At 42.3% G+C, this 144,179-nt stretch overlaps 1 long non-coding RNA gene across 1 annotated transcript; it reads left to right on the top strand.

Annotated features, from left to right (window-relative positions):
- The first annotated feature begins 49,706 nt into the window (after positions 1-49,706).
- On the top strand, positions 49,707-139,006 carry LOC137570896 (uncharacterized). Its single transcript, XR_011031225.1, has 3 exons — positions 49,707-49,901; positions 50,028-50,149; positions 138,923-139,006. It is a non-coding gene; the product is annotated as an uncharacterized lncRNA (long non-coding RNA).
- The last annotated feature ends 5,173 nt before the right edge of the window (positions 139,007-144,179 follow it).

The raw sequence follows: 144,179 nt of genomic DNA, 5'->3' as shown, positions 1-144,179 counted from the left end.
GATGCTGTGTCTTGTACCTGCTTTTTGCTGCAGCGGTTTTTGCAAATTTTGGCGATAGATTTTCAATTTGGCAATATGCACAATAAGGGCCTTTTTCCACTAGCCTGCGATTTGCGATTTGCTTCTGATCGCAAATCGCAAGGTGCATTAAACTAATGGAAACTGCAGCAGCAATTTCCATTAGTGCGATCCGATTGCGATGCGATTTTGGTCAAAGCGTAATCGTTGTCCTGCCGCGTTTTGTATGCGATTGAGCTGGACTATAATGAGTATAGTAGCTCAATCGCAATCTCAGTCGCATGGTGGAAATTGAAACGCGATTGCGATCGCATTTCATAGTGGAAAAGAGCCCTAATGAGTATAGTAGCTCAATCGCAATCGCATGGTGGAAATTGAAACGCGATTGCGATCGCGATCGGAATCGCGATCGCAATCACAATCGCATTTCATAGTGGAAAAGAGCCCTAACATATTCAAAAATAAGAAGTGGGACATTACATTTACAAACATTTAAATTGCAGTCCACAGGAATCTACAAAGCAATCAATGCTCTGCTGGTGAGACCATAAGGACAAAAATCACTTTTCAGGTCAGCTTAGATCATTAGGATCAATTCAGTTGTGTTAAAATACATATTGAGATTTCAATCAACACCCCTGTGTTCAACCTAGCGTGTAAAGTCTCTATCATAAGCTACTGCTGCTGTAGGCAGAGATGCTCGAAGCCTTTACCCATCCCCAGCAGAGCAGCAGCGTAATGATTCCGTTCTTAACACCATTTCTGTACAGATTCATTTCAGGTTTTCTCAGACTGATGATAGAACAATTCCCATTCCTAATTGTTAATATGTCACCATCATATTATTATCAATTAAGATGTTAATGATGGTGCTAATGAATATTTATTGCAAGACTTGAGGTTCAGCCATCATTCATTTATCTGCAGTCACTCCTGGAGAGATGAGATTGCTCCATAAACCATAATTCATTCCTGTGCCCTGATACGGGTTTGATAGATGAGAGTGAGAAATGAAGAGGCACATATTCTGTTCACTTGTGACCACTGTATGAACTGTACATTTATAATGGGCTTTACTGAGAATCTAGAGCCTTTATAAAAATATGTCCAGTAGAGGGACAAAATAGTCTGCTAAACAAAAGAACAACAACAAAAATCTTCTTAAAGTGGAATAAAACTCTGACATAACATTCAATAAAAAATATGTTTTCCTATTTTTTATTACTCATACAATTATCATATTTGTTTTTGTGCACACATAATATTGTCTGTTTACAAATTACAAGTTCCTGCTCTGAAAGCTGCCATTACATTTTATTAATAGATTTTAATATATAAATACAGCAGCTATCTAGTGATAATTTTTCATATGTCTCTGCTTGTCAGCTCCGAGCAGTTCCATTTCTGGACATGGCTGGTTGTAACTAATTGTAGCAACTGAGGAATGTAAACAAAAGATGTTATCTCCTCTTCGTCTTCGGATGCAGATCATAAGCTGAAAGGGTTTTCCACTGGAAAACAAAGTGATGTGTTTAACTGTTTGAATCCTGTTCTGCTATAATGTTTTTTTCTGGTAGTATGTTTAAGGCTGCAAGTAATCTTTTAGAACAAAGAAGAAATGCTGAGTTTCAGACCACTTTAATATAGGTTAAATACTAATTTTGAAAGGCATGTAAATGCTGCCCTTATTGATATGCTTTTAAAATGCCAGTTTTGTGTATGTAATGCTTATCCTCTGGTTATAAAACAGATTAAAGGGGGCTACAGTGGGATGCGAAAGTTTGGGCAACCTTGTTAGTCGTCATGATTTTCCTGTATAAATTGTTGGTTGTTATGATAAAAAATGTATCTGTATCCTTCCCCTAAACCATGATGGGGAATAATCTTTGTCTTCAGGTCATTTGAGAGTTGTTTTAAGACCCCCATGTTGCTACTCTTCAGAGAAAATTAAAAGAGGAGGGAAACTTACAATTTACCCCCTTAAATACTTTTTCTCATAATTGGATTCACCTGTGTATGTAGGTCAGGGGTCACTGAGCTTACAAAGCCAATTTGAATTCCAATAATTAGTTCTAAAGTTTTTGGAATCAATAAAATGCCAACAGTGCCCAAATGTATGCACCTGCCTTATTTTATTTAAACAATTATTGCACACTTTCTGTAAATCCAATAAACTTCATTTCACTTCTCAAATTTCACTGTGTGTGTCTCCTACAGTATATGATATATTTAAATGATATTTTTTATCATAACAACCAATGATTTATACAGGAAAATCATGATGATTAACAAGGTTGCCCAAACTTTTGCATCCCACTGTATTTATAAATTGGCAACAAATACTGCCTTCACCTCTTAGCTGAAAATCTAATTTAATTTCCTGTTTATAAAAGGGAATAAAATTAGTTTTAACATGCAGTGCAAATTAAAATCTTAGACCACCGGTGTCAAACACAAGGTCCACGGGCAGAATGTGGCCCTCCTTGCCTTTTTATATGGCCTTCGACAGCTTCAATTGCCCATTATTGTAAGCAGCAAAAGAAAGACAGCACACTGTCTTCCATTCCAAAGGAGCACACCTGTAACAGTGTTTTCAGTGTTTCAGACTGAAACATTGTCAGTTTTGCCAATAACCCATGGGACACCACCACCAAAACTGACAGGGTGACTCCTCCTTGAATTCAATTCCCCCCACCAATAACTGGTAAATCATACACACACACCTACACACCTTCCCCCTGACATCATCTCCCCACATAGCAGAGTAGCACAGCGGAGCGGTGTAATGTTTACCTGCTGCAGCGTTGTGTTGTCTCTTCTGCTCTTCCTGGCCTTAGCACACTTTGTGCTTCCCTTTCCCAGTCATGTGACATGCTTCAGGAACAAGAGGTATGAGGCATAGAGCATGTGGCTGTCAGGAAGATCAGAGGAGATCCAAAGCAGCACTGGAGCAGGTAAATATTAAACTGCTCCACTGCGCTACTCTGCAGAAGGGGAGGAGCTTGCCACTCACGGTCACTAAAATGACATCAGTTTGAATTAGTTTAATAAATGCTATGTAGGTAGAAAAAAAAACAAATCTTGTAAAAGTAATACCTTTACATAGCATAATACCTTTTACAATTCATTGTTTTTTCTACCTACACAATTTGTTTGGCTAACACGGTACAGAAAATTTTCTGCTACTTCAATAAATGCTAAATCTTAATAAAGAATTTGGTCTGAAACTTAGACTTTTTTGTAAATGTTGTCCCCTTTCGTCCCTGAGTTTGACACTAGTCAGATGTTCACAAAACAAAAATTAAAAAATGGAAAGAAAAGCAGTTGATATAAAAATGTCAGTTGCTAAAAAGAGGTTCTACAGCCCATCCTGTTGGTTAAGAAATTTTCCTAAAATGAGCCTTTCCTAACCCTATTTCTAACTGTAATTCTTGTGATGCTAACCATAAATCTCCCATCATAATTCATTAGCTGTCATTGTGTAGACCAGCAGTGGTCCTGCATATTAAAGTAGCACTGCTAATGAATGAACAGAAAAAAAGAACAAGACAATAGAGATGGCCCAAACAGTTTGCCGGCGAGCAGTATTCTGCAAACATTGGCTGTTCGCATTCGTGGCGAACAGTGAACATTTGGGGTGTTCGATTCGCCCCCTATACATCATCATTGAGCTAAACTTTGACCCCTCACCTCACAGTCAGCAGACACATGTCAGCCAATCAGCAAGCACTGCTTCCTGGACCCCTGCCCCCCCATCAAAAAGCAGTTGCAGTCGCCATATTGGATTAATTCACTGCTGGCTACTGACTGTTAATGAAAGCAGAGACAGACTTGGTGCAGATAGGTAGGGAAGGCATTAGCTAGGCCTGTGTTCTTGTTCCTCACTAGCTGTGAAAGCAAATAGCCCTTTTGAGGTCTACCATATCGGTCTCCTGTGGTTTTTTTTGTGTGTGAGACAACACAGCCCACTGACACCCAGAACCGTGTGCACACTACTGCTGTTGCTACATTAAGTTGCAGGCAAAGTACCACTCCAGTGCATTATTATTTCACTGTATTCTGATAGTACTATTGCATTTCTCTATGTGAGACTCTCCACAGCCCACTGATACCCAGAGCTGTGCATAATGTGATTTCTGCCCTTTAGGGATTAAAACCCGACTTTGCATACATTTTAAAATTTTTAGTGGGACTTTTGGAATGGGTTCCCCTTTGGCATCCCACAGTCCTGGTGTTAGACCCTTTGAAACAAGTTTTCCATCACTTTTGTGGCCAGAAATAGTCTTTGTAGGTTTTTAAAATTCGCCTGCCCATTGAAGTCTATGGCTTCGCCAGATTCGCCTGTTCGCAAACATTTTTCGGAAGTGCGTGTTTGCCGTTCGCAAACAGAAAATGTTATGTTTGTGACTTCTCTACAAGACAATGGCCTCAATTCACTAAGATCATGCTGGAGATAATAAGGCAAGAGAAAACTTACCTCCACATAAGAGAGAGTTATCTTATCTCTTCATTCCTTAAGTTACCTCCTCTGTAGTTATTGTACCTCCTCTGTAGTTATTGTACCTCCTCTGTAGTTAATTTACCTCCTCTGTAGTTATTTTCACATGCAGTTAATAAACAGCCTGTCTTTAACTCTGGAGTTATTTTAAGGATTGAAGAGTTAACTTAAAGACTGAAGAGTTAACTTTAGGTTTGCCTGAGGTAAAATGTTTCCTGAATACTACATGCCTTATCACCATGGTAACAACTCTAGAAGAGTTATTAAAGACAGGAGATAAGCTTAGTGAATTGAGGCCAATATGTCCTATTTTAGGGATGCCAACCAGCCTGACATTTAGGCAATGGAGGAATCAAAAGACCCAGTGCCCATGAGCATAGATGGTTTCCAAGTGATGAAAGGGGGTAAGTAGTTTTTTCACACTGCCTTGCAACGTACCCAGTCGATGTTGAAAGGCATGTGGGCAGGTGGGACTAATGGTTGGAGGCAGGAGGAAAGGGGACAAGGAAAGAACTAGTAAAAAAAAGCATAAAAACAATATAAAGACATGGTAAAGTAAAGCAGACCATATCTTAAAAAAACTTTGACAAAGGAGATTTGTAAAAGACCACAAAAATGTACAATTTTAACTCTTGGGCCAATTCCAGAATCATGTGCATCAGCAAGAAATAGGCTGAAATAACAGACACAATTAAATTAAAAAAACATTTTCTTAATATTACAATTATGTGTAAAATGTTTGTTATCTTTACCCTCATTTTGAACCACCACTCTCTCTCCTTCTTCCTTTACTGGTGCCTGATCTTGAGGTTCTTCCGTGTCATCTATTAATTGCAATTATCGAAGCAGAAAGCAAAATTCATATTTCAGCCAAACAGTAAACATTACACATCATTTATTTTACTTAGAAGCTCAATAAACCAATTTATAGCATTGCAATGTAGCATTCAAGTGCTATTTTTCTCTGAATTTTCATTAGCACTTATATTGCTTTCCAATAAATCATGTTTCTAAAATCCTTATGTTGGAGATGTTGATGTACCTCCTACTTTGCACCTTTTATCCATTACTGCGTCTAAGAGGAAACTCTATCCAACTCCAAGATTCTGATTTTACAATATTTTTTTCTTGAGAAACAATATTTGGCTCAAACATAAGTAAATTTACCATATCCATTATGTTAATATCAGTTGATTGTATAATAAACTACTTTAATTATAAACAGTACATAACTATTGCTAAATAAAACTAGTGTGGGTAAAGAGATGCCCAGAGAGGCTCTTGCATGAAGTCGACTGAATCACAAGATTAGGTGAAAATTTGTATTGAGTGTAGCCACTCTCGGTCATACACTGCTCATCCATTTGTATCTTGCTGAAGGTTGCTTTGCTTGGCTCTATTTTTATTAATTGTGTCACCGCTTCAGCAACACCTTTGTACGAACCCATCTGACCACAGGTTCAATAGCCACAGAGCAAATGTGCTCTTCCCTGGCTCTAAGCCTAAGCCACCCCTTCCTCCATGCTCCACAGGGTCAGAAAATGAGCTCTGCCTCTCTGCCCCCAGCTGGAAGTTCGGGCACCACCTTCCTTTGACAGGCACTGAGTCTGACCACGCTCCAAAGGAGATGTAATGTATAGTTCTGGGGCCGAGGAGGCGCCCAAAGATAGGTAATTAGCAAAAATCAAGGGAGGTGCTGAAGGGGGTGTGGCCAGAAAATTAGCAAAAATCAGTAACCCTTCGCACACTCTCATGCAAATGTTCAAACAAATGCATTCACAGATTCAATCATTGAGGCACCACTGTTATCCCTACAGCTAAGTTAAAAGCCAGGGTCTTCGTTCACAGAAAAATGCATTATTTTGCTTAGTCACCTACACTGCGCAGAAGTAGGCATGTAAACGTAGGCGTCCTAACCTTCGCCCTGAATTAAAACCCTGGCCACAAGGAGTCAGTAACAAGAAAAAAATACATATATTCAGGCACATCGCCTCTAGTTAGGACATTAAATAAGTTATTAAGGAAAGGGAGGTGCTGAAGGGGGTGTGGCCAGAAAATTTAGCAAAAATCAGTAACCCTTCGTACACTCGCATACAAATGTTCAAACAAATGCATTCGCAGATTCAATCATCCAGGCACCACCGTTATCCCTACAGCTAAGTTAAAAGCTGGGGTCTTTTGCCTAGTCACCTACACTGCGCAGAAGTAACCAGGTATTACGTTAGCTCCCTTGTGCGATTGGTATGATGCGCTATCTGTCCCAGGAGAGGACGTCAGGATGTGTGCTCCTAACCCCTTGATAGGTTTGATGCAAAGAATGTTTGCATGTTTGCACTATGCATGTTACAGAGCCAGAATTAGGACACCTACGTTTACGTGGGTACTTCTGCGCAGTGTAGGTGACTAAGCAAAAGAATGAATTCTTCTGTGAACGAAGACCCCGGCTTTTAATTTAGCTGTAGGGATAACAGTGGTGCCTGGATGATTGAATCTGTGAATGCATTTGTTTGAAAATTTGCATGCAAGTGTGCGAAGGGTTACTGATTTTTGCAAATTTTCTGGCCACACCCCCTTCAGCACCTCCCTTTCCTTAGTAACTTATTTAATGTCCTAACTAGCGGCGAGGTCCCTGGATATATGTGTTTTTTTCAAAGATAGGTAGATAGGTAATGTGATGAAACAAAAAATAATAATAAGGGGGGGGGAAATGTCTTTACCACTCCAGATGGAAGAGTCCAAACCACAGGGTTAGCACACACACACACACACACACACACACACGCACGCACGCACGCACGCACGCACGCACGCACGCACGCACGCACGCACGCACACACACACACACACACACACACACACACACACACACACACACACACACACACACACACACACACACACACACACACTATTATTTTTGACTGCTAACACCCTGTCCCTGACAACATTACTTTATGCTTAGCTTTAGCTTTAACTTTTCCACCCAAATGTCTATTTATAATACCTATCTAGCATTCACCTAACATTGCTGAAAAGGTGATTAGTCCCAGCCTATGTCTTGACTCCTGATCTACAATTGAATCTAACCTACCTTAACAACTTCTCCTATCCTGATCCCTATCCCTATCCAATAACCCTAGCCTAACCCTATGATGGCCTAGGTCATCATAGTAACACTCCAACTCTAACCGTCTTTGATCTTTTTATCCTGATAAATTATGGATACCCAGCTATGAAGATGGAGCATCATAGCACTTCCTTTTGTGCCTCTACACCTACATGAACAAAGGTGGAAAGTAATGCCGCAATGAGCAGATCTTTCTGCAGCTTTATATTAATTTTATTCTTTAATAACAAGACAATGAAATTCCAGCACTTCTTGTCTAGGATAAAGAGAAGTAAATGTTTAAGGAGCAACTAATATTTTATTGGCGGCCAATAAATACATTGATTTTATTGCTATGGAAAAGGCACAGCATATGGGTCTAATCTATTAAAGCAATCTTTCTAATACAGTGCTGAACACATCTGGCTGAGCTGGATGATGGCTTCACATTTAGATGAAATGTCATTAACAATCACAAATAGATATCGCAGTTTAATGAATATTACCTAATTAATGTAATGTTAGTGTCTACGGTATGAGCAGTTCACCGCGCAGTTAGGTCACTTAACATTTTCCAGAGCACATTAAGGATGGAGCCGCAATGCTCTTGATTGATGGGATAACCTTTCGCTCAAAGCTCTGTCTCACTCTCCCAGGACTGACATACACGCGACAAAGGGCAAAGTGAAAATAGAGACCATTAAGGAGGAAAAGATATCTTGCCTGCTATGGCAGATGCCATAATAAATGAACTCAGTGCCAGGTTTCAAGACATCCAAATGTGGGGAAGAAAATGGTCCAAAAATCAGTCGACATTTTATATTGCTGATGAATAACTTTTAAAATAACATAACAAAAAAGAGAAGTGGATTGACAGCTTTTTCTATTATTAAAGTTGCAGAGAAGGAACTCAGGCCTCTTATTCAATTAACTTTTTCTCCAACGTTTTCTCCTAGGAGATTTTTTTTCCTCTTTAAAAATACCTTTTTGGCACTCTGCAATTGAAAAAGTACAAAAAGATAGGCGAGAACTTTCAAAAGTATTCTGAGTATTTTATTGCTTGTTGGTGGCTTAATTCACAATTCCATAAAGAGACATTAAACATAACTTTTAATAGGATTATTTAAAAAGCCTGCACATGCAGATAAACTATTTCTGGGAAGGAAAACTGTCAGTCAGATGTAGACCATGTGCTTTCATTATGCCCTGCCTATATAAAAGGTCTAATTCCTTACTACCAGACTGAGTTGAAGCTTATTATAGCCTGCACAGATAGCCGTGAGGCTATGATGCAGATCATGTATTGGTTTTCTTAATGTTTGCTCAGCTTATGTTTATGCACTGTGTAGCACATGCACTTTATATGTATCCCTGACAATGCACCTTTTGTTTTGGGGTGAAACATGTTGGGTTTAGGTGGAATGATGTATTTAAAATAATAAGTTTCAACTCAGTCTGGTAGTAAGTAGAGATGGCCCGAACCTCCGATTTTCGGTTCACGAACCGGGTTCGCAAACTTCCGCAAAAGTTCGGTTTGCGTGAACTTTTGCGAACCGCAATAGACTTCAATGGGGAGGCGAACTTTGAAAACTAGAAACACTTATGCTGGCCAGAAAAGTGATGGAAAAGATGTTTAAAGGGGTCTAACACCTGGAGGGGGGCATGGTGGAGTGAGATAAACGCCAAAAGTCCCGGGGAAAAATCTGGATTTGATGCAAAGCAGCATTTTAAGGGCAGAAATCACATCAAATGCTAAATTGCAGGCCTAAAGTGCTTTAAAACATCTTGCATGTGTATACATCAATCAGGGAGTGTAATTAGAGTACTGCTTCACACTGACACACCAAACTCACTGTGTAACGCACCGCAAACAGCTGTTTGTGTTGTGACGGCCGTGCTGGACTTGTGCGCACCCTGGCGAGATTGCTCTTCCTCAGTGATATCAGGTAATGTCTGACTGCCTTATCAACTGTCGATGGTTCTTTCTCTACCGTTGTTAAAGCTTACATCTATTTTTTTTAAATACTCGTTCTGCTTGTTGTTCAGTACCTGCAACAAGAATCTTTTATGGAGGGCAAGTCTGCCATTGTGAGTGACCATGGGTAATGGCCGGGGAATCAGGGTTCGATTCTGGTCTGGAGTGGGAGTAGCCTGAGAATTGGCTACCACCACCGCACATCCAAGTAAGGAGCCATTTGCTGCATAAGTAATGTACCTGCCCTGACCGTGCTTTGCAGACCAGGCATCTGTGGTCAGATGGACCCTTGACCCAGCGCAAGACTAACAAAATCTAAAGCATTTGCCAAGAATGTGTTATGGAGGGCAAGTCTGTCAATCATTCAACTGTGTGAAACTTTCTATGGTACTTTCTCAGTAGCATGGTGACAACGGGTAATGGCCTGGGAATCAGGGTTCGATTCCGGTCCGGAGTGGGAGCCTAAGAAATGGCTACCACCTCCACACATCAAAGGAAGGCAGCAGGCACGCTGTGGGCAAAGGAGCAGGAACAGCTACCACACATCCAAGGAAGGCAGCAGGCATGGCATGCACGTCCCGAGGTAGTGACCAAAAATAACAATACAGGAGGACTTTCGAGGCCCTGCTGTATATGACACTAATCGACTTTACTACCTGTAATGAGAATCTGTTATGGAGGGCAAGTCTGCCATCTATTCAAGTGAAAGGTATGCACTGACTGCCAGGTATAATACAATGTGCAGTCACAGATGCAGTGAAAGGTATGCAGTGACTGCAAACAGCTCTTTGTGTAGTGACGGCCATGCTGGACTGGTGTACACCATGACGAGAGTGCAGGTGATGGTGGCTTTTCAGCCCATATGGTCGCCGGGCTGAGGTAGCTCAATGACAGAACAGTGACTGTCCAGCTGATCAAATTTGGTCTGTCCACAATGAAGCAACAACCTTATTATCTTGGGTTTGCGCTCCAGTTAGCCGGCGGTCATTGCTTCATTGTGATATGCAAGACCCTTCACCGTGGCAAGGTAATGATCACTAAGGGGAATTGGCACATGTACATGCCTTTTGTTTTGTTGTTGCAGCTGCATTGCAGCCAGAAAAATTAGGCAGGCATGTACATGCACCAGAAAAATTAGTATAGCTGCCGCTGCTAGCAGCGGCCTCAAAAATTCAGGAATCCACCTAGAGTTCTGGACCCTGTTGGTGGTGGCGGAGAAGGCAGTCAAGCGGCCTGCGGGCAGAGGTGCTGTGTGGGGAGTGACTTAGTCTTGGGCCAGGCAGAGATGCTGTGTGTGCGGACGGACTTAGGATTGGGGCGGGCAATAGGATCCGTGCCTCATTCATTTTGATAAAGGTCAGGTACTGAACACTTTTGTGACTTAGGCGACTTCTCTTCTCAGTGACGATGCCTCCAGCTGCGCTGAAGGTCCTTTCTGACAGGACGCTTGAGGCAGGGCAAGACAGAAGTTGGATGGCAAATTGGGACCAGTGCTGGGCCGAAATTACGCATGAGCGTAATTACGCATCGTAATTCAATGTAAATTTACGCGTAAGCGTTACGCGTAACTTACGGTCTTACGCGTAATTATTTACGCGTAAGACCGTAAGTGGTATCGTAATTACACTGTCTACCGTAATTGCTAGGCATGCGTAATTTTACGAACACTTACGCGTAATTTTACGCGTAATTACTAACGTAAAATCTCCCATTTTCTAAGAGTAGCCAATCAGTCAACATCCTAAGCAACCAATAGTATCTTATTCCGCCCTTCAGTATAAGCGTACGTTTTGACGCATACGAATGATATGTACGCAATAACTGTCACATTGACGGCTATTGCGTACATATCGTCCGCATGCGTCCAAAAATACGCATTAATTGTCATTACGGCACTACGCGTAACATCGTAGTGTAAGCGCCTTCATTATGGTATCCTTACGCGTAATTGCGTAAGTTTACGCGTAATTACAGTGATGTACTGTAGATAATTTCCTACGCCGTAACCGTAATTGCGTAATGCGTAATAGCGTACAATTACGCGTAATGATCCGTAAGCGTAGATTTTTCCATTACGAGCAGCACTGATTGGGACAGCTCTTGCCACAGGTAGTGTTGGGCGAACATCTAGATGTTCGGGTTCGGGCCGAACAGGCCGAACATGGCCGCGATGTTCGGGTGTTCGAGCCGAACTCCGAACATAATGGAAGTCAATGGGGACCCGAACTTTTGTGCTTTGTAAAGCCTCCTTACATGCTACATGGGAGTGGGTACAAGAGGAAAAAAAAAATTAGCAAAAAGAGCTTATAGTTTTTGAGAAAATCGATTTTAAAGTTTCAAAGGGAAAACTGTCTTTTAAATGCGGGAAATGTCTGTTTTCTTTGCACAGGTAACATGCTTTTTGTCGGCATGCAGTCATAAATGTAATACATATAAGAGGTTCCAGGAAAAGGGACCGGTAACGCTAACCCAGCAGCAGCACACGTGATGGAACAGGAGGAGGGTGGCGCAGGAGGAAAAGGCCACGCTTTTAGACACAACAACCCAGGCCTTGCATGAGGACAAGAAGCGTGCGGATAGCAATTTGCATTTTGTCGCCATGCAGTCATAAATGTAATACAGATGAGAGGTTCAATAAACAGGGACCGGAAACGCTAACCCATCACAGATGTTCATTGTTCATGTTACTTGGTTGGGGTCCAGGAGTGTTGCGTAGTCGTTTCCAATCCAGGATTGATTCATTTTAATTTGAGTCAGACGGTCTGCATTTTCTGTGGAGAGGCGGATACGCCGCGGATCTGTGACGATGCCTCCGGCAGCACTGAAACAGCGTTCCGACATAACGCTGGCTGCCGGGCAAGCCAGCACCTCTATTGCGTACATTGCCAGTTTGTGCCAGGTGTCTAGCTTCGATACCCAATAGTTGAAGGGTGCAGATGGATTGTTCAACACAGCTATGCCATCTGACATGTAGTCCTTGACCATCTTCCCTAGGCGATCGGTGTTGGAGGTGGATCTGCACGCTTGCTGTTCTGTGTGCTGCTGCATGGGTGTCAGAAAATGTTCCCACTCCAAGGACACTGCCGATACTATTCGCTTTTGGGCACTAGCTGCGGCTTGTGTTGTTTGCTGCCCTCCTGGTCGTCCTGGGTTTGCGGAAGTCAGTCTGTCGGCGTACAACTGGCTAGAGGAGGGGGAGGATGTCAATCTCCTCTCTAAAGTCTCCACAAGGGCCTGCTGGTATTCTTCCATTTTGACCTGTCTGGCTCTTTCTTCAAGCAGTTTTGGAACATTGTGTTTGTACCGTGGATCCAGAAGGGTATAAACCCAGTAATTGGTGTTGTCCAGAATGCGCACAATGCGTGGGTCGCATTCAATGCAGTCCTAGGCCGAAGAGGTCATAGCCTAGGGTCACAAAAACCTGTTTATTCGGGCAATTTCAATGGTGGCGAGTCTGACGTACATAAATCGCAGCAATGGCCGTTAGCAACGTCTGAATCTCACGAAATGTCTCATGCAGGTAGAAGACATATTGTTAGATTTGGATTCCAAAGATGGGGTCCCTACATCTCTGCAAACCAGAGTTACAGGGGTCCAAAATTGGTAAAATCCCCCATAGGCTTTCATTGGGCCTCCTATTTACAGTTCCAAAATCTCACATCTTTTCAAAGGGCAATTGCTCAGCAGTGGCAAATTTTCTAGCATTGTAGGGACCCTTAGGGGGAACATGACTGGTGAGTTTCGGGCCCCTAGGCCGAAGAGGTCATAGCCTAGGGTCACAAAAACCTGTTTATTTGGGCTATTTCAATGGTAGTGATGGTGACGTACATAAATCTCAGCCATGGCCGTTAGCAACGTCTGAATTTCACGAAATGTCTCATGCAGGTAGAAGACATATTGTTAGACTTGAATTCCAAAGATGGGATCCCTACATCTCTGCAAACCAGAGTTACAGGGGTCCAAAATTGGTAAAATCCCCCATAGGCTTTAATTGCCTCCCTATTTCACTTTCCAAAATCTCACATCTTTTCAAAAGGCAATGGCTCAGCAGTACCAAATTTTCTAGCATTGTAGGGACCCTTAGGGGGATCATGACTGGTGAGTTTTGCCACTGCTGAGCCATTGCCCTTTGAAATGGTGTGAGATTTTGGAACGGTAAATAGGAGGCCCAATTAAAGCCTAGGGGGGATTTTACCAATTTTGGACCCCTGTAACTCTGGTTTGCAGAGATGTAGGGACTCCATCTTTGGAATCCAAGTCTAACAATATGTCTTCTACCTGCATGAGACATTTTGTGAAATTCAGACGTTGCTAACGGCCATGGCTGAGATTTATGTACGTCACCATCACTACCATTGAAATAGCCCAAATAAACAGGTTTTTGTGACCCTAGGCTATGACCTCTTCGGCCTAGGGGCCTGAAACTCACCAGTCATGTTCCCCCTAAGGGTCCCTACAATGCTAGAAAATTTGGTACTGCTGAGCCATTGCCCTTTGAAAAGATGTGAGATTTTGGAAAGTGAAATAGGGAGGCAATGAAAGTCTATGGGGGATTTTACCAATTTTGGACCCCTGTAACTCTGGTTTGCAGAGATGTAGGGACCCCATCTTTGGAATCCAAGTCTAACAATATGTCTTCTACCTGCATGAGACATTTCGTGAAATTCAGACGTTGCTAACGGCCATAGCTGAGATTTATGTACGTCACCATCACTACCATTGAAATAGCCCAAATAAACAGGTTTTTGTGACCCTAGGCTATGACCTCTTTGGCCTAGGGGCCCCGAAACTCACCAGTCATGTTCCCCCTAAGGGTCCCTACAATGCTAGAAAATTTGGTACTGCTGAGCCATTGCCCTTTGAAAAGATGTGAGATTTTGGAAAGTGAAATAGGGAGGCAATGAAAGTCTATGGGGGATTTTACCAATTTTGGACCCCTGTAACTCTGGTTTGCAGAGATGTAAGGACCCCATCTTTGGAATCCAAGTCTAACAATATGTCTTCTACCTGCATGAGACATTTCGTGAAATTCAGACGTTGCTAACGGCCATAGCTGAGATTTATGTACGTCACCATCACTACCATTGAAATAGCCCAAATAAACAGGTTTTTGTGACCCTAGGCTATGACCTCTTTGGCCTAGGGGCCCGAAACTCACCAGTCATGTTCCCCCTAAGGGTCCCTACAATGCTAGAAAATTTGGTACTGCTGAGCCATTGCCCTTTGAAAAGATGTGAGATTTTGGAAAGTGAAATAGGGAGGCAATGAAAGTCTATGGGGGATTTTACCAATTTTGGACCCCTGTAACTCTGGTTTGCAGAGATGTAGGGACCCCATCTTTGGAATCCAAGTCTAACAATATGTCTTCTACCTGCATGAGACATTTCGTGAAATTCAGACGTTGCTAACGGCCATAGCTGAGATTTATGTACGTCACCATCACTACCATTGAAATAGCCCAAATAAACAGGTTTTTGTGACCCTAGGCTATGACCTCTTTGGCCTAGGGGCCCGAAACTCACCAGTCATGTTCCCCCTAAGGGTCCCTACAATGCTAGAAAATTTGGTACTGCTGAGCCATTGCCCTTTGAAAAGATGTGAGATTTTGGAAAGTGAAATAGGGAGGCAATGAAAGTCTATGGGGGATTTTACCAATTTTGGACCCCTGTAACTCTGGTTTGCAGAGATGTAGGGACCCCATCTTTGGAATCCAAGTCTAACAATATGTCTTCTACCTGCATGAGACATTTCGTGAAATCCAGACGTTGCTAACGGCCATGGCTGAGATTTATGTACGTCACCATCACTACCATTGAAATAGCCCAAATAAACAGGTTTTTGTGACCCTAGGCTATGACCTCTTCGGCCTAGGACTGCATTGAACGCGACCCACGCATTGTGCGCATTCTGGACAACACCAATTACTGGGTTTATACCCTTCTGGATCCACGGTACAAACACAATGTTCCAAAACTGCTTGAAGAAAGAGTCCGACAGGTCAAAATGGAAGAATACCAGCAGGCCCTTGTGGAGACTTTAAAGAGGAGATTGACATCCTCCCCCTCCTCTAGCCAGTTGTTCGCCGACAGACTGACTTCCGCAAACCCAGGACGACCAGGAGGGCAGCAAACAACACAAGCCGCAGCTAGTGCCCAAAAGGGAATGGTATCGGCAGTGTCCTTGGAGTGGGAACATTTTCTGACACCCATGCAGCAGCACACAGAACAGCAAGCGTGCAGATCCACCTCCAACACCGATCGCCTGGAGAAGATGGTCAAGGACTACATGTCAGATGGCATAGCTGTGTTGAACAATCCATCTGCACCCTTCAACTATTGGGTATCGAAGCTAGACACCTGGCACAAACTGGCAATGTACGCAATAGAGGTGCTGGCTTGCCCGGCAGCCAGCGTTATGTCGGAATGCTGTTTCAGTGCTGCCGGAGGCATTGTCACAGATCGGCGTATCCGCCTCTCCATAGAAAATGCAGACCGTCTGACTCAAATTAAAATGAATCAATCCTGGATTAGAAACGACTACGCAACACTCCCGGACCCCAACCAAGTAACATGAACAATGAACATCTGTGTTGGGTTAGTGTTTCCGATCCCTGTTTATTGAACCTCTCATCTGTATTAAATTTATGACTGCATGGCGACAAAACGCAAATTGCTATCCGCACGCTTCTTGTCCTCATGCAAGGCCTGGGTTGTTGTGTCTCAAAGCGTGGCCTTCTCCTCCTGCGCCACCCTCCTCCTGTTCCATCACGTGTGCTGCTGCTGGGTTAGTGTTACCGGTCCCTTTTCCTGGAACCTCTTATATGTATTACATTTATGACTGCATGCCGACAAAAAGCATGTTACCTGTGCAAAGAAAACAGACATTTCCCGCATTTAAAAGACAGTTTTCCCTTTGAAACTTTAAAATCGATTTTCTCAAAAACTATAAGCTCTTTTTGCTAAATTTTTTTTCCCTCTTGTACCCACTCCCAAGGTGCATATACCCTGTAAATTTGGGGTATGTAGCATATAAGGAGGCTTTACAAAGCACAAAAGTTCGGGTCCCCATTGACTTCCATTATGTTCGGAGTTCGGCTCGAACACCCGAACATCGCGGCCATGTTCGGCCCGAACCCGAACATCTAGATGTTCGCCCAACACTACACGTGACCCGTTCGGCCAATCACAGCGCTAGCCGAACGTTCGGGTAACGTTCGGCCATGCGCTCTTAGTTCGGCCATATGGCCGAACAGTTTGGCCGAACACCATCAGGTGTTCGGCCGAACTCGAACATCACCCGAACAGGGTGATGTTCTGCAGAACCCGAACAGTGGCGAACACTGTTCGCCCAACACTAGCCACAGGTCAAGCCTGTGCATCCAGTAGTCCAAGGGTTCATCGCTGCTCACAGTGTCTACATCCACATTTAAGACCAGGTAGTCGGCTACCTGCTGGTCCAGACGTTGGTGGAGGGTGGATCCGGAAGCGTTTAGGCAAGGTGTTGGACTAAAGAATGTCCGCATGTCCGGCATTACCATGAGATCGCTGGAGCGTCCTGTCCTTTCCTGCGTGGACATGGGAGAAGGATTACTGGCAGTGGTACCTTTATTCCGCTGTGCTGTGACATCACCCTTAAACGCACTGTAAAGCATAGTTGCCAGCTTGTTCTGCAAGTGCTGCATCCTTTCTACCTTCAGGTGAGTTGGTAACATGTCCGCCACTTTGTGCCTATACCGAGGATCTAGTGGCGTGGCCACCCAGTACAGCTCATCCACCTTGAGTTTTTTTATACGGGGCCCCCTCAACAGGCTGGACAGCATTAAAGATGCCATCTGCACAAAGTTGGATGCAGATGTACTATCCATCTCCTCTTGTTCTTCCTCAGTGACGTCAGGTAAGTCCTCCTCCTCCCCCCAGCCACAAACAATACCACCGGAACATTGAGCAGCACAAGCCCCCTGCAAAGCCTGCTGCGGTTGTTCTTCTGCCGCCGCCTCCTCCTCCTCCAAAGAAACACCTTCCTCATCATCCGAGTCTGACTCCTCTTCCCCACATGATTCTTCCTCCTCCCCCCCCCCCCCTGTGCTGCTGCAGGTGTTGAGGAAACATATGGTTCTGATGCGAATTGATCCCACAACACTTCCTCCCATAACTGTTCCTCTTCACACTCCTCCACAGCTTGATCCACCACTCTACGCACGGCACGCTCCAGGAAGTAAGCATACAGGATCAAGTCGCTGAGGTGCCTACACTGCAACTCACCAGGTTGGTCACCTCCTCAAACGGCCACATGAGCCAGCATGCATTTTGCATGAGTGTCCAGTTGTTGGGCCAGAACATCCCCATCTCCCCAGATTGTGTCCTTCTACTGAAATTGTAGAGGTACTGGGTGACGGCTTTCTCCTGTTCTAGCAGGCGAGAGAACATTAGGAGGGTTGAATTCCAGTGAGTCAGGCTATCGCAAATGAGGCGTCTCACCGGCAACTTGTTTCTCCGCTGAATCTCGGCAAACTGTGCCATGGCCGTGTAAGACCGCCTGGAATGCCCACACAACTTCCTGGCCTGCTTCAGGATGTCCTCTAAGCCTGGGTGCTTTGACAAAAATCTTTGAATGACTAGATTCAGCACATGTGCCATGCAGGGTACATTTGTCAGCTTTCCCAAATTCAAAGCGGAAATGAGATTGCTGCCGTTGTCACACACCACGTTGCCAATCTCCAGCTGGTGCGAGGTCAGCCAGTGTTCCACCTGTTTATTAGGAGCAGGTCCAGTGTGATTGCGAACCCCGGAAGTTCGCCGGTTCGCCGCCCTAGGCTCGCTACATGATTCACATTTTTTTTTTTTTAAAATAGTGCTGCGCTTCCAGCTGGCGGATTCTAATAGACCGCCAGGAGGGTTAAAATGCATTTTTCTGGCAAAGGCCCATATGCAATTCACTTTTTCACCCGAGTTTTCTCCTAGGTGAAATTTTAAAACTTGTCAATAAATTTTCTTTAAAACCCTTAGCAAGCAAACAAATACTCAAAATAATTTTGATAGAACTTTTTCCCATTGCAAAGTGCTAAAAAGTTATTCAAAATCGAAGATGAAAAATTTTCTCCTAGGAGAAAACCCAGGACAAAAAGTGAATTGCATATGGGCCCTAGTCATAAAATGCCTTTTAAAACACCAGCAAGCAAGAAAATACTCAAAATAATTTTGCTAGTACTTTTTCATCAACTTTTGGGTACTTTTTCAATTGTATGATGCTTCAAAGCTATATTAAAGAGAATATAAAAATTATCTCCTGGGAGATAACTCAGGAGACAGAGTTAATTGCATATGGGCCAAGGTGTGAAAATATCACCAAGGAGAAAACTTGCATGTGGGCCCTTGTCATAAAATGCATTTTAAACCACCAGCAAGCAAGAACTTTTTGAAATGTAAAGGTTATTTTAAAGATAAGATGGCAATTTTCTCCTATGAGATAACTCTGGAGAAAATGGTAATTGCATATAGGCCTTGGGCCCATATACAATTACCTTTTTCTCCTGAGTTTTTTCCTAAGTGAAATTTTTAAACTTGCCAGTAAAATGCCTTATAAACCACCAGCAAGTAAGAAAGTACTCAAAATTATTTTGATAGTGCTCTTTCATCTACTTTTTGGTACTTTTTCAATTGCAGAGTGCTAAAAAGTTATTCATAATAGAAGATAAAAAATTATCTCCTACGAGAAAACTAAGGATAGAATGTTAATTTCATATGGCCTTTGGTCTCTAAATAAACGTTTACAATAGTGTAGTCTGATAGAGGTTCTACCAAGCCACACCAATATTGCCCATATTGCAGGTGACCTCATGCATGTGCATTCTCACATTTAACCATATTGCTGTTCTCTCTCAGCAGTATGGTTACAAAAATCAATCAATGTTTTTAATTTGCACTGGGATCAATGTTGTTAATTTATTGTTGAGAATTATTGTTGCCCATCTCCTTTTTTGGGACAATTTTGCCAGTAACAGGTGACACATGGATGGGAAGAGATATGAACTGCAATATTTGAAACAGAAGTTCAGAATAAATTTGCCAATGTGATCACTCCTGCATCCAGGACTTCCTATGAACATCACCTTTGGAACAATGTCCCAGAGCCAGTTTGTCACGCTCTGAGCCTGAAAATTTTCAAACATTCTCTCAAAACACATGCTCGGCCTATGATTTGCTCTAGGTAGCATTTTGAGGTTTGTTGCCTCATCCGCAAACTCCTATGTCTCCTTCCCTAATGCCTCCAGCCCACTACCCTCTAGAATATAAGCGCATAAGGGCAGGGGCCGCCTCCTAGTGTTTCTTATTCTGATGTAATTTATCATATGAACATGCACCAATGTTGGTGATGCCTCAAACCACTCATCATCACTCTGTATTTGTATTTGTATTGCTGGATCTCCTGATTGTACAGAGTTTTGAACCTCTCATGTATCTATGCTCCCAACTATTTGTTTTGTACTATGTACAGCGCTATGGAAGATGTTGGCACTATAAATAATAGTAATAATACTACTAATAATAATGAGCTACATGGTTCATTGACACCTGTCAGAAGTGCCGGTTATCCTCCCTCTGGAGATAATTACTCTAACTTAAAGTGTAACTCCGCCTTCACTAAGGTTACTGTCAGATTATGGCATTGCATTGTTATAACGTACAAATAAACAAAAACAACATTTGTGGTAGCACCTAAAGAAGCATCTTACTAATGTGCACCTTCATTGACTGACACTGTGTACATCAATACTTGCACCTCTAGCAACACACTGCATGTTCTGCATTGTAATAAAGCAATCCACAGTGCATGATGAGGTGTAAACTGTTCATAAACTTTGAATCACACTGCTTTACAGTGCACAAAACTGTGTCCATTACAATGCAATGTGTTCTTGTGAAAGTACCCTAACACAAAAAACAGTCCTCACCCAATCAGCAATATGCATTGCAAGTATTTTACCAAACTGTTTACACTGACATGTCGTATTCTAGATCTAGCCCATGCCATGAACTGGAATAAGTTCCTGGCAGAAAGGGATAACTGGAGGTGATTAACGTCCTTAGCGGTATGCCCTATATTGTGTCGGGCATACCACTTGCTGGCCCCAGGAGTCCCCCATGCTTAATTAATTTGATCCATTGGCTGCAAAACCTTCAGCTAGCACCAGGCTAACTAGTATATGTGGCCCGCACCCCCCCATCGCCCGCAATCCCTCGATCTGCCAAGTTGATCCAGTGATCGGCGCAGCCTCCCCGCATAGCCCCAGTCTCTCTATGGGGAGGATCGGGTCTGCGCATGGCGTCATGACATCGGTGATGTCATGACATCATGTTCGATCCTCCCCATAAAGAAGCCCGGAGCTGTGTGTGTATGTGGGGGGGGGGCTGCGCCGATTGCTGGAGCCAGGCTGGGTAATGTATAAGCAGGGGATCGGGGGCAATCGGGGGGTGCTGGACAAGTTAGCCTAGTGCTAGCTAAAGATTTTGCAGCCAATAGATCAGATTAATTAAGCTGTGGACACAAACTAGCAAATCCTCCTGAGCGGTGTAATGCTCAGGAGATTAAAGGACACCCAAGGTGAAAATTAACGAATGAAATAAACAGTTGTATCTATCTTCATTCTCCTAAAAATGACTTTTTAAGATATTCCACAGTTTTATTTTATGTTTAAATCTACTTTTTAAGTTTCAACTGTTTTATTGTTTTTTCTCAATGACTCATTAATTGAAGTATGCCAGAGCGATCGGAGGGGGTGGGAGGATGACGCTGCTCAGCGGCTATCATGTAGCTAGCGCTAGGCTAGCTACATGATTAAAAAAATAAATTAATTAAAACATAGTGCTGCACTGCCTCCCTGGCGGATTTAATTGACCGCCAGGGAGGTTAAAGTGTAGTGAAAAACAGGGCTTCTTTAGCATTTCCGCAGCCATGCAGTCCTTCCTTTTATATTGAATGGGTTTGAATTTTTTACATGTATTAAAAGGTCCTGCAGATGTAAAAGTAAAGGTAACTTTTTTAATCAAATAAACGTATATAATGATTTATGTACCACTGAGAGTTAAGTTACCCTTTAAGTCCTCTACAGGCACGCCATGGACTTAATCAGTTATTCATAATCATTTCATCTGCCAGCAGCCTGTCACATCAGAATCAGAGTCAATTTATTTGGCCAAGTAAGTTTTCACTTGCAAGGAATTTGACTTGGCAGCTGCTTAACAGACACAAACAAAACAATACAAGGACAAACAGTATATATTACAAGTCAAGGACAGTATGTGAGTTCTAGTGGCAGTGAACAGGGAGAGAAATGTTCATTTACAGTTCTGTGCTGAATGTTATCAAGTCCTAGTAGATCTAGCATGGTTCTGCATTAAGCATGGCTACTGCCTGCGGGAAAAAGCTGTTCCTGTGTCCAGAAGTTTTAGTTGGGATTGACCGGAATCTTACTTCTCAAGGCAAGAGCTGGAAGTGGAGTGAGCAATATAAGAAAGTGTCTGTCATACGTATCCTCCATGGACAGAAACTGTCTTTTACTGACCTGAAAAAGCAGGCAGGTCCTGAGTTTGAATCCAGTGGTCTTTTTTTGTTTTTCTGGAGTGCGACACAACTTTACCTCGGCTGAGCCATTATATCCATGTGGAGATGGTATTCTCCACATGCCTGAAACTGTGGTTGGCTGTAGCAACCCAGGTCTGTGAGTAACAGCTGTATATCTTTGTACAGATCAGTTCATCTTGGCGTGCGGCTCTGAGCGCCGAAGCTGGGTGCCGTCATAGCAGCAATGCTGTGTAGCGGTAATTTGGGGCACTGGCAGCTGCCAGACCCCGAATTACATCTCCCTCCGAGTTGCGACAACTTGGAGGGGGAACAGTATTTAACGCCGCCTGTGAGTTTAGCGGCAGCAGAGAAAGCCGTCATTCAGCTCTCCCCGCGTTGAACTGAGCGTCGCTGTCATAATATGTACTCCTCTTTGTATGTATCTCTTTATCTAGAAATACTACATGGTGCTCATGTTGCTCCTTTTGTTTCCCTTTCTCCTCCGGTGCCAGGACTTCCAAGCCTGAAGCTCTTCTACAGGACGTCTCAGAATACCAATATAACAATACTGAAATACAGTATATAGGGCTAAGTAGCATTCTGATGCTGAAACCAGGAAAATTAATGTAGAAATGGCTATACTGAATACTTTATTTTGTTTATAAGTCATTCCTCTTCAAACCGAATATTACTTTTCTCGCCTTATTTTTTCCATCAAAAAGTTTTATTCAACAGAGAATTTAAGAAATTCACACCGAAGATATACAATATGGATCATATACTGTACATTACATTAATTTCTTCCCAACATAGGACAAAATGTACAAGAAGCATTTCTTCCATCAATATTGGATAATCAAAGCCCTACATTATGCAAACTAATTGTCATTTTTTTTTTTTTGGAAAATAACTAAAATCTTTGTGCTACTTTTTAACAGATGGACATCGATGTAAAGAACCAGACAAAGAAAATAAAGATAAAGCACAGAAAGATATACCTAGACAGTACAGTGAAGAAAACATTCACATCCCACTACGGTGAAAAACTGCCTTATGGTCTACTCAAATATTCACTCCATGGCCCCAAATGTTTTCAAATTGTTTTTGATGGTCAGATAATATGCTTGCTAATTTTTCATGCATCATAAAATTATAAACTTTCATTTTGAAAATCATCAAATTGGACCACTGGTTGTTTGTTGCTGCAATAAAAACATAGTTTATCAATTAAATTGTTGTTTAGTTAAAGTAGTAGGCTTAAAATGTAATAACTCCAACCTCAGATCTTCAGGAATAATTGAAACAGTGAGATTATGTACCATTCCAAATGTTCTAGACCAGAATCTAAATAATTTAGGACATGGCTGGAATAGGAAGCATTATTAGTGAGATTTTGTACCATTCCAAATATTCTAGACCAGAATCTAAATAATTTAGGACATGACTGGAATATGAAGCATTATTAGTGAGATTTTGTACCATTCCAAATATTCTAGACCAGAATCTAAATAATTTAGGACATGACTGGAATATGACGCATTATCCAGTTGCCCGCATACTCTAAAAGAGACCCCAGAATTATCTTGAATACATCTGGCTAATTTTGTGGGGATCCTTCTTGAATTTGTACCCTTTTTTTCACTTGTTACAAGGTTTTGCAGAGATAAAGTGAAAAACAGAAAAGGACAAATAATTCATGAGGTAAGTTTTATGTATCAACTTCAATATGACTTTTGAAGATGTTACTACAGGTTACTTTTAATTAAGAGATTTTTTTTATCCATGTAGATTATGATGAACTCATCTAAAGTGGTTAAAAAAATAATAATAATGGAAATTGATTTACCCGTATAATATTATTTTTATTCAAATTTAATTACTTTCTATGATAGTCCCATGGCTGCCCAATATCTTTTAACATTTTTCTACACATTACTCCAGAGTATCAAATAACTTTTAGACAGATTCCCAATACTGCCGAATTTAAATATGAAGGATATTTTTTCCCTGACAGTTGCTGTTTTTGCATGAAGACAAATACATGGAAATAATGTAAGAGCTTACTCTAGTGACCACCAGCATCTTACAAACACTAACTTCACAGAGTAAATTTAACACTGGGTCTCCCCGGAAATTAATTTTCAATAAACATGCTATGGAAAGCTTCCCTTTTGTCATGTGCTATTCCCATTGAAGAAACATTAATATTCCGTTTCATATGTTTATTGTCATAAGTGCCAGCTTCATTTGTTAATTTATTAATTAGAATTTTTATTATTAATTAACTTCATCTCTTATTGTTCTACATCTCACTGGTACCTGTCAATAGAGCATTTCTGCCTTTTGGTCATGTATAATACATTTGTTGTTTGGGATTCTTAATAAATTGACATTTGCTCTTTACCTTTACCAGCTTCTTTGCTTCAACCAAATCTGTCATCTCTGACAGGTTAGTAAACTTTTAGCTGACATTTAAAGCAGGTTTCCAGAGGTTTCGGCATGTACCTTAACCTCTCTTTTACAGCACCCTGGGCATTTTGGAATCTATGGTACTAGATTATTTTTAATCACCAACTAAAATGTGAAGTCCTAGCAGCATCCCTCAGAAGCAGCACAAGTTTCTCTAACCAATAGAGGGGCACGATCTTCAGGACAGAAGGAAAACTCCATATTTTAAAGGATACATCCAGGCAAATAAAAACACAAAAATCCATTTATCTGGGGCTTCCTCCAGCTCCTGGCAGTCGTCCAGTGCAATTGCCGCAGCTCCGGTGGCTCCCGTTCTCCTCTGCCGCAGATGCTGACCTCGCCAGGTCGGGTTCCGGGTCGGCTTGTTCTGCGCTCCACCGCACGGGTCAGGTGGTCGCACTGACCTCATCAGGACTGTACTGCGCAGGACGTATCCTTTACGTTACATACTCACAGTAGCGATGCAGGAAGAAGGATCCAGTGATGTCCCCCAACGATGAACGCTTCCCGATCCATCTTCCTACTGGCAACATCACACAACGCTACATGAGATTACCTAATGAGCATGAACGGAAAGTTGTATGGAGTCATTGGTGATCTTAAAGATCCGATCAGCCGTGCTGGTCGTTATTATTGCACAAAGCTAAACGACGTTCATGTGATTGCGTGCCTGTACTCATGTCGTGGAAATGATTGCTCAAACGCCGGTCGTTGGAAAAATCATCAGGGCGTGGTGGATACGGGCCTTTAAAGAGATAAATTGGTATTAGCACACTGATTGTGTTAGGATGTCAGCTCTGGGAACGCTCTGCAATGTTTATGTAGACACCTGAAAACAATAAGGTTAAGCTGGGCATACAAGTATGGATTTTTCCAGTAGATCTGATCACTTTGATGAGGATCTTTTTCCCATAACATGCCTAATAGATAACATTTGATTAATTTTGGTAAGCTTCTCCTTTGAAAGTTGGCCTGGCTAATTGTAAATCTCCACTTAAGCAAATGGGATGAAGTCAGGGGGGATTGTGTTGTATTGCACCAAGCAGTACAATTTGATTGATATTCCATAGACATATATGACATATATTTAAGTATCACGTAGGCAATAAGGTAATGATGAATTAATCACTAGCTGATCAATCTCTGATCAGAGAGGGATTGATTACTTGCCCTGCTGGTCCTGGTAATACTGGTTTACGAGTCAGGTCAATTTTGAGTACGTTTGGCCCATGCATCTACAGCGGCGCAGCCTCGGTTACAATAAAATTGCTGTATGGCTAATTTTACATTAAAGGTGCTCTTTCACTGTATTATTAGTATCCTTAATTTTTTTACAGTAACATTCTTATTACTAGAAATGAGGGGATGGGGCTTAGTTTGCTTTGTTGAAAAAGTCCTGACAATACACGAAAGACCAACTTTTACTAATTTTAAATAAAGTGCACAAGGAATGTGAATTTTAGGTGATTTGATTTTGATTCTTACTTTACTCTGTCTCACCCGCTGCTAGTCCTCTGTGCCTGGGCTAATATACTTTCACTGCTCACCAGCAGGTGGCTTTCTGCAAGCTTTTTTGGATGATCCTGTAACTGCAGCACATGGCCTCATGTATGAAAGGCATTGATGGTTGCTACTCAAAGCAGCCATATTTCTTTTTCAGTTAAAAAACAGCACTGTAATGTAAAATAACATTTAGAATCAGGACATGTATTTCAGAGGAACCAACGGTCATTTTCAACTACACTGAGGAAGACAAATGCAGGACACAGTGCCATGGACTTCCTGTTCCCCATGAGATATGAAAACATAAACTGGGAAATTTGCTCACAACAAAAATGACAGATATTAGTCCGTATTAACATGCATAATACCTGTGTATACTTTCAACTTACTGAGCGCATATTAACCACTTTACCCCCGCGTGTACGGATTTCTCCGCCCCTTTTTCCATCCTTTCACCCCCAGGGACGGAGAAATCCGTACTCTGCGCACTCCCGCCGCTGTCCGCGCTCCCGCTCGTAAACACGCCGCCCGCCGCTAGTAAACACGCCGCCGCCCGCTCGCCCAGAGATCAATGAACGGGAAAATCCATTCCCGTTCGTTGATCTCAGCCTCGCAATGATCTGCTGCCGCTCGGCTGAGCAGCGTGATCATTGTGAAAAAATAACAAAGTCCCAGCCTCTTTCTACTTCCTGCAAGCGTCCGGAAGGACGCTTGCAGGTCGCATGAAACAAATTGGTAATGTTGCCATCTTGTGGCCAAATAGTAAAACTACACCCTAACCATTTTTTACACACAAATAAACTTGTTTTACACAAAAAATTAACTCCTTACCTCCCACACTCCCCAAATTTTTTTTTTTGTAATTAAAAAAAAATAAAAAATTTACAGTTTAAAAAAAATACATAAATAGTTACCTTAGGGACTGAACTTTTTAAATATTTATGTCAAGAGGGCATAACACTGTTACTTTATAAACTATGGGCTTGTAATTAGGGATGGATGCAAAACTGAAAAAAATGCACCTTTATTTCCAACTAAAATATTGGCGGCAAACATTGTGATAGGGACATAATTTAAACGGTTTTATAACCGGGATAAATAGGCATATACATTGGGTTTTAATTACAGTAGCATGCATTATTTAAAAACTATAAAGGCCGAAAACTGAAAAATAATACATTTTTTCCCACATTTTTTCCTATTTTCCCATTAAAACACATTTAGAATAAAATTATTCTTGGCATAATGTCCCACCTAAAGAAAGCCTAATTGGTGGCGAAAAAAAAAAGATATAGTTCATTTCATTGCGATAAGTAATGATAAAATTATAGACGAATGAATGGAAGGAGCGCTGAAAGGTGAAAATTGCTCTGGTGGTCAGGGGGTAAAACCCCTCAGTTGGGAAGTGGTTAATACAGATTCTTTAAAAAATAACCATATAACCATACATCCCCAAGAGATGCTCAGGTATACAAACTTGTGATCAGTAGAAGGAGAGCCACCTAGCATGCACCCCAGTTCCTGATCCAAAAAGCCAATTTATCTTTGATTATTAGGATGTACCATGCAGTGAGTGCCACCAGAAAATCCTCTTCCCTGCAAAGTAATGGTGTACAATGGGAACGAGCACTGGGTTTCCAACCACTTTGGGTATGGTGGTAGTATATGCATATTTATACATAAACATCCTTAAAGGGAACCAGAGATGAACATTTCACACAAAATAAACATATCAGTCGATAGCTTGTAAAGAATAAATGCTCTACCTGATAATTTTGCCGCTCTGGTGTGCCTTTTTTTAGTATTTTTTATCCATTATTGCTCCAGGAAAAATCAAATATGGCCACCGGCTCATATCCCTTCAGCTTCCGGGTTATGCGTTGTTCTGGATGTGCTGTCTAGGCCATATGAGACTAGGCGGCTGTCTAGGCTATATGAGAATAGGCTGCTGCAGCCTTTCATCTGTGTGCTTTCATTTTGGTATGATGTGCAGCTGCCTGTAGGAAGTGTCTCTCATAGGAATGAAACTGCAGTCATCATCATTATCTCTGCTGAAAGCACACAGAGCACACAGATCATATTGCAGCCACACTTGTCTGTTTCAGAGATTCTCTCTCAGCAGGAGCAGCCTCTCCCATGTCATCACAGCTCTCAGCATGCAAAGCAGGAAATCTGAGCCTGGAGGTGGCAAGCTTGGGCTTGAAAAGACTCCACAGAAGAGTGACTCAGCTATAATGATTCCAGGTCAAACCTAGACTGAGCCAGTAGGGGATTCTTATCACAGCTGCTAATAGACTAATTAAGCAGATAAGAATGAAACTAAAAGCAGGGTAGGTGTTTACTGTCATGTTCCCACTGATAAATGTAATAAAATACATGAGGGTGCTTCGTCTCTGGTTCTCTTTAAAGGGAACCTAAACTCAGAAGGTTATGGATTTTACATTTTTAAATAATTAGCTGCATGCTTGTTTCAGGTGTGTGATTCAGCCACATCTGCAGTCAATGAAATCAGCAGGACTGACAAGAAACTTGTATTGTTTAAAAGGAAACATCCATATCCCTCTCAGTTAAGGTTCCCTTTAATGGGGGAAAACAGATAGTCACTATCTCCCAAAGGCTCTTTCCCCCTAAACATTCTCCATCAATAACAGGGTTTGAAATTAAAAAAAACTTTATTAGCTTTTTAAAGAAAGTTTATATTCCCTGATGCCTCCTTTTTCTTAATCTTTCTTTTTCTTTTCTTGATTGAAGGGATAGCAGCTTTTCTTTTTCTTTTTTCTTTTTTAATTTGTAATCTTCCTCTGTTAGCTGTATTAAAAAAAAACTTACAATCAGATGTCACAGAAAGCAATTTTGTCTTTGTACATAATTTTAAAGCAAGCTGTTATGAGTGATCTCATCAAAAATAACCACGATGATATCTATTCATTGTGGATTATTATTTCACATTGATTATTTCATTGAAAGGGTAAAATATTTTCCTAATTTAAAAAATTATTCATATGGTCATTTCTTCTGTGTTATAGACATTTATTTTGCACATTTACATGACATTGCAACATTTCTGGAGCTCTTTAAAGGAAGCAAGGCTCCATTCACATAACACATCATCTGTCAAAGGGGTTTGTAATAAAATATGTACCCATCAGCGCCAGTATCGGGAGGAACCAACAAACATGATTATGTTTTGGGGCTGTGTAAAGAAAATTAAACACTCAAAAGGAAATCCAGGCAAATATGAAAAGTAGATTAAAAATGCATCAAAGATAGTATATTTTTTGGGATCTGAAGCCAGAGCACCAGAACTGCAAGGAAGTGTTTTTCCCCTCAATTGGTGGGAACACAACCACATGGCAGTAACATACTTCTGCACTTTCAAGAAGGGAAGGATGCTTGACATGGGCTTCAGCCCATGACACAATAATATTGCCAGTGTTGCTGCACATAAGAACAGTCCGCACTGTTAGATTTAGATTTTTGGGTAAAGAAGATGAAAGGTTAGAATAACTAGCTAGGTTAGGAGTCCTGAGGAGTTTTGGGGTAGGGTGGGTTGGTTGAATGTTAGAGTTAGATACGCATCGGTTGGGGAAGATTAGGGGTGGGGTCTGTTAAGGGGATAATGCTCAGTGAAGATTATAAAGAATGTATTAGGATAGGGCTAACACTAGGGTTAAGGTGAGGGTTAGGGGTTAGAAGTAAAAGTCAATCAAGGAAGAACAACATCAGTTAGGGTTATGTGATTCTCAGTGGAGTAGCACTGAAACAGACAAAAAAACCAAAAACATTCACACGCTATTCCTTATACTCTGTGCTCACTCCAAACCCACTCAAATTCCACTGATCTCTGTTCTAGATGTAACCAAAAAAATGTTGCCGATTGCATTATGTTAAAACTAACAAACAAATCATGGTTATAAGCACACAGCACATTTAATTTTTCATTTGGTAATGCTGTTGTAATGGTTATAATATGCCATAATAAAATAATGTAGTAAGCAATTGGATACAATAAAGAGATTTAAAAAAAAAGTATTTTTTTCCTTTTAACTTTAAACATTTATAATATTTTTTTCCAGGATGAAAGTAGAATAGAATACAACACGATGTCTGCAAGTCTTGATGAATGTTACAACAGTAGTCTTCTGAACCATTATCTTCAAAGCTATCTCGGTAAGATGGGAATTTTGCCCAGAATAAGACAATAAGCATGATAAAAGCCTAAGCATAACTTATATACAATAAGAAGACAAACAAAGCATACAAACTTTAGATGCTTTTTATAATGTATTTCAGCTAAAATAATTCAGATCCATATAGCTATTTTTGAGTTGTCTTTTTCTCACAGTAAAGTATGATATTAAATGCCCCAAACCTTTGCAAACCCCTCTTTATTATCATAGGTTAGTTTGGTCAGATATTCCATGGTCCTGGCTAACTGTACCCTTCTAACTGTATCCTCAATGCTAGGCAAATCCTGTTTTTACAAGGAGATATTGAAAGGTAAGCTGCTGTTAAAGTTTGGGTTCAGGAGCATAAACCTTTTACTGGCCCACCAAGATCATGTACCATTGGGCCTAGAGGGACTTGCTTTTGCATGATAGTAAATAAAAATTTCATTTTAATGCCAGAAACCTTGAATGTACTCTGGGGTCCTAGTCCATGTACCAGTAGAAAATATTTTGTAAATGTTTTCCTTTACATGTGTGAACAAAGATTTTTTTTCTTTTGCGCTTTCCCATATGCCCTGTGAACTCAAGAGCTCTAAAGTTTTTTGAAAGTACTTTTGCCGTTTGATCAAATATTTAGGTTTCCTTTGATTTTTTAAAGGTGGAAAGCATACACTTTAGATATTACTTGTTTCGGTATTTTATTTAATGTGAGTGGGATGAAGATCCAGTTAAGACTAAGGGCCATATGCAATTCACTTTTTCACCTGAGTTTTCTCCTAGGAGATAATTTTTCATTTTCAATTTAAAATAACTTTCCAGCACTTTTCAACTAAAAAAGTACCAAAAAGTAGTTGAGAAAGTACTATTAAAATTATTTTGAGTATTTTCTTGCTTGCTGGTGGCTTAAAAGGCATTTTATTGACAAGTTAAAAAATTATCACCTAGGAGAAAACTCAGGTGAAAAAGTGAATTGCATATGGGCCTAAGTTTTTGAGTCAATACATTACAAAACAGTGTTTTCAGATTAAGGATTGACTTCTATAATATTAGAAACTTTTATTGCAAGACAGTGTTATGCTTACAGTACTTACCAGTAAAACCAAGAAGTGCAACTAAAAACATTAAATATTCATCTGTAGTATTTCACGTTCCTGAAGTATGTATACTTCCTTTTAACACACTTAAAGTATTTATCAAATAAATTGTCTTGTAATAAAGTAATTTTGGAAATAATAAAATGCAGCACAGATATGAAAAACTTTGATTAGTTCGATGACTTATTTTTACTTGCCTTAAAAAAATGTAAATGATTATGTCATTTATCAGTAACAGACAATTCTATAACACAACAAATGTTGTAATTTTAAAACTCCAGTCGCACAAAGTGTGGCTCTGGGTTTTATTACCTCATATTTTGTTAATAACATGGCCTTTTGAAGGCATCCATTAAGATCTGAAGAATTAAATTACCAGGAATGTAATGTAACACAGTTGGAAATTTCCTGTTAAATTAGCTTTACTCACTTTTAATGGATGCTCTAATTGGACATAGTTATTAATGAAAATATGACACTATTTGGAAGAAGTTATAGCTTTCTACAATACTTTACATGGTTCTCCTTTTAATTAATATTTTCAATCTAAAACTTTTAATAAAACTTTATTTTAGTCCCCCCTCCCCCACCTTGTGATGAAAATGTATTCTCATGAACAATTACTAAGCATATCCATAGCATGACTGCTACAGAAAGCAGAATTAAGGAAAATATATTTTTCACACTTAAATGTCTAAAATTGAAGCCATTTATCTGCTTTGAATTATTTATTAAACCCATTTAAAGGATAAGTGCACTTATAGAGCATGTATCTTTATTTAACTGTTCTTTGTGCTAGCAAGAGAAATATGAATAGCCATAGCCACTACATGAACTGCTCGCAGAGCCGGGACAAGGTCCTCCAGCACCCAAGGCTGAGACAGCAAAGTGCGCCCCAGGGCCCCCAACCTCCCCAACACCTTAATCTCTAGTTATCTGGCTTGCAGTCACTGTCATGTATCCCCTGTTCTTATTTCTTTCTGCTTTAAACACAATTGGGAATGACAGCTGAATGAATTGTGCACCCCCTTTTACTCTGCGCCCTGAGGCTGGAGCCTCTCCAGCCTCTGCCTCGGCCCGACCCTGTGCTCCAGTACTTGCCCTAGATAGTCCTACTGCTGTCGGTAAAATTCTGTCTCTGCATACAGTACATAGCACAGAGCATGAATATTATGGACAGGCTTTCTCTTCAATGGAGAAAGAAATTATACTACCTTCTAAAACAAAAACAGGAGAAACCGAGAGCCCCAATGGTGCAGTATGTAATGATCACTTAGCAAATTGTTGTGAATATGAAGATATACTCACAAGGCCACCATTGTGTAGCAGGTGAGGATCATGAACCTGTCCACTCTCAGGTAAAAATTTTGATCTCTGTAGTAGTAAAGAAGATGGGGATACACCCCATCCACCAAGGGTGGATGACTGTGGCAATTGAGATCGATGGTACAGAGGTGCCAGATAGAATAAAATAATTTAAAAATTATAAAAAGGAGGTAGTGGTGGACTTACCCCCAGGCATTTGGACACAAGTTTCCAGAAGTCTCACATTCTTAAGTTAAATTTATGGGCTGCAATTTTGTGTGTAAAGTGTACCTATTTAACATAGTCATTTGGCAAGGTTCCCTAATGTTCCATCGTTTAAATTTAAACTCATTTAAACAGCAGCCATATCAGTGTGGCATAAAATCTTGTTCATTCAGCTCCCATGGGGTAGAAACTATAAGGAGTCTTTGTTAAACTAGAGACAAGTTTTTCTAATTACTTCTCAGGAGAGATTTAGCTGCATTCAACTGCTAGACCAACTTCCTGATTTATAGATAGATTAAGCACCAGTTTATTAACCCTTGCAATGAAAAACAATGGAAAAAACAGAAAGTTCCTTTGTAGCACTGGCACTATATGTACCCATGCTTATCTCATCATGTCATATTTCAGTTCAGTTACACTGGGGCTTTAACACACAGCTTCAATATAGTTATCTAGTTTGAGATAAGTCTGCACTGCTTTTGCCATCAGGCGGCAGAACTCTTTGTGCTCTAAATTCTTGGAATGTTTTGATCTCTCTCTACTAGCAAAACATATAGAAACTGAAAGCCCTGTTACTGCAATCACACAAGCCTTGTTAATTAGTAAGCTAGGGTTAAATCTTATTATGTGCTATGGACTAGTCTTATCTTTATTAAATAGGAAAAACAAAGTATTTTCAAAATGCAAACTTTTATTATTTCATACTTTCCTTATTTGAGTAAACATATGTTTTTATTTTATAGTACTGTACAATGCCTAATAAATACAGAGATAAATAAAATATCAGTTTGCATTCCCTAAATAATTTGCAGAGTTACTTCAAAATTCAGGAGATAGCAAACCTTAGACAACCTGTCTGATAACATCAACTATATGTCTTAATGGATAACTTAGACTTGTAATCTCAACCAAGTATTTACTGCTGCAAAAGACAATGCTAAAGATTCCCAATGCCATATCTCAAGCTTTATAATTTAAAAATGTATTTTTTTCATGAATAAAAAAAAGAAGGAAGATTCAGCTGAATTTATATCCTGAAGTTCAGAAGTGTAATAATTAGTATCGGCCAAAAGAGCAGGCATTAATTTTTAATTATTGGCTTATTTTGACTGCTACTAAAGGAAAAGTTAATTTAAGTAATGGTTTTATACTCCCAAGTATTACTTAAATAACCTGCTCCTTTAGTAGAAGTTAAAAGCAGCTGATACTTAAATATTAATGCCCTCTCCGTAATAGTCCAGCTCTTTAAATTCCACTTTGCCTGCTTAAACAGAACAAATTAGTTTCATGTACATATTTGAACCAAAAGTGTATTTTTAGTTATTAGCAAGTATTTTCATTTTTGTGCCTAACCTGTTTAATGACAAGTAGAAAAAAAGTTATTGGTATTTAAAAATATCTATCTATCTATCTATCTATCTATCTATCTATCTATCTATCTATCTATCTATCTATCTATCTATCTATCTATCTATCTATCTATCTATCTATCTATCTATCTATCTATCTGACTATATATGTATCTATCTATGTATCTATCTATGTATGTATGTATGTATGTATGTATCTATCTATCTATCTATCTATCTATCTATCTATCTATCTATCTATCTATCTATCTATCTGTCTGTCTATCGATCTCTATCTATTTATCTGTCTGTCTGTCTATGTACAGTATCTATCTAGACATTCATTTGCAGTATATATTTAACCACTTCACCCCAAAGCGGACGTACAAGAGCGATTTTCACCTTTCAGTGTTCATCCCTTTAATTTGCCAATAGCTTAATCACTACCAATCACAATTAAATGATCTATATCTTGTTTTTTTCACCACCAATTAGGCTTTTTGGGGTTGATGTTTGTTTTCAGTAATTACTTTATTTTCTATGCATTTTAAAGGGAAAAACAAGGAAAAAATGAAAAAAATACACTATTTCTTCAATTTCATCCTCTATAGTTTTAATATTAACACTGCTATTGTACATAAAACCCACACATTTTATCTGCCTATTTGTCCTGGTTATCACAAGATTTTAATTATGTCCCTCGTACGAAGTATGGTTGTGATTAAGTGTTTAACAGATGTTACATTTTTAGTGGTAAGCCTTCACAAGTGCAAACTGTTATATAACATGCATAAATAAAAAAATGCATCACAGATAATACTGCTTTGTAGTCTTGTAGTACTGCTGAAATATGTGAGGGTGCAGGACAAAAAATGTACTTAATTTTATTTATTTATTTTTTTTCTGGTTAAACTTGATGGATGGATTTTTTTCAAACAAACTAACTATGTAAATTAACCCCATTAGGTTTATGGTTGTGTGATAAAAGGCCATTGTACCTAGAAAAATTACAAAATGTTTTAATACTCTGATATGTGATAGTATGCTTTAAAAATCTTTTGTTTCAACTCAGTTATCCTCTTTACGGGATGGCTATGGTTTTTTTTTTTTTGGTTTTTTTTGCTGCTTGTTTGACCTTATTCAGTTGGTATGCAGGAACTTGTCCATTTGGCAGACATTTCTATTGCTGAAAGGAGGCATGGTTGTGTCTGGCTCTGTGCCACATGGTTGATGTTCTACTCTGCATGGTTTATGATCTGCCCTGTGTTGTTCACCACACTGGCTCTGCGCCACATGGTTGATGTTTTGCGTTGCATGGTTAATGTTTTGCTCCATGAAGTTTGTCTTCTTACCACACTGGTAGGTATATTATTTTGTAATCAGCACAATGCAATGAATTCTGCAGGCCTCCAATAATATGCACTGGGAGGCACTGGAAATAGAGAGGATCCACTATTCCTCAAACATCCAATGACATTTATAAAAGAAGGGCTCAAAAATCTGGAGTTATTCCATAAGAACCTTCAAATATTTCGAACATAAAGTTCTGTTTTATCTTTTGAACAGCCACAGCGTGTTGCCCTGCCGTTCCGCCCACTTTTCTTGTCTCTGCGAGCCCGTCCAGTCTCCTAGTTTTTCAGTTAGTCCTGTCAGCTTGTTGGTCAGTCCATTTCCTCCTATCAGCTCTGTCAATCTGTTCCCTCCAGTCTACCCTGTTAGTCCAATCCCTACAGTCCACCTTGCCAGTCCCTCCCTCCAGTTTGCTCAGCCGATCTGTTCTGGTTAGCCCAGCCAGTTTTTCTCTTTCTGCCAGTCCAACCCTTCCTTTTTGCTCTACCTTTGCACACTGCAGGGTTAACCCTCCTGATCTTCTCATCAGGACGAGTGGGTCAGTCTTTGGGGTTGTGACGTGGTGGCCACTAGGCAGTAAAGTAGTTTATCACCTGCTAAGGGCAATGACCCTTCATCCCTTGCAGGGTGCTTTGGTGAAGACCTGTGGTCACTTACACTCCACTCACAGGGAACGCCCACACCAATCACCGGTTCCAAGATCAACAGAGCCCTGACAGCCTTACAGCACTAGAGTCCTAAGTTAATTTCTCGGACAGCACACAATCTGCAAGGACTTTGTATATCTTCCCCCAGTTTGTCTGGGTTTCCTCCCACATTTCCAAAACACACTGATAAGTCAATTGGTTCCTCCTTCAATTGGTTCCTCCTAAAAAGTATTTGGCTTTAAAGGATACCCGAGATATTTATTTCCTTTTAAATAATACCAGTTGCCTGGGACTCTGAGTCCGCTGCCACAGATTTTACTGGATTAGCCATATGCTTGTTCCAGGGTTTTGACTCAGATACTGCGTATGCCAGAAGATCAACAGGGCTTCCAGGCAACTGATATTGTTTTCAAGGAAATAAATATGGCAGCCTCCATATCCCCTCTCACCTCAGGTTCCCTTTAACTATGGTAGGCAGCATTCGACTGTGAGCTCCAATAAGGTAAATATAGTAACAAAACTATATACTTTGTAAAAGCACTGGAGAAGAGACCTTAACTATATAAATACACAGTAGCAATAAAGTAGACTATGACTATGGTTGGAGTAGACTGTGAGCTCCTTTGAAGTACAGTTAGTGATTGCAACATAACTAAATACGCTGTAAAAGCGCTGCAGAAGATGTCATTGCTATATAAATACAGAATAGCATAGGAGTGTGAATTATGTTATGTTCTTTCTAAAAACCTTTTGAAAATGTGTCAGCGCTACGCAAATGTATAAATAAATATGTGATCAGCGCTCTCATACAATATATAACTCACAAACAGGTCTGCAAAAATGAAAAGCATTACATATATTTTATATATATGTGTGTTATATATATTCTAGTAAGTACGCCACTATTTTTTGCAGGACTGTTTGTAAAAGATCAACACCCTTACAGAACTCTATTTCATGTAGACTGTTAAAAGTTAACAACACATGCCTTTGAGAGAGCGATGATAGATGGAAAATTGGAAATGACAAACGCCATTGCCTTTGTTTTCATGTACAGGCTTATGGAAAAACTAATTACATTTTCTTCTGGGTAAATTCAGAGTCCCCGTACTAGTCCACCAGTGCTACATGACAAGGAACATGGGCAATTAGGTTGAATGTGAAGCCTGGTTATTCCTTAGATCTCATTACATCTTACTTAGAAAAGCTATAATTTGATTGGTGGAAAATTGAGGCATCTTCTCATGGGTCATTTTATCTTTCTGCAACAATAATTCTTGTCTTAATTAAAAATTGATCTGGTGTCTTAAAGCAAATTTATTATTACTGCAATCTATCACCTACAGACAGATAATCTGGTGCCTACCTATACCTGATTAAAAAAGGCTGTCACGCATTGTGTTCCTTCTTCCCATTGATTTGAATTAATAATTGTTCAGGAATTTCGACTGCAGCAGAATGTTTGTAAAGTGTGTTTAGCAAACATACTTTAACAGCTGATTGCAAAATAAGAAAAAAACAAAAACAAAAAACAACAACATTTACCCAGGAAAAATAACTTTAATCTGACTCATGCTCCATGAAGACAAACCGGGCAGTTAGGAGAGCAGACATGATTCGATTGCCCTCAGAGCACAGCAGTCAGTGACTGCCAGTAAATGAACTGTCTGTAGGGGATCGATGGTGAGCAGAAAACCTCAAATACTAGATAACACAATCACAACTGACTGAGAAAATCCAAACCACTCAAAGGCCTCTACCTTGAACAGTGTAAGGGCAGGAGCCCTGAGGATGCATGAACAGACATAAGATAGCTGCTTAACCCATTAGCAGCTTCGATAGAGTTATCTCGTTTGAGATAAGTGCACTGCTTTTGACCTCAGTGGGCAGAGCTCGTTATGCTGTAAATTTTTGGAATGCTTTGACGTCTCTCTGCTAGCAGAAAATATAGAAACTGAAAGCAGAAGTCCTCTGTTATTGTCTCACACTGCCCCTTGTGACATACATACACATTACAGCAGTACTAATTAGAAGTAAGGAAATGTAACAAATAAGAAATAAAAATGGGCTAAAATAAATTGACCTGAAGAACGTGCAAGACTCTAAATACATTGGCTGCTAAAGGGTTAATCCAGATGAAATAAGGGGAGTTAGGTTACTATCTACTTATCAAAAGTCTGCTCTAAATATAGAGGAGAGGAGCAACATGGGAGAGAAATGGTCAGTGCTTTTGCACTATAATGCTGATTCCCGGGTTAAAATGCCAGCCAAGACATAAAAGACCGGTTTTACTAAGCTTCTACAATGTTGGTGTTCAAATTTGGCATAGGGAATTCAGAAAAACAGGATACTCCCGATTACTGCTGTTCAGCAATGAACAAGCGGACAGGGTAAGAGCCAGCTTACACTACATGCGGTGCGATGCGGCTACATAGACACATCGCACCGCTGCTGTACTGAAACCAATACACGGCAATGGAACAGTTTCCATTGCATGCTGGTTATGTGGAGCGATCAGAGAATCTGCACCATGCTGCCGATTCTCACACGCCTGCATCCGCCCGCTGTCTCATCCTATACACTTCAGCATCAGGAAATGCGGATGTGAAGCTAATGGGATCCGAAGTGATGTGATGTGACGGAATAGTTACACCACATCCCTTCCATAGTGGAAAAGGGCCCTTAGGAGGAGTTGACTGACTTGTGAGTCAGGTTGCATTTCACGTGAATTGGATGCTTGCTCCTTCCACACCTGAACAGCGGTAATCGGGCTGCATTTTTTTTTCTGTATTAATACAAAAAAATGTAGCATATCACATAAATAGGCAGTGTCACTTAAACATAACTAGGCAGAGTTACCTGCCTTCTGTGCTGGATTTCTACTGGGTGAGCTGGCCTGCTGCCAGGTTTTCTGGCAGTCCCCCCATAGCATTCCCTGACCTTCTAGTGGATCCCCTAAAATGCTCCCACAGGCCTCCCTTTGGAGCACCACAACTCCCAGCATGCCCCCATAGAAGAACCACAGCTCCCTGCATGCCCCCATAAAGTGGGGACCTCTATAGCTTGCTAACTTAGTCTGGGCATGCCTATACCTTACTAACCTATACCTATATTGATAGCACATATACCTAGCTACCTATACTGCAGCAGCTATACCTGGCTACCTATACTGGGGCTCCTATACCTGGTTACCTATATTGGGGGCTCATATACTTAGTTACCTATATCGGGGGCACATATACTTGGCTACCTATACTTGGGGGAGCTATACCTGGCTACCTATACTGGAGGCACCTTTACCTGGCTAACCTATACTGGGGCACCTATAACTGGGTAAACTCTCCTAAACTAACCTAAACTTGGCTACCTATACTGGGGGCACTTATACTTACCATTGGTGTGCTGATCCCTTGCCGTGTACCTCCGATTGTGACATGTTCTCCTGCGATCAGCGTTGATGATGCCAGGGTCACGCAGTGTCATTAACATCTATCGGCAAACTAATATTTCTATTTTTTTTGTGTTGAATACAATAAACTGCAGGGGATTCAGAAGACAGATTGGCACTATGCAGTGCACACTCGGGGTACATTTATACACTAGCGGGGCAGTGGCAAGGCAGCGAACGTGGCCGATTCCCAAGAGATTTCATGCTGAAATCGATCGGGAATTGGCCTGCGGTGTATGGGCAGCCGATATATCTCTCTCTAACCGGCCTGCGGTGTATGGGCAGCCGACTGATCTCTCTCTAATCGGCCTGCGGTGTATGGGCAGCCGACTGATCTCTCTCTAACCGGCCTGCGGTGTATGGGCAGCCGACTGATCTCTCTCTAACCGGCCTGCGGTGTATGGGCAGCCGACTGATCTCTCTCTAATCGGCCTGTGGTGTATGGGCAGCCGACTGATCTCTCTCTAATCGGCCTGCGGTGTATGGGCAGCCGACTGATCTCTCTCTAACCGGCCTGCAGTGTATGGGCAGCCGACTGATCTCTCTCTAACCGGCCTGCGGTGTATGGGCAGCCGACTGATCTCTCTCTAACCGGCCTGCGGTGTATGGGCAGCCGACTGATCTCTCTCTAACCGGCCTGCGGTGTATAGGCAGCCGACTGATCTCTCTCTAACCGGCCTGCGGTGTATGGGCAGCCGACTGATCTCTCTCTAACCGGCCTGCAGTGTATGGGCAGCCGACTGATCTCTCTATAATCAGATTCGATTACAGCTATCTGATAGATTTATCTCTTGGTCGAATCTACCCATCAGCACTAGATGTATGGCTACCTTTACATTCATATTAGTTCAGGTTGAGCAGCTTCAGCAAGTGTAAATGAGAGTTTGGGGAGTCATTTTGAAATTTAGCCTTGATTTGATTCTGTGTTTCAAGCTTTTGTTATACTCAAAATGTACACTAGGCCCTTGCTTGACACATTTTGTTAAGTTACAGGAAAAAAGATTATGAAAATTAATTGGATCACTTTTTTTTACAGAAATCCAGGAAAAACTGAACACCGAGGAGGTTAATGGATAAGGTAGTTTTATCCAACATTTTGTCAGGCCTACTTAGACCGCTGTTAACTTCATGTAAATGTGGCTCCACCCATGACCACACCCACATCTCAGTGCATGGCCACATCCATTTTTCGCCTGGAGTGCCCTGGATCATTTAGGATCCTAGCAACACCCCTGGTGAATAAGCAACAGCAAAGACACAATCTCTTTTTCTCTGACCTTCCAACTCACAATGGTTTAGTAAAAGTCAGGTGAGAGTAAGGTGAAATGGGACAATTAGACAAGGTACTAGCTTAAGTTCCCATGTTTTCCAGTCTCCATTGCAGTAATACAAATCAGTAATTTCAGAAAAAAGTCCCAGTTGTTTAACTAATACTCTTGATTATCTGGCTAGTTATATATAATTCCAGTGTAAAAAGATTGCTTAGAAGTCTCTTTTATAGGGCCTGAATGTGGCCATATTCCAGTACAAAAGGACCTGCCACCCCTGAAATAGTTAACAGATTTCCCAGATTCCCCTGCTCCTTTCTGACTGCTGATTGGTAGACTATGGCAGTGTAGGTTAGCCTACAAAGTTACAAAGGTGTTTTCCTCACAATCCTTCCAATATTGAAAGAAAAAAAAATCTGAATTTGCAAAATTTCAGTTGAAATAACCTGTGACCTAAATCCTGTACTACCTGCTAGTTGAAGAATAGGGAAAATAGTCCCTATGGCTATAATTGATCACCTATCCAAACATCTAACACCATTTTTAGATAATGATACCATATCAGGTCAACAGACTCCAATCAACTAATTAATCTAAAACACCTGCAAAGGGTTCCTATTTCATATACAGCAAAGTTCCTGGTATCTGGTATCGCCTGATGCCAGATACATGTGCTTGCCGGCTGCTTCAGCAACTGTGCAAAATAGTACAAAATGCAAACCCTCAAATACTTACAGAGGCTCCAGTGATGTCTGGCAGTCTCCCTCTTTCTCCCCGCAGGCTCGGAGCGGCTTTCCCACTTCCCCAGTGCATGGAACCGGAGTGTCAGCTGACCCGCATTGGGTCATGTGACACTCCGGCTTCCCTTCACAGATGCCGAAAGCCATTAGAAGCCTAGGAGACAGAGGGAGACTGCCAGACTTTAATGGAGCCTCGGTAAGTAAGAGGGAAGGATAGAATTATCTCTCAAAATTCCAGTAGTGGTTGACAGTAATAGGTAGGTAGATAAAGTAGTAATATAGCAATAATATTACCGCAATCTCAGATTTGCGCAGGAGCTGCTTTTGTCCTCTCCTAAAATTACCTCCTTGCATTCATGTATACAAGATTTGTTACGTGCCTCACCCCTCCTCTGGAATGCCCTTCCACAGCACATCCGTCACTCTCTAACCTTTGAAATCTTTAAACACTTCCTCAAAACTCACTTTTTACGACAAGCATATGGCCATCTATCTTAGGCCTTTCCCCTTCAACCTCTCAAGTTTTACACCTTACTAGTTAACCTAAACAGGCACTGTGCCTGTATGTATACTGCATATCTCCCGAATCCCGACCTCTTGTCTCCCCCCATTCCTTTAGATTGTAATCTCACAAGGGCAGGGCTCTCTCACCCCTTTGTGTCTTGGATTTTGTTGTTCATTTCATAGCTTGTACTCTATTATACATTTTATTCATAATGTTACATCTGTCATTGTAACCACCAGTTCTGTATTTTTCCCATCTTTCGTTTAAAATAACTTTTCAGCAGAAAAAGTACTGTCAAAATTATTCTGAGCATTTTCTTGCTTGCTGGTGGCTTAAGAGGCATTTTATTGATAAGATGTGAAAATGTCACCAAGGAGAAAACTTGGGAGAAAAAATGAATTGGACTGGGCCAAAAGGAAACTGAGTAAGTGGCTATGGCCCTTATTCAATACACTTTTTCTCCTAGGAAATTATTTTTCATCTTTTATTTCAAATAACTTTCCACTTTTCAACTGAAGACGTTCCAAAAATAGGTGAAAAGCACTATCAAAATCATTTTGAGTATTTTCTTGCTTTCTGATGACTTAAAGACGACCTTTCCGCCATACTTTCTAACCCCCTCCCCCAAATATATAAGGAAATAAATACTTGCTCTACCATCATATTTATTGCACTGTCCACATTTTGATTTTCGTGATTTATCTATAGTAAAAAAAGAGAAAATTCTTCTTAGGATTTTCCATTTTGACTGTGTCTATCTTGAAGCCAATCCTGAAATTATTTCCCCACTTACTCTGTCTGTGTACCATTGCCCGCCTTCCTCTCAGTCTTAAGACACTCCCACCCAGCTCTGCAGTAGAAAGTGCATTGTCTCAGCATAAGAAATATTGGCCCATCAGAGAGGAACAGAGGTATGGGAGGGGAAAACGTGTGTGTGTGTGTGTGTGTGTGTTGGGGGGGGGGGGGGGTGTTAAGGCTTCAGCCAATCAAGCTGCATTAGTTATGCCTGAGAACAAAAAAAGAAAGCATAGCATGTCCTGCAATTTCCTCTGTGCGGCAGCTGTACCAAATTAGAGCCAGAGAAACTGGGGAATGATGTTTTATGGAGAGGAAAAAGTAAGAGTGAATTTTAACGTTTTAATTGCCTGGTTAGTATCCTTATTACTTGTTTACCAGATAATAATAAATAATTGATTTATGATTTTATGCCTGACTGTTACACTTTGAGGCTCCCTGCGCACTGCAAATCCGTTTTGCGATTCCGATTCCAATTCAATTTCCGATTCCTATTTTAAATTCCGATTTTCCCTGAATACATCAGAAAAACGGATCAAAAAATGCAGCATGTAGTAAAGATTAAAAATCGGAATCGGATGTAAAAAAACGATTAAAAAGCGGAATCGGAATTGCATACAGAGTGCAGGGAGCCTGAAAGCCATTAAAATGACAAGGTGTGAACATAACACCTAGTAGAAAACATAGGAGAAAAAGTTGATTGCATATGGGCCAATGTGTATTTCTCATCCTTTATGTCTTTGAGGTGTTTGCTCCTTTTTCTAGTCATATTATGTTCATCAGCTTGTTGTTGTCAGCAGTAGTTCAGGAGCCATAGGCCACAGCCTGTATAACCTGTGAAAAATCTGACTCTACTGACAATAAATCTCTGCAATCAGATTCACTTTAATTGGTACAAAAACATAAACACTACACTAGAAAGAGGCTTCAATTTTTAAAATTTTTATTTTTGCTACAAAAAACACAAATTGTTCCACATCCCTCTCAGAGGTAACATAATGAGACAAGCAGTGCACAATGTCAGAGCTGTATAATGGGCAGTACGGTGGCAGAGGCGTTAGAACTCTCACCTTGCAATGCTGGATCCCTGGTTCATAATTGCACCAAGGTCACTATCTGCAAGGAGTTTGTATGTTCTCCCTTTGTCTGTGGGGGTTTTCACTGGGCACTCTGGTTTCCTTCCCACATCCCAAAAACATACAGATAAGTTACTTGGCTTCCCCCTAAATTGGCCCTATTAGACTATATGATACACCATATGATACACACATAGACATATGACTAGGGTAAGGATTACATTGTGAGCTCCTCTGAGGAATAGTTAAGTTACAAGACAAAATACTCTGTACAGCGCTGCGGAAGATGTTGGTGCTATGTAATTACTAAACACTAATAGAGTGATAAGTGAACAAATACAAGCCAAGCCCTTGATGAGTCATCTATGATGAAATCAGTTGGGCGGAGCCTGAGACGCTGTGATGCTGTATGGAGCGGCAGTAGAAACTGCGGAGAGGACGCCCAACTTTTATTGATATGCGCATATATTTTAAGGACATGTGAGTGCACTACTTTGTATTTTAATCTTTAATAAACGGTATTACGCTATGCAAGCCCCTGTTTTAAGTTTTTAAGGTAAATTTGGCCACCGGAGGAAAAGCTTAAGATTGCTGGAGACTGCCACTGAGCGCTTATAGCTGGTCCACCTGAGGTCAGCCATTTACTCTGGTGAGCCTGTATTATACTTACTCCAGTAGATGTATGGCAGCACTTGGATAGTGGGAATACACTACTTACAGGTGTGGTGGTGGTCATAAATCATTCTAAGCTGGATTAAGCTATGTCTACCATTTTTGTGTCTTGCTGAGGTACATTTAGGAAACAGTGCAGACTGCAAGGAGAGATATCTAAGGATTCCTGCTACATGATTATGCCTGATATGTGGATCTTTAACTAAATCAGCCATCACTGTTGGTGAGCGTACTTGCATATATATATTGTGGTCGTTATAGGACTGTGGAAGTGATCGTCCTTAATAGATTGGACTTTATATATGGACTCATTGATTTGGCATATAACATTGGTTCTATTGTGGTTATAACAGTATTTGTGATCCGTACATTCTAAGGTGTTAGCGCAGTGCACGTTATATACACTGTTCATTAGGGTATTGATACCCCCCATAGTGCATAGCGATCCACCTGGTTGTAGTTCAGGTTCCACACAAAGAGGAGCGGAGTAAACAACCTTCTGCATCAATTTATATGTACAAAATATAAAGTTCTGTTAAAGTGCACTCTGATGACCAGGTCACCCTCGGGTTACTCTAGGATGGAAATACTCACTGCAGAGATGAGCAATTAGTTATATGGGCAGCGCTTTGCAAGATATGGTGAATGTTCACAATTTACAGCACACCCGTGACTCATAAAATCCTGACATGCATTCGAAATCAATACATTCCACAGATCAGTCACCAGAAGGAAACAAACGATGTCTGCAGTTTCGCTGTTCCTGGAGTCACGTGGCCTCAATTAGATATCCCGCTAAATGAAAACAATCAATTGCGTTTAATTAAAACATTGTTTTATGCAAGTCCCCTCCAAACATTTACACTGCTGAAAATCAGATCCGTCCATAAAAATCAATTTTCATTAAAGAAAAACGTTCCACAAAGTTCAAATCGCAGCAGTGTAAATCCCCAGCATGATATAAAACACAGTTCTGATGTTCTGCTTCTAGTAATACATCTCAATATAAACAGAGACGGATTAAGATTAAAGGGGGGCCTAGGCGAGGTAGTTGCTTTTACTCTCCCTTATGGTCCCTTTGGTAATCTGAGTTAGAAAGGGGTCACAGATGGTGGCAAGTGGGCCCTTTTGGACTCACTAGGCCCAATGCACCTATCTTGGTTGTCTTGTGGATGATCCTGCTCTGAATATAAAAGCCCAAGTGAACCTAAACCTGTATAAGGCCAGTGCTGATAGCAGTCAAGATCATAAGTAAACATAAATGGTATATAGAAGTAAAGTGGTGGACAGAATACATACCTTAACATGGGACAAATGTGCTTGCCACTGCATTACAACTTGCTTTGAGCTGGTGGGTGAGACAATCATTTGCAACTGATGAAGGAAGAACAACAGAAGCTTGACTACATTTTTCAGCATTTCTCTACTACAATTGAAACCATGGCCAATGTGCAAATCCGGGTGATAAGAAAATAAGGCAGTAGTTAGGTGGGGAGTGTAGGCTGGGTGAAGATGTGGGGGTGTTAACTCTTTAAAGGAAACATCACGGAAAGTTAAAAACATCAGATTTACTTATCTGTGGCTTGCTCCTCCTGGGGTCCCCACCGTAGCAGCTGCTGACCCGGCCAGGTCAGCGGCCTCTGTCAGAAGTGTTCTGCACAGGCGTCCACAGGAGCGCATGTGCAGAGGCTATCAACCTAGCTGGCTTGTCCACAAGAGCGCGATTGCGACCTGGCCGGGTCGGCGGCAGTTTGGGGGAGGTGGGGGTATGTGTGTCTTGTGGGGGGGGGGGGGGTGAGGGGTTCCGGGAGATTGGCTTGGAGCGGTGCTGCGGCGAGGGACATAAATGCTTCCAAGGGCTGGAGGAAGCCCCAGGTAAATAAATCTGATTTTTTTTTTTTTTAATTTTCCCTCGTGTTTCCTTTAACCACTTCCCAACTGAGGGGTTTTACCCCTTCAGCATCCGAGCAATTTTCTCCTTTCAGCGCTACTTACATTCATTCGCCTATAACTTTACCATTACTTATCGCAATGAAATGAACTATATCTTGTTTTTTTTGCCACCAATTAGGCTTTCTTTAGGTGGGACATTATGCCAAGAATAATTTTATTCTAAATGTGTTTTAATGGGAAAATAGGAAAACATATAGGAAAAAAACATTATTTTTCAGTTTTCGGCCATTATAGTTTTTAAATAATGCATGCTACTGTAATTAAAACCCATGAAATGTATTTGCCCTTTTGTCCCGGTTATAAAACCGTTTAAATTATGCCCCTATCACAATGTTTGGCGCCAATATTTTATTTGGAAATAAAGGTGCATTTTTTTCAGTTTTGCGTCCATCCCTAATTACAAGCCCATAGTTTATAAAGTAACAGTGTTGTACCCTCCTGATATAAATATTTAAAAAAGTTCAGTCCCTAAGGTAACTATTTATGTATTTTTTTTAATTGTAAATTTTTTATTTTTTTTTTAATTACAAAAAAAAAAAAAATGGGGAGTGTGGGAGGTAATGAGTTAATTTTTTGTGTATAAGTAATGTATGTGTGTGTGAAAAATAGTTTAGGGTGTAGTTTACTATTTGGCCACAAGATGGCAACAGTTTAATGCGACCTCCAAGCGTCCTTCCGGAAGCTTGGAGGAAGTACAAAGAGGCTGGGATTTTTTTTCTTTTTCACAATGATCGCGCTGCTTAGCGAAAGCAGCAGATCATTGCGGGGGCAGAGATCAACGAACGGGAATGTATTTTCCCGTTCATTGATCTCCGGGCGAGCGGGCAGCGGCGTGCACGATCGCGGGAGTGCGAGCGGAAGAGCGGACAACGGCGGTAGCGGCGGGGGTGCGTATATCTACGCTCCGGGTGGGGAAGTGAAGTCCAAAGGAGCGTAGATATACTGTACGCGGGCGGGGAACTAGTTAATCAAGTTAAAAGAAGAAGGATGAAGAAGGAAGGCAAAAATATACAGAAAAAAATAATTATACAGATTAAAAAGGGAGAATAAACAAAAAGATTTTTTTTTTTTAATTGATAAAGTTTATTTTATTATCAATACTAAATAGGTAGTGGGTAAGAAACTACCCCTTTACTCCATTACCCCTTTAGGGTAATGGAGTAATTATTGAAGAGGGCTGCCAGATATCACTATAAGTACCCCAAATACCTATCCCTATATTTCTGGATAGACCTCCAATGCCCGCGCCTTGGGTGACAGCTGGCTAAGGGGCGTCTGGACATGAAAAAGGGATTGCTGCATATGGAAGAAGAGGCAGCAAATGGAATATAGAAGTTGCAAATAAGGAGCAACACATAACAATAGGGAGCATATAACAATAACAATAGGGAGCATATAGCAATATAGAGCTGAAGGAGGCTGCTGTACTTGCATGTTGGGCGTGGAAAAGGGGTCTTCACAAGGATTAAGAGGGGTTGCTGCACATGGAAGGAAAACTGCAAGAAAGTTGGCCTAGGGGCGTAAAAAGTATAAATCCGACCTTGCCTTTCCCCACATGTGTGGGGGATGTTACAGGTAACCCAACCTGTAATGCATAGAGGTGGGGATGAGCCACTTGTAAATAATATGGAAAAAGTTGTGTAGGAGAGGGGGAGACCCCGCATATCATGTAGCGTTTGGCTCAGCCATCTTGGCTATACTGGCCTGCATGGGGACAATAACATTATGCACAGCTGTGGGTGTCAGTGGGCTGTGGAGTGTCTCACATAGAGAGAAATGCAATAGTACTATCAGAATACAGTGAAATAATAATTCCCTGGAGTGGTACTGTGCATGCAACAGCAACTTAATGTAGCAACTGCAGTAGTACACACAGCTCTGGGTGTCAGTGGGCTGTGGCGTGTCACACACAAAAAATACAGGAGACCAATGTGCTAGCTCTCAAAAGGACTGTTTGGGGTGCCTTAACAACAAGTGATGAACAAGAATACAGGTGTAGCTAATGCTTTCCATACCTATCTGCAGCAAGTCTGACCTTGCTCTCAGTAACAGGCAGCAGCCAGCAGAGAATGAATCCAATATGGCCACCGCAACTGCTTTTTGATGGGGGGTGGGGGTCCAGGAGAGGGTGCTAGCAGATTGGCTGCCATGTGCCTGCTGACTGTGAGATAAGGATTCAAAGTTTAGCCCAATGATGATGTATAGGGGGCCGGTCAAACACGCCATATGTTCGCAGTTCGCGTAGAATGCGAACAGCTGAAATTCGGTGGATACTCTCCACCGGCAAACTGTTCGGGCCATCTCTAATCATCTTAGTTAGAGGGAGTTTTCAGTCTCTTTTAGCCCCTTACACACTCTTGGGAGCTCTAGTTCACCATGAGCTTGCTGGGTACTCTGTAACTTTGATGCGGCATAGATTAGACGCCACAGCTTACTGCGGTCCCAAGCCAACCACTACTACTAGAGGAAGTAAACTTGGCTGTCGAGTGACAGATGAGCTTCCTCCTAACGGTCAGGAGGCGCTTTTATTGGCTGCTGACCTCCTGATCACTGTGAGCCAAACATAGTGATGGGGAAGTGAAAAAATAGAAAAAAGTTAAAGAGGAACTCCAGTGAAAATAATGTAATAAAGTGCTTCATTTTTACAATAATTATGTATAAATGATTTAGTCAGTGTTTGCCCATTGTAAAATCTTTTAAATCCCTGATTTACATTCTGAATTTATTACATGGTGACATTTTTACTGTTGGCAGGTGATGTAGCTGCTGCATTTTTTTTGGCTGTTGGAAAGAGCTGTCAACAGCTATTTCCCACAATGCAGCAAGGTTCACAGACAGGGAACTGCCAAAGAGTACGTACTCAGAATTTCTTTGTGGGAGGGGTTTCACCACAATATCAGCCATACAGAGCCCCCTGATGATCCGTTTGTGAAAAGGAATAGATTTCCCATGTAAAAGGGGGTATCAGCTACTGATTGGGATAAAGTTTAATTCTTGGTCGGAGTTTCTCTTTAAGTAAAATAAAAAAAGACAAAGTTGGCAGCACGTACTGTAAGCGATGGGAGCTTATTCACTGCTTCAAGCAGGGGATAAATCCATTCCTCACTCATTTGCCTGCTTTTTTACACTGAAGCATTTGGAGGAAACAGGATTTGCTTTTCACAGGACGTAGTTGGTAAGCAGTAGTGAGATTTAAAATTGCTAAGCGGAAACTAGAAGGGAAAGGAGGTCTTATGCCAGTATGGATAGGTCAATGATTGTAGGCAATTACAGCTACACAATTAAATTTTCTGTATTAAAGGTCCAGTCCCAAGGTCCAACCAGAATTTGCCTTGTGCACTTCTCCGACGAAGGACAGGGGTCCGGAACGCGTGAAATTGCGCATGGTGTGGAGGTCTTGTTGTTCGGGGATCCTCTCAGTGGGTAAGTGCATGGCCGACTATACATGTGTATTACATATTAAATTACAGGTGTGGGCAGCATGGTTATTGTATATATGTGTTATCAACTGTCACACAGTGCGGCTAGGTGATTGATTGCATTTCTGCTACCCACATTGTTGCAGTTCGGCCGCTTACCTTATGATGTACTATTGTGATACAGTTTTGTATTTATTTATTGTGAATACCCCTTACGTATAGACCTACCACTGATCTATTTTAATTGATTTTATAGATTTTTTGTTACCCTTAATAAAGTATTTTAAATGATTACTATGGAGTTGGTTATCTAATGAATTGTAGTGTCATGGACGCTTTCTCTTGTTGTTGATTATTTGCCTTGTGCACGTCTGGCTTATGTTGGGTTCTAGTGTGTGTTTTTTTTTTCTAAATAGAAAAAAAGGCAGTCTTCAGCAACATTTCAATTATTATGACGAAAAAAATAAAAATATTTGAGGGTTATTTGCAGTTACCGATGGGGCCAGGGAGGCATTATTTAATACACCCTGAAATTGCCCTTTAATGTAGATTGTATTGCATTGCGCAATGTTTACAAACACATTTGTTAAAGTTTACCGGAGGTGAATTGTAACATAAAAAACACATAACTACCTAAGAGGGTATTCTCAGGAGGCTTCTCTTGTCCTCCACCATTGCTGAGTGCAGACCCCCAAAACATATCCGACAAGAGTTTGTTGAATATGTTATCATGACCATGCTCCCCGCTGTGAATGAGTGCTGACATACTGCGCCTGTGTGAGTACAACCACACCTGCACAGTAAGCCAGATGTGCTCGTCCATGAGCGTGAGTGCAGCACGGCCACGCTTGTGCATGAAGAGGAGTGCAGTCGTGAACTTCAAGAGGGTCCCGGGCAGGGGCGGTTGGCCTATGACGCCAAGTGACACATTTGTGACAGGCAGCATGGGCCCTAGAGTGGCATTTACGCCCGCCCACCACTCGCCCTCCCAACCCCTGCGACGGACGCTCTGTTACCTTGTTATGAGCTGGCAGCTGCTTCCTGTTTCAGAGTCCCCGCCAGCCCCTCTCCTCCGTGCGTGTTGCGTCATAATGCTCTTTCACAGCAGGCTGTCCTGCGGCTGCTGTGAAGGGGCAGAAGCAGGAGTGCAGCTTCCTATAGCAGCGCTTCCCTGCTTCTTGCCCCTTCACAGCAGCCGAAGTACACGCTGCTGTGGGAGAGCACTATGACGCCACACGCACAGAGGAGAGGGGCTGGCAGGGCTGGAGTAAGCGGCCGCCAGCTCCCAACAAGGTAACAGAGAGGTGGCCGTGGGGGGAGGGGGTAAGCACTGGGGGCCGCTATATTACCTATACTGGGGCACCTTTACTATCTATGCTGGGGGCAATTATACTAGCTAACTATACAGGGGCAACTGTACTAGCTATACTGGAGACGACTATACAATCTATACTGGGGGCAACTATGCTAGCTAACTATACGGGGGCAGCTATACTACCTATACTTGAGGCACCTTTACTATCTATACTGGGGGCAACTATACTAGCTAACTATATTGCGGCAACTATACTACATATACTAGGGGTAACTATACTACCTATACTGTGGCAACTATACTATCTTTACTGGGGGCAACTATACTAGCTAACTATACTGGGGCAACTATGCTACATATACTGGGGGTAACTATAGTACCTATACTGCGAAACTATACCTCCTATACTGGAGAAACTATGCTACCTATATTGCGGCAACTATACTATCTATAATGGGGCAATTACACTACCTATACTGCGGCAACTATACTATCTATATTGGGGCAACTATACTAGCTATTTATACAGGGGCAACTATACTAGCTAACTATACCGGGGCAACTATACTACATATACTGGGGCAACTATAGCACCTATACTTCGGCAACTATACTATCTATACTGGGGGAACTATACTACCTATATTGCGGCAACTATACTATCTATAGTGGGGGCAACTATACCAGCTATTTATACAGGGGCAACTATACTAGCTAATTATACTGGGGCAACTATACTACCTTTACTGGGGGCAAACATACTACTTATACTACGGCAACTATACTATCTATACTGGGGCAACTACACTAGCTAACTATACTGGGTCAACTATACTACCTATACTGGGGGTAACGATACCTGGCTACGCTATACAGGGGGTAACTATACCTGGCTACCTACCTACTTATACTGTGGGGTGACATTTTTTTAAAAAAAATTTGGGTGCTGCTGTGCGTTCACTCCAAATTGAAGGGGGGGGGGACTGCGTCGCATCCTCACAAATTTGCCTCAGGCACCAAAAGGTCTAGAACTGACCCTGGTCCTGTGCAACGGTGGTGGTCTGGGGGTGGATGCGGGAAGCCTTTGGAGGATCCATCCCTCTTCCTAGGTAATTTTCTCTTTTTCTGTGTTACCGATCACTTTCCAACAATGCACCTGCGAGGCAATCTTAAGGTTTCTTAGCTGAGGCACATTTATCTGACTGTAGCTACAGGGCTGCTGTAAGCCAGGTACCCAAATGAAGACTACAGAAAATGGATTGGGAAACTTCCGGTGATCCGTGATCCTGATCCATCTTCTGCAGTGGGTACAAATCCTGGCACACAATAGGTGCGACGTGATCGCAATACAGTCTATGGCAATTGGAATTATTGTTTGCAATCGAACCTGCCACGGGTGGCTGTGTCATGCAACATCATTTAACAAGGCTTTCTCAAAAGATGTTATGAAAAATAACCGTAAAAATCGCTCAGTGGGTACAGGCATTTACATATACTCTTTATTGGCAAAATAGTGCTGTTTGAATGAACTGTAATGTAACAAGATCAAAAGTAAGGGACCAGGATTATCTTTACTTTCCAGAAGAGTTTTTTTTTAAAGTTACTTCATTTTTTTGTATTTCTGTGGCCCTAGGAAGGTGAAAACTGATTGGCCTCTTTCTGTACAGAAGAAAATATATTTTCTGTATGAGAGCATTCGTAAATTTGTTATGAAGATACAAGACTGAGTGTAGCAGCAGCTGGATTCCACCTGCACTGAAGCATGGCAATAGAGGGCTGCAGGTGTGAAAATATTTTCACAGTTTTACACTTGAAGGCTCTGTTGATAGAGCTATCTGTCTGGATGTTACTTCAGGTTTCTAAAGAACTGTGTCACAGCAAAATAGAGTGCAATGTACAGTTGTTTAACTATAGAAACAAATAGTGACACCTCAAAAGCCAAAGTAACCAGAGCAGGTGATACTGTGCACATACTTCTGAGCAGGGCCGGTTCTAGTAACAATGGGCCCCAGGGCAAAATTAGCCCAGAGGCCCACCAACTGACATCCCTCAACCAAAAAGTGGCATTAGGAGTTATTTGTTGCAGCCAAATTTCCCCCCTGGGTCCCTGAGCTGGCTGGGGACCCTCCTTCCCAATCAACCTAAGCCTGTTTTAAATTTCTCAATAACTTGATCCCTGACCTGTTTTGTGTGTTCTTTGGACTTCACTGTGTTGTTGCTCCCAATATTCTCTTAGACAACCTCTGAGGCCATCACAGAACAGCTGTATTTGTACTGACATTAGATTACACACAGGTGCACTCTATTTAGTCACTAGCACTCATCAGGCAATGTCTATAGGCAACTGACTGCACTCAGGTCAAAGGGGGCCGAATAATTATACACACACCACTTTGCAGTTATTTATTTGTAAAACAAAATGTTTGGAATCATGTATGATTTTCATTCCACTTCTCATGTGTACACCACTTTGTGTTGGTCTTTCATGTGGAATTCCAATAAAATTGATTCATGTTTGTGGCAGTAATATGACAAAATGTGGAAAACTTCAAGGGGGCCGAATACTTTTGCGACCTACTGTATGTATCTCTTTCCGTGCTCTCTCCGTCCCGAGAATCTGCCGGTAAACTGCATTGACTTATAAGTCGATGCTAAAATCAGGCAGAAGAGCCTGTGTTCCTCTCCCTGCAAGATGTTTTTCTTCCCCTCAGGCCAGGTCCCCGCCCCTTCTCCGCCCCACCAGTGCCACTCCACGCTCGTTCCTTCAGCGCAGCGTGAACGCTGATTTATGGCACATGAACGAGGAGGAGAGAGGCTGTCTCTGCATGACCTCGCAGGACAAGACAGCGAGGCAGCACTGTTAGAGGCACACACAGCCCAACTCAGTGCGGCAGCCCGGAGAGCTATAAATCATTGTGTACTCACATTAGCATCTGCCGGCGATTTAGAAGGACCGAGCAGGATTGAGAGTGCACGAAAGGACAAGTTACGCATGTGCAGTGCTGGAGTCCTCTCGTGCACGCTACCACACAAAAAAAACCCATACTAATGACGCGCAGTAACCCGGAAGTGATCAGGCACTGCGGCCATCTTGCCTGAATCCAGGAAAATAATAAAAAATGCAGCGATTGCAGCGGTAGAGAGCGGCTCTAATCATACAGACTAATTGAGTTTATTATTTAGAAGCTACTGGTATGTTTATTTTATTTTATTTTATTCTATATTGCAGTTCCACTTTAAAGAAAATCTTTTCTTTGCTACAGCTGATATAAATCCTGCAAAAATCTGAAGTGTTTCTACTTTCATGGAAACAGTCGTATTGTTAACATCTTGTGCTTTCAAATTAACTGCTCTGCCATGGCAGCCAGCTGACACAGCTGAGGGATCAAATTACAATCACAGATGAGGGGGAATAAGAGCTAAATTCTATAAATACATATGTTGTTCATTTCTCTATGTTTTCCTTCTGTCCTGTGTAAGAGTTCAGATCCACTTTAAGGACAATAATGTAAACAAGGCAAAAAAAAAAAAAGAATTTTTCAAAAAGACCTTGTTGTTTTTGAGATAATCAGTGTTACAAAGGCAAAGGAAAATGTTTTTTAAACTATAATTTTCCTGATTTTAAAAAACATTTTTCCTTCGCATTTTTAAAATACCGTAGATTTTCTTAAAAACTACAAGGTCTTTTTGAAAAAAGAACATGAATGGGGCTTTGCTATTAACCGCTAAAGTCGGCACAAAATGGCTCAACATTTTCCGTAATTATGCAAAATTATGAATGGATTATGCAAAATCAAGTCAATCGTGCATCATAACTACGTATGGCCGTAATTATGAAAAATTGCACAAAATTTTGTGTAGCCGCAATTAGCAGTTTATGATCATCATTAGTGGTGGGTTTAAGAAGGACGTGGAAAGCTACTGAATCTTCCATGTCCATCCATAGGCTTTCCTCTGCTTGGGTTAGTATCCATTTTTTTTAACTTTTGTTTCCTTTCAGGTTTACTTTAGTTTCATACCTGGCACTAGGAATGGTAGGGAAATGCACATTTCCGATTCCGCAGGAATTCTGATCTCTGCCAATGCCAATTTCCATTTTTCCGATTTTCTGTTTTCCTGATTTCTGAATTTCTGAGGAATATTTTATTTGTCATTTTTTGTATCAGAGAGTGCAAAATCGGAAAAACAGAACCTTGTAATTGGTCTAAAATTACATCTGTAATCCGATTTTTGCAGAAAAAAAATCTGCATTCTCTGATCCAATATTTCTGAGTTCTGTGATTCGAGTAAATTTAACGAGTTGCGGTAAATCGAGATTTCCATGGAATTCTGATTTCTGGATCCCAATTGTAAACACCGATTTCCAATCGGAAATGCGGAAATTTCAATTTCGCGGAATCCAAATGAGCATCCCTACCTAGCACCTTATAGTTGTTTTACTGCATCTGATTTTTTTTCTTTTTATAAAAGTTCAGAAACACTATGAGATTGAAAGGGGAGAAATGGAAGAATGCTCCGCTAATATAAAGAACCTTGCACTTCACATGACTTCCAATAATGCACAGCAGGAGCATTAGTCATACACCCAGCCCTTTAAACAGAAAATGAGATAGTATACATATGTCTTCAAGCCGCAAGTAAGATTATAAGGCTTTTATCTGCTTACAATTATAACGAGAGAGAGCAACAACAAGTAATATTCTTATGGTTGCCCGAGAGAAAGAAGGAAAACTGTTTCGCAAGCCTAATGAGGTGTGTATGCATTAGAAGGGCCGTTATCATTTTTCTTCCAGTGTTTCATATTCTATCGCATGACGCCAAAAAGATTCAGGAAGATTAAAATTCCGTGCAGCCAGGCCTTATCGGAAAGGATGGGTATATTGGGAAACTGGTATAATAGCAAAAAAGAGTGATGTGATCATTTGGGATAAATACCGCTATTTAGACAAACTGGATGCTGCAGGGATGTGTGTGGCTCCTAGAATTGTAAACTGATGTACTGTGAGGCATGCATGCACTTATTTACATGTATAAAATAAACAGGATCTCCATCAGGCCTAATTGTAAAACTATGTTAAAAATCCAAACGATCTGTTTTCATTTTTAACCAGCTCACGACCACCTCATACCGCTGGGTGGAGGGAGTGTGGCTCTCTGGGGACCACCCAACGCCGATTGGCATCAAAGTGCAGTGGGCGGGATTAGCAGAGAATGCGCTCTCACGCAAAACCACAGATTTTCACATCTAAAGGGATGCAGAAATATATCGAACACTTTTGCTCGATTTACCAAATGCGTAAATCTTTGTGAACTGCAACTTCTTGACATTTCTTGAGGCAGTTACCGCAGAAGTCTGTAACTTACCTGACTAGTCGGTAATTATAATTTTCTATGTGGAAATAGGTTTAGTAAATTGGAATTTGGGAAGGTGTTCTGTAAAATCAGCTGTTTTCAGCATTACCAAATGCTGTAATTTAATTAGTGAATAGAGGCCATTGCATCTTTCCTGGAGAAAAGGGAGTGATAGTTATACAATCCAGTGAGACTGTACATGGGGCATTGAGCACAGCCCCTCCTCGGTAGAGATGGCTCGAACCTGCGATTTTAGGTTCGCGAACCTCGAACGCGAACTTCCGCAAAGAGTTCGGTTTGCGCAAACTTTTCGAACCGCAAAAGACTTCAATGGGGAGGCGAACTTTGAAAACTAGAAACATTTATGCTGGCCACAAAAGTGATGGAAAAGATGTTTCAAGGGGTCTAACATCTGAGTTGTTGCATAGTGGAGTGGGATACACACCAAAAGTCCCGGGGAAAAATCTGGATTTGACGCACAGCAGTGTTTTAAGGGCAGAAATCACATTGCATGCTAAATTGGAAGCCTAAAATGCTTTAAAACCTCTTGCATGTGTATACATCAATCAGATAGTGTAATTAGTGTACTGCTTCACACTGACAGACCAAACTCACTGTGTAACGCACCGCACACAGCTGTTTGTATAGTGACTGCCATGCTGGACTGGTAAGCACCATGGCGAGAGTGCAGGCCGTGGTGGTTTTCAAGCCCATATGGTCGCCGGGCTGAGGTAGCTCAATGACAGAACAGTGACTGTCCAGCTGATCGAATTTGGTCTGTCCACAATGAACCTTATTATCTTGGTGTGCCCCTCCCCCCCCCGAGTCACTCATATAGCCGTCGGTCATTGCTTCATTGTGGTACACAAGCCCCTTCACCGCAGCAGAAAAATTAGGCAGGCATGTACACGCACCAAAAAATTATTATAGCGGCCTTAAAAATTCAGGAATCCGCCTGGAGTCCTGGACCCTGTTGGTGGTGGCGAGGAAGGCAGTCAAGTGGCCTGCAGGCAGAGATGCTGTGTGGGGACCGACTTAGTCTTGGGGCAGACAGTCACACGGCATGCAGGCAGAGATGCTGTGTGTGGGGACTGACTTAGTCTTCGGGCAGGCCTGAGCGTGCTTTACAGACCAGGCATCCGTGGTCAGATGGACCCTTGGCCCAACACTGTGTGCCAGAGATGTTACCACTTGCCTTTCAACATCACGGTACAGTTTAGGTATTGCCTTTTTTGAGAAATAATTGCAGCCTGGTATCTTCCACTGCAGTGTGTGGCTTTGCTTTTGTGTGCTGCTTTTCCTCAGGTGGCCATCCCATTGCAGTTTGTGCTTTGTAATCATGTGCCTTCATAATGTAGTTGTCCCTACACGGGTCTTGGTCTTTCCACGGCTCAATTTTCGGTGGCAGAGAGTACAGATGGCATTGCTCTCATCCACACCCATTCCACACCGCGGCGCTGAGCCCTGGGGTGATGGCACTTTGGTGGTGGCGGCCGACTGAATGTTAAGTGGGATGCCAGAATCAGAGCAGGAGGAGGAAGATATGTCACGCTTCCGTGCGGAAGCTGAGAAAGATGAGGTGTTCTGTGTTAAATAGTCAACTACGTCCTGACAATATTGGGGGTTGATGGCATGTGCCTTCTTCTGAACACTGTACTTTGGTCGCAGGTCACACGAAATCACAACAGCGCGACCTCAAACAGACCCTCCAGATGGCCTGCCTCTGGCTCTGCCTTTTGTTTTGTCCATATTGGGGGGGATGAAGTGAAAGGTATGCACTGACTTAATGTACGGTTACACAGGTGCAGTGAACAGGTTGCAGTGACTGCTGGTACAACAATGTGCAGTTACACAGGTGCAGTTAACAGGTATGCACGGACTGGTATATAAAACAGCGTGCGGTCAAACAGGTGCAGTGAACAGGTATGCAGTGACTGCTGGTACAAGAATGTGCGGTTACGCAGGTGCAGTGAACAGGTTGCAGTGAATGGTATTACAAATGTACAGCTGTCACACACACAGGTGCAGCGACTGGTGGTGGTATATAAAACTGCATGTGCTCACATAGGTAGGTAGGTGCACTGAACAGTGAGCAGGTGCAGTGATTGGGATTACAAATGTGCAGCTGTCACACACACACAGGTACCGTGAACAGGTGCAATGACAGGTTGTATTAACAATGCGTGCGCTCACGTAGGTAGGTAGGTAGGTAGGTGCACTGAACAGTGAACAGGTGCAGTGATTGGGATTACAAATATGCAGTTGACACACACACACAGGTACTGTGAACAGGTACAATGACTGGTGGTATTAACAATGCGTGCGCTCACGTAGGTAGGTAGGTGCAGTGAACAGTGAACAGGTGCAGTGATTGGGATTACAAATGTGCAGCTGCCTGTCACACACACAGGTAGTCACTGAATGTGCTGGGCTTGGCAGTGGCACAGTAGGAATTACCACCAAGGGGCCAAAGGCCAGCTGCGACTGACTGACAGGGCTGTATATAATGCAAATGGGCCACACACACAAAAAAAAAATAGATCACAAGAACAAGATTAGCTCTCAACAGAGCTGTTGAGGGGTGCTTTTTTAGCAATAAGAATCAGCAAGGAGCAAGCTAACAAGCCTACAAGAGCCTAACTAAGCTTTCCCTATATCTCTCTCTGTGGCAGCAGCAGCTCTCCCTTCTCTAATTACTGCAGGCACATGAGTGAGTCCAATGCCTGACGCTGCCTGCCTTTTATAAGGGGGGCTCCAGGAGGGAGTGTAGCCTGCTTGGCTACAATGTGCCTGCTGACTGTGAAGTAGAGGGTCAAAGTTGACCCTAATGATGTAGTATAGGGAGGACTGAACTTCTGAAAAAGTTTGCGGTTCTCCGCAATCGCGAACCACCGAAGTTCACCGGTTCCCGTTCACCGGCGAACTGTTCGGGCCATCTCTACCTACAGATAGAAAAACATATCAGAAACAGATCTCTCATATCTTCAGACCTCTAATCTCTTGAACCGTTAGAGCTATTTAACCCCCCACTCGCTCATAGCTGAATACAATCCGTCCTCTCACCAGGGATGCTCAGCAGAGCTCGAATATTCGAGTAGCTCGAATATTCGAGCTCTTTTTCAGCTATTCGAGCTCGGTATTCGAGCTCGAATAGCTGCAGCTATTCGAATGGGCTATTCGAGTGAACTCGAATAGCCCACTCACTATTCGCGCTATTCGAGCAAACAGCGCTATTCGAGCTCGAATACCGAGCTCAAATAGCGTCATAGCCCAGATTGATGTCCTTAGAGCCAATCAGAGGGCTCCCAGGCCCTCTGACGGCAGCCAATCACAGAGGGGGACCCTGGCCAGCCCCTACCCTATAAATAGCGGCCGCCATGTTCGGTTTTTCCGTCCTTGCTTGACTTGTACAGAGAGAGATCTGCTCCTTTGTGCTTTGGCTTAACAAGTGCTCTATTGTGGTCAATCACCTAGCGTTTTTGCTCACATACACCTGCTATATACACCTATATTGTTGTTAGCTAGATAGAGATTGTATTTTAGTTAGTAGCTTGTGTGTTACATAGAGACAGCTGCTGCTGCAGGCAAGCTTACACAGCTTTAGGCCTCAGGGCCTTGCCTGTGTGGGCAGCTGTCCTCCTGTCCTCTGTTAGTTTATTTCTCATCTATACCAGTGTTTCTGCTGTGTATTTTACCCTGTCTTGTCCTTTACTACTGAGTGATTATTGTATTTTGTAGTTATACTACTGTACTAGGGACACTCACTGTTACTGTTCATAGCTCCTGCGTGTGTGTGTGCGTGCACTGTCTGTAGTGTACACAGTACACAGTATTCCCTTCTACTGAATCATCTGATTACTACTGAATCTGATTATTGTATTTTCTAGTTGTACTTACTGTACTAGGGACACTCAGTCACTGTTCATAGGCTAGCTCCTGCGTGTGTGTGTGTGTGCACTGTCTGTAGTGTACACACACTCTATTTCCTTCTACTGAATCTGATTACTACTGATTATTGCATTTTCTAGTTAGTGTACTAGGGGACACACTCACTGTTCACTGTTTACACTTACTGATTATTGTATTTTGTATTTGTACTGTACTAGTAATCACTTAGTAATTAGTGTCACCTCACCCACCAACCCACTCCATTAAAGTACCCCACTTTTTCACCCGCTCTTTTAAAAAACTTTTTTGTTTACGCCCAAAACATCTAAGATGTCTGGAAGTGGCAGCCAGCGCGGTTTGGGCAAGGGGAAGGGCAGCAAGGGAATCAGGAGGAGAAGGAGCAGAATTGTGGCAAGCCGCGCCACCATGCACAGTTCCGCAGCAGCAGCAGCTGCGTCAGTGGCTAACATTCCGCCTATAGCCACTGGCCGTGGACGCCTTGGGCGCCCAGCAGGAACATCTGCAACTCACGCTGCAGAGACACAGCAGCAGTACCTGCTCCTATTTTCTTCCAGCCGGGTCGGAAACGTCCCATTGAGGAAAAGGATGCAGCCACTGTGGCGCAACTGATGACGGAGGATGAGCAGCCCGCCATCAGCTCTGCATCCGAGGCCTCCACCCTCACCACCACCACCACCCCTGTTCGCAGCAGCCGCCCAGCAGGGCCTGGGGAGGAGGCCAGTTCACCGTCAGTTGGCGACCTGTCATTCAACAGTCTCTTTTGACCCCAGGCATCATGAGTCAATTGTCTGCTGTTGTTGGCGATTTTGAGGAGGAGATGCTGATGGGCACTTTGGGGGAGGAGGGATTGGACAGCAAGACTGTGGCGACAGTCAAGCAGCCCATCCATGCATCAGGAGAGGAGTTTGGGGGGTCATCATCCCAGCAGGACATGTTTCAGGAGGGGGAGGATGATGATGATGATGTTGATGACAGGATGACGGACAAAGACTGGGTGCCACCACCAGCACCTGGGGATGTCATCATCAGCAGCTCTGAGGAGGAGGAGGAGGATGCGCTTGTGGGCCTTGCAAGGAGGCGCATCATTGCAAGAATTGGCAGCAGTAGGCAGGTCCCACAGCCTGCTGGTGTCTCAGGCTCAGCAGCAGCAGCATCTGCCAGTACCACCACCAGCCACCAGCGGCCTGGAGGTGCCTCGCCGGCCCCGACTCGCGGTCCGCAGCGACCCAAGCCCCCCCCCAACCACCACAGGGAGACAGGCAGCAGCGGCTCCAGGCCGTAGGGGGTTTTTCTTGTCACCAATCTGGCAATTTTTCACCATGCCCACAGTTTACAGCAAGTACGCCACTTGCAACCACTGTCAGCGGAAGTTGAGCAGAGGTGCAGACCCCTTAAAGTTCAGCACCAGCTCTCTTGCTGTTAACCATCTTGCTGCTAAACATTACCACCAGCATGAGGAGTTCCAGAGGCTGAAGGCATCTGGTGCTGGCAGTGGCACCACACCCATCACTGCACAGCCTTCAGCAGCAGCAGCAGCAACAGCAGCCACCCGCCCTCCTGCTCCTCCAGCACCACCAGCAGGAGTGCGGAAACGCACTGCTCCTCCCCCCTCTGCAACTCCTGCCGCCGACACTGAGGCCTGTTCTGGCAGCCAGTCCTCAGTGGCCTCCTCTGCTGTCTCCGCTGATTCCCGTGCTAGCAAAAGGCGACGCCAGAGCCTTTTGAGCGAGTCCTTCCAGGGGGTGGTTAGGGCTCTGCCTCCCAGCAGCCGTCGCGTGCGGCAGCTGAACGGCTTGCTGGCACGGGCCATGTGCTCCCAACTCCTGCCGTACACGCTCATGCAGGAGGGGAGCGACATGCGTGCGCTGCTTGCTTGTGCAGCCCCAGACTGGCAGCTCCCCAGCAGACACTTCTTCGCCCGCCAGGTCATGCCTGCACTGCACCGCTTTGTGATGGCCAATGTGGAGCAAGGGCTGGAGCACGCGGTTGGTGAAAGGGTCCACGTCACCATGGACTCCTGGAGCAGCCGCTTCGGGACAGGCCGCTACCTGTCCTTTACTGTCCACTGGGTCAGCTTGGTGGAAGGGGGTGAGGATGGGAGAGCAGCAGCGGGCACAGCAGCAGCAGCAACACAGTGGGTGGTGCCACCCCGCAGGGTCAGGGGAACTGCAGCAGGTTCCTCCGATCCTCTGCCATCCTCCGGCACACCTGGCCAAACCCCCCGCCTCAGCAGCAGCGTGAAGCCACGCCACTGCCAAGCGCTGCTGCAGTTGGTCAGCCTTGGGAAGACCAAACTGACGGCAACCCATGTGTTGGACAAACTCCAGGAGCAGGAGAGGATTTGGCTGACCCCTAGAGGCCTCAGAGTCGGAGAGGTGGTGGCCGACAATGGGGCCAATCTGGTTGCCGCAATCGACAGGGGAAACCTGACCCACATCCCCTGTCTTGCCCACGTGCTGAACCTGGTGGTGCAGAAGTTCTTGCGCACCTACCAGGGGATGGGCGAACTGCTGGAAATGGCAAGGAATGTTGTGCGTCACTTCCGGCGCTTGCCTGCAGCCTCTGCGAGCCTGGAAGACGTGCAAAAGGAGCTGGAGCTGCCACTCCATCGGCTGATCCTTGACGTTCCAACTCGCTGGAACTCCACCCTGGCGATGTTGGAGCGTCTGGTTGAACAGAAGCACGCTGTCAACCAGTACCTTGCCCTGGCCACTGTGTCCGCCGCTCAGAAAAGGGACAAGACCAGCAACATCCCGTCCATCGTCCCCGATGACGACTGGGGGCACATGCAGCAGGTGTGCTTAGTGCTGGCTCCCTTTCTGCAGGCCACCAACATGGTGAGCAGGGACCATGCTATGGTGTGCGAGTGGGTGCCCCTGGTTTTTCTGCTGAACAGGGCCCTGGATGCTTTGCTGGAACAGGGAGCGGCAGCCTTGGCCCAGCAGGAGCGGCATGCAGCTGCACAGTCCACCTCTGAGGGGGAGGAGGAGGACTTGGTGGAGGTCCCTGACCTTGCTGCTGATGAGGGGGATCAGCACAGTGCAGCTGAGTTGGAGGATGAGGACAGCACTGCCGTCGATGTGCCAGCACACGTGGCCTGCCTCTTCCCAATGGCAGCGCACATGCTGACGTGCCTGCGCAGGGACCCCAGGGTGTTCCAGATGAAGCAGAGGGAGGACATCTGGATCAGCATGATGTTGGACCCGCACCTCAAGGGGAAGTTGAGCCAGTTCCTGCCTCCTACAGGAGGAGACCCAGCGCAACAAATAAGGAGCTTGCAGCAGGCCCTTGTTGAGCGTTTGGAGGAAGCCTTCCCCCAGCCTTCCACCCCCACTGTCCAGCCAGCACAGAGGCAGCAGCAGGTGCCTGCATCCAGCAGCAAGCGCCCCACAGACCTGCTGTCTCTCAGCAACGAGCTCTACAGGACTGTAGAGGCTCCAGCAGTGACTAGTGAGAAGGTGCATGCAGCAGCATCCTCCTCCGGTCACAGCCAGTGCCTGACCCGCATGGTGGCTGACTACATGGGGTCCTACAGCGGGCTTGACAGCGATGCCCCTGTTGATCCCATGGAGTATTGGGTCAAGCGCCTGGAGATCTGGAGCGAGCTGGCGCAGTACGCCCTGGAAGTGCTGTCCTGTCCCCCTTCCAGCGTGCTGTCCGAGTGCTGCTTCAGTGCAGCTGGTGGCGTGGTCACCGAGAAACGCTCACGTCTGTCTCACAAGTCTGTGGACAGACTGACGTTTCTCAAGATGAACCAGGCGTGGGTGGAAGGCGAGTTCCTGGCCCCTGTTGTCGGCGAGAGGGGGACATGAACTGGCTGCCGGAACCATCGTTAACCTAATATGCCTTACCACCCTTTACCACCTCCTGCCTCCTGCTCACTACTAAGCCAGCCTGGTTCAGTTTGACTATTACGTCACCTGTAGCCACACATTTTACACCTACAGTGGGCTGCTGTGTACTGCCCTTCTGCTGTCTGTCTGTGTTTCCCACTGCCAGGGTACACAGATTTACCTTCTGCTGCCACTCTGCCACCAGCTATTATGTCCAAAAATAGCTATCTGTTAAATTTGCCTTAAAAAAAAAAAAAAAAAAAAAACAATAAAAAAAAAAGGTTTAATTTTTCTGAGGTGCCCGGCTTGAAAACTGTGTTGTCCCAGTTGTGTATTGGACACGATGTGGGCTTCACGACCGCTGTCTGGGACCTCCTGTTGTGTTTATTTACAGCCCTGGTATCACCGCTAGGTACCAGGGCTATTATGTCACGCTGCCTACCTGCTGCCACACTCACACTACTCCTCCATTCCTCCTCCTGCTGCTGCTGTCGGTCTGTGTTTCCCACTGCCAGGGTACACAGATTTACCTTCTGCTGCCACTCTGCCACAAGCTATTATGCCCAACAATAGCTATATCTGTGTAATTTGCTGTAAAAAAAAAAAAAAAAAAAAACATTAAAAAAAAAAAAGGTTTAATTTTTCTGAGGTGCCCGGGTTGAAAACTGTGTTGTCCCAGTTGTGCATTGGACACGATGTGGGCTTCACGACCGCTGTCTGGAACCTCATGCTGTGTATTTACGGCCTGGTACCACCGCTAGGTACCACAGCCTATTATGTCTCGCTGCCTGCCTCATTGACTGCCTGCTGCCACACAATCATCCTCCTCCTGCTGCTGCTGCTGAATTTACCTCCTGCTGTCTGTGTGTTTCCACTGCCAGGGAGCACATACAATGGCGCTTCCATAATGCGCCACCAGCTATTTATTACGCTCAAAAATAGCTGCATTTCTTTAAAAAAAAATATAGAAGAGAAATAAGTGAAGAAGAAGAAGACGATATAGAAGAAGAAGAAGATATAGAAAAAGAAGAAGAAGAAGAAGGAGAAGAAGATATAGAAAAAGAAGAAGAAGAAGAAGAAGAAGAAGAAATAGAAAAATAATAATAAGAAGAAGATATAGAAAAAGAAGATATAGAAAAAGAAGATGAAGAAGAAGATGAAGAAGAAGAAGAAGAAGATGAAGAAGAAGATGAAGAAGAAGATGAAGAAGAAGAAGATGAAGATGAAGAAGAAGAAGAAGAAGAAGATATAGAAGAAGAACAAGAAGAACAAGAAGATATAGAAGAAGAAGATATAGAAGAAGAAGATATAGAAGAAGAAGAAGAAGATATAGAAGAAGAAGAAGAAGACGAAGATATAGAATAAGACGAAGAAGTATATACAGTACTGAACAGAATTTTGGACACAACTTCTCTTTCCACCTTTTTTTTTTTTAAAGGAACATCCCCACATAATCACTTGCTGTTGTTACTTGGAAAAAAAGATGTTTCTTGCATCATTCACCCCCAAAACAAGTGTTGGAAGTTATTTAAGGCCAATTCGAATAGTCAGCTCGAATAATGAGCTCGAATACCGACTCGAATAGTGAGCTCGAATTTCGAGGTCGAATCGAATAGTAAAAAATATTCGACTCGAATATTCGACCGAACTCGAATAATTTACTATTCGAATTCGACCTAACTCGAATAATAAAAAGGGGTATCCGAGCATCCCTACCTCTCACAATACCATAGCATTAACAAATAATACCAGGCTATAAGGAGAATAATCTATTAAGCTTTAATTGGTCAATCTTGCTTATTCCACTACACATTACTCCACAAGAAGAACTATGTTTTGACTAGTTATGGTTTTGCTGTTTTCTTTGTTTTTGTTTTTAGATTGATAAGTAATGTCAGCTATTCTAAGGACAACATAACCTTATATCCCATATCCTACAGACACCTATCTAAAATAGGCATACACACACAGGTGACTCAATCTGCCTTCCTAACTTGGACTCGCCTGTCTTCTTGTGACTAGTTATTGTTCAGCCCAGAGTGGCCATGTAAATGAACAAGAACTGAGATGACTCTAATTCCATCACTGCCATAAAGATGTCATGGATTTACTGATATGTGTATCTATGATTAAGATGTCTGTAATCGTATGTGCATAATATTACTATACTCCTTATTGTTACCATTATTCTTTGCTTATACTCTGATGGTTTTCAATGAAAAAAAAAAATATATATATATATATATATAAAAATCTATTGGTGTTAATCTTACCTATCTGCAACTCAGAGCAATGTGTAGGATTTTTAAAAAATATTTTTAATGTAAAAAATCTGTATATGCACAATGAATTGGAAAAGGAATATGTATATCCATGCTCTCTATTTAAAAAAAGATAAATAGGTAAGCTTTGAATTACCTATGCTTCTCCTTCACCTATATGTGCCCAAGCTTGTCCTCACCCAATCTACAAAAAAAGTGACCATTGCTAAGCTACATGCATAGTGACTGCTGCCATTCATAGAGAAAGTGTGACTCCTGCTATAACAGAGGATATGACTGCACTGTGACCAATTACAGATAGTCAGACTTCTGTTATGCAAATAGTCCTTACCACTATGAATTAACAAATAAACTGGTGCACCTTTTTTGTGCTATAGACTGCGGAGACCACGTGATCCGCATCACGTGGTCCCGCCAGCCAATCGCCGCACAGAGCGGCGCTCCAGGAAGTAAACATTGCACGTCACACCGTGCAGTGAATATTAATTAGCCATGTGGCTGGCCAAGGAGGAGGAGGGGATACCTCCTCCTCCAACATTACTGAGCATGTGCAAACAGTCCAACGCAGCTTAGCCGCGTATAACGCACAGCATGCAGCACTTTAACCTGACGTGCATCGTTACAATGTAACACAACGTGGGCACTGTGAACAGCCCATTGATTTTTCATTACTGTGCGGTGGGCTGCGTTACAGGCTGCTCTAACGTGGGCCTGTAACATCCCACTGTGAAAGCAGCCTCAGACTTTAAAAACGCTAATCGCTACACAACCCCTGGCAAATTGATAAACTTTTTATAATCCCTAAAATGCTCATTAAACCGCTTACAAACTGCTCATACAAAATGCTAGTGCTTGCGATTAGCGATTGCGTTTTGCAGTGGGTTCCAGGCCTCAGTCTGTCCCTAGGAATGCCACCTTCACTTCCCTTGTATTGTTCCTGCTATCACTGTGTCAGCTCAGTGAGAAACAGAGCTGTGACCTGGGCTTTGGGAGATTGAGCTTGAAACCATAGTGTAATATGGCAGGTTGGTCTGTTTGTCTGTGCAGAGTTATAAATCTTTCAGTGTGTTTACTGTGTTTTCTCTGTGTATTTATCTCTCTGCCTAGATGCCAGATTTATATTTGGCATTAAAAGAAAAAAAAAAGAAAAAAAAAAAACACTAGCTACTGAACTTTAACACAGAAAGAAGAAAAACAGTTCCTCTGTTTAGCATGACAGCGACTTTTCTTTAGGACATTACTTGCAGAAAAAAATATGCATTTATTTCTGAAATAGAATACTTGTAATAAGCAAACTTAACATGTCATTAAAATGGTAATGTGTAATATGCATTACATAAAAAATATAAATGTTATAAATATGCATGGTAATTAAATATACGTATTTTAAATATGTGTTGCAATTATACATTTCTACTGATCACAATTACCTCAATAGAAATCTGCATATAATCAAGCTGGCAGACTAATCAGTTGTCAATCTAAGGCTGATTTTACCAAGTTTTCAATCACACCGGAATTAGGCATTACTCTGGAATTGTAAATCGCAAGTCCAAACTGGATATTTGTTATAGAACAATACTTTACAAAGTTGCACAGACATTATATTATTATTATTATTATTATATTATTTAGATAGCTTATGTTGATGGTTCCTGTTATTGTAACAACCCTAGGCTCATCTAAAAGACAAAAGGAGACCAGGAGCCCAATGGTGCAGAATGGTGTAAGATTCAGAAAAGATATTGCTAAGGATGTATATACTTACAAAGGTGGGTTGCAAATCCTTGCAATTACCGCAGAACAGACAGGAAATTCCCTGTCCCCTCTCGATTTTCCAGGTCTGTGACAGGAACTGGGTGGTGGCACTCCAAAAGTTCTTTAAGACAACTAAAAAACTATCACCTCTAAAAGAGGTATGACAAGACACTTAAAGCAGTGGTGGAGGCAACCAATGCATAAAATATAGGCTAATAAGCCATTAATCTTATAAACCGAGCGGTACTCTTACCTCTCTTGAATAATTTTGACCAGTTTTTTTTTTTTAAAAAGAAGGTCTTTTATTTGAGCACAACGTGTTTCACGGGTGCTTGCCCGCTTCCTCAGGTCAGTGAAAAAACAGGTGCCTTAACTGCTATAGCTGTGTAGCAAGCATGAGAGCCTCTCTGTCTGACACCCCTGTTTAAAATTATATTTTTTAGGTTCTCATACATCATATTGTTTAATTTTAACCCATATAAATTACATTAATTTAAAGGTTCTCCTAACTATAGCAGTTTATTTTCTCCAGGAAAAAAAAAGTTTTTAAACAAGACAACAGACTTAGTTGACCAAAGTCCAGATTTACTATAGTCCAGACTGTATGAATAAGTCAATAGTTTAATATAATGGTTGTTAGTGCTACTGTTCAAATTTTGGCTGTGATAGTATCTGAACTCAAAATCCACTATTCTGAATCCTGAATTACATCATTCTTGCCATTATTTCTGAAAACTACTATTGCTAATATCAAACTATATTTCTGCATCAACACTGATTGAATTTTATATATATATATATATATAGATCTATCTATCTATCTATCTATCTATCTATCTATCTATCTATCTATCTATCTATCAGCATGACTAATGGGCCATTTCTTGTTCTGTCAGGAGAAATTTAGAAATGTAAACAAAGAGCTAACAAGAATGTTTCTGACATTCAAATGTTTCGGCTAATAGGCATAATTTATTTTATTTAAGTATTTATATAGCGCCAACATATTACGCAGCGCTGTACAGAGTATATTGTCTTGTCACTAACTATCCCTCAGAGGGGCTCACAATCTAGTCCCTACCATAGTCATATGTCTATGCATGTATCGTGTAGTGCATGTATCATAGTCTAGGGCCAATTTAGGGGGAAGCCAATTAACTTATCTGTATGTTTTTGGAATGTGGGAGGAAACCAGAGTGCCCGGAGGAAACCCATGCAGACACGGGGAGAACATACAAACTCCTTGCAGATGTTGACCTTGCTGGGATTCAAACCAGGAACCCAGCGTTGCAAGGCAAGAGCGCTAACCACTATGCCACCGTGCTGCCCTAATGCACAGCACATCAGGCTAAAATGCTGTGAATTAACCCTGTTCTGTGCATTGTGCTAATGTTGCCAGCAAGATAAAAAACAAAACAAAAACAGACAAACAAAAAAATCCCCAAAACTATGAAAGGATATCGACATAAGCAAATTTGGTACTGCTAGATGTGAATTTTGTCCCATTTATTTGAAGTCTATATTAAGTAAAAGTTTGTTTTACACTGAACCTTGGTCCCATAAACCACAATGTAATTTGCAGCTATGACGGCAACCACTAAATAAATTTGGTGCTGGGGTTAGCCAAACTCCAGTGAATTCTCGATATTAATGGGACAAGCAGCAGAGGTGAGTAAGAGGTGAGGTGAGTAAGCAAAGGTGTACTTTTGTTATTATGTAACGGAAGCCCAGATATGGGCAATCACTTGTGGCAGGGGTGGACATTCAGTGCCAAGGGTTCAGTTACTATATAGCCAAACACTGGATTGGTTAGTGTTATTCAAAGTGGCATATTTACTTGTTCAGTGTATAGCATATGAGGAAGGGCTAGTGTTAGGTGTTGTGAGTGAGGAGGTTAGTGTAAGGCATTGATAGGGGGTAGGTTTGTGTTAAGCACAGATGGGCGGGGGCTTGTGTGAAGTATAGGTAATGAAGGCTGATAGTAGAATATTGGTGTTATTAATGATATCCTATCTAATGGCAAGAGCTGATGCCCAAATTAACAGCATTCCTTTTAAAACTTACCATATTTTCCGCTGTATAAGATGCTTTTTTTCTCTCCAAGAAATGGGTAGAAAAAGTTCCTGCATCTTAGATGGCGAATGCAGGGAATCCCGTCTTTTGATCGTCCGCCGATACGAACCACCGTCCCGCCGCAACATTGGGGATTTCCTGCATAGTCCCCTAGCATGTCTCTGTCTCTCCTGTGTGTGTGTTCGCTCTGTCCCGCCCCCTAGCCTGTGTCTCCGCTTCCTGTGTATGTTTAATGTAGCGGCAGCTAGCGTGTCTTACCGAATCCATGCCACCCAGGGATCGCTGACATCCTCACTTCCGCACTTCTCTCTCTATGACCACCATTTGTGCTGATGATGTCCTCACAGGAGGTGGAGATAGGCTAGGGGGCAGGACAGAGTGGCCACATGGTACAGAAGCGGGGACACCTCGTGACAGAAGGGGACACACAGGGGACACCTGGAGACACACAGAGGACAGAAGGGGACACCTGGAGGCAGAAGGGGACATATAGGGGACAGAAGGGGACACCTGGAGACAGAAGGGGACACCTGGGAACATATAGGGAACACAAGAGAGGACAGAAGGGGACACAGAAGGACACCAATTGGGGGAGAACATTATAAGATGCTCCTGGAATATGGATGCACCAGTTTTCCTATATATATATTTTTTTTCCCCTGGTTTTTGCCCTCTAAACATAGGTGCATCTTATATTCCGGAGCATCTTATACCGCAACAAATATGGTACATGTCAGACTTTGAGAGGGAGAGAGGTAAGGCTCTGTTTAATAGACCTGTCCTATGACTATAACAGTCATATCTAGCTAAGAGGGGGCAAGGCCAAAGTTACTACCTGTCTAGGATGATGTCTCTCTTCATAATTTATTCAATAAACTCGTAGTGGCAGGTTGTGACCAACCTATAATCCTTAACAGCAGTGGGAAAAATAAGGTCACCAAGCTGGATTTTGCTGTCTGGAGATAGTGTCAAGATTACAAATATTTTAGTAGGCAAGAAAGGTCACATATTGGTCTTTATTTAGTTTTTCTATATTTAGTTTTTCATTTCATTTTTGAAGAATAATCTATTGTTATTTTCACCTGATAGCTAAGAAGTTAGCATTTGCTCAGTAACAAAGGTCAAATCTTTTTGTGTCATTTCGATAAATAAATGATTAGTCCGGAAATGCATGTTCAAAAATATTAGCTAATCCTTGTGTGTTCAACTTGTGAATATAGGCCTGAAAGCAGAACATAGGATGACAGCATGAGGATGTTAAGTAATTAGTTTTTTGCTTTGTAAAGCTAAGAAAGCCAACTAAGACAGATCAATCTGCAATACTCTATTTTCCAAGCTTTACTACAAAGTGGAGACATGAAAGCCTAACATGAAGGGATGAACTTCTCCAATCAATAAACATCAGTAGGAGAGAAAGAAAAAAAACAACTTTTCATCTAATGAATTGCGGCGAATCTCCCCCGCTGGTGATGCGTACCAGTGGCCTATGTCATGTTCCCTTTTACTTGTACAAGATCATCAACATCATCGTCATCATCATAAAGAGAATTGCGGAGAGTATTAGCCATGGTTTGGCACCACTATGATAACAACGGGTGGCTGCATCAGGAGATTGGGGGCAGCTTCTTCATCCTATTTACAATATCTGGTTTAGACATTACTTTGGAACAGGCATCTTTCCTTCTAAAATCAGCCAAAACATACATTAGGTCAATCTGCCTAAAAGATGCACTAGTCTATAACGACATATAAAAGAATGTAATAGTTTGATCAGGATACCCAATTGTATCTAAACTGAATGCCAACTGCAACAAACACAATTGCTAACTTCCAGCTAGAGCAATATCCTGCCTCTATCTGGCCAGCAGATGCCAGTCAGCCAATCAGATGTACTGTCATACACCCTTTGCCTGCTGTACCAAATCTAGCAGGAATTACATAAATTAGCATTCAGGTGGGAGGCTTCGGTTGGACGCAATCATGAATTGCATCGTTTACAGGGACGCCCCGTGTAGGCACATCTCCCACACGGTCCCCTCCCTAACCACTCACCTGTCAACCGCATCCTAGAAGCTGCAAAAAAGAAATTTTAAATCAAATTGCAGTTGGCATTCAGTTTAGAGGTGGTTTTGGTCTGGTCGTGCCGGACTCTGAGGTTGGCAGTTCCCCGACGTGTCCTGAGGTTTCTCCTGTGCTGGTGTACCCCAGTGTGCTCTGTGACCCAGAAAGCCCAAGTGTGCCTCGGTTACCAGCGTACTCAGATGCTTCCTCGGTGGAGACATGTTCTGATTTAGCCTGCCTGCTTGCATGCCTAGAAGTGGTCCCTGAAAGTCCTGATCTTGATGGGTGTCCTGCTAATTCTGAATCTGGAACTGTCATAGGTTCCATGGCGGTGCTTGGTAGCTCTTCATGTGAGCCTGGTGAGCGTTCTGGCTTCTTGGAATCTCTGCGGAGCTTCAAGGCGTTCTGGGAGATTCCGAGAGAAGTTTTGCTTGGTGCCCTGAATACGATCAACAGCGGCTTTTGTTTTGAAAGAGACACTTCGAACAGGTTTTGTGGCAGATTTGGTATTTTCGGACGCTCCTTGGAAGGTGGTGGGTATTGTCTGGAGGGTGTCAGTGGCTTCTTCTCTGGTATCCACAGTCCTGATGGGTGTTACGCTGAGACTTGTAGTGCTGATGGGCATGTTTCGGTGGCTTCTGTTTCCGATGAGGTCGGTTTCGGGTGGACTGACTCTGGAATTGGACCTTGTCGGGCTGTCCCGACCTTCATGAGTCTTCGCTTGGAGCTTGTGCTTGCTGAGGAATTTGCATGCGTTGTCATGCAAATTGCCTGGCCACATTCATTGGAGGCGTGTACTATAAGTACTATGTGTTTCCCACAATGCTTGGCTGGTCATAAGGATTCCTTACTGTGAAACACTCCTGGAGGAGTGTCAGCCTTACTCTCTGTTTGAAGATCAGTTTAGAGTAATTTTGGAAACTGCGCTAGGCAGGTTCCCCTAGTTCAGTTAGGATTGATTATCTGTTTTGTTTTGTTCTGTTGCGATTGTCCTGTCCCAGCAGTGGTAGACAGGAAATCGTTCTGATCTCTGTTCTTGGAGTATAGCTGGTGCAGCGGTTGCTACCAGCTATCTCTTCTGATCTGTCTCACTTGGATCGCACTAGCATCTTGCGCTAGAGCTGTGGATCCTTCTGTTCTGTCTCCTTGGATCGCGCTAGCCACTTTCGGCTAGTGCTGTGGATCTCTTCTGTTCTGTCTCCTTGGATCGCGCGACCCACTTTCCGCTAGTGCTGTGGATCCTTCTGTTCTGCCTTCCTGGATCGCACTAGCATCCTGCGCTAGTGCTGTGGATCCTTCTGTTCTGCTGCTCTGTCTGCCTGGATCGCACTCGCCTAGCGCTAGTGCTGTGCATCCTTCTGTTCTGCTACTCTGTACCTGGATCGTACTAGCACCCTGCGCTAGTACTGTGGATCCTTCTGTTCTGTCTTCCTGGATCGCGCTAGCCACTTTCGCTAGTGCTGTGGATCCTATCTCTCGCTTGTCCCTGTTTTCGTGTGTCTGTCTTGTCTGCTACGAACGCTTGCTGGAGGCACGGTGAGGTAACCGTTAAGCAAGCGCTCGCGTCCTCTGTTACATGTTTGTCTGTCGATGGTTAGTTAGGCGTGCTTGTCTCTATTGTGCTTATCACGTGGAGACCGCGCATGAACGTGTGCACTGTTGCGAATGAGTGCGGTGTTCGCGTTCAGTTAGCATTTGTTATTTTCCATATCTCCTCATTGTATGATTTGCTGTGCCTTTGCTATCCTCGTATTCTGCTCTGATCTGCCTTGTGTCACTTTTGGCACTCGCCTTTCTTGCGGTTGCGTTTCTGTTTCGTATCTGCTGTTGTGTGTGCGCTGTCGCGGGGTGGCGACTAGATTGGCGCACACACATACAACCTGTCCCTTTGCTCGTTCTCGTTCGCAATCGCTTCTCTTGCGATTGCGTTCTGCGCTTCGTACAATTCCTGTCTGGCATTTGTGGACGTACAGAGGATTGGTTCCTCTTCACTCCTCAGCGCCATCTGCCGACAGGAACTTCCCTCTACGGGTGCGTAGCACCTTTTGCTGGGTTCCTGCAATTATACGCTTGTGGAGGATTTCCGCCGTATCAGCGCACGCGTTGTGCGCTGATCACGGAGAAAGTTCCACAATCGTTACACATTACAGCAGATATGTTTATGATTATATTGGAATTATTCAATGCAGGGTTAGGATGTAGACTACATCATAAACACAGAGCAGTGGGTAATAGGAATTTGATTTTAAGGCTGTCATTCCCTCTTTAAAATAACTTTGCAAATGAACAAGTATCAAAAAGTAGTTGAAAAAGCATTATCAAAATTATGTTGAGTTTTTTCCTGTTTGCTGGGGGCTAAAAAAGCATTTTATTGACAAGCTGTGAAAATATCACCTAGGAGAGAGCTTAGTAGAAAAAGATTATTGCATGTCGGCAGTGATGCCCCTTGCCCACCGTCAATGTAAATCAGGGTGAGGAAAGACTTTACAATGAGCAAACACGGGCTAAATGTGGGTTCTCTCCGGGCACTCTGGCTTCCAACCACATCCCAACAACATACAGATAAGTTAATTGGCTTCTCAATAAATAAAAAAACAAACAAACGAAAAAAAAAACACTGTAGACTATGGTGGGACTGTGAGCCTCTCTCTGAGGGACAACTAGTGACATGACAATATACACTCTGTAAAAGCCTGCAGAAAATGTCACCATATATACCGTAAGTACTAAATAATAACGGTGTCTACCAAAATCAGTTCAACTTTTGTGTTGGTCCACAAAGCAGCCAAAATAAAACGATCAGTTGAATCTTAATACTGTGCAATGGTAAAGATTGTTCTTATCACCAATTAATGAAATACTCTTAGTAGTGGAAGAGTTCAATGTCAAGGTTTACATAGAGGGCTGGTTCACACTCAAAATGCAAATCACAATTGGCAATTTTGCTGTGATTTGTGTGTTTATGCAAATCGCAAACACTCCAGTTAGTGTGACCTCATAGGGATACATTCTTAACAGCGCTTTGCTGATAGCAGGCGATCAGCAAAGCGCTGAAAAGCATTGAGTGTGAACCAGCTCTTAAGGCCTGTACCCACCACATGAGTTCCCCAACAACTTTTCCAAAGATCTGCAGTTTTTTGAGTGACAAGCGTTCATTTCCACGTTACGTGGCTACAGGCGCCTGCTCATGCGAACGTCATTTAGCGCCGCGCTACAATAACGACTGTCACGGTAGTTCAGTCCTTTAAGATTCCTGATGACTCTGCCCATAGTAACGTGACCGCTTGACTTCCCATTCGCGCCCGTCATGTAATCTCGTGTAGCATCACATGACGTCGCCCACAGGTAGATGATTCCCCTGTCTGTGACTATTGCCAGGACACACACAGCGTACGCTGGTGTTTGCATAGTGGACATTAATACATTCATAAGCTCCCTTGTGAGTTTAGTTTGATGTCCCAGGAGAGTACGTCAGGATATGTGCTCCTAATCTTTTAGATAGGTTTGATGTAAGGAATGTTTACATGCCTGGCACTATGCATGTTACAGGGCTAGAGTTAGGACACCTACGAATGCCTGGGTACTACTATGCAGTGTAGGTGACTACGCAAGGGAATGCTTTCTTTAGTAACTAAGACCCCGTCCCCAGCTTTTAATTTAGCTATAGAGAGAGCAGTTTGCCTGGCTGATTGATCCATGTGAATGCATTTGTTTGAACATTTGCATGTGAGAGTGCAAAGGGGTAACTGTTTTTTTTTTTTGTTTGTTTTTGCTATTTTCCTGGCCACACCCTCTTTAGCACTTCCCTAATAACTTATTTAAATGCCCTAACTTGAGGGGATGTGCCTGAATGTATGTATCTTTTTTTTTTGTTACTGACCTTTGTGGCAGGGGTTTAATCTGGTTGCACTCCCTATTTCCCCCATCTGTGACTATTGCCAGGACACACAGTGTACGCTGGTGTGTGCATAGTGGACATTAATATATTTGTTAGCTCCCTTGTGAGTTTATCTTGATGCACTATCTGTCCCAGCAGAAGACGTCAGGATATGTGCTCCTAATTTTTTAGACAGGTTTGATGCAAGGAATATTTGCATGTCTGCACTAAGCTTGTTACAGGGCCAGAGTTAGGACACCTACAAATACCTGGGTACTTCTGCGCAGTGTAGGTGTCTATACATGAGAAGACCCCGGCTTTTAACTGAGCTGTAGGAATAGCAGTTGTGCCTGGATGATTGTTTGAACATTTGCATGTGAGTGTGCAAGTGCTTTTTGCCTGTAGGAAGAGGGATAGGGTAGCGCACGTCGTTAGGGGACATTGATGGATCCATCTTCCTGGGTTGTTGTGGTGAATATGCAGCTTTACTGTGTTTCAGTGCTTGCTACATTTTGCACTGACTTTTTACTGACGTTTTACTGGCATAATTCACAAAGCTTTTTCACCAGTTTTCCTCAGTTTTTACCTTATCTACGTTACATTTTTAAAGAGAATCTGCACTCTAAATTTCTTACAATAAAATGCACACCATTCTATTCATTATGTTCTCCTGGACCCCTCTTTGCTGTTCCTGCTACTCCCTGCTGCAATCCTGACTTGTAATTGCCAGTTTTAGGCAGTGTTTACATAACAAAAAACATGGCTGCTAACCAGCATGTGATAGGCTGAGAGAAGCTCTGTCTGTGACTCATACAGCGCCTGGAGGGGGCGTGGAGAGGGTGTGTATAACTTCTACCTATTACAGCAGAGCAGCACATTCCTGCCTGAGCGGACAAAGCTGACAAAGGAAAGAAGATAAGATTATCTAACAGAGATAATACAGCCACTGTGCAACTAGGAAAGGCTGCAGTAAGACAGACCATATTAGAACAGGTATAAGAACTTAAAGGATAGAAGAAATAAGGCTGCACATTTTTTACAGAGTCTCTTTAAGCTCCCAAAGAGCAAAAATATTATATAATTAAGCTAAGAAAAGTAATGTTGAAATGAAGTTAATCAGGAACAACTTACTTTGAGTGATTATTTTGCTTGGAAATGTGCGGAAAGGCTATTTTTATCACTTAGATGCAGGGCCGGTTAAAGCAACAATGGGGCCCCAGGGCAAAATAAACCTGGGTGGCCCCCCCAACATATACCCCGGAACAAAAATCGGCATTAGGGGACCTTTTTTTGCAGCTGGTATAGTCAGGGTGTGAAGTCCCAATCGGTCGGAGCTCCACATTCTGGCTATCCCAGCCTGCATGGGGGACAAGGGGTTAAAAAGTTTCAGGAGGGGGGACCCCACATAATTAAAAAAAAAAAATTCCCACACTCTAAACATAAAAAAAAAATTGGGAAAATAGGAAAAAATGCCAAAGATCTTCATACAGCCATATTGCGGCTGTATAGCGATCCCTGGCCAAAGCGCCGCGGCTGCGTATAGACCCCCTGGAAACCCCGTCAGGAAATTTATTGCGCTTTCGTTTGATGCATGTAAAATTACACTACCGTTAGGTTTGCTACTAAAAGTGACATTTACCGCATTTAAAAGTATACTTTTTTCCTTCGAAACTTTAAAATCGATTTTCTCAAAAACTATAAGGTCTTTTTGAAAAAAATGTTTTTTCCTCTTATTCCTAATGATCTCCTTAACATATCCTGCACATTTAGGGTTTCTAGCATTTAAGGTGGATTTGCTATTAACCATTAAAGTCGGCAGGTTTTTAAATGTGTATTTTTTTTCCTTTGAAACTTTAAAATCGATTTTCTTTGGGGCCCTGGGGCAGCTGCCTCCTTTGCCTCTATGGTAGCGCCAGCCCTGCTTAGATGATAAATAAGTCATTTATAAGAAGGCTTATGAATAAAGAGCCCTTATTACTGAATCATAAATTACAGGGGCGTAGCAATAGGGGGTGCAGAGGTAGCAACCCCATCGGGGCCCTTGGGCCAGAGGGGCCCTGAGGTGTCCACCCTCAACCACAGTATTAGCCCTCTATTGGTCCTATGCCGGTAATAATCACTTCTATAGATGCAATTATTAGTAGTAATCATTAACAAACTGATTCCCCATCCCCTCCTTGCACTTCTGACACTGTGGTTGTCCTTGGCAGGTTTTGGTGTGCAGTATCAATTGTTATGTATAGAGCGCTTGGGGGGACCAATGTAAACCTTGCACCGGGGCCCACAGTTCCTAAGCTACGCCACTGGTAAAGTACCTAAAATATCTTACAAGTTTCTCCCTACATAATAGCAAATTATTTACATTGCCTAAAGCACCATTTTACATGGATACGGAGTCTTTTACAATTTCTCTTGTCAAACCACATGAGTAAACTCAGATGACTAAATCACATCATATACATTTATTCTTAACTGGTATTAAGAAGCTTGACTAAATGTGTTACTATCTCACGACTTTACAAAATTTACTATAATGGGTACTTTGTGACTTGTACTCCTTTTGTCATCAATGTAAGCAAGTACAAAACCACTATGCATTATATATAAAGCTCCTAGCTAAGAAAGGCAACTACCACAAACGTAGAAAGTTTTGGCATGCCATCATTACAATACTCTCCTTTAGTGGCTATGTGATGGGATATTGCGTGATGCTTACAGAACTACAATACTGTTATTCATAAATATGGCCAGATATTTTCTCACATTTCAACCTAACCTCAGGGTTAGTTTCATAGGACATATGGATTGCTTATATTTTTTATGAATAAATGTGTATATTTACATACGCACATTTTACATTAACATTTCTCCGAATAGCTAAAAAACCTTCACTTAACTATTTTAGGCTTTAATGTTTGCAAATGAGAGAATATCTAAGTGTGAGCTATTTATGCCAATTTTAAATTGTGTCAGTCAATGCTGTAAATCTATTCTAGGCAAAACTTGTGAGAAAATAGATGCACTGAAACCATAAAGAAAATGTCAAACATATGTATGCATTAGTAAGGTGTGAAACTGGGCCGAATGGAACTATTTTAGTCCAAATAAATATTTTTACATTCTTTTGTAAAGTCAAGAAAATAGGCAAGGGAGTGAGGAAATGCTTGCTGTAGGTCCTTTGTAATAAATTGCCATATTTGATTAAAAAGTCTTAAAGACTAATGCATCAGCAGGTTGTGGCAGCACCCAAGCACACTATACTCACGCCATACGTCCCTGGGGTCATGTTCCAATCTGGGTCAGGACAATATCTGCATAGAGATTTTATATTCCCCTGGTAGTTGCTTGAGTTCCCTCATATTACGTAAACATACATCCTACAAATCATTTTTTATGACTGTGTTAAGGATTGGATTGTGAGCTCCTAGCGTTTCGGTAAAGTGCTACAGAAAATATCAGCATTATATAAAATAATAATAATAACAACAACATCAATTATTATTATTAATAATAATCATTACGCAGTTACATAACTTTGGTTGAAAAAAAAGAAATGTATCTATTGAGTTCAACCAGAGCACATGGTACAACACTAGCCTGCACCCTAAAATATCCCAGTTGATCCAGAGGAAGGCAAAAAAATCCTTACAACATACATGTTTAATTGTGGATATGCTGAATGAGATCGGCTTTGTTGCTGGCTAAGAAGATAACCCATATGTCTGGTGGGTATGTAGAAATAACCACCTATTTTTTTCAGTTGTTGCATGCAGCCACTGGCTTTGTGTGAGTTTTGAGCTTCTGGAAAGCAAAGAAAAATAGCACCAGAGGTTTTGGCGCAGCTGGAGCCACCATAGGCCATAATTGGAAATACGGCTAAAGCTGCACCCGGACAGTAATTTGGGCACCGTCAAACAGCCTAAGCTAAGCATCACTGGGAAGGCTAGGCTTTATACCAATATACAGCATTATCAGAACCAGAATCAGATTTTGGTACACACAGGCATTGGTAGTATTGCAATTTGTCAAACATAGGCTAACGTACACGTTTACAGACAATGTTTACAGGTCAGGGATAACATACACCTTTACAGACATTGTTTACAATCAGGAGTCAGAATTGGGATGCAGGGGATAAAAAGAAGGAGGTGGGAAGCTAGTGGGTTTGGATTGCGGGGTGGGCCTTAGTTTAGGATATGGACAGCTTGGGTCCTGAGTTTAGAAGATGGGAAGCTTGGGGATAGAAGGTACTCCTGTGCCTGGAAGTTTTGGTGGGTATGGCTCTGTACCAGCAGTCTAATGGGGGAAAGGTTGAAGAAGTTCCAGCCAGGTTGGGAGGGGTCATTCATTATTCTGTTGGCCCGATCCTAATTCTTGAAGTGTACAGGAATCCCAGTGGAAATCTAGATATAGGAAGTGTTACAGATGCTGTAACCAGGAAAACCACCTTAATAGTATGTATCCTGAAAAATGTACTGCATTCTACTATATGTCACTACAGAGCCCTTTTAAGTGTAAGTTCACTTATGCTGATTTTATCTGAGCACTGTCTGAGTGTAAAGAAAGAACACAACTTGCCCCGTATCTTGAGCGATGTGGAGTGAGATATATGTTCTGTGGAGCTGTCCTTCAGCACCACCTGCTGCCTCGCTACCGCAGGAAATGCACGGGAATCTGACATCCACTCTAAGGCTCCTTTTACACCTGATCGGCTGCGTTTTGCATGCGTACACATTAGTACACGTTGGTACACGTTAGTACGCATTGGTGCGCGTTTTTCCCTGAAATGTAACAAAAACCTATTTGATACAATCCCCACACGCTGGCATCCGCAAAAAAAAGTACTGTACTCCTTTTTTGCGGATGCCAGTGTGTGGGGATTGTAACAAATAGGTTTTCTACATTTGGAAAAAAAAACGGGCACTAACGCGCACTAACGCGTACCAACGCTTACTAACTCTTACACATGCCAAACGCAGCGGATCAGGTGTAAAAGGAGCCTTAGAGCTTGCAAGCTCCCAAGAACTTACCCGATGTCCACTGCTGCATGCCAGGCTTTCCAGGCACTGCCACTCCCATCGCCCTGCACAGCCTTTGCTGGGGTGCCAGCACTTCAAGATGCAGAAGAAGAGACCAGCAATGGTGGTCACTGTGGGTCCGGTGGGTGGTGCAGAGCGTTGAGAGTGACGCTACCAGGCATTCAGCATCGGTTTGGCTACAGAGTTTCTTGTGTGGGCCCTTTAAAATATATCAATTAATTTCAGAGCCTTCCTCCCTGGTTACCAAACTGGTTAATGGCTGACCACCCAAACTGATGGAAAACTTAAAAATGCTTACTTTTCATACTATCCAATATGAACATATATATATACATATATACATATATATATACATATATACATATATATATATATATATATATATATATATATATATATATATATATAAATGTTTTATTTTTTAGATGTTTGTGCTGATGCCTATAAAGCCCTATAATAAAAACAATATCACATTCACAAAATTATAAAATAGCTCGCATAAAAATGATTTTATTTTTTTTGCCAAACCAGATTCAGATTAATTCAACAATTTGCATCTAACGCATATTTTTCTATTCCTATTCCTGCTTGTTGCACATTTTAGCCTCGGGGCGGAAGCCAATGGTTTTCTGCAGCATTTAAAAAAAAAAAAAGATTTAAATGATAATAAGACTCGGAATGACAATAATCAGTATTTACAATAGAGAAACACAGTCATGCTACATTTGACACTAAAGTATCTAACGGAACGTTTTATTAGGTGAACTCGCTGCGTCCTACAGAGACCCAGATAAATTATCTCACCACAGGAGGATAAAGAGAGGACACTCACAATCAGATATGTAACACTCCTTAGCAATTATGGGAATTTTTGTCCTCTGTCTGGTAGGAAACACAGGATTTTTTACTGCTGTGTTTGAAGTTCACTACCAATGGCCTCTGATAGAAATGCTTTTATCTCCTGAAGATACAGTACAAATCATCATCGGTTTTATCCCAGCTGGAGTTGCCTATTTTCCAAATGAGCTTACTCTGTGCAACTGCCCATCAGGAAACCCTCCCTCCCCTCATCTTTCATAGCCATTCTTTCACTCACTGCGACTGGATTTAAGTCTTTTCTGCTGCTCTTTGTTCCTTCAGCTCAGTGAAGTAAACAGCAAGATTGATCTTACACTGCATTTTGGTATTGTTCCAAGTGTTCATCAATAGACATGGGCTGGGAATGCACTGACTGGAAAGAAAGAGGGTTGGATGGAAATTTGCTTTCTGTTCTTTGAGCCTTTTAGTGTGCAGCAGAATGTCCCTAATCTGAAAGCTGCTACATTGGCTTCCTATCGACATGCAAATGAATCGTGGAGTGATCAGTGCTGTAGAGGCTCTTGAAAAGAATAGTAAATAAACAATATACTTCTAAAAGTGGGCTTTTCTTTTTCTATCTATACTTTATGGTGCTATACATATACATTTTGTTAAACTCCACTAAGCACTCTGTGTAACTAAGCTGGCCAAGAACCATGCACCTACTGCAGTCTCAGGATGGTAATAATACATTCTGATAAGAAAAAAAACAATAAAGACTTACTGAAGTGATCTAGAGGACTGAAAGTTTACCAAGCAATTGTGTGTTTTTTGTTTTTTTTTGCAAAAGATAGAAAAAAATTCACAAAGCCAACTTTTTTGAACTTTGCAAAACTGAAATGCATTGAAGCCAACAGGAGTTGTGATATTAGTCATTTTTTTTTCTTCTTGTTATTATTATACATTCTTATAGCCCTGACATCTTCTGCAGTATAGATACAAACATTTTTGAACAGAGGTGCCAACGTAGAGAAAACCCATCTAAAAACAGTTTAAAAGGGGGAAGTTGGTGGACTTACCTCCCTTGAAGATAAACAGACCAGAATTTGCTATTCTATTTATAATAAAATAACATTTATTTGCAGATCCAAAATGCCTTTCACTGCATCTGTGTGACTGCACATTGTATTATACCAGCGCTCAGTGCATACTTTTCACTGCATCTCTGTGATTGCACATTGTATTATAATACCAGTCAGTGCATACCTTTCACTGCACCTGTGTGACTGCACATTGTATTATACCAGCGCTCAGTGCATACTTTTCACTGCATCTCTGTGATTGCACATTGTATTATAATACCAGTCAGTGCATACCTTTCACTGCATCTGTGTGACTGCACATTGTATTATAATACCAGTCAGTGCATACCTTTCACTGCATCTGTGTGACTGCACATTGTATTATACTAGTCAGAGCATAACTTTCACTTGAATAGATGGTAAACTTGCCCTCCATAACAGATTCTCGTTAAAGGATTTCAAGTGTATTCGTCTCATCATTATACAGCAGTCAGCAGGACCTCGAAAGAGTCCTCCTGTATTGTTATTTTTCGTCACTACCTCCCTGAGTCGGGACTTGCGTGCTGTGCCTGCTTCCTTCCTTGGATGTGTGGTGGTAGCCGTTTCTCAGGCTCCCACTCTGGAACGGAATCGAACTCTGATTCCCATACCTTTCACTGCATCTGTGTGACTGCAGACTGTTTTATATACCAGTAAGTGGATACCTTTCACTGCATCTGTGACTGCACATTGTATTATACCAGTCACTACATACCTTTCACTGCATCTAGGACTGCACATTGTATTATACCAGTCAGTGCATACCTTTCACTGCATCTGCATGACTGCACACTATATTATATACCAGTAAGTGCATACCTTTCACTGCATCTGTGACTGCACATTGTATTATACCAGTCACTGCATACCTTTCACTGCATCTGTGTGACTGCACATTGCATTATACCAGTCAGTGCATACCTTTCCCTTGAATGGATGGCAGACTTGCCCTCCATAACAGATTCTCATTAAAGGATTTCAAGTGTATTCATCTCATCATTATACAGCAGTCAGCAGGGCCTCAAAAGACTCCTCCAGTATTGTTATTTTTCATCACTACCTCCCTGGTCAGGACTTCCTTGGATGTGTGGTGGTAGCTGATTCTCAGGCTCCCACTCCGGACCGGAATTCTCATTAAAGGATTTCAAATGTATTCATCTCATCATTATACAGCAGTCAGCAGGGCCTCAAAAGTCTACTCCAGTATTGTTATTTTTCATCACTACCTCCCTGGTCAGGACTTCCTTGGATGTGTGGTGGTAGCTGATTCTCAGGCTCCCACTCCGGACCGGAATCGAACCCTAATTCCCATACCTTTCACTGCATCTGTGTGACTGCACACTGTTTTATATACCAGTGAGTGCATACCTTTCACTGCATCTGTGTGACTGCACACTGTATTATACCAGCAGTTCCTGCTCCTCTGCCCACAGCAGCCAGGTGTCCATTAAGGAAATCTTTGAGCGGAAGAAGCCAATGTCTGCCAGTCATCCCCTTGCCCGGCGTCTGGCTTAGCGGAACTGTTAGCTCGCCAGCTGTTACCATACCAGCTGGTGGACTCTAAGGCCTTTCGAAAATTTGTGTCACCGCAGTGGAAGATACCATCACACAATTATTTTTCTAAAAAGGCAATACCCAAACTGTACCGTGATGTTGAAAGGCAAGTGGTGTCATCTCTGGCACACAGTGTTGGGTCAAGGGTCCATCTGACCACAGATGCCTGGTCTGCAAAGCATGGTCAGGGCAGGTACATAACCTATACAGCACATTGGGCCCTTCCTTGGATGTGTGGTGGTAGCCGTTTCTCAGGCTCCCACTCTGGACCCCTGGACTACTGGGTGCGCAGGCTTGACCTGTGGCCAGAGCTGTCACAATTTGCCATCCAACTTCTGGCTTGCCCTGCCTCAAGTGTCCTGTCAAAAAGGACCTTCAGCACAACTGGAGGCATTGTCAGTGAGAAGAGAAGTCCCCTAGGTCAAAAAAGTGTTCAGTACCTCATCTTTATCAAAATGAATGAATGGATCCCAGAGGGCTACTGCCTGCCCGAAGGCTAAGTCAGTCCCCACACAGCATCTCTGCCTGCCTGCCGGCTGCTGCTGCCTGCCCCAAGACTAAGTCAGTCCCTACACAGCATCTCTGTCTGCAGGCCGCTTGACTGCCTTCTCTGTCACCACCAACAAGGTCCAGAACTCCAGATGGATTCCTGACAAAAAGAATAATAATTTTTCTGGTGCATGTACATGCCTGCCTAATTTTTCTGGCTGCACTGCAGCTGCAACAACAAAGCAAAAGGCATGTACATGTGTCAATTCCCCTTCATGATTGTTACCTTGACGCGTTGAAAGGGCTTGTGTATCACAATGAAGCAATGACCTATATGAGGGTGTTGGGGGGCACACCCAAGATAATAAGGTAGTTGCTTCATTGTGGACAGACCAAATTTGATCAGCTGGACAGTCACTGTTGTTCTGTCATTCAGTTACCTCAGCCTGACCATATGGGCTTGAAAACCGCCACGGCCTGCACTCTCGCCATCGTGCGCACCAGTCCAGCATGGCCATCCCTTCACAAACAGCTGTTTGCGGTGCATTCCACAGTGAGTTTGGTCTGTCAGTGTGAAGCATTACTTACACTACCTGCTGATCCATGTCTACACACGCAAGATGTTTTCAAGCACTTTATGCCTCCAATATAGGAATGCAATGTGATTTCTGCAATTTAGGGATTATATCACTGCTGTGCGTCAAATCCGTAATTTTCCCCGGGACTTTTGGCATGTATCTCACTCCGCCATGCCCCCCCTCCAGGTGTTAGACCCCTTGAAACATCTTTTCCATCACTTTTGTGGGCAGAAAAAGTGTTTGTAGTTTTTCAAGTTCGCCTGCCCATTGTAGTCTATTGCGGTTCGCCGAGTTCGGTGTTCGCAAACTTTTGCAGAAGTTCACGTTTGCCAACCTGGAATTGTAGCTCTGCTCTCAGCGCGAGAATGCACAAACTATGCAAGAACGTATTGCAAGTGCCTCACATAAATGAAGAACTTTACAACTTTAAGGTTTACATTTATATTGCCAAAATTCTTGGAACACCTATGGGCTCTTATTCAAATAACTTTTTCTCTTAAAGGACACCCAAGATGAAAATAAACTAATGAAATAAACAATTGTATCTATCTTTCTTCTCCTAAAAATGACTTTTTAAGATATTCCATGGTTTTATTTTATGTTTAAATCTACTTTTTATGTTTTAACTGTCTTATTGTCTGTCTCCCCAACCTGACTGAGCATGTGCAAACAGTCTAACGCGGCTTAAGCCGCTGTACCACCGTAGCATGCTGCACTTCCGGGAGAACGTGCAGCGTTACATGTAACGCAACGTGGGCAGTGTGAACAGCCCACTTGTGTTACATTGCTGTGCATTGGGGGAGCGTTACAGGCTGCACTAACGTGCGCCTGTAACGTCCCTGTGTGTAAGCAGCCTTAAGGCACCAGCAAGAAGGAAATTAATCTTGTCAATATTTTTTTCAACTATGTTTTGTTACTTTTTTCATATGCAAAATGCTGAAAAGTTATTTTAAATGGAAGAGGGAAATTGACCACCAAGGAGAAAACATAGGAGAAAAAGTGGATTGAATAAGGGCCTTTAATCACTTCCCATTCTTATTTCATATGGTTTAACATGGAGTTTGCAGAGGATTTTCAGCTTCCACTCTTCTGGGAAGGCTTTCCCCAAGGTTTTTATGGGAATTTTTAACCATTCTTCCAGAAATTGTGCTTCTGAGGTCAGGTACTGATATTAAAGAAGAAGGCATGGCTTGCTTCTCTACTTTAATTGACCTCAGAGGTGTTTTGTCAAGTTGAGGTCAGGGCTCTGTGCAGGCCTGTCGAGTTTCTCCACACCAAACTTGGTCATCCAAGTCTTTATGGACCTTGCTATGAGCATAGGTGCATAGTCATATCTGAACATGAAGTGGTCATTACCAAAAGGTGACAGCATGACGTTGTCCAAAATGTGATCAGAAGCATTCAGAGTTCCTTCCAATTGAATTCCTGCAAAACAACTTTCACACCATAATCTACCTCCATCAAACTTGGCACAAAAGCGTTCTTTTGCCATTTGCCAAAGTCAGACTCATCCATTGGAATGCCAGACAGACAAGCATGATTCTTCACTTCAGAGAATACATTTCTAGTGTTCCAGAGTAAAGTTATGGTGTGCTTTACACCACTGAATCTGATGTTGCTTTGCATTGCATTTGGTGATGTAGGGCTAGGATGCAGCTTCTCAGCCGTGTAAACCCATTCTACGAGGCTAGCTATGCAAGGTGCTTAAGCTAATCTGAAGGCCATATGAAGTTTGGAGTTCTGTAACTATTGACTCTGCCGAGAGTTGATGACTTCTGTGCAATATGCACCCCAGTATGTTCTTACTCCGCTCTGTAATTTATGCTGTCTACCACTTCATGCTTAGCTGCCGTTATTCCCAACTTCTTCCACTTTTTTACAACACTATTAACAGTTGACCATGGAATATTTAGCAGTGAATGCATTTCATGAATTCACTTATTGAACAGGTGGCATCCTACCACGCTGGAGTTGACTAAGGTGCTAAAATGACCCATTCTTTCACAAATATTGGAAAAGTAGATTGCATTCCTAGGTGCTTGATTTTAATTAATACACCTGTGGCCATGCAAGTGATTGGAACATCAAAATTCAATACTTCTGGCAATATAATGTATGTTTATAAAGGGGTCAAAGGAAATACGTGGTAGTGGTGATAGTTGTTGTTCCCAGCTTCACCACATTGATTGGCAGCTGCTTTATGAGGCTGTTCAGTGCTGCAAGGGAGTCTGGGAAGATGCCAGTAGTTTTTAGCTGGCTATAATTCCTGCTCCACTAACTGATGTAAACTGAAAGTGAGATGAAATTTTCCCAGAACAGGGGCAGCAGTTCAAAACTGAAAAAGACTTTAATTATTCATCACTAAAAATAACAAAAATACAATAAATAAAAGCAGTTTTGTTTCACATAATTCAAGAGGCTTTATGGGAAACTCAACCATATTCACATGGCAAAAAATAAAAACATTGATAAAACTAAAAGTGTTTTTGGGGACTTTATACTACCATCTAAACCTGCAAGTTTTAAAGATTTTTATTTTTGTATGTAAGCATTTCTCCACCTCTAAGGAAAAAAGTTTGGGACCTGTCTGTCTGTTGCTGAATGCCTTAAAGATGATATCGTCCTTGGTATATGCGATGGCTGGCTAGTGTACTGGTTGAAGACTCCCATTTTGACACAGGAGACCAGAGTTGGACTGGAGCCAGTTACCTATTCAGTAAGGAGTCCGTGGGCAAAACCACCTAATGCTCTAAGGTGGCCTACTGAGCTTGGTTGGAGCTTGCAAGTTCTGTGAGTCTGACAGGAGAAAAGTGCTATACAAATATTACTATTATTATTATTATTATTATTATCATGACTCACCTCGGAAAATATATTCAGACTTCTTGCTTTAGAACAGTGTCTACCAACCCAGTCTTCAGGCCCCACCAACAGTGCGTGTTTACAGGCAATCAACAAAGGCACTGTTGCAGAGGCACTAATTACCCTCTTGTGAATATGTGCAGTTTCCAGCAAGGCATGTACTGATGTTTGGCTTTGAGGAAGGGGTTGGGAGACATTACTTAGAAGTACAGGAACAATCTTTTCAGGACCTTGGACAATACTTAATGTATAGCTCAGGACAGTGATCTGCAAACTTGGCTCTCCAGCTGTTAAGGAACTACAAGTCCCACAATGTATTGCAGAAGTCTGACAGCCACAGTCATGATTCATAAAGGCAATGTAACGATTGGTGTCAGCAACACAGATTTTTCTGATTATTGGTGATCTGCAGTATCACCAATATTACAGATGCTATACCTGATCATGTGGTGATCTGCAGAATCACCAAATACACTAGTATAGCTAGACACAGGACACCTAATGTGGTATTGTGTTTGGTGCAACAGTAATTGGAGAAGTTATCTCCCGAGGAGCGGGAGATTCAGACAATATTGCAGCCAAGGACCCCCTGAGGGGCAGGGGATTCAGACTGCACTGCAGCTAGTGGATGCCTGAGAAGCAGGGACCACTGACAGTGTTAGAGAGTATGATCACCTGAGGGGCAGGTGATCAAGACTAAGCTATAGCCTAGGATCCCCTGAGGAGCAGGGTATACAGATTATACTGCAGCCAAGAATTCCCTGAGGAGCAGGGAATTAAGATAATACTGCAGCCAGTGGACACCTGAGGAGCAGGGACCACTGACTGTGCTGCAAGGGTGGGCACAGGTGGAATGAGTGATAATGACTGTACTACAGCCAAGGATTCCTTGAGGAGCAGGGAATCGGACTGTACTGCAGCCAGTGGACCCCTGAGGAGCAGGGACCACTGACTGTGCTGCAAGATGATCTCCTGAAGGGCAGGTGATCAACAGACACTGCTTGCAGCTAACAGAGACCTGAGGAACAAATGTCACAGACAGTACAGCAAGGATGATCACCTAAGGGTTAGGTGACAGCCCTAAAGATTTCCCTCACTAGTGGCAAGACCCACTAGTGAAGACAGAAAGGTCAGATACAGTCAGAGGCAGAAGACTGATTCGGTATCAAGGTACAGGCAGAGTCGGCAACAGTTATCAGATAGGCAGAAGTACCGAATCAGTAAGGAAGAGAGTAGTCAGAAAAGCGAGAGATCATAACAATTAAACAATAGTAATATAGCAATATCCTAGTCTAGGTGTGAAGTCCTTGGTTTCAACACCTGGGAACTAGACTAGCAGATAAACAGTAGCAATATAGCAATATCCTAGTCTAGGTGTGAAGTCCTTGGTTTCAACACCTGGGAACTAGACTAGCAGATGAACAGTAGCAATATAGCAATATCCTAGTGTAGGTGTGAAGTCCTTGGTTTCAACACCTGAGAACTAGACTAAAGAATGATACACAAGTCTTACAATACAATAGTATTTAGAGCTATCAACGGACTCTGACTAAGTGTGAATTCCCAGCTCCAGCTGGTTCTAACACACTGTAAGATCTGATTAGAGTCTGAGTGCTCACGCGTAAGCATTCGCAACAGCAGACAACTTGCAACTGACAGGCAAGTCCTATAAATACCCAGATCGCTCCACAGCACTGCCCCAGTCACTCAGCCAATCCGGAGCATAGCTGGAGTCAGCTGACCGGCTTGATCAGCTGACTCCCCTTTTACTTACATAAAGGTCCCGTCGCCTGGCGCGCGCGCGTAGCTCTTAATCTGTGTGCACTAGAAGGACTAGCATGTAGCTGCGCGGCAGACCCTCCGGCTGGAACGCGGAGATGGCCGCCATGCCGCTTGCCCATGTGGCGGCATCTCCGCTATTCTTTACAGGCAAATGCATTGTGGAACTTGTAGTTCCTTAACAGCTGGAGAGCCAAGTTATCAGATCAGTGGCTCAGGAAAGCCTCTTTACGTGGAGTACACAGTCCACTACTTGTGCAGTACAAAGTCAATGGTGATGTGTGAGGAAGATCCCCATAAATACCCTTATTTCCATAACAAAAACAAAACCCAGAACAAACCCAAAACAGTGGAACCATGATTGTTTCCTTAATAAAAAAAGATTTTGCAGAAAAATGCTTTAAATCTATGTGATCAGTAAGTTTATAACCAACGTATGAGCACCCACAACTTTCATAAGTATCTGACACGTTTCACAGCAAAACGATCTTCCTCTGAGGCTCCATAAATAAAGTCATACATACTGTATCTTGTCACTGCATAGGCAGTAGTTGTATTTTCCCATTAACTACAATTCATTTTGTACATTATCCACAGCAGGACTGTAAGTGTAATAATTACTAATCACACAGCCTACTGCAAAGATATTAGTGAATAGCATTCATGAGCACACTGTGATCTACTGCAGTGCACTGTGATGTGAGAATGAGATACATACTTCTGGTCTTTCGTAAGAAGACACTTTAGTTTTGTTGGGTTTGGTTTTGCTTCCATTTTTTTTAATTGATGCTTTCAAAATGAAATGGAAAAATGATCCCACAGAGCAGGGTTGGTTTTAGGTAAAAAAGGGTCCTATGGAAACACATGTATGTTCCTAATATTTACATGGAAATATTCTTCTGTGGTCTATTTTATGACTTTGAGCTATTTTCTGTGATATTTATGGCAGCATCGGCATTGGGGAACAAATCTGAAAATGTAATGTGTTGTGGTCTGGATTAAACTTTGTTTAGGAATTACTTTTAAGCTACATGGTGAAATGTTTGGTTTTAATTCTCCTTTTTATTAGGTATAATAGTCAGATGTTCATCTGAAACAATGACCAAACCACAAAACAGTACCAACTCACAGCTATAATTTGTTGTTTCTATAAGAACGTAGCCCCATAGTCATTACTAGAAATGACTGAGATCCTTCACTGTCTAAAGTGTCTAATAGCCTCAGAGGATCTTTACTGTACATAAATTAATGAAGCATGTTGGTGTAGTGGTTAGCGCTCTTTCCTTGCAGCGCTGGGTCCCCAGTTCGAATCCCAACTATCTGCACTGAGTTTGCATGTTTTCCCCAAGTCTGCGTGGGCACTCCAGTTTCCTCCCACATCCCACAAAACATACAGATTAGTTAAATGGCTTAACCTAAATTGGCCCTAGACTATGATGCATGCACTACACGATGCTTACATATGACTATGGTAGGGATGAGATTATGAACAGGGATGGTCGGTACTTCGCTACACGTAAATTCGTCAGCGTAGTCTTGAAACTTTGCCTATGAACTACGATGCGTAGATGCGAACTACGATGCGTAAATTCGCACTGGCGTAGTTTCTGCTCATCCCTGATTATGAACCCCTCTGAGGGACAGTTATGTGACAAGACAATATACTCTGTACAGCCCCTGTTATTTCCCCCTCAGGCTTGCCGGCTAGTTTAGACTTCCGGATGCCTGAGTTCATGATAGCGGGGATTTTACTTATTTACTATATAGCTACTATTCGGCATTGCCTGGGAATGTATTTGGTTGTTGTTGGCTCCACCCACTTTTTCTAACCTTAACACTCGTCAATGACCAAGTTTGTGAGCTTTTGGGTTCCTCTGCATCAATATTTTACATTTTTCCATAGAAATAAAACAAAATCTGATTGGATGTTTGTGGCTCCACCCCCTTTTTTGAATTTGAACCCCAGTCACCCAATGACTGACTGTACCAGGTTTGAGGCCTCTGCTATTAACAGTGCAAAAATGGCAACAATTAAAATATTTCCCTTGAAAACCAATGGGTGAATTTTGATTGGCTGTTGTAGGCTCCATCCACTTTCCTGAATGTTAATCCCAGTCATCCAATGGCCAACTGTGTAAGGTTTAAGAACTCTGCCATTAAAAGTGTAAGAATGGCTGCAGTTTACATTTGCCCAGTTTTTGGCTCTGACTACTTTTTGTAACCTTGACACACAGTCACTCAATGACCACGTCTGTGAGCTTTTGAGTTCCTGGCATAAAAATTGTAATGGAAGCAGTTTATCCAGCAAAAAAATTTGATTGGCTGTTCGTGGCTCCAACCTCTTAAAGTGGACCTGAACCCTTGCACAGGACATGATTTAATTCCCCCTCATTTATGTCTAAACACCTGGTATAATTTGATCTCTCCCCAGTGTCACATGACTGCCACAGCAGAGATGGCAGATAAGCTCATTTGAAAGCAACAGGTGTTAACGATATGTCTGCTTCCATGAATCAGGAAGTAGAAACAGTGCAGATTTATTTTAGGATTTGTATCAGCTGGAACATAGAAATGTTTTTGTTTAAAGGTTATTATGCTGTTGCGTATCTTTTAAAACAGAGAGAGCTTCTACATTCAGGTCTGCTTTAAAGAGACTGTGTACTAAAAAAAAAAAAAAAAACATCCCCTGGGGGTACTTACCTCGGGAGGGGAAAGCCTCAGGCTCCCAATGAGGCTTTCCCCATCCTCGTAGCTGCAGGCAGTCCAGTGCTGGCTCCCCCGAAGCGTCCCGCAATCCTCGCTCGACAAGCCTGACAAGGCTTGATATATTTACCCTTCCTGGCTCCAGCGGGTGGCGCTGTTGTGGCTCTCAGCACGGAAATAGACGGAAATAGCTGATTTCTGTCGGGTCCGCTCTATTACGCAGGTGCAGAAGACTTGCACCTGCGCAGTAGAGCGGATCGACAGCGATCAGCTATTTCCACCTATCTCCAAGTGGAGAGCCGATACTGCACCTGTGCTAGAGCCGGGAAGGTAAATATTTACATCCCCGCTGTTCGGAGGGGCCGCCTTGGGACACAGGAGGATGGGGGAAGCCTTGAAAGGATCCAGAGGCTTCCCCCACCTGAGGTGAGTACCCCCCAGGGGAAATTTTTTCTGTTACAGAGTCTCTTTAAGTGGTTTCGAACCCCAGTCACCCAATGACTGTGCCAGGTTTGAGGCCTCTGGCATTAATAGTGAAAGAATGGCATCAGTTTAAATATTCCTCTTGAAAATCAGAAGGGGAATTTTGATTGGCTGTTGAAGGCTCCACACACATTCCTGAATTTTAATCCCATCATCCAGTGACCAACTGTGCCAAGTTTGAAAACGATGTGATTAACAGTCTAAGAATGGCTGCAGTTTACATTTTCCCATTGAAAATTAATTGCTGAAATTTGATTGGCTGTTTTATGCTTCACCCACTTTCCCCAAATTTTTCACCTCTATCACCAAGTGACCAAGTTTGAGAGACTGTGAGAATGACAGCCTTTTCCATTTTTTCCATTGATGTGAATGGGTGATATATGACTGACTGTGGTTCTGAAAACAAACCAAATCAGTAGTACAGGTAATAATAATCATAAAATGTTGTCCATAAGGACCTGACCTAAAGTACTAAAAAACTGAGCAATATACTGCTCAGTGGGTTACCCGAGTCCACTCAGTTTTATGACTCGTGGTTCCCTGTCTAGCGTAAAGCACCTCAATGTAAACAGGAGGTCTTTGCTTACACCCCCCCACCACCACCACCACAAACACACACAGACAGGTCTCAATTTTAATCAGACACTAGTAAAACGTGTGCAGTGGCGTAGCTAAGGAGTTGTGGGCCCCGATGCAAGTTTTACAATGGGCTCCCCCAAGCACTCTATACATAACAATTGATACGGCGCACTAAAACCTGCCAATGGCAACTACAGTGTCAGAGGTGCAAGAAGATGATGGGCAACAGTTTGTTAATGATTACTACTATCCAAATTATCTATATAAGTGATTATTATAAGCACAGGACCAATAGAGAGCTAATACTGTTGTTGAGGGAGGGCCCTTTTGGGCCGCTCTGGCCCAAGGGCCCCGATGCGGTCGCTACCTCTGCACCCCCTATTGCTACGCCCCTGAACGTGTGGGGTGTAGCTAGTCGCACTACACAAAGGGGTGCAATTTGAATTTCAATTACGGACAACATTTTATGATTGCGGTTCTGCCCAGATGAGCAGGAGGGACGCGAGACCCAGAACATATCTTCCCAGGTAGCCAGGGATCTGTGTACCAAGTGAGTATCCTGAAGATTTACAGCATTCTATTATATGTCATTATGGTTCATCTTCAACAGTTTTTAATTGAATATAAATCACCCCATTATAGGTCCATATGATTGGCAAAATGTTCATGCTGACATCATGGTGGTCACTTCCATGCCAAAACTTTTATGGAATGTACTGTACATGTCTTCTGCTTCAGTTGTGGTATTAGGTTCATTTCAATTGTAGATTTTAATTAATGATGTTAAAAAATGGAAAGATTTTTTTTTAAATAATATTTACTGTAGTCCTTTGTATTTGAGATACTTGGATGTCATTTCATTGTTCTCATGGTATTCAACTTTTATTTTTTTTTGGCTCATCATTAGCAACACATGTCTTGGACACCTACAGTGCTCATTACATAAAAAGTGACATCTCCTTTGTAGAAATGTGTGTCTTGCAGGCCCCATTCTGAATCATGTTCTGTTAAAAGAGGACATAGAACACAGAAAAGCAGAAGCAGCTGTATGTCATATATTCTCCTTGATCTCGTGTATTCCATCAGAAGAAGCTGTTTGAGCCCGAGTGGGAATCACGTGTTGTCACTCAACAGCCAGTATTTAATTTTAGCAATTTAGATGCTGCAGGGGGTTTTAAGCATAGAGGGAGGCCATGAGCTTTGCACTGTGGATTTCATGAAGACTTTTAATATACATCTTCTAGTATTCAGCAGTGTCATCACCAGACTTAACCAACATGGAGCTTAAAGTCACACTGACGCAAAACAAACAAACAAAAAAACGTATGATACAATGAATTGTATATGTACCATAGTATGGATGATTAATAGAACATTAGTAGCAAAGAAAAGAGTCTCATACAGTGGTGGGCTGAAATTTTGCATCGAAATTGGCATTTACACATTGTAATCTTAATTTTGCAAAATTTTGCGCGGAGTGGAAAAGGGTGGCTGTGAAGGTGCAAGGGAGAAAGCGGCTGAAGATGATGCACCTGAAGGAGGAAGAGTAGAAGGAGGGTGGCTTTTCTTTTGTGTGCTGCTTTTGCTCAGGTGCGTGCTCTCACGTAGGTGGGTGGGTGCACTGAAGTGAACAACAGGTAGTAGTAGGTATATGCAGTGATGGGTATTACAATGTGCACCTGTCACACACAGACAGGTACCGGACAGGCACAGTGACACTGCGTGCGCTCACGTAGGTGGGTGGGTGGACAGTGAACAACAGGTAGGTATATGTAGTGGGTATTACAATGTGCACACCTGTCACACACACAGGTAGTAGTCACTGAATGTGCTGGGCCTGGCAGTGGCACACACAGTAGGAATTACCAAGGCAACACAAGTGTCAGTGGGACACAAAAAAAAATAGATCATAAGAACAAGATTAGCTCTCAAAAGAGCTGTTGCGGGGTGCTTTTTTAGCAATAAGAATCAGCAAGGAGCAAGCTAAGAAGCCTACAAGAGCCTAACTAAGCGTTCCCTATGAGAGTCTGCAGCAGATATCCCTTCACTAATTACTGTAGGCACAGGAGTGAGTGAAAAACCTGACGCTGCCTGCCTTTTATAAGGGGGGTGGGGCTCCAGGAGGGAGTGTAGCCTAATTGGCTACAATGTGCCTGCTGACTGTGATGTAGAGGGTCAAAGTTGACCCTCATGATGCACTATGGGGGCGAACTGAACTTCTGGAAAAGTTTGCGGTTCTCCGTTATCGCAAACCCGTTCGGCCATCACCTAGTACCAATGGTAGATCCCATTTTGGAAATATGGCTTTCCTTGGAGGTCTTATTTTGATAGCAGCTAGCATAAACTGCTTTATTAGAGGGTGTAGAGCCCAATGTTTATCTGCAAGGGCAGAGATAGCCGAGATCTGTACTTTTAAAGCATTGTAAGACAACCCTTTTTGAAGACCCGTCTATAGAAAAGCCAGGAGGTATTGAGGTGATGGATGTAATGGGTCAAAAGAAGAGGATTGGGCAAATTCTGTAAATCTGTTCCAGATCCTGTAGTATGAGGCGTTTGTAGAAGGTCTTCTGGCTTTCAATAATGTTTCAATCACTTCTGAAGTACATCCTAGACTCTGTAGTTTCCTCCTCTCAACCTCCATACTGCTAAATTCAATTGTGCCAGATTGGGATGTAATACTGGACCTTGGGTTAGGAGCTGTTTGCTGTAAGGCAGAACTAGCGGGTCTTCCATTGCCAACAGTAGGAGCAACGGATACCAAGGTCTCCGGGGCCAGTTCGGAATTACTGCTAGAAGTGTGACAGATTCTTGAGACTATCTCAAGAATCTGTCACACTTCTAGCAGTAATTCCGAACTGGCCCCGGAGCCAGTCTCCTAATGTTATCGCTTGAGTGATCAATTGAAGCGATTTTAAAACTGTCTAATAGGATGTAACGATTTAGTTTCTTTAGATCGAGTACCGGACGGAGTTTTCCAGTCTGCTTTTTCACCAGAAACATTGGAGAGTAGAACTCTAACCCTTTTTGATGTAAAGGAACCGGTAATACTGCCTGTTTGTGTATTAGCTCTTCCAGATAAGAGTATAAGATGGCTCTCTTCTCTGCCGACTGTGGAATTCTTGTTGGAGTGAAACTGTTCATTGGTGTCTTCTTGAATGCCCAAGAATGTCCTTTTGAAACAGTGTTGATTACCCACTGAGAGCTGATTTTGGATCTCCATATATTGCTGAAGGTTTTTAACCTGGCACCTACAGGGACATCTTGGGCAAGCGTACCATTAAAAAGATTTCTTTGGGGTGGTATTAGATTCTGTTGCTTTCTGTTTTAGACTCATGTTTCCAGTCGACTGGCCAGTCTGCCAGTTATGTCTGTAGCTTTTCCCTGGACAATATGTTTTTGCATTTCTGTACCTGCTTTGTTGTTGCGAAGTAGAAGGAGTTGGTTTAGAGCAGTAGTCCTCAAACTAAGGCCCGCGGGCCGAATGCGGCCCCCTGAGGCTTTTTTACCAGCCCTCCACACACAAAATGTATTACTTATAGATGCGGTCAGCTACATCTTTAAATATTGGGGGTCCACATATAGAATAGTAGTGCTGGCACCACCCATCCACATGGAAGCCAGAAACCTGTAATTCGCTGGTTTCCAATCAAATTCCACATCATGTGACACTGCTGTCCAATTGGAATTCAGGTTGTCACCTGGGTATGCGTCACTGTCTGGCCCGCAAAGACATCATTTTATGTATATTCTGGCCCCCCAGCAGTCTGAAGTATGTTGACTTGGCCCTCGACCCAAAACGTTTGGGGATCCCTGGTTTAGAGGGTCACCTGTCCTGCGGAATGAGACCTGATTTTCTTCCTCTGACTCTGGTGATAGCTGAGTCCATTTTCTCGCCAAACAGAGCTGACCCATCATAGGGTATTTTGCACCATGTGAGATGGGAATTAGTGTCTGCGGACCACGATTTCAGCCATAACGCACGTTTTGCGGTGACTGCGTGCAGCATGGATCAAGATGAGCATCGTACTATGTCAAAGGCGGCTTCTCCCACAAAATCACTAGAAATTTTTAAAGGGGCACTACAGCGAAAAACTGTAAAATGTAAAAGATGTGCAAACATATACAAATAAGGAATACATTTTTTCCAGAGTAAAATGAGCCATAAATTACTTTTCTTCTATAATGCTGTCACTTACAGTAGGCAGTAGAAATCTGACAGAAATGACAGGTTTTGGACTAGTCCATCTCTTCATAGGGGATTCTCAGCAAGGCTTTTGTTCTTTATAAAGATATTACCGAAAAAGGATTTAAACAATGATGCTGGCCAGCTTCCCTGCTCGCTACACAGTTTTTTGGCAGTTGGACAGAGCAACTGCCATTCACTAAGTGCTTTTAAAAATAAATATATCCCCGAGAATCCCCTATAAAGAGATAGACTAGTCCAAAACCTGTCACTTCTGTCAGATTTCTACTACCTACTGTAAGTGACAGCAACATAGGAGAAAAGTAATTCACGGCTCATTTTACTCTGGAAAAAATGTACTTCTTATTTGTATATGTTTGCACATATTTTAAATGTTACAGTTTTTTTGCTGTAGTACCCCTTTAAAGAGGAACTCCAGTGAAAATAATTTAATAAAAAAAAGTGCTTCATTTTTACCATATTTATGTATAAATGATTTAGTCAGTGTTTGCCCATTGTAAAATCTTTCCTCTCCCATATTCACATTCTGACATGTATTACATGGTGACATTGTTACTGTGGGCAAGTTATGTAGCTGTTTCTAGCTGCTCTGGCTGTTACAGACAGCTCTAAACAGCCATTTCCTGTCTGTGAACATTGTTACATTGTGGCAGTTTGCCCAGAGTACCGTACGGTACCAGAGCCTCTTGTGGGAGGGGTTTCAGCACAAAATTAGTCACACAGTGCCCCCTGATGGTCTGTTTGTGAAAATCATTCTATTTCTCATGTAAAAGGGGGTATCAGCTACTGATTGGGATAAAGTTCAATTCTTGGTTGGAGTTTCTCTTTAAGTCCTCTAAAGATGAAGAAATTGAGTCAGTATCTCCTGATTTAATGGCTTCTTCGATGTTTTCAGCCCATGATCTAATGGCTTTACCAACTGGAGCCAAAGAAATGGCTGGTCTGCATGCTGCACCTGAAGCTACATAAGATTTTTTCAAGTCCATATCCGTTTTCCCGTAATAAGATATCTCTAAAGGAAATAGCGTCCTCTAACAGAAGTGTCATGTGTTTGGCTAAACGTATTACAGATGCGTCAGTTATAGGCGGATTGTCCAGGGATTTGTAGTTGTCCTCCTTTAAGGTATATAGTTTCTGAAGTCTAAGTAGAGGTGTTTTTTTTTTCTAATTTTTTTCCATTCTTCTTTCCTGACCTCTTCTATCTCCACCATATATGGAAAGGTCACTTTAACTTTTGTATCTTGTTTATAATATCTTTTCTTATTTTTGATTTTCTTATCATCTATGACAGATTCTTCATCCGACCGATTCCCACTCTAAAATTTCTCTAACTTCAGCAGCATAATAAAAATCAAATCCACTATGAAGTTCTTCCATCTGTATATCCTGTGGAGATGATAATGTTAGAGGAATGTCACCTGAGGCAGAGGCTGACGGAAGATTTGCTATATAAGAGTCCATAGATTCCTGTACTGCTTTTTTGATGAGATCAGATACATCTAAAGAGGCTTGTTCCAGATCTCCGAGAAGCATTTAGCACATACAAGTTTTCCCTAAAGCACTTTGTCTCCACTTGCCCAGCATCCCTGCTGTTGTTCTGTAATATGTGGTAAATGGCTTCTGCTTCATGATCGGTTACGTCTATGGTCAGATCGATGTTTGGATGAATGGCGTAGTGTAGGTGAACGACTTCTAGAATGTTCCTTTTGTGATGACTTGTGACGAGAAGGTGATCCCCGTTTTGAAGATTCCTTCTTCTTTGATCGTTCATGATGTTGTCTTCTGTGGTTGTAAAAACATAGTCATATTATGACTATATAGTTCATAAAATGCACTCCCATAAGGTAGAACTTACCTGAATAATCACCTACCTATCAATGTATTGGAGGTCTTTATGAGGCGCATAGGTGTCTATAACAGTAGCTGACAAATGGCAGCTGAGAAGGAAAAAGACAAGATAGATAGCTAAATAGAGGTATATACCCTTAAGAAAGAGAGAGACAAACTTATTAAGTTGAAATAAAGTGGGCTAAATGCATAAATATAACTTACATTCGTCTTAATATTCAATAGTAAATCCCAGGTCTGAAAGGAGTCCCAGTGATCCTATAGAGTCACTGCAGCATCAGCAGGACTTGTGTGTAGCGTCTATGCGACGAAAAGGTCGCACTGAGCAGCAGCCAGTCATGAATGCACTTGTACTTAGCGTCTATGCGATGAAAACGTTGCACCCGGCTGATTTTAAATACACGTCTTCCAATCAGAAGTACCTGGGGGCGGAGCGGAAGTTGCAGGAACCACGCTGGAATGCAAACCGTGCTCCAGCATGGATGAGTCATTCAGGCTGGGTAGGAAGGAACCTCCCCTCCAGGCGGAGACAGCGAACACTCCCCCTGACGTCAGAGCTCTCAGACCGAACGGAAAGCCGGTCTAGAGCCAGATACAGACACAGGGGGAATTGAAAGGAGAAAATAGAGAGAAAAGGGACACCTAGTGCGGAAGAAAGACCCATTTAGAGTATAAACAAAGTAACAAACTACGCAATTGTAGTAAATGCCAGAGGTTATCATTGTGCTTCTGACACAGTCCCCATAACCCCATAGGACCAACAGAACAGGGGACGCCCTAAATAGCCTAATTTGACTGTTTTTGGGAACCTTCACACAGGAGGCAATTGTGTGGCGACTGCAAGAAACAGGTAGGTGATAAAATAAAAAACTTCTGCAGCAAACGCAGAAAGGTCCATATGAGGTGAGGACTGGAGAAAAAGACAGCGAGCACCACCTCTTAATTTTATTTAAATATTCACTGGTCCAATGGAGTAGGGGGGCGGGCCACTACTCAATGTGCTGCCATGGAGGCATAAGGAAAGGGCTGTCTCTGACCCAAGTTGGGTAGGAAGAGCTCAAAGAAGCTCTTTTGCGTAGATAACAACTGAAGTTTTTTTTAACTCTTCCTGTACTGAAAACAATCTGTTATTTGCTACTAATGCTCTATTTCTTAGCAGTACTACACATACAATTCATTATATCATAAGTTTATTTTTGCTTCAGATTTGCTTTAAGGAAAGGATTGCCGTAGAACAAGGGAGTCTATGCATATATATATATATATATATATATATATATATATATATATATATATATATATATATTTTTTATATATAGCGCTGAAGTCTTCGCAAAGCTTTTGCATAGTGTATATAGTCATTTTGCCTTACTGTCCCTCAGAGGAGCTCGCAATCTAGTCTCTAACAAACTTAGTCACTGTTTTTTATTCCTGTTGTGGTATAAAGTGAGATTAAACTCAAAATATTTTTTTCTCTAAAACATTAAAGAAAAATTCAGCTTTGTCCATCCAGCGATGAGACCCCCGAAGTGTGACCGCACTGTGCCTGCCTGCACAGTAACACAGACCCGCTCCGGCTCCAGCAGAAAAGGCCGTGCCTGATTGGGTCCGTGCTACTTCAAAGGAGCAGATGGTTTGCACATGCGGAGTAGCACAGAACCAATCGGGCTCGTTTTTTTCTGCCACAGCTTGCGTGGGTCCGTAATTAGAGATGGCTCGAACGGATTGCATGCGAACTTGTTCGCGTGAACAATGCGGGTTTGCGTCGAAACGTGGACTTTATGCGAGTTTGACCCGCCCCCTATACTACATCATTGGGCTAAACTTTGACCATCACAGTCAGCAGACACATGGCAGCCAATCAGGCTGCACTCCCTCCTGGAGCCCCCCTCCCTTATAAAAGGCAGCAGCATCAGCCATTTTCTCACTCTGCCTGATGCTGTTTTTAGTGAGAGAAGGGAGAGAGGTTTCTGCAGAGATTGTTAGCTTGCTCCTTGGTGATATTTGTTGCTGAAAAGCCCCACCAAAACAGCTCTTTTGAGAGCTAATGTTCTTGTGATGTGGTTTTTTTTTGTGTGGCCCACTGACACTGCATATACAGCCCTGTCTGTCGCAGCTGGCCCTTGCTGATTGCTATACTGGGCCAGGCCCAGCACATTCAGTGCCTAGTGTGATTGCTGCACTTTGTATTATAATACCAGTCACTGCATACCTTTCACGGCACCTGTGTGACTGCATGCTGTTTTATACACCAGTCACTGCATACCTTTCACTGGATCTGTGTGATCGCACGCTGTTTTATATACCAGTCACTGCATACCTTTCACGGCATCTGTGTGACTGCATGTTGTTTTATATACCAGCAGTCAGTGCATCCATTTTCACTGCACCTGTGTGACTCATTGTTATACCAGCAGTCACTGCATACCTTTAACTGCGCCTGTGTGACTGCACATTGCATTATACCAGTCAGTGCATACCTTTCATTGCATCTGTGACTGAACATTGTATTATACCAGCAGTCAGTGTATACCTTTCACTGCACCTGTGTTACTGCGCATTGTATTAGTCAAGTCAGTGCATACCTTTCACTTCATCCTCTCCAATATGGACAAAACAACAGGCAGAGGCAGAGCCAGATGCAGGCCACCCAGCAGGTCTGTTCGAGGTTGTGCTGTCGGGATTTCGTGTGGCCCTCGACCAAAGTACAGTGTTCAGAAGAAGGCACGTGCCATCAACCTCCAATATTGTCAGGACGTAGTTGACTATTTAACACAGAACACCTCATCTTCCTCCGCTTCCGCATGGAAGCGTGACATACCTTCCTCCTCCTGCTCTGATTCTGGCACCCCACTTAACACTCAGTTGGCAGCCATCACCAAAGTGCCATCATCCCAGGGCTCAGCAGTGTGGAATTTTTTTGTGTCTCTGCCTCAAATTAGAGTGATGCCATCTGTACTCTCTGCCACAGAAAATTGAGCTGTGACCAAGACCCACGTAGGGACAAATTCCTTACGAAGTCACATGATGAAAAAACACAAACTGCAATGGGATGACCACCTGAGGAAAAGCGGCACACAGACACAAAGTCATACACCGCAGTGGAAGATACCAGGTCGCAATTATTTCTCATAAAAGGCGATACCCAAATTGTACTGTGATGTTGAAAGGCAAGGGTCCATCTGACCACGGATGCCTGGTCTGCAAAGCACGGTCAGGCCTGCCCGAAGACTAAGTTAGTCCCCACACACAGCATCTCTGCCTGCATGCCATGTGACTGCCTGCCCCAAGATTAAGTCGGTCCCCACACAGTATCTCTGCCTGCAGGCCGCTTGACTGCCTTCTCCGCCACCACCAACAGGGTCCAGGACTCCTAATTTTTCTGGTGCGTGTACATGCCTGCCTAATTTTTCTGGCTGAACTGCAGCTGCAACAACAAAACAAAAGGCATGTACATGTGCCAATTTCCCTTCGTGATCATTACCTTGACACGGTGAAGGGGCTTGCGTATCACAATGAAGCAATGAGCGGCTATATGAGTGTGTTGGGGGCACACCTGATCCAAGATAATAAGGTCGTTGCTTCATTGTGCACAGACCAAATTCGATCAGCTGGACACTGTTGTTGTTCTGTCATTGAGCTACCTCAGCCCGACCATATGGGCTTGAAAACTGCCATGGCCTGCACTCTTTCCATGGTGCACACCAGTCCAGCATGGCCATCACTACACAAACAGCTGTTTGCGGTGTGTTACACAGTGAGTTTGGTCTGTAAGTGTGAAGCAGTACACTAATTACACTCCCTGATCCATGTATACACACACAAGATGTTTTAAAGCACTTTATGCCTCCAATTTAGGAATGCAATGTGATTTCTGCCCTTTAGGGATTATAACCCTGCTGTGTGTCAAATCTGTTATTTCTCCCCGGGACTTTTGGCGTGTATCTCACTCCGCCATGCCCCCCTCCAGGTGTTAGACCCCTTGAAACATCTTTTCCATCACTTTTGTGGCCAGAATTATTGTTTGTCGTTTTGAAAGTTCGCCTGCCCATTGAAGTCTATTGCGGTTCACAAAGTTTGCATGTTCGCGAACTTTTGCGGAAGTTCACGCTCGAGGTTCAGGAACCTAAAATCGGAGGTTCAAGCCATCTCTATCCGTGATACTGCCATGCACATGCTGTCGACAGACACCTGTAATGGTCAATCAGGTAGGTTATAAATCCTGTTTGGATCACTACTGTAATACTGTTAACATAAATGCTATCAACAGCACCTGTGGCCTGCTCACCATTCCATTCCATAGATATAATCAGGCATCTTGGTATACGGCAAACATTAGTGGTTATGAACAGGTCTGCTGGCAACATGTCTGGAGGACATTTAAACCATGCCGTATGTTCAACCTCAATCTGAAGCTGAAGACCAGCTACACAATGGTTGAAAAGACGTGTTACCCCAGCTTTCAGTGGGCTTGCACATTTGCCTTACATTACGTCAAGACTGAAATAAGGAACAAAGAAATCCCATTTTTACTTTCCCTTTTTTTTTTTTAAGTTCACGGTTCAGATAAGAGTTTAGATCTTAATCAAATGTGCAGTTCACAGGACCAGTACACCTTTTTTCAATAATGAGATGGCAGCTCTTCTTATAATGCATGGTTACATTTTAAGAATGATTGTGCTCGAATAAAGCATTACTTTGATATCATGACATATGCCTTAAAAGCTTTCCAGTGTAGACGTTTGTTTATTTGTGAAAGTATGAAATATGGTTTCGGTTTTATATTTAACTTCAAGATATGTTAGCAGTTACATATTTCCAACAAAGGAAGGCTAAAGTGTATTTTTTTACTGGGCAGCTGGATGCTAGGAATTTTCCCAGCATTTTGTCATTGTAGACGATCAGCTTGGCAATCTGGCATATGTGTGTTCAGTTTTTGCTGATTAAGAAAACTTTGTATAAAATCTAAGATAAGAAACTTCTCCTGGCAAAAATATGGAGATTTTTTTACCCCATTTTGTAACCATCCAGATGGTAGCTTAAAGGACAACTGAAGAAAGGGGATATGGTAGCTGCCATCAGGGCCGGGCTGAGGCAGAGGCTGGATAGGCTTCAGCCTCTGGGCACACACGGCTGCGAGGGCACAGGGGGAGGAGCCTTGACATCTTCTCCCTCTCCCCCACCACGTGGAAGTGTGTGAAATCCACCCTGTGCTCCCAAACCTGCCCCCGCAGTGTTCCAAGTGCAGTGGGCTATGACAGGCACCACTCACTTACCTCCTCTGGGTTCCAGGCACTGGACCTGTCTGACTTCCTTGCAGTGTACTTCCTGCTTGTCAGTTTGGGCTCTAGTGCCTGATCAGAGAAGCAAGCAGAGGCGCTTAAACTTATAGGCAGTCCAGGCGGTGGCTTAGAGCACAAGGATGGGGAAGGTGCATTAAATTACTGTCAGTCCAGGTAAAAAAAATATTTTCCCTGTCCAGGAAGAACGTTTTAAGGTTCTGGAGAGAAAAAGCTTTCTGCTGTCTTAACAATACTTCTAATGACTACACCTGCTCAGACACTGGTAAACAATCATTTACAGCTTGGATTTATAGACTCTCCCTATCAAAAGGTTTTACTTATAGCTGTCCTTAGCTCCTCTCCTCCCCCATCAGACTGGAGACTTTCAAAAAACAGAGTTGATTAGAAAAAATAAAGTTTCCTGTCCTAAGAGACTGACAACTAGGGTACAAGAGAAAAACTTTCTATTATCTGCACAATTGTTCCAATTAATGTGTCTGCTCAGGAGTGGTTTGTAGACAAGTTCGTAAACAGAGATTTGTAGCTAGTCCCTAATTAGTGCACAGCATCGTCACAGAGGCACAGCGCCTTACAACTAGCCTCGCACCATGCTGTAAGTGATGCAGCCCAGTATACTGATGGGGATCCTCATGATCCCTATTGGTCTGTTAATAGACCAATGGGGAGCCTTGGAGCCAAATTTAAAGATGCTTTGGCTCTAGCTATACATAATATAGCGAGAGCTCCGTCCTCCCCCTGCCCTCTGTGGCTCCCACTCTCCTCCCCACCCACAGGACCTATTGCAACACCCACACTGGCACCCTGGAGCACCCATAGCACCCTAATATCAGGGTGCTTTGGGTGCTCCAGGGTGCCAGTGTGGGTGGGCGCAATAGGTGTGGTGGGTGGGGAGGATAGCCCTAGGCAAGATAGCAGTTCAGGCCCACTGCTGATGGTCACCCAGCTTTTTTTTAGTAAGATGTGGCAGGGGTAGCATCCAGTAGGCCCCGACACCTTCTCCAGGCCCTAGGCGACTGCTTAGCTTAGCCTTGTGCATGATCCGACTCTGCTAAGAACTGAAACAAGCAGGAAGCATGCAATCTGAATGCCGCAACTCTATAATAATCACATATTGCCTATTTCCTGTTACATTTGGTCTAATCCAGCAGCCTCCGCCATGCCACAATAAAAGGTAAACTTCAGAAAGGAAGAAAGCAGACAAAAAGCCAATTCTTCCATACCCAATGCATAATTAAGATGATGAATTAGTGTAAGGTAGAATATTAGCCTTTTGACATTTTAATCTGAGGGAACGTGCATTCTGAGCAGCTCAATTAAATTTGGAATTTTTCCACTACATTGTTATTAATAAATAGGAAGAATCCATGGCCGTCTGTGAAATTATTAATTGCAACTAATGTGGAAGGTGCATGCACCGCATCATGGAATGGAGTATCATTGTTAGCGACTATATTTCTTGGTAATTAAGGCCCAGACTAATGATGCAAGTTTTCCCCGGCATGATTTTCATCTGATTATAAGACTGCTTCATTAAGAGCACTCAGACTAACGAGCTGTAGCTGTAATAAAGTAATTTTCTGTCTTGTGCTCTGATTGATAAAGAGTTTCTATAGCTAAAAGGAACGGAAAATATAATTATAATTAGAAATGGTTGAATAAAGTTATTACAGGATTGCTGAAGGGTAGTGCCATTGACACTATAATGTTTTTTTGGAAGGTGCAGTTTAAAATGAGTCTGTCAGAAGGAACAAACTTCATCGCTAACAATTAAACGTAAGGTTGCAGCACCCATAAACGGAACATTTCCATTATAAAATAACAATGCCATCGTTTGGATCTAAATGAAACAAATGCTGTAGTCAAGCAAGATTCCCTCTCCATTTTTTACACAGGAAATACTAAATAATACAAAGTTTGGATTGCAAGTTAAACAGAATCTGAAGTGAAAATAAACTTATGATATAATGAATTGTATGTATAGAACAGCTAAGAAATAGAACATTAGTAGTACAGATATGAGTTTCATATTGTTTCCAGCACAGGAAGAGTTAAGGAACTTTAGTTGTTATCTATGCAAAAGAGCTCTCCACCCGAAGAGAGACAGTCCTATTTTCTGAAGCACTTATACATCAAAGAAACAGTCAGAGACAGATTTAGATAAGGTTTTACTGCAGGGAGCCCAAAGGGTCATTAGCTCTACTCTGTTTCAGTTTGGTTTGTAATTGCAAATATGAGATAATTGATGCAATGTTCTAGAAAAATAAAAACTATATTACTAAAAATAAAAATATGAGACTCTTTTCTTTGCTACTAATGTTCTATTAATTATCCTTACTACACATATAATTCATTGGGCCATATGCAATTCACTTTATCTCCTTTTGTTTTCTCCCAGGTGATATTTTCATAACTTGCCGTACAATGCCTTTTAACCCACCAGCAAGCAAGAAAATACTCAAAATAAATTTGATAGCACTTTTTGACCAACTTTTGGGTACTTTTTCAAATGTAAAATGCAGAAAATTTTGTTTGAAGAGAAAATGAAAATGTTCTTGTAGGAGATAACTCAGGTGAAAAAGTTAATTGCATACGCGCCATTATCTCATAAGTTTTTTTCTCACTTCAGTCTCACTTTAAGTGGTTTGCAAGCACTTTGTAAAACAAGCCAACAACTTTATGAAATTTTGACTTGCTAAGCAAGCAATTCTTTGCTCTACAAGCATTAGCATAACTAAGGAGCAGGGGGCCCCAGTGCAAGTTTTATATTGGGCCCCAAGCACTATAATGATATGGAGCCCCAGAACCTACTGAGAACAGCTGCAGTGTCAGAGAGGTGTATTTAGAGTAAGGAAACAGTATTTAGCCTGACCAAGTGATGTCTTAATGAGCTGGATGTCTTTTCATCATACTGAGGCTGTGGTATGTGATAGTTAACCAAACAAGTGGTCTTGTCTTTTGGTCATAAATTAGCTAGCATCCCTGTGAAACCCTCTTGATGTTGTAATTAAGGTATCCAATGACTTTTAATGCACAACAATGTATATCCTTATTAACGTCCAGTGTATTTAAGCTATGTTCTAAATGTTGTCAGTAGGGATGCTCAAATCCGAATTCGGGTAAATCCGGATAGTTGCTATCCGGATTTCACCCAGATACCTGTGCGGGGTGGGCGGGGTGGGGTCAAACTTGTCTGACATCTTCTTCGGTTCGTCCCTCAGCGCCTCCCACGATGCGTTCCCACGCGGCAGTCACGTGAGTACAAACACTTCCTCCTTCCGGGTTGAAGGAGGAAGTGTTTGTAGTCACGTGATGCGCGGGGACCGCATCATGAGAGGTGCCGAGGGACGGACCGAAGAAGACGTTAGACAGGTAAGCTTGACCCCCCCGCCCACCCTGCACAGGTTTACTGGGTGAAATCCAGATAGCAACTATCCGGTTTTCACCCGAATTCGGATTTGAGCATCCCTGGTTGTCAGTATAAAGGAATCAGCCTGACAAAGGCTTCATAGCTGAAGGCTTAGTACTTTTCTTCTAAGTTAGCCAATAAATGGTATTATCCTGATTCAAAATGTCTTGCTTTTAAGGGATACCACTATGAAATGTACATATAAAGGTGTTAATTACCAGCATAGCTCCAATGGAAAGCTAGTAAGATGGATGAATGAGGGCCCCTCTGGTTCAGGCACCCTGGTAAGATGGCAACTCCTGCATCTCCTATTGCCACACCATTGTACAAGCACAGTACATATACATGTTTCACATCATCACAACTGAGCCAATGGTTCTTCTCTCTTTGATGCTGCAGAATTGTACTCAATCCAAGTGTAGTTTCTGTACAATCAGGGGTGTAACTAGAGGGGAGCAACACCTCCAACCACAGGGAAGTCCAGAGCTGAAGAGGGCCCAGCTACCAACTTTCCCTTCCTCTGATATGGGGTTCATCCTTCTGATCAGGTGTTTTGTGTCTACGCTTGTTATTTTTGTGAAGATCATGATGACCACACTTGTTTTATGACCTATGTGAGATGAGATGAGCAACATGTCAACTACATTGTGAGCTTTCTATTGGCTTCTACGATTGATGTACCATCCACAGAGCATGCCAGCAAACCCAAGACTATGTTTTGGTTTCTGTGACGTGTAACTTGCTGTTTCATGTAAACTGTTGCTTCTCTGCAGGCTGGGAAAGTCACGGAATGTGTTCTAGCATCTCCCGGACTGAACAACTTGTAGCTAAAAGCTAGCTGACATTACTTCTATCAAGTAAGATGTTTCATTAGAAGTAGGTGTTCTAGAATCTATGTCTTAAGGAAGAACTCTGCATATTAGTCTTCTGCTGAAACATTGCTTCTAAATGAACGAGGATTTTACATGGCAAGAACCTCACAGATTCGTAAAACTCTGATAGACTGCAAGAGGAGGGAAGGGACAAATACCTAAACTAGCAAACTCAATGCTGAACAATACAGAACATATTTATTTGAGACATAATAGTTCTGCTTTGTTTCTTCCAACTGTGGAGCCAGGCCTGTTGAAAAATGGTCAAAGCAGTTTTATATTTTTTTTCTCACAACATTTTTTTATTGCGCAAAAGAATAAACCCAACAAAATGTTGTAAAAACATTTCTGCATAACATAGCTACAATCCATTATCTTACATATGTAGCACTAAAGTTATCTTAAACTAGTACTTGAGAAAGTTTATTGTTACATTATAATATCCAACCCGCATCTGTATACTAGATCATTGTGCTGGTAGCATCCAAGGAGCAAACAAGTAGTAAAATAATCAAACAATAAAACAGGGAAACGGGAAAACCTGTGGTGAAAAACTTGTGGTGAAACCCCTCCCACAGTGTGATGTCAGGACCTAGGTCTTGACATTTTCCTGTCTGTAAGCCTTGTTGCATTGTGGGAAATAACAGGTCTTTCCAACTGCTAAGCAACCAGTACCTCCGTCTGTGCATATGTATATCTATAAAAAAAAAAAAACTTTTAGCCTATCACATTGTTAGGGGGTGTGGTTACAGATAATGGCAGATGATGCTGTCTGGATTGTTCCTTGTTTGCCAGTACTAAAGATGATGACATGCAGGCTGATTGTGGATCAACCAATATGAACAAATTACAGGGCGAATATCAATCATTGCATCTCTGTTCTATTTTTTTACTTCTCACTTTGCAATGTATTGATTTCTTTTTTTCCCTTTTTGCTAAAGTTCCTCTTAAATGTAAATGTTAATCTGCAAGATGTAATCTTTTAATAATTCTTTTGATTTGACATATGCAGAAACGCACTGATATTTTGGCAAGTGTCTTACAGACCAGCAAATGTCTTTAATTAAAATAAAATAATAATAATAATCCTCCGCCAGAAGAAAAAAAAATGAAATGAGCTTAGAATGTGTTTGCTAGTTATTAATGTAATTTACCCATCTGTGAGAAGTAAACATCCACTGAAGCTTCGGCAACAATAATTTTACCCATTTAGAAAGAAATAAAATCTTTTTGGTACTCATTAGTATTTTAGAACAAACTGGCGATGCAAGTTTTATGCTAATGAATTGTTCCCAACCATTCTGCTTTCCATTGTGCCGTTGCATCATCATTTTCAATATTCTAAGTGTCTTTTGCACACTGCAGACAAGTTTCCTTGCTAAGCATCATTAGAGAGAATATACTCTGAAAAAAAAAATCTCCCTTTTATTGGTTGTTCATTGAAAATGTTAGCAGTGATTAGTTACATAATCTAACATTAACCTGTAAATTAAAATTCCTTGGTGGAATTTAATGGCTGATTTAATTTTGTCTGCCTTTGTTTGCTGCGGGGTAATTCCATTATGAATTCTTTCTACAGCCTTTTCCCTCAATGATTAGCAGCTTCTACTCAACTTCTGATTACTATTGTACACTTAGCACTACATAAAGCTGGGGATTAATATTCCCCCGAAGAATTGTTGCTATGGATCTGGTCTGTTCCTTCAACGAGATGTTTCTGCAGCAGTAGTTGTTCATAAATTATGTTCTCTGGCGAGTTTCGGTGGGAATGAACCATGTTTAACTAGCTGAAAATAACATTTTTATTTTAAAGGAAGGAGTTAGTTTTGTGGAATTAACATACATTATTGTTGTTGAACTGCAGCGTTGATATGCATGTGTATTCCCTCCCTTTTATCTATACTTGTGGCAGATGCAAGTTACCATGTTTATGTTCATTGACTTTTGTCTTACTTCCTTTCTCCGCTTTATCTATCTTCCTTATAGCTTTCTTCACGCTGCTTCTCTGTTTTATTCCAATTAGTTTAATTTGATGTTGGTTAATTTTACCCTCTTATACAATGTGTGTGCATACATTTTGTTGAGGTGCCTGTTTATTTAGGCATCCGCTGAGTCTGACTATTGCACTATTGGTAAAATGAGTTTACCAATAATTTGGTATCAGCTTAGCCATGATGCTTTCAATTGGGTTTTCTGAGCTTCTCTTAAAGTGCCAATTAACGGTACCATTTTTTGGTCAAATCTTTCTGCTGTAGTTTTTCCTATATTTATTTATTTAAGTATTTATATAGTGCCGACATATCAGGGATGATTTCATGAGTCACTACGAGTAGCTAGCTACTCGAATTTGTGATTCTAATGAGGCGTAATTTCTGAAGGTGTGCTGCTGGAAGAGAGGGGGTTAATTACCTAGCTGTCCGCCGCTTCAATACGTATCACACAGCCTCGCATGCGTCCAATGGGACGCTCTCCACGACTCAGTACCGTGCACTATCTCTTTCAGCTGGAAGGAGGAAGTGCGCTGTACTGAGTTGCGGAATGCATCCCATTGGACCCGTGCGAGGCTGTGTGATAAGCATAGAAGCTGCTGGCAGATGGGTAATTAACCCCCTCTCTCCCAGCCGCACACCTTCAGAAATTACACCTCAGAATCACTAATTCGAGTAGCTAGCTACTCATAATGACTCGTGAGATCATCCCTGTGACATATTATGCAGCGCTGTACAGAGGATATATTGTCTTGTCACTAACTGTCCCTCAGAGGGGCTCACAATCTAGTCCCTACCATAGTCATATGTCTATGTATGTTTAAATGTAGTGCATGTATCATAGTCTACAGCCAATTTCTAGGGGGAAGCCAATTATCTTATCTGTATGTTTTTTGGATGTGGGTGGAAACCGGAGTGCCCGGAGGAAACCAATGCAGACACGGGGAGAACATACAAACCTCTTGCAAATGTTGACTTGGCTGGGATTCAAACCGGGGACCCAGCACTGCAAGGCGAAAGTGCTAACCACTATGCCACCGTGCTGCCAATACATTGGTTTTACAACAATTTTCACTGCACAGTTTTCTGGCTATAAAAGGCTCAAGCTCTGGTTCAAAATGAAACATCTGTCACTGCCAAGCTGCAAGCTAAACAATACTGTTTGATCACATTAAGGGTGCAAACACACATCCAATTATAATTGGTCAATTTTGACACTTCCATGTAAAATGATAGCTTACCTTAACAATCTGTTCCCAGTATTCAAAAACTGTTGGCCTTCATACTACGTGGGGGTGGTAAGATTGGCCAACCAAAATTGGATGCCTGTATGACACTACATATCCTTAGTCTTAAAAAGTGCTGATAGTGGACTGTTTCAAGCAACACTAAATATTGAAGGGTGAACTTCTTGTGGTGTAGTTCACCGAATCCAATAAAGAATGTAGATTGGACATTCGACTGCCACGCTTATCTGCAAGTTTGGCAAGGACAGTAGTTGCCTTCCAATCCCAGGCAGCCACCCCTCTGCCCCTTTTCCTGAGCTGCGTGCCCACTTACTAACTTTTCAAGGAAGACAGTCTGACAAGTTGACTGCTATGTCCCAGGTGGTGACATCAATGGTGTCCTTTCCAGGTAAGTGAGTGATCAGGGAAAGCAGAAGTGGGATATTGGCCATTGCTTGGGAAGTCCAGTACTTTAAATGATGAATGTTTTGCAGTGCGATTTGGCAGGCAAATGGTGAGCCCACAAGCAAGTTTTCAGGAACATTTGGGTTCGGGAACCTGCAAATCCTGATGTGAACATGGGTTTGCGAAACCCATTGAATGCAGTTATGTGCTTTCACTAAACATTAGTGTTTACATACATCCATTCCTAAACTGGAAAACTGGGCTTCAGAAGACAGAGGGGATGGAGTATTCTCATCATGTCTATGGATATAACCCTTAAAGTGTACCTGAGACAAAATAAGTCTCTTACCTGGGGTTTCCTCCAGCCCCTTAGAGGCCATTTGTTCCCTTGCCATCTCCCCAGGCCACTCTTGTCCCTCCCTGGATGGCCCAGTACTCTTGCCAAGTCGCTCTTTTTGGCAAATGCACGGCCCAGCAACACACATGCTCCAGTAGTGCTCTCATTGCCAGGAAAATTATGTACCTGCACAGTAGTTGCACGCACGCCGAAGGACAACTCATCCAGAAGGGGACAGGCGTGGCCCGGGGAAACTGTGAGAGATGGAGCGGCTTCAAGGTGGCTTGAGCAAGCCCCAGGTAACTATAAAACCTGAGATTTCTTTCGTCCCTGGCTCTCTTTAAAGCAGGGGCATTGCTAACCCCAAAGATCAGTGGCACGTGCCCCGGATTTATTCTGAGGTGCCCTGGATGTCCCCCAGGCAGAGTAGAGGCACCACAGCGCTCAGCATGGCACCACACAGCACCCAGCATACCCCACAAAAGCACCACAGCACCCAGCATGGCACTACACAGCACCTAATATGACACCACCGCACTCAGCATGGTATAACATCACCAAGCATGCCCCATAGAGGCACCATAGCACCCAGCATGGCACCACAGCACACAACAATGGGGTGTATTCTTGGCGCTATGGGCCCTCTATGTGGACTGGACATATTGGGTGCTGTGATGCCATGCTAGGGGCTAAAATGCCTTAATGGGGGCATGGAGATGGGGGCATGCAGGGAGCTGTAGTTCTTTTATGGGGGAAAACTGAGAGTTGTGGTGGGTTGGGTGCATGGGAGGGGATCCACTAGAAGGTCAGGGAATGCTATGGGCGGACTGCCAGACAACCTGTCCTCAGGCCAGCATGCCCAGCAGAAAGCCAGACCAGCCAGCACGGAAGCCAGGTACCGCTGCCTAGTTATATTTAAGTGACAATGCCTATTTATGTGATATGCTGCATTCTTTAATTAATGGAGATGGGACTTCATCCAACATTTTGCTGGGCAGGCCTACTTAGACCGCTGTTAAAGGGAACCTAAACTGAGAAGGATATGGATTTTCCCTTTTAAAATAATACCAGTTGCCTGACTCTCCTGCTGACCCTGTGTCTCTAATACTTTTAGCCACAGCCCCTAAACAAGCATGCAGATCAGGTTCTCTGACTGAAGTCAGACTGGATTAGCTGCATGCTTGTTTCAGGTGTGTGATTCAGCCACCACTGTAGCCAAAGAGATCAGCAGGGCTGCCAGGCAACTGGTATTGTTTAAAAGGAAACATCCATATCTCTCTCAGTTAAGGTTCCCTTTAAGTTCATGTAAATTTGGCTCCAACCATGACCACACCCACATTACTGTGCATGGCCACACCCATTTTTCATGTGGCGTGCCCAAAAGTGCCCGGATCTCTTAGGATCCTAGCAATGTCCCTGCTTTAAAGCCATGTTATTTTAAAATCAAAAATGTAAGACATTATTATTACAATTACCCTGTTATAAGCTGGGCTGCTTTCTTTATTCAACATTCGTTTTGCTTTAAACACATTTAACTGAATTTCATGCCTTACAGGGATTAGGTTTAGTTGATGGCTTTTCTGTATCACTAAGGAAAAAGTACAGTATATATATATTTTTTTAAAAATCTAGATATCTAAGGGAATTCATTCAATTTCCTATATAAATATAATTGTGTTTCAAAGGATTGCTTAAGTTCTTTCTCTCTAGCGATACACAGGAGGCCAGTTTGCAGCCCCAAAACAATTTCAGAACCTCTGCAGCCTGGAACAGAACAGCGCGAACATAAAATTACACTTGAGATAAGATTTAATTAGCATTTACACCTTTACAACACCTTTAGAGAAGTGATAGTTAAAACCATCTTATATTCATGCAAGAAGGTTATTAGATGAAAGACGAAAATTCCTTTGCTGTACATTTTTATTGTATCTTAAATTTTATGGTTTTATTAAAAAAAAAATACAAGCACCCATCATCTGATGGATTTCAGTTATTCATTTCAAGCAAGATGAAGTGAAAGTTAAATAATATGAGCTGAAATTATACCCCGAGAGATCTTTTTCAATTTATTGAGACAATTGAGCTTGATGGTTGCTAATGCGGTTGCTAGAATTGCATCATCCCAATGCAATGTGAGGCTCATGTCATCTGAGTTTATTTCAGCTATAAATCATGGCAAGGTGAGCATTAATAATATCCCACAAGGCAGTGAAGCCTTATTAAGAGAGGGAGTTGAGATGGATTCCAGAGCACATGTTTCTTGTTGTCTTTTTGGCCATTGCGGCAGCCACAATTGCATCAAAACGATTCTCCCTGAGTTTCCAGTGGCTGATTTCATGCCCCGGTGTCAGTAAGCGGTGATCCACATGGCTCTAGATCACACGGTGGACGATGACTTCATATAATTTTCTCAGCATCTATTCAAAGCCTTCTAACCAATGTCAACGTCTATAGCCCCGACCAACATCCCTCATTTTTTTCCCTCTTGGTTGACATGGCAAACATATTGTTCTTTTTAGAGGAGAACTAAAGTCATGAAAAGGAAAAATAGTACAGTGTATAGAAAAGGCACAGTAAGGTACCATAAGTAATAATAGTGTATAGCGGTAAATATTAATTACTTAGTTGTGTGGAAATTGTTTATAAACATGTAAGTGAGAAGGCTAACTACAATGGGCCATATGCCCATTCACTTTTTCTTCTGAGTTTTCTCCTAGGAGATAGTTTTTGCCAGTGGTTTAAAAGGCATTTTATTGAAAACATTGAAAATATCACCTAGGAGAACACTCAGGAGTAGGCATGCTCATTCGGATTCCACGGAAATGCAATTTCCGAAATTCCGATCGGAAATTGCATTTCCGCATCGGAATGCGGAAATCGGTAATGCAAGTGTGTTAGGCGGATTTCCGCCGGAAATCGCGGAAATTTCCGCCGGAAATCGCGGAAATTCCGCCCGAATTTAACATCGATTTTCCCAAAAACTATAAGGTCTTTTTGAAAACTTTTTTTGCATCTTGTTCAGGAGATTCTGCTTAATAAACCCTGAAAATTTGGTGTTTCTAGGACTTAAGGGGGATTTGCTATTAACTGCTAAAGTCGGCGGATTTTTACTGTAATGTAAAATGCAGAAAATCCGCATCTGCCTATTTTCTGCATTTACATTACAGTAAAAATCCACCGACTTTAGCGGTTAATAGCAAAGCCCCCGTAAGTCCTAGAAACACCAAAATTTCAGGGTTTATTAAGCAGAATCTACTGAACAAGATGCAAAAAAAAGTTTTCAAAAAGACCTTATAGGTTTTGAGAAAATCGATGTTAAAGTCGGACGGAATTTCCGCGATTTCCGGCGGAAATTCCGCATTGGATTGCGGAAATTGGTAGCGGAAAGCGGAATCGGTATTTGGCAATGGCGGAATGCGGATTTACCGCGGAATCGGAAATTGGCATTTCCGACCATCCCTACTCAGGAGAAAAAGTTAATTGCATGTGGGCCAATGAGTGTTCCTTGCTGCTAGACCTCTTCCTTTCACTCCCTTATTCCTGGCTCAAAAAAAGGTTTGGCAAAACAATCAATACACTTGCAGAGACCTCCAATTTAGGAAGTATGTTACCATAACGTTATTTACATTCAGAATTGTATGTTTTCATGTCAGGAGGGAAATTATTTTGCTTACACTATTTTTTACATTTTATTCTCACTGGAGCCAATTTATTGCTATTTAATTTTTTCTCCTGAGTTTTCTCCTACTTGTTATTTTCACACCTTACCAATAAAATGCCTTGTTAACCACTTCCCTACCATAGGTTATTTCTCCTTAAAAAGCACAGCAATTTTCACGTAACATGCTCCTCCCATTTATTTGCCAATAACTTTATCACTAATTATCGAACTGAAATGATCTATATATATTTTTTTTTTTTTTTGCGTGGTAAACTAGGCTTTTTTTTTTGGTGCTACTTTTTGCTAAGAAGTTTTGTATCCCCTATGCATTTTAAAGGTAATAAGAAAAAAAAACATTTAAAAATGGTTTGTTTAAAAGTTTAAAAATTATAGTTTAAAAATAAAAAGTGGTACTATGGATAAAATCTTCACATTTTATTTACCCATTTGTCCCATTTATAATAGCATTTAAATTATGTCCCTAGTACAATGTATAGTGTCAATATTTTATTTGTAAATAAAGGGGATTTTTTCTGTTGCGTGTTTCTTTATACTAGATCAATGATTACAAGTCCTTATTTGCAAAAATAACAATAATATACCCTCATGACATACATATTAAAAAAAGCTGAGTCCCATGAATGTATTTTGTTTTTAAACACTGTGCTGTCACTTTTTGTAAGTGCTTTATTTTGGTAAATATGGGGGGAGAGGGAGTTGAAAATGTTAATAATTAATGGAACAATACTGAAAAGTACACAGGAAGTACAGGGAGTCCCCAATTTACGAACGCATATGAACGACCCGCCAATATGAACAAGCCATCGTTCCTGTCATGTGACGTTGGGGTCTCCCCTTGTGCCTCCATCCACCCCGTCCTGTGCGTCGCAAGCATAGGGAATTGTAAGCTACTCACCACTCTGCTCAGTCCATTGCCGGGCAACATTCCTCTCTGCTTATAGCTCACTATAGCGTCCAACATCACCTACTGCATGATGTGTTAATTAGTCATCATGCAAGAGGAAATGCTGGGTGCTAGAGTGAACTGTGAGCAAAGAGGAATGTCGCCCAGCGATGGCATGGAGGTGAGTAGCTCACAATGCACTATAATATGGGAGTGCAGGACAGGGAAAGGAGGAGGCAGGGGACACATAGGCATATGGGGACACGAAGGACACACAGGAGGGCACAGGGGGCATGAAAGAAGCACTGGGGGTTATGAAGAAGGCACAGGGGGCATGAAGGAAGCACAAGGGAGTAAGAAGGGTGCACAGGGGCCTGAAAGAGGCACAGCGAGACATGAAAGAGTCACAGGGGCATGAAGGAAGCACAGGGGGGCATCAAGGAAGCACAGGCAGGCATAAAAGACGCACAGGGGGCATGAAAGACACACAGGGAGCATGGAGGAGGAACAGGGGGGCACAGGGGAGGGGAACATGAAGGACGCACAGAAGGGCATACCGGATGCACAGGGGGCACGAAGGTTGCACAGGGGAATGCAGTAAGGAACAAGGAAGAACAAGTAGTAAAAAAAGGAGGGACACAGTAGAGGCAAATGGGGGACACTGGGGGAAAAGGAGGGCACAGAGGAGGTACAAGGGGCACAGAGGGAACACTGGAGGCAAAGGGAGGCACAAAGAAGGCACAGGGGACCGAGGCGGAACAGCATTCTGACTTAAGAACAGATTCAGGTTAAGAATGAACCCACAGTCCCTATCTCATTCGTTAATCGGGGACTACCTTTAATGTGTATATGTAATTTTTTTGTTGTTGTTAATGACCACAGGCATCTTGCTGATGCCAGTGACCATTCACTTAGGAGCACTTTTATCGGCTTTGGGAACACTTGTTCCCATTCACGATCACAAACTGGTGCGACAGCAACGGGAGCATTTGCAGGATCGTGTGTGATCCCAAGCTAGCACCTATTCAGTAAGGCGACCTTGGGCAAGACTCCCTAACACTGGTACTGCCTACTGAGCGCTCTAGTAGCTGCAGCTCAAGTGGTTTGAGTCTGCCAGGAAAAATGCACAATATACAGTGCTGCCCATAATTATTTATACCCCTGGCAAATTTTGACTTAAAGTTACTTTTATTTAACCAGCAAGTAATTTTTTGATGGGAAATGACATAGGTGTCTCCCAAAAGATAATAAGATGATGTGTGTGTGTGTGTGTGTGGGGGGGGGGGGGGACATTTCTCAGCTTTAATTTACATTTGAGCAAAACATGTCCAGTCCAAAATTAATCATATCCTTTACAAACTGTCACAGTATGTGGGAAAGTCCAAAGTTATATACCGTTCCAAATAGTCCAAGCTGTTGTAAAGCATCCTAATTACCCTAATCAATTGGGAACAGCTGTTTTAATCAATTCAGCAGGTGAAAAACAGCTACTCTCTGCAGTTGGTTTGTGGACAGTCATGGCTAAGACAAAGGAGCTCAGTGGGGACCTGCGCCTGCACATTGTGGCTGCTCACAAGTCAGGAAAGGGCTACAAGGCTACAAGTATTATTAAAAAATACAAAATGTTCTGCACTGTGGAAAATATCGGAAGATGTGGTGGGAAGCCAAAAGTGACACTTGCACTGTCCAGGAGGATAGTTAGAGAGGTGACCACCACCAAGGTCATCCTGGTGAATCTGGGTTCTGCTGGTGGCAATGTCTCAAGGCAGACAATCCAACACTGCACACTGCTGGGTTCCACTGATGCAGAACAAGGAGGACATCACTTATCCAGATAAGGCATGCAAAAGCTTGCTTGGCCTTTGCAAATGTTCATCTGCACAAAGAAGACTTCTGGTCTTCTGTGGAACTAAAAATGAATTGTTTGGTCAGAATGATGTTTCCTTCATTTGGCATAAAAAAGAAGAACCCTTCAACCCAAAGAACACCATGCCCACTGTCAAACATGGTGGTGGGAACCTAATGCTTTGGGGTTGTTTTTTCAGCCAATGGACCATAGAACCTAATCACAGTAAACGGCACCATGAAAAAAAGAGTAATACATGAGGATTCTCAACGACAACATCAGGTAGTCTGCAGAGAAACTTGGCCTTGGCCACCAATGGACATTTCAGCATGACTATGACCCAAAACACACAGCAAAAGTGGTGAAGACTGAAGAAATAGTTAGCAGACAACAACATTAACTTTTTGGAGTGGCCCCGCCAGAGTCCTGACTTGAATCCAGTTGAGAATCTGTGGAGGGAGCTAAAGATCAAGAAGACCCAACAACCTGAAAGATTTGGTGCTCATTGCTAAAGATGAATGGGCAAACATACCCGTGGAAACATGCAAAAAGCTGGTCTGCAATTATAGGAAGTGTTTGATTGCTGTAATAGCTAATACAGGCTTTTCTATTGATTATTGAGGAGGGTATGAATAATTTTGGACTGGCCATTTTTTGCTCAAATGTAAATAAAAGCTGAGAAATGTTTTTTTCCACAATAATTCGTCTTGTACAGTATCGTATTATCTTTTGGAAGACACCTATGTCATTTCCCATCAACACATTTCTTGCTGGTTGAATAAAATTAGCTTTAAGTGAAAATTTGCCAGGGGTATGGATAATTATGGGCAGCACTGTAAATGTTGTTGGTCTTGTCGACTTTGAAAAACTTTTCCTTTGCATTGCAATGGTACACCATTTTTGTTACGCTACTCTACACCTGCATAGACTTAAATAACATTTACTTTAGATCATTACATTAGCAGCTTGTTTTTTTTTTTTTAGTTAAGTTTTTTTTTCTTCCTTTAACAAATCCTGCTCAGTGAAAAGAAGTTAAAATAAGCAATCAGGTTTTGTACAAGCGTATAAAACTGACAAAGAAAACCACTTTCTTTTAGGAGCAAAAAGCGTAGTCACCCAAATGCTTAGCATCATCTACGCTTTGTAAATAAGGCTGATGGAGCACAAAATGGAAAGACATAAGTCAATAGATTCATCTTTCCCAGTGACACCAAATGAGAAGATGTTGAGGGATCAAATGAAGCAAACAGAGGAAAGTACCCAAGTAATAGTGTTCCCGGGGAAGGACAGCTCAAGTGTGACATTGATTCTGGTCAAAGCAGTACATTACAAATTGCTGACCAGTGTATCCTTCCAGCACCATCTAGCACTGGGAAATGAGCATTATTCACCCAAGTCACAAGTGACAGCGCGTGAAAAAGACATGGCAGACATTTATATTTGTAATGAGAATACAGAATTTAATCCACTTTGTGTCATGGGCTGTAGGTCATGTCATATATAATCCCAACTGATATACTATATATATATATATATATATATATATATATATATATGTATGTATATATATATATATATATATATATATATATATATATTATATACTTATACATATATGTATAGTTCTTACGAGGGATTAAAGGGAATCTAAAGTGAAAATAAACATATGAAGTATAATTTTTTGTATGTGTAGTAAAACTAAAAAATAGAACATTAGTAGCAAAGGTATGAGTCTCATATTGGTTCCAGTACAGTAACAGGAATAGTTAAAGGGAGCCTGAGACGAGTGAATAGAAAAGTTTTTTACATACCTGGTGCTTCCTCCAGCTCCCTCCATGCAGATCGCACCCTCACCACAGTCTAAAACCTCCTAGATCTCCCAGTAGCAGCCCTGTTCTCCATGTCCAGTTGCGCCTACTGCGCATGTGCAGGCCAGCTACTCCTGCCCACCCCGCCATGCTCCTGTCTGCTTGCAGTACTAATGCGCAGGCGCAGAATGTTCCCAGCTGCAGGAGCGAGACGGGGAGCAAGCTTGTCTGCACTGCACCTGTGGCGACTGGCCCCGACTGGCCACGGAGAATGGGGCTGCTACGGGAGGATGTAGGAGACTTTAGACCGCTGCAAGGGAGCGATCTGCATGAAGGGAGATGGAGGAAGCACCAGGTATATATAAAACTTTTCTATTCACTCGTCTCAGGAAACATCAGTTGTTATCTAGTTAGTGATGCCACTGATATGGCAAAGGGATAAGCCCATAGTCAGAGTATCAATTAAATGTGTTTGCTGCAACTCTATTATTCTATGGGCTTGATTCACAAAGCGGCGCTAAGTGTTAGCACCGCTGTGAAAAGCCTTTAGTGCCCCTTAAGTAGCTCTGCTCACACTAACGGCCGCGCAGAGCTACTTTGCGCACAGCCCTGCTCATTACGCGCACTGTGGTGTGCGCCGGTAAATCGTGTGCCCCCGAAACGGCGCATCAATGCGCTGCTTTAGGGACAACCGATGCACCGTTTGTGCAGCGGGTGCAACGTTATCGTCGCACTGCGCACTATTACTGGCGCACACCACAGTGCGCGCACTGAGCGGGACTTTGTGTGATGTCTGGGTGCAAACCACTTAACTCTGTGGTTTGTGCCCACTAAGTCTTAGGGCACACTAACCGGCATAGTGCCGGTTAGTGAATCAAGTCCCATATTTGCTATGTCACTTTATTTTCATCATTCGCTTCAGCAGCACATTTCCCCAGTTGTTGGCCTAGCCCTAACTGCTTTCCCAGTGTTGTAGCTAAGGAGCTGTGAGTCCCAGTGTGATTTTTACATTGGGCACATACGTCTGCACTGTTCTGAAGAAGGGGACCCTGTCTGTTAGCCGGGCAGGAGCCGCTTTCATTGGCTCCTGATGCTGTCTATCAATGTCAGCCAATGTGATTGGCTTACAGTAATCACATGGTCAGGAGCCAATGAAAGCGGCTCCTGACCTGCTCACAGAGCTCTGCTGTCTTACAGACGGCATGGCGAGTGAACTGTAGTGGGTGCAGAGCGGCAAGATCAGCAGTAGCGGCAGGTGCTTGCGATGAGGATCTACATCCTGTCAGAGCTGTGCAGCCACCTGCAGGATGTAGATTTCTATCAACGTGGTCCGGAACTGGTTAAGAAGCCTCATGGACTTTTCAATTACACACAGGGTGTCTGCACCCAAGGATATACACCCAGCTAACATGGTCAGGTGTACCGCTCCAAACCTATCTACTTCCTTTTTGTAATATATTTGGTCTATGTGGATGTACGGCTATAAAAGTCTTGTCCTGACAAAACTTGGAGACTACAGAGGAAGGATGGACAGCAAATCGAAATCAGATTTTATTTTATCAGATTTCACTTTACCCAGGAAATCCTTTAACAACTTGGGCAGAAATGAAGTTTTCTTTGTTTTAACTCCATGGAAGTATGAGAAGTTGCCTTTTTATAGTTATCAGCTTAGAGACATTTCTCACTGTCGTTCTGAGAATGAGCAGGATGGTCTTGCCTTGTGTGATCTAAATAGTACAGCTTTTATGCAGCAAAAAATGCTTTGTATGTATGTAGCTAGCTGATAGATGGACTTGTGATTTAGGCCATGTCACATGGAAGACTAATAGTTACAACTAGTACTCACTGCTACTAAGATGCTAAGCAGCCTTCAGTCCAGCCATGTTATCCAAAGCAGTTGCTGAGAACTATGACTCACCGGGAAGCAACAGAAAATAGTTGATGTTTTATGTCATAGTCTTCAGCAACCACTTAACATTTGTAGAAACTCCTTAGCATCTTAGTAGTTATGACTAGTTGCAGCAACTTTTGACCCATCATTCTAACGCTGTCCTCCATTCTCCAGTGTAGCAATAGCTCTCCAGAACTACTCGAATCCCCAAGTAATTCTGAGGACAAGACCTTCCCTACTGCACATGCAGAGCTGGATTTACAGTTCAGGAGCCTGTAGGCACAGGCGTACTGGTGCCCTAAACTCCACCCCTCAGCACAGGCCACCCCCCACATTAGGTAGGTATCCCTCCACTCCTGACTAGGTAGCCAGATTTTCTCCAGTATTTGGTAACCCTTATTAATCAAGGAAGTAGATATGCCTTCCACAAGTATAGGAGGCATATGTGCCCCCACACCAGTATTAAGTAGCCCCTTAATAGGTAGGGGGATATTTGGGGAGGGGAGCCACCTCTCTTACATAAGGCACCCAGGGCCAGATTTCTGGCAAGGCCATATAGGCCATGGCCTAGGGCACCAGAAATTTAGGGGCGGCTCAGTGAGGGGAAGTAAAGCTGTTCTATGCAGCCATCCCTATATACAAGGACAGATTTACCCTTTGAACCCTCTGTCCTGTACTTGTGCCGTCCCTGCAAGACCTGTAAGCTCTATCATGCAGGTACACATCAGCCTCTCATGGTGACACAATGGTTCCATCATTAACGAGATAGCAAGCATAACATAAAAGTTCTTAAGGAAAACATAACATAGTCTATACGCATATTACTAAAATAGTTATTGTCTGTGACATCTAATAATGGAAAGTAAGTAGAATTCTCATTGGGGCACACAGATATAAAAAACAAATAGACAGTATAGTTGGCCTTGGGCGGTAAAAAGTACCAATCCGGCCCTGAAGGCACCTGTAGGAATGAGCCTTCAGTGCCTTATGATCAATCTGGCCCTGTCACATGCGTGGAGTGGACCAGACCCACACATACACAGTAGGGATGTGTTAATTCTTGGGAATGTCTAACTGAATAGCTACACCAAATGACAGTGTTGGAATGGAGGGCTGGACGGAAGAATGGGAAGGTTTTTGCTAATCAGAGCCTTACCCCTACTAAGGTAAATATCAAACCAAAATGTCTTTCATATGACATGGCCCTTAGTTGTTCTCTGAATTCAATGAAATATAGATTATTGGGTTGATTTACAAACGTAGCTCATGAATGATCTCTCCCCTTACTTATTTTTCACCTCAACTAAAAAAACATGACCTAATTGATGAGATAAACAGAGAACTTATTCATGAGATTAACAGATTTAAGAGAGATACATTTCCAGATTACCCAAGCAGCTTGGGGTCACCCAAAAACCACCAGAGAAGTAAAGGGGGCTTAAAGAGACTGACAATGCTCAGTGTAATTTGCCTTCTTAAAACAGTTGCTCACTTAAAGGGGATACTTAAGTGATCTAAAAAAAAAGGCATTTTTACTTACCTGAGGCTTCCACCGGCCCCCTGCAGTCACCCTCGCCGGTTCTCAGTGATCCTCTTGTCCCCAGCTGCGGCTCAGTTTCGCTTTCGGCAACTGAGTCTGTCACAGGCCACTGCAACCTGTGCGACCCTGGCTTTGCATGTCCTCGTTTGTGCTCTCATGTCTAGGAGCATCCAATGAGGACGTGCAGCCAGGGCCAGTCGCTGAAAGCGAAACTGAGCTGCAAAGGGGGAGAAGAGGATCAATGAGTACCGGCATGGGCAAAGAGCCAACAGTTACACTATTAGTGTGACCTGTGGTACTCGAGTAAAGTGAGCATTACTAATGCATGTTTCCATAGCAATGTGCATGGTACTCGAGTACTGCAGCCAATGGTAATAGCGTATCTTGCGGTACACTGCTGCCGATAGTAATGGTAATATTGCTGTGTGCTGTAATATTTCCTCAGCTTTATGTATCAACCCCCAGGATCAATAAATTGTGAGCTAATAAGTAAAGTGAAATAATTCAAGATACGTTTTAATAATATGTCTGGTGGGAAGAAGCCACATTAAAGTTAAACATTCACACCTTAGTGTTATTTTTATTGTCTCTTAAAAAAGCGATGGTAGACTTCCAAGAGAGAGACTTCCAAGAGAGTTGTTTCAGCCAGTGTTAGAAGGTGCTGCCAATTGTTTTTCTTTGCTGATCGTGTGACCTGTACTTTTGGAGATAAAGCATTTTAATGTTGGATTCAAATTGTATTTTATTATGCTGAAGCCAACCTTAAAGAGACACTGAAGCGAAAAAAAAAATTATGATATAATGATTTGTATGTGTAGTACAGCTAAGAAATAAAACATTAGGAGCAGATACATAAGTCTAATATTGTTTCCAGTACAGGGATGTAATGATCCGCTCTGCTGTCTGCACAGACAGACAGCTTTTTGACCATTTTGCAAGTCTGAGTGCTGCAGGTCCCTGGAAATGAGACCTGTCTTCACTCTGCAAGTTTCAGAGTTGCTCTGCTGGTGAGGAATTTGCATCCACTTGTCATGCAAATTGCTTAGCTGCTTCCTTTGATGGCTTGCAGTATAAAAGCCATTTCCTTCCAGAATTCCCTGCTGGTCATAGAGGTTTGTTCCTGCTAACTTACCTGGAGTCTCAGCCTTTGCTAATTGTTTGCTAAGATTATTTTAGAGTAATTCCTTGGGAGTGTACTAGCATTCCTTCTAGCGTAGTCAGGTTGTAATTATCTGCTTTGCCTTGTACTGTCTATCTGTTGCGATTGTCTTGTCACCAGCGGCGGTCGACAGGAAATTGTTCTGTCTGTTGGGATCGCACTCGCCCTAGCGGTAGTGGCGGTGGTTCCTTCTGTACTCTGTCTTAGGGGTGCAAGCCAGAGCAGCGGTTGCTACTGGTTGCTCCATCTGTCTGTCTGTCTGGATCGCACTCGTCCTAGTGGTAGTGGCAGTGGTTCCTTCTGTACTCTGTCTTAGGGGTGCAAGCCAGAGCAGCGGTTGCTACTGGTTGTTCCAACTGTCTGTCTTGTCTGGAATGAACACTTGCTGTAGGCTCGGTGAGGTAACCGTTTAGCAAGCGTTCGCGTTCTCTATTAATTTTTTCGTGTTACATTGGTTAGTTAGGGTGGCACACTTGTCACTGGGTGCCTAACACGCGGTGACCGTGTCTTAAACGGGTTCTCTGTTGCGAATGAGTGCGGAGTTCGCGTTTAGCTAGCGTTTGTTATTTTCCTTGTTGTTTGCTGTGTCTTTCTCGCTACACTTGTGCTCTGTCTCTACTTGGTCTGGTGTCACTGTTGGCAATCGGCACTCTTACGATTGCGTTCCCACTTGGTTTCCGCTGTTGTGTGTTCACCGTCGCCGGGTGGCGACTAGATTGGTGGACACACATACATTCTGTCTCTGTGCTCATTCTCTCTCTTTAGGGGCTATCTTGCCCTGTGTTGCTTCCCTTCGTACAATTCCTACCTGGCATCTGTGGCAGCGCAGAGGGTTTATTCCTCTGCACTCCACAGCTCCATCTGCCGGTGGGAATTCCCCTCTACTGGTGCTTTGCACCAAAGCTGGTTTCTGTTTTTCAGGCGATTGTGGAGGACTTCCGCAGTGTCAGCGCACCTCTTGTGCGCTGACCTCGGAGATAATTCCACAATCGTTACAAGGGATAGTTAAGAAGCTCCAGTTGTTATCTATGAAAAAGAGCCATTGAGCTGCACGACTTTCAAAGTCGCAGAGCTCTGTCTTCTGAAGCTTGTTAGCTCAACTGTCAGTCACTGTATTTTCTTTTTTCTCTGCAAACAAGGGTTCAAAAGTTCACTTGCCTGCTCTGTAAACTCATTTAGAATTCCAAGTAGTGTGTAAACTGCAAATATTAGAGAATGATGCAATGTTATAAAAAAAACTATATAACTGAAAATAAAAATATGAGAATATTTTCTTTGCTACCAATGTTCTAGTAATTATCCGTACTACACAACCAATTCATTTTATAATATATTTTTTTCGCTTCAGTGTCTCTTTAAAGGACTACCGTAGGGAGGTAGGGGGAAAAAGAGTTGAACTTTCCCGGGGGCTTCTAATGGTCCCCTGCAGAAGTCCTGTGCCCGCGCAGCCACTCACCGATGCTCTGTTCCCTGCCTCCGGTTCACTTCTGGAATTTCTGATTTTAAAGTCAGAAAACCACTGCGCCTGCGTGGCCATGTCCTCGTTCCTGCTGACGTCACCAGGAGCGTGCTGCACAGGCGCAGAGCATACTGGGCCTGCGCAATACACTCCTGGTGATGCCAGTGGGAGCGAGGGCGCGGCTGTGCAGGTGCAGTGGTTTTCCGACTAAAATCGGAAATTTCAGATGTGAATCGGAGGCAGGGGCCGAAGCATCGGTGAGTGGCTGCGCGGGCACAGGATGTCTGCGGGGGACCATTAGAAGCCCCGGTGAGTTCAACTCATTTTCCCCCTACAGTAGCCCTTTAAAGCAAATCTGAAGTAAAAATAAACTTATGAGATAACGAATAGTAAAATAGTACATTAGTAGTAGCAAAGAAAAGAGTCTCAAGTTGTTTTCTAGTACAGGAAGAGTTAAAACACTTGAGTTGTTATTTATGCAAAAGAGCTTCTCTGCGCTAGACAACCAACTTGGTCAAACTCAGTCCTTTTTTCTAAAGATTATTATTTTTTCTAAAGGTTATTACCCCTCCTTCATGTCCAGGTGCCCCTTGGCCTGCAGCTGCCAAAAGCCTGGGCCTTTGTGGCCTTTCCAGAAATCGGGACCTGCTTTTAAACTGTAAAACAGAGAAGAGCTAATGCCCCTTTGAATTTTCCTGCAGTAAAACCTTATCTCAAGCTATCTCCCTCTGTTTCTTAGCTGTTTAATCTCTGTATGAAAGAGAAGGGTGAAATGGGAAATTCATGCTCAAGGAAGCTGTTCATGAAAGAAAGGGGCTGCTGTACATGGATGATACAAATGGAAGAGGGGCTTGCACATGGAGTGAGAGGGGCGCTGTGGCACAAGAAAGGGTCACAACATACTTGGCCTAAGGGCTCAAAAATATGAAACTGTCCTAGTTTAAAAGACATAGTGTGGATTCTAGACTGAAAGTGTAACAGTATGAAGCAATGTTATAACTAAAGCTATACAGTGGGTTGCAAAAGTATTCGGTCCCCTTGAAGTTTTCCACATTTTGTCATATTACTGCCACAAACATGAATCAATTTTATTGGAATTCCACATGAAAGGCCAACACAAAGTGGTGTACACATGAGAAGTGGAACGAAAATCATACATGATTCCAAACATTTTTTACAAATAAATAACTGCAAAGTGGTGTGTGCATAATTATTCAGCCCCCTTTGATCTGAGTGCAGTCAGTTGCCTATAGACATTGCCTGATGAGTTCTAATGACTACATAGAGTGCACCTGTGTGTAATCTAATGTCAGTGCAAATACAGCTGCTCTGTGAGGGCCTCAGAGGTTGTCTAAGAGAATATTGGGAGCAACAACACCGTGAAGTCCAAAGAACACACAAGACAGGTCAGGGATCAAGTTATTGAGAAATTTAAAGCAGGCTTAGGCTACAAAAAGATTTCCAAAGCCTTGAACATCCCACGGAGCACTGTTCAAGTGATCATTCAGAAATGGAAGGAGTATGGCACAACTGTAAACCTACTAAGACAAGGCCATCCACCTAAACTCACAGGCCGAACAAGGAGAGCGCTGATCAAAAATGCAGTCAAAAGGCCCATGGTGACTCTGGACGAGATCTACAGCTCAGGTGGGAGACTCTGTCCATAGGACAACTATTAGTCATGCACTGTACAATGTTGACTTTATGGAAGAGTGGCAAGAAGAAAGCCATTGTTAACAGAAAAGCATAAGAAGTCCCGTTTGCAGTTTGCCACAAGCCATGTGGGGGACACAGCAACCATGTGGAAGAAGGTGCTCTGGTCAGATGAGACCAAAATGGAACTTTTTGGCCAAAATGCAAAACACTATGTGTGGCAGAAAACTAACACTGCACATCACTCTGAACACACCATCCCCACTGTCAAATATGGTGGTGGCAGCTATGGGGGTGCTTCTCTTCAGCAGGGACAGGGAAGCTGGTCAGAGTTGATGGGAAGATGGATGGAGCCAAATACAGGGCAAACTTGGAAGAAAACCTCTTGGAAACTGCAAAAGACTTGAGACTGGGGCGAAGGTTCACCTTCTAGCAGGACAATGACCCTAAACATAAAGCCAGGGCAACAACGGAATGGTTTAAAACAAAACATATCTATGTGTTAGAATGGCCCAGTCAAAGTCCAGATCTAAATCCAATCGAGAATCTGTAGCAAGATCTGAAAACTGCTGTTCACAAACGCTGTCCATCTAATCTGACTGAGCTGGAGCTGTTTTGCAAAAAAGAATGGGCAAGGATTTCAGTCTCTAGATGTGCAAAGCTGGTAGAGACATACCCTAAAACACTGGCAGCTGTAATTGCAGCAAAAGGTGGTTCTACAAAGTATTGACTCAGGGGGCCGAATAATTACACACACCCCACTTTTCAGTTATTTATTTGTAAAAAATGTTTGTAATGATGTATGATTTTCGTTCCACTTCTCACGTGTACACCACTTTGTATTGGTCTTTCACGTGGAATTCCAATAAAATTGATGCATGTTTGTGGCAGTAATGTGACAAAATGTGGAAAACTTCAAGGGGGCCGAATACTTTTGCAACCCACTGTATAACTGAAAATAAAAATATGAGAATCTTTTCTTCGCTTCTAATGTTTTATTTATTATCCGTATTACACAAACAATTCATTATCTCATAAGTTTATTTTCGTTTCAGATTTGCTTTAAGCATCAGCTTAGAGATTTGGAAACAAAAAGAACCTGTAACTTCAATTTTATACAATTAGGTGATCTTGCTGGAGACCTGAAATTACCTTGCAATTACGCACAGCCGCATAATAGGTGGCATGTGGTAGCATCGCTTTGTATGAAGTACATCATGTTGTTGAGAGGAGAAAGGTGAACAATTTTCTAATAGCACTAACTGCTCTACAAAGAGCAAACAACAGCTAAAGGTTTCACACTGATATCTACTTATTTAAGGAATTAAAGTTTCAATTAAATGTAGATGATATATGTAATGATGTGGACAGACTTATTAATATTTGTGTTTGAAACATTACTTCTAAAATAAAATAAAAAATACTTTTATGAGATTTTATTATTATTATGAATGATTTTTAAAGTGCCATATTCCGTGGCATTGTACAAAGTAAAAAACAAACATGGGTTACAAAATAATACAGACAATAGTACACACCAGTATACACAATACAGAGTTGGTACAAAATACAGAATCGGTACAACATTCGTAATAGCAGTAACAGAATAAATATGAATAAATGTGTATCAAAATCCAAAACACAAAAGGGTGAGATGGCCCAGCCCTTGCAAGTTTACAATCTAATGGAATGTGTGTTGGGGGGGCGGTCAAGAGGAGGGGTAGTATACACTATTTATACCTAGAGGCAGTGTTTTTTTGGTTTTCTGGTAGGAAGTACAACTTGGCCTTAGGGCAAAGGGGAAGTGGCCTAAGGTAGAGCGTATGCTTGATGGGAAAAGTGAGTTTTGAGGGCACGTTTAAAGACATCAAAGATATCATAGAACATTTTTCTGCTTAATGCCATTGTTAGGTAAATCCCTTTATATAATACCTGTATTGGGAATGTGAGTGATTAGCGCAGGTGCAAGGATCCTAGTTTCAGAAGTGCACCAAATGAAGTTAGGAATTTATATTCATTAGTGGAACTGGTGTCCCAGCAAAATGTAGGTTGAAAGTTACATTCTAACCTGAGGTAGACTTTGCCTGCTTGCTGTTGACCATTTGGCACAAATTATGAGTGAGATTAGGAGGGAAAACTTTATTAACCATAATGCTCCACTGTGCAACCTATATTTAAGTTTATGCACTGCAAGGTGGTAGCCTGATAGCTGTTCGGCTGGCAAAACATATAAATATGATATCAGGTGAAAAAGGAGCCAAAGGTACCACCAAGGGGGAGGGTGTTAAGAAACAACCACTGGGGGTGTTTAAGGTTAGGCACCTGTGTGGGATGTTAATGTTAGGCACCACCATGGGGGGTTAAGGTTAGGCACCGCCATGGGGGGGTTAAGGTTAGGCACCACCATGGGGGTTTAAGGTTAGTCACCATCGAAGGAGGGAGTTAAGCATCAGTAGAGGGATTGTTCTGTGTGAGAGTAGAGTAGGCAGGATGATCGTAATCAGCTAATTCCGATCACGCATTTTTTCAATTTTGCCTATACGTAATAACAACTTGTACATTTAATTGATTTCGTATAGTCATTCACAATTTTGCATAAAATTTTGCGTAATTTTTGTGTCGAAGGAGGGAGTTAAGCATCAGTAGAGGGATTGTTCTGTGTGAGAGTAGAGTAGGCAGGATGATCGTAATCAGCTAATTCCGATCACGCAAATTTTCACATACATTTTTTCAATTTTGCCTATACGTAATAACAACTTGTACATTTAATTGATTTCGTATAGTCATTCACAATTTTGCATAAAATGTTGCGTAATTTTTGTGTAAATTAATTTAAATTTTGGCAGTGACTAGCAAAGACCCCATACATGCTATTGCCACCAAAATTGCTACATATGTTAAGGAGAACAGCGGGTACAAGTCAAAAAACAATTTTTCAAAAAGATCTTGTAGTTTTTGAGAAAATCGATTTTAAATATGCAAAGAAAAAATGGTTTTTAAACTCTAAAAAGTGACAATTTAAAATCCATTTTTCTTTTAATTTTTAACCACTTCCGGATTGTGCAAACGCTTATCTACGCCCCTGCAGTAGATAAGCGTTTGCAGTACGTTTGTTTACCATCGCCGCCACGATTGCCGCACTTCCCCATCTGCAATCGCCGCTATCCCGTCCCCTCTGTGATCGGGATACCTGATCACTGAGGCTGCGATGACTCACAGCCTCCTGCAGTGTTGATTGAAGAAAATCCCGGCAGAAACAAAATGTAAACACTTTGTTCCGTGTGAAATGTATTCAACACAGAACTCCATAGAGCCATCTTGTGGCCAAAAACTAAAAATACATCCCAAAACAGTCTAATATACTAACCCATAGGATAATGAAATAGTTTTTTTTTATATTTTTAACCCCTTCCTCCCTACCCCATAGTTACCAAAATCAAAACACTTGTAAAAAATAAAATAAAAAAAAATACACCATTAAAAAAACATATATATAAGTTGCTAACTTAGGGAATTTGTTAATATGTATGTCATTACTGTGGATTTTGTAATTAAAGTCTTGGAATAATTATTATAAAATAAAAAACACTAAACGGAAAAATAGACACCTTTATTTCCAAATAAAATATTGTTGCCATACAATGTGCTAGGGACACAATTTAAACGTTGTAATAACCGGGACAAATTAGCAAAAAAAATGTGTCTGTTTCATCATCAATAGCACATTTTATTTTTAAACTACAATGGCTGAAAGCTGAGAATGGTGATTTTTTTTCATTTTTTTCTACTTCTTCCTTGCAAAATACATATAAATAAAATAATTGTTAGCAAAAAGTACTGCCCAGAGAAAGCCTAGTTTGTCCTGCAAAAAATAATATATAGATCATGTCAGTGTGATAAGTAGCAATAAAGTTATTGGCAAATGAAATTGCTCTGGTTCTGAAGGTGAAAAAAACCTGTGATCCTGAAGTGGTTAAAATTGATTTTTCAAAAACTACAAGGTCTTTTGGAAAATATTTTTTTTGACTTGTACCCAATATTCTCCTTAAAGCGGAATATAACCCTGCATTTCAACTTTGCTCTAAAATATTATTTACAGCATATTATATGCAAAAAGCATTTTTTTTTACTAGAACAGCATTGGAAGGGTTAAACACAGAGGTTTAAAGTTCCGTGGAGAGATATGCAGAAGATCAGATAGATACATTCTATTTAGTTGAATGTATCTATTGATAAATGTTACACACTGGCTGTCCTCCAAGCTGCTTCTCAGTGAGAGACAGTGAGTCACATTCAACACTTAGATACATTTATGTAAACAAAATGTATCTATTTCAGCTTCGGATGCATCTGCAGAAATCTCCAGGAACTTTAAAGCCCTGTGTAACCCTTCCAACGCTGGTCTAGTAAAAAGAAAATGCTGGTTGCATATAATATACTGTAAATAATGTTTTAGAGCAAAGTTGAAATGCAGGGTTATATTCCGCTTTAACACATGTAGCAATTTTGGTGTCAATAGCATGTATGGGGGCTTTCCTATTAACCACTAAATTCAGCACAAAGTTAAGCGAAATTTCGCAAAAACTAAGTGGAAAAATTACGCGAAATTATAAAATATTACTATTACATACGAAATTAATTACGATTTTCCCTGAAATGTCGCATTATGATTATGATGCATAATTGCGAATTTCGATGTGGAATTTCACATATGGGAAATTTCGGCCCATCACTGGGTTAGGGTCATAGTAAAACATCAGTAAAGCTTACCAATATTTTGCTATCGGAATTAATTAGTCGAATACCAAGAATAGTGGTAATTTTACTGATATTTTACTAGCAGCTATATCCAGGCTCTTTTTTCCATGTAGACGTAAGTAGAATGCTTTACTCTGTAGTCCTCCCGTCCACTTTTTTTAACTATATGATCTTGCAATGATTTTTAGACTAGTCTTCATATTTACATTATACATGATGATGCTCCCGCATAAGACCTATTCTGAGTTTTAAATTCACTTGAGGGAGCTTAGTCCCTTTAGTAGAAAAACTGAAAGGAAACTGATTAAAAAAAATAGAATTTACTTCATCATTTTTGCATTGTAATATGTCTTTTGTCTATTCTAACCGAAGAAACTTAAAGTCAGGTCAAACAGGGGTGAAATGTGTACTTCAAAACTACAAAGATTTTTTTGAATCATAATTCAAATGTGAAGCAAAAACACCTTCACATGAGAAAAAAAAGACACTCATCATTCATACAGGTTACAAGAGAAACCTATTGTACTGACCTCTGACATTGCACCTAAAGCTATTTACTAAATAGATGACTGTTATCATAGCAACGGGACTCTGCGTGATTAAGTCCTTCTGGGATTTCAGTCACTTAAAAATGGATAGTGTAAAAACTTCATCTCCACATTCTGTTTGTCATTGATGGACAGCTTAATATGACAACTTATTGTTGCTACCACAACAGCATGTCATAAAAACAAGCAATCAGCTAATAAACAAGGACATTTTGCATCAGTGTTTCTACTTGTAGTAGCCTCAATCAGCCAGGAGATAGATGTGGTTCGTACCCTCCTGGGGTACTTTAGGACAGTCTACTGAGGGATCGCCTCTTTATTGTGTTTCTCTGTTGGGATGTTAGTTCCTTCTTGTGGTTCTTTTTGTGGTTGGGTCTCTTTAGGAATCCTCTTTGTCTGCTTCCCTTGTTATTATTATTGTGTATTTACAGCCTGCTTTACAGAGTACATGTCCCGGCACTACATGCTGATCAGAGGCGCTCACAATCTAATATCCACCTTAGTCATAGTCTAATGTCAGTATCATAGCCTAAGGCCAATATTTATTTGGTTTGGTGTGTGTGTGTGTGTGTGTGTGTGTGTGTCTGTGTGTCTGTGTGTGTCTGTGTGTGTCTGTGGTTATGACCAATTCATTTATCTGCAGGTTCTGGAGATGTGGGTGGAATTTGCATATATGAGGAACCCCAGCACTGCCAGGAAAGAGTGCTACTCATTGCCCCACACTTATATTTGCATCCTTCTCTGGATTCCTCTTTGCTCCAGAATCAATGCTCCTAAATCAACCCCTTAGGTGACCAGGGGGAAGTACAAGTCACAACTGTTCTATGCTCGTTTGAATAGGTAAAATAATCCAGATTATTTTCCTGATGAAGCACTCACTGCTGGTACAGTATATGATAACAGGTGACCTTGCATATTTACATCACCTGAAGTCCTCCTTCCCTGATCTTTCTGTCACCTTTGACTCTGATTTAGTAACATCACCTGAAGTCCTCCTTCCCTGATCTTGCTGTCACCTTTGACTCCGATTTAGTTTTACATTTTGACTCTAATGCTTATTATTGGATTTAGGGACTAAGGCCTTTGGCATGTTTCTAATCAAGCCTCTGTCGTCTCTTTTGATATTGTCTGCTTCCCCCCTGTGCATGAGCCCTGCTGGTTCTTCTTGTATTTCTCCTTAGATTGTGTGTGCAGACACAACTTAGTGTCACCTAGTAGCTAATAGGATTTGTTATTTGGGAAATCAAGCGAGATAGCAAATGGGCAGCATCTCTACTTTCCTCACTCCGCTTTTCCTAAACCCTTGCCAGAAACCATATGTATGGATACAGTATGGATAAAGTTCCCACTTCCCAATGCCCCCCAAGTTAATACTTCTTATGCTTTATACTTCTTAATGCTTCTATGTTGCTTGAAATGTACCTAGTAGAGCTTTAAGAACATTCTTCCTGATGTTCACAACTGGTGGTATTTGTACAGAAAATTCTACATAGTGAGTGGGCTAAAACCTTATCCAGATGGCATATTCCACAAAATGTTATGGAGAATAACATGGCTAAGATACTGTGGGATTTACAGATCTAGACAGACAGATACTGACCAATCAACTGTATATTGTGGTAGTAGACAAGACTCAGAAGACAGAAATGTTGATAGATTTGTCAGTGCCACTGCCAAGTAGCAGCGCATACATATGAATTGGTAGCTGGGAGACTTGGGTGCAGGACACAGCTGGTATGGCTTATCTTGCTACTGCACAAGTTCCCAGCGGTGTTAAATACTATTCCCCCTCCAGGTCGATGTGGATAGTGCGGAATGATGTAATTCGGCTTCCAGCTATTGCTGGACGCCAAATTACAGTGTTTTAAATGTAACTTCTGCTCCGTCTTCTGACGGCACAGAAGTTACTCAGTGTGCACCGTTATAGTCCTAATTGCTATTATGGTCTATGGTGACACCGGCTGTGCCCAAATCTCCTGCACTGTAATTACAGCATTCGAGTTGTAGCAGCATCAGGAATAAGGAATATGAGAACCTGGAAAAACTGGAGACATACCTTGGTCTGAAAAATGAACTAGAGAGGATGTGGAGAGAGAAGGCGAAAGTGGTTGAAGTGGTGGTAGGAGAAGTCAGGGCTATAGCTCCAGGGTTTGTAAAGTGGCTTCAATAGACCCTATAGACCCTAGGACAGTAGTAACACAAGTCCTGTCCAAAAGAATGCAGACAGTGTTAGGAACAACAAGTTACTGCTGAGACATGTCAAGCTCTCAGGCCATTGGTAGAAGAACTAAGCTTTAGGGAGACACATGGGGCAAAGCAGACGCTATTCAACCATGAAAAGATTATTTTTTAATCAACATTTTTGATCCTTAGATCAACAATCTATTTCTGTCATTATTATTTTCTTATGATTATTTTTTTAATCTATATAGCGCTGTACAGAGCACCACACAGATAATGGTGGGACTGGGGAGCACAGATACATAAGTAGTTCAACAGACAATACAAACAGGACAAATCAGGACAAATCAGTAACACAAGTACAACATGCATTTATAGCTTGTGTTTGGTTTAAACCATCAGCAATACTGGGACATGTTCATTTAAAGTCAGGTAGAAGCAGGAAACACTAGGTGGAGGGTACTGCCCTTGTGAGCTTACAGTCTAGACGATAGAATGTAAGGATGCCGAATACTGGTTCAATCATTGCTTCAATATTGCACTTAATTAGATCTGTCAGTCTAAACTCCTGTCCAATCAAATCTGCATAACGAAAATTGAAATGATACGATTAACCTTAGATTAAAGATCAGCTGTAAGCACTTATTGTGGAAAATGTGATATTACACGACTCCTCCGTACCCTTTTTGATTAAATCACTACTGCTATTTAAATAGAAGTATTATTATTATTTATATACAGCCGACATCTTACGCAGCACTTTACAGATTATATATTGTCTTATCACTAAGACTAGGGCCCGTTTCCACTAGAGCGAATCCGCATGCGTTGTCTGCATGCGGATTCGCATAACTAATACAAGTGGATGAGACTGTTTCCACTTGTCAGTTTTTTGGTGCGTTTTTCTGTGCAGGATTTTTCTGCACGGTAGGGCCTGCAGAATTCGCCTGCGTGTGGAATGCAGGCGATTCGCAGGCAATGTATTTAATAGGGGAAATCGCACATGCGTTTTACTAAAACTAATGTACATTGAGCCAGGCAGTGACATGGTTAAAATCGCTGATAGCCTGCCTATGCGAAATCGCATGCGAAATCGCGGCAAAAATCGCATGCGGAATCGCATCCGCATGCGATTTTGTCAGCGGTGGAATCCCAGCGATTCGCACCGCACTAGTGGAAACGGGCCCTAACTGTCCCTCAGAGGAGCTCACAATCTAGTCCCTACCATAGTCCTATGTCTATGTATGTATCATGTAGTGTATGTATTGCAGTCTAGGGCCAATTTTTAGGGCGAAGCCAATGAACTTATCTGTATGTTTTGGCATGTGGCAGGAAACAGAAGTGCCCGGAGGAAACCCACACAGAAACAGGAAGAACATACAAACTCCTTGCAGATGTTGACCTGGCTGGGATTCAAACCGGGACCCAGCGCTGCAAGGCAAGAGCGCTAAGGACTATGCCACCGTGCTGCTCAAGTAAATGTTGTTTACGTAAATAGTAATAAATATTTTATATGAAAGGATACTTGACTCATGACTATGGTAAACCAAACCACAGAGCTACTGAAAAACTGGAATACAATAGCATGCTTAAAGGGATAGATATGCTAATACAGTAGATAAACTACTTATTACTTAATACACATACCTATTATTCAAGTCTACTACATAATAATGCTAACCACTGCATAGTACTTTTCTCCTGTTGTTGAATACATTTCACTTTTTTTAACCATACAAGACTCTGTTTATTTGATATCTTAAAAGGAACTTATAAGAATGAGCATTTTGGAGGTTTTTTTTTTGTTGTAGACGAAACCCCTGACTCACTGACTGCATTACTTTTCTAGTGTCAAAAAACAGCAATGATGACCATACACATTTTAATAGATTAATAGATCAGACTTTATTATAAACACTGAACGTAATAAACTTTATCAAAAATCTATAAAAAAAAAAAAAAGAAGAAGAAGAAGGTCCTGTCAATTGATTGTCAATTGTTTTGTCAATCAAACATTCATTTAAAAAAGGCCATTATATGGAAGATCAAGCAGGCGGGACCATCAGGGGTCAGCAAGCAGGCATGGCTTGAGAGCAAGGCTATCGTACTGGTCTGCACATGAGATATATTATACATCAGCAATGATGGGTTAGGTGTCCAGTAAGTTGCAATGATCTATGTTAATTTAATGCATGTGGTACCACAGCTTTACTGAACAATTATGTCAACTAACCTGTGTCACAGGAAGTTGTTCAAAGACAGCTTTCTACCTTATTTGTTTCTATTTTTTCCCTAAATTGAGAAAATTTTTATTTACAGTGTAGCAAACCTGATAAGATCATTTTGGTATACAATTCAACTTGTTATATCTGGAAAAGGGCAGTGTTTTGTTTTGAAAAAGATGGAAACAACTAATGTGTATTTCTTCCACTTTTTGTAATGAAATGATAGAGGGTTTCCGATTTGATAAAAATGAAGGTCACCATCACCAACATAATATTTAGTTGTATATGAAACTATGCAGGGTATGTACTCAAACTAGTCACGTTTGAACTCTGAATTTACGACGTCTCCCCATCACCTGGAGCTTGTGGTATATGATGTTTAGAGATGGCCCGAACGGTTCGCCGGCGAACTTCGGTGGTCCGCGTTCGCGGAGAACAGCGAACTTTTCTGGAAGTTCAATTCGCCCCCTAGTGCATCATTAGGGTCAACTTTGACCCTCTACATCACAGTCAGCAGCCAATCAGGCTGCACTCCCTCCTGGAGCCACTCCCCCCCCTTATAAAAGGCAGGCAGTGTCAGGCATTGGACTCACTCGTGCGCCTGCAGTAATTAGAGAAGGGAGAACTGCTGTGCAGAGACCTATACGGAAAGCTTAGTTAGGCTCTTGTAGGCTTTTTAGCTTGCTCCTTGCTGATTCTTATTGCTAAAAATGCACCCCTCAACAGCTCTTTTTAAGAGCTAATCTTGTTCTTGTGATCTTTTGTGTGTGTGTGTGTGTGTGTGTCCCACAGACACTTGTGTTGCATAGACAGCCTTGGTAATTCCTACTGTGTGTGCCACTGCCAGGCCCAGCACATTCGGTGACTACCTGTGTGTGTGACAGGTGCACATTGTAATACCCATCACTGCATATACTTACCTGTTGTTCACTTCAATGCATCCACCTACCTATGTGAGCGCACGTAGTGTGATATTTAATACCACCAGTCACTGTACCTGTTCACGGTACGTGTGTGTGACAGGTGCACATTTGTAATACCCATCACTGCATATACCTACCTGTTGTGTTCAGTGCACCCACCTACCTACTGTATATGCATTTTAAAATGTTAGAATTTTTTCACGATAGTGGTCCTTAGTGTGGGATACTTTTTAATCAGGTTAAAATCATGTCAGCCTCTGTTTAAGCAATATTTTTTTTTTATAAATTAAAATAGTTTTTCACACCACTGTATGTGAGCGCACGCAGTGTGATATTTAATACCACCAGTCACTGTACCTGTTCACGGTAAGTGTGTGTGTGTGTGTGTGTGTGTGTGTGTGTGTGTGAGAGACAGCTGCACATTTAATACCCATCACTGCATATGCCTACCTGTCGTTCAGTGCACCCACCTACCTACGTGAGCGCACACAGTGTGATATTTAATACCACCAGTCACTGTACCTGTTCACGGTACGTGTGTGTGACAGGTGCACATTTGTAATACCCATCACTGCATATACCTACCTGTTGTGTTCAGTGCACCCACCTATCTACGTGAGTGCACGCAGTGTGATATACCACTCCGTGCATACCTGTTAACTGCACCTGTGTGACTGCACATTGTATTAGTCAAGTCAGTGCATACCTTTCACTTCATCCCCCTCGATATGAACAAAACGGACAAAACAGGTAGAGGCAGAGGTAGAGGCAGACCCAGAGGAAGGCCACCCGGCAGGTCTGTGCGAGGTCGTGCTGATGTGATTTTGTGCGGCCCTGGACCGAAGTACAGTGCTTAGAAGAAGGCACGTCCTATCAACTCCTATGATTGTCAGGACGTGGTTGACTATTTAACACAGAACACCTCATCTTCTGCAGCCACCAGCGCTACTACAAGCACCACATCCGCTGAATTTGACACTTCGCAGGAGTTATTTGGTGGAGAAATCACTGATGCACAGCCATGATTGTTACAACAAGATGAAGGCGCTAAGCAAGTTACACCATCTCATATGTCTGAGTTAGGCGACACTATGGACGTAACGTGTGAGGAGAAGGATGATGAAGTACCTGCTGTTGGTGCAGTTTTGGAGGTGTCTGAGGCAAACGAAGCTGGTCAGGAGGATTATGATGATGACGATGATACAGATGCCACGTGGAATCCTAAGAGACAAGATGACAAAGGGGACAGTTCAGAGGGGGAGTCAGAGAGGAGTAGGAGGAAACGAGTTGCTGAAAAAAGCAGGGGGAGCTCGTCATCAGAAACAGCTGGTGGCAGTGTCTGGCACCATGTATCGCCACCTATGGACAGCCAACATGCCCTTCAACCTCAGCTGCTGAGGCCACCATAGTGCCATCACCCCAGGGGGGCTCAGCGGTTTGGAAATTTTTTAATGTGTCTGCCTCCAATCAGAGCAATGCCATCTGCTCTCACTGCCTCCAAAAATTGAGCTGTGGAAAGGCCAACACCCACGTAGTGACAACTGCCTTACAAAGGCACATGCAGAAAAGGCACAAACTGCAATGGGAAGAGCATTTGAGCAAAAGCAGCACACAAAAGAAAAGCCACCCTCCTTCTCCTCTTCCTCCTTCAGGTGCAGCATCTTCAGCTGCTTTCTCCCTTGCACCTTCCCAGCCACCCTCCTCCACTCCGCCTCTGACCTTGAGCGGTTCCTGCTCCTCTGCCCACAGCAGCCAGGTTTCTGTGAAGGAAATCTTTGAGTGGAAGAAGCCAATGTCTGCCAGTCACCTCCTTGCCCGGTGTCTGACAGTTGGCTTGGCGGAACTGTTAGCTCGCCAGCTGTTACCATACCAGCTGGTGGACTCTGAGGCCTCCCATAAATTTGTGGCCATTGGGACACAGAGGAAGATACCAGGCCACAATTATTTCTCAAAAAAGGCGATACCCAAACTGTACCGTGAAGTTGAGAGGCAAGTGGTGTCATCTCTGGCACACAGCGTTGGGTCAAGGGTCCACCTGACCACGGATGCCTGGTCTGCCAAGCACGGTCAGGGCAGGTACATTACTTACACAGCCCATTGGTTCAACCTGGTGACCGCTGACAAGCAGGGAGTACGTGGCTGTGCAGTGGACCAACATGTGACACCTCCACGACTTGCAGGCAGGCCTCTTGCCTCCTCCTCTCCTCCTGCTACATCCTTTTCGCTGTCATCATCCTCCTCCTCCTTGGCTGAGTGGCAGTTCAACTCTACTGGTGCTGCGATCTCCTCTCCAGCTACACAGCTCCAGCTTCCCAGGGCCTATGCTGCATGCTGTAACGATTGGTGTCAGCAAGAACAGATTTTCTGATTATTGGTGATCTGCAGTATCACCAATAATACAGATACTATACCTAATTATGTGTTGATCTGCAGAATCACCAATAATGCTAGTATAGCGAGACACAGGACAACCAGATGTAAAGATAGGTGTTTGATGCAACAGTAATACAGATAGAGATACCAACTCTCCCATAGAAGCTGGAAGAGGGAGATATCTCTATAGAACACTGGGATCAGCACTCCAGCAAGCTGGAGATGCAGATGAACTAGTAATCAGTCCACCCGAGGAGCAGGTGGTGCACAGTAAGACAACGTATACTGATCACCCGGGGAGCGGGTGATTCTGACTGTACTGCAGCAGGTGATCACCTGAGGGGCAGGAGATCAAGACTGTACTGCAGCTCCTAATCACCTGAGGAGCAGGTGATGAGGACAGTACCGTAGTTACTAGTCGCCTGAGGAGCAGGTGATTAAGACTGTACTGCAGCTACTGGTCACCTGAGGAGCAGGTGATTAAGACGTACAGAGAATCCCTCACCAGGGACTTGGCTCACTGGTGAGGGCAGGAGAGTCAGACAAGCAGATTCGGCAACAAACGGACAGATACGGTACAAAGACAGAAGGCTTAAATCAGAGTAGTGTTCAGGCTGAGTCGGCAACAGGATCAGATAGGCAGAAGCACAGAATCAGTAAGCAGAAGAGTAGTCAAGGCTAGCAGAAGGTCATAACAAATAATACAATTCAATTAGAACTTTAGCTATCAACACAATTTGACTAAGTGTGGATCCCCAGCTCCTGCTTGTTCTAGCACACTTTGGGATCTGACTAAGGTCTGAGTGCTAACACGTAGCATTTGCAACAGAAGACGAAGAGCTACTGACAGGCAGGTCCTATATATACTGAGAGCGCCCCACAGCACCGCCCCAGTCACTCAGCCAATCAGGAGCACTGCTGGAGTCAGTTGACTGGCCGATCAGCTGACTCTCCTATTCGCATAAAGGTCCTGTCGTCTGGCGCGCGCGCGTAGCCCTCAGTCTATGTGCAACTGAAGGACCAGGCAAAACTCCACCATGTTAACTATAATCAGAGAAAAAGCATGTG

Source organism: Hyperolius riggenbachi, chromosome 4, assembly GCF_040937935.1.
Source record: "Hyperolius riggenbachi isolate aHypRig1 chromosome 4, aHypRig1.pri, whole genome shotgun sequence".
Taxonomy (NCBI): domain Eukaryota; kingdom Metazoa; phylum Chordata; class Amphibia; order Anura; family Hyperoliidae; genus Hyperolius; species Hyperolius riggenbachi.
This window is presented reverse-complemented; position numbering and strand designations above follow the sequence as displayed.